This window comes from Rhineura floridana, chromosome 15 (genome assembly GCF_030035675.1).
Source record: "Rhineura floridana isolate rRhiFlo1 chromosome 15, rRhiFlo1.hap2, whole genome shotgun sequence".
NCBI lineage: Eukaryota > Metazoa > Chordata > Lepidosauria > Squamata > Rhineuridae > Rhineura > Rhineura floridana.
Window position 1 is genome coordinate 10,764,493 of NC_084494.1, and position 109,822 is coordinate 10,874,314.

General features: G+C 42.7%; 1 protein-coding gene across 12 annotated transcripts; it reads left to right on the forward strand.

Annotated features, from left to right (window-relative positions):
* Nucleotides 1-28,782: 28,782 nt before the first annotated feature.
* Nucleotides 28,783-107,470, forward strand: ZMYM4 (zinc finger MYM-type containing 4). Of its 12 annotated transcripts, none has more exons than XM_061596164.1 (31): nucleotides 28,783-28,934; nucleotides 48,443-48,502; nucleotides 56,036-56,133; nucleotides 63,621-63,666; nucleotides 66,287-66,814; nucleotides 67,508-67,575; nucleotides 68,040-68,210; nucleotides 68,608-68,686; nucleotides 69,725-69,977; nucleotides 72,369-72,543; nucleotides 74,843-75,055; nucleotides 75,883-76,033; nucleotides 76,129-76,244; nucleotides 79,694-79,969; nucleotides 81,144-81,294; nucleotides 83,043-83,215; nucleotides 84,568-84,757; nucleotides 87,808-87,951; nucleotides 88,220-88,257; nucleotides 88,525-88,669; nucleotides 89,864-89,985; nucleotides 90,849-91,017; nucleotides 91,889-91,942; nucleotides 93,086-93,265; nucleotides 93,473-93,567; nucleotides 94,639-94,810; nucleotides 97,203-97,354; nucleotides 98,678-98,789; nucleotides 100,527-100,775; nucleotides 103,077-103,203; nucleotides 104,678-107,470. In XM_061596164.1, the coding sequence occupies exons 3-31, from the start codon at nucleotides 56,065-56,067 to the stop codon at nucleotides 104,883-104,885; spliced, it is 4,626 nt and encodes a 1,541-aa protein (XP_061452148.1). In that variant the 5' UTR covers nucleotides 28,783-28,934; nucleotides 48,443-48,502; nucleotides 56,036-56,064; the 3' UTR covers nucleotides 104,886-107,470. The 12 variants fall into 12 exon arrangements, with proteins under 12 accessions (XP_061452148.1, XP_061452149.1, XP_061452156.1 ...); XM_061596163.1 differs by lacking the exon at nucleotides 28,783-28,934 and adding an exon at nucleotides 34,967-35,285; XM_061596161.1 differs by lacking the exon at nucleotides 28,783-28,934 and adding an exon at nucleotides 47,519-47,615.
* Nucleotides 107,471-109,822: the final 2,352 nt, after the last annotated feature.

The following is a 109,822-nucleotide window of genomic DNA, read 5'->3' on the forward strand; positions in this document are numbered from 1 at the left end:
GCCCTATAAATTAGGAAGGGCAAATTTCAGGTCACATGCACACCATCCTTTTAAAGCACTGTGGTACTGTTATACTACTTTAGCAGTCATGGCTTCCCCCAGAGAATCCTAGGAAATGTAGTTTAAGGGCCCTGGGAATTGTAACTCTGAGAGTGGTCTCCCAACAACTGGCAGCACCCTTAATGAACTACAGTTCCCAGTATTCTTTGGGGGAAGCTATGACTGCTAAAGAGGTATAAGTAGGGTTGCCAGGTTCAGGGCCTGAGACTTGCAACAAGAACACCTGCACTTGGCTGACTTTCTCTTCTAAAGATACAGGATCAATCTCAGGCCCTGAACCTGGCAACCCTAGGTATAAAAGAGCCTTAAATGTATGGTGCAGATGTGATCTTTATGCAAATATTTGGCATTTTTAATGACACATTTACTCTTTGGGGGCAATAAGTAAGTCCCTCCCACCTGTGTTATTATCAGAAACATAGCTCAGCAAAGTCTGCACTTTGCCAGTTCAGGTGGGAGAGTAATAACAAAGGACCACAGCTCAGTGGTAAGGAGAGTCATGCTGCATGAAAATGGTCCCAGGTATGGTCACTGTACTCTCTGGTTGAGACATCTTAAGCTGTTTTGTTTTAGAGCCATCTGCAATCTTGTGGTAATTAATTCTGTAAAGTAATTACATACTATAAGACAGACTTATTTTCTCTGCCCTGAATTTACTGCCAATCAGTTCGACTCTGTGACTCCAAGTTCTAGTATAATGGAAGGGGAAAACGCATCTGTTTTACTTTCTCTACAACAGTTGCAAGTGAAGTAAATCTCTCATTTTATTAGACCCCCTCCCCACCAGCCATCTTTCCGTTCCTAAATTAAAAGCCCCAAACACTTTGCTTTTTTGTAGGGAGAGCATTGCAAACCCTTCCATCATTTTGGCTTCCCCTTTCTCTACCTTTTCTAGCTCCATCAGTCTACTGAGAAGGGGGATAGCAGGAAACTCAGTCGCAGGGGCCCTCTGAACTCCCCCTAAGCCACATCCCTCACTGTCCCTGCTTTGAAGCCCAAGTGTTTTGCCTGGCAGGCAGGCATACTTTAACTCTGATCATGCCTCTTGCTTCCCTGGATGGAGAATAGAGAGGTGTGTGGTGGCGTATGTAGAAACTGGCCTATGATACAAAGGCAAAATTTGTGTTTGTTGCTCTGCTCACTTTTGCCGCTGGCCCTACCCACTATCGGCATGTGGGCCTCAGATGGTTGCCCAGACGTGAATGTGGCCCTCAAACTGAAGACAGTCCCCCACTCTGGTCTTCTGCATGTTATACACCAACGTCTGAAGTGGTAAACTCCCTAGGTAGCGACACAAAGCAAGCCCCTTTCATTTCAGTCCCAGGTAAGACTGCAGCCTAAAGTATGCCATGAACACATACTAGGAAACTATAACTAAGTCTGATCTGTTCTACTTTTCCTTATTAGAGTTGAGACATTTATATGCCACTTAATCATTCTCATTCATGAAAGCAAACCATACATAAAACCATACAATAATCATAAAACCAAAAATGGAAATGGACGGCCTTCAAGTCGATCCCAACTTATGGCATCCCTGTGAATAGGGTTTTCATGGTAAGTGGTGTTCAGAGATGGTTTACCATTGCCTCCCTCTGAGGCTGAGAGGCAGTGACTGGCCCAAGGTCAAACACTACTTTAAAATGTCTACTGGAACAAGAAGGTCTTAAGTCCTGCACCTGAAGGTCAACAAGGAGAGTGCCTGCTCAGCCTGTCCAAGTCTTAACAGTGGATGGGCAACCTCAAGGCCCCTCTTACTCTCCCTTCTTAGGGTTCTGTATCTTAAAAATTTTCAACTGGGCAGCCTTTCAAATCACAGGTATCTTCAAGCAGAGTAGGTGTCTTCTCTACTTGAGCCATTCAAATATTGGACTTTAATGTAGGACACATGCTTCCCCCCATGCACCACACACTCCTCCCACACAAGATAGCTGTGGCTATCTATTCTCATTTGGGAGGGAGTTCCACAGGCTTGGGGGCACAAGCACAACACTGAATACACAGCTTCTGGCTGTTACGAGCCATGCATATAAGCCATGAGGATCACCAGCTGAGGCTCCCCCAAAGATCTCAATTTCCTTATGTGTGTGTCCACCAAACGTAGCTGTATATTTACAGACACACATTGACCCCTTCAATGAAAAATGAAACAGCTACTCCCCATGACTTATTAATGGATGGCAGCCATGATCTCATACATTTGCTGATTTTTTTGTTATCTGTATGGTTATAGAGCAATATCCTTGTTTCTCTTGTCATTTGCCCTGAGCCCTTTTGCACAGAAGAGTGTAACATTTGGGAGGTGGTGGGCTCTCCCACAAGGGAGGCATTCAAGAAGCAGCTAGACAGCCTCCTGTCATGTATGCTTTAACTTGGACCCTGCATTGAGCAAGGGGTTGGATTCAATGGCCTTAAAGGCCCCTTCCAACTCTACTACGATTTGAAAAGAAAAAAAGTTAATCATTTCTATCTTGTTTTCCCACAAATCTGTCTTCTGCAGTGTCTTGAATAACAAAAGTCCAAATGTTCAGAACTGATGAATCAGCTTCCTGAAGCTACTGCGATTAAGGGTGCAATCCTAAACTGAAAATCCACCAGAGTCAATAAGATGCAGTGGAAGATGGAAAGCAAAACGCACTGTGACCATTTCCCCAGCGCAGGAAGACTAGAGTTTCTCCAGGCAAGGCTGGGAGAGAGTCCCTGCCTGAAATCCTAGAGAGCTGCTGCCAGTCAGTGTAGACAGCACTGAGCTAGATCAACCAATGGGCTGACTCAGGAAAAGTCAACTTCTTATGTTCCCTCAATCTCATGACCAGAGTTTCTTGCTTTAATTACTGTGTCATTTCAATCAGTTTGTTTTTTTACATGTCACAATCATGGATGTTTAGATTTCAGTGTCTGAATGAGATTGTTTTATTGTGTATTGTAGTCACAGACATTTATATTTTCATACTTGTATAGTTGGTTTTTACTCTTGTGAGCTGCTTAGAAGCCTCAGCTCTGCGGAGCTTGCAGCGGGGCTTCGAGGCCCAAGAGGCCCTTTGACCTGTGACACAACTAGTAGGTTGCATCCAGCTAAATTCTAGTCAGAGTAGGCCCATACAAATTAATGGACCTGCAAGTCATGTTCATTAATTTCAATGGGTCTACTCTGAGTAGGACTAGCACTAGATACGACCTTTGGGTTTTTTAAAAGCCAGATATACAAAAGGCAAATGGGGTCATATACATCCCTTTTCTTCGTGGGACTTGAATTCTCATCTCCAAACCCTATATGGTATGGAGTAAGCCAGAGGTCACCTGCTACTGCCAGTGTATCTCTGTGGCTCCCCACATTGCCCCTCCTTTTGGCAAAAGGAGGTATGGGGAACCTGTGGCCTTCCAGACTACAACTCCCATCTTCCCCAACCATTAGCCATACTAACTGGACTGATGGAAGCTGAAGTCCACCAGCATGTAGAAGGATACAGATTCCTCACACCCAAGCAAAAGAGTCTTTTCCTCTCTGGGTGGGCCTTGAGCCCTTGGGGAAGGTCATAGCTCAGTGGTAGAACATCTGCTTTGCAAACAGAAGGCCCCAGGTTCAATCCCTGGCATCTCCAGCTAGGGCTAGGAAAGACTCCCTATCTGAAACCCTGGACAGCTACTACCAGTCAAGTGTAGACAGTGTTGAACCAGATGAACCAAGGGTCTGACTCGGTATAAGGCAGCTTCCTAGGTTCCTGTGTCCAAGGAGGGTTGGAATCTGCAGGGAATGATGCATGTGCTGTGCTGTCCATGCCCTTTACTTCCTCTCCTTTGGGTTAGTTGTGCTCATAAAAAATGGCTACGAAGGCCACAAGCAGCTGCAGATACCAGCTAGAGGGAATGGCTAAGAACTAGCTGCATCACTGTCTGATGCTCTCATAGATGCCCTCAAGGGCTAGGGTCCTCACCTCAGGAGACAGAAGCCTTTTTAACAACATACTCACCAAGAGGGGGAAGAGTGCAGGTGTAGCACAGTCCCAACAAACCAAGGCCAAGTACAAAGAATCAGTTTAGCCCCAGAGGCAACCATCAAAGGTCAATATTGCAGGGAGCTCAGGCAAGGTACACCTCAACAAGACCCTCCTAAAACAAGGAGCTAGAACCCTGCACTATATCTAGCTACTCGAAGGCATAAAAGGGAGGCCTTATATAGTCTGACTCCCTAGACTCCACCGTAACCACAGCTGCTGGGAGTGAAGGCATTTCAGGGATTGCTTGCTCACAAGGAGAACCCTTACTTATGAGCCATGCAATAACTCTAGGTTCGTAGGCACATGCTATGGCATTGCTCATTGGCCCAGACCTGGAGTTGTATCCAATGCTAGCCCCACTCAGAGCATAGCCATTGACTTAGGTCCATTAATTTCAATGGGTCTACTCTGAGTAGAACTTAGATAGAGAGAACTCCCAGACCTTTTGGTGCAGCATTCTTCTTTTCTGATAGCTCCAAGGGTTCTTCAGCAGTTCTCCTCAAGGGGATCTTCAGTACTTGTTCCAGGGGACTCTGCCTGCTCATCAAAGACCTTGACCTGTGGGGTATCTGGTTCATCTTCTGAGGACTCCATGTCTGGTACCAGGTCAGGGCTAGGCATGACAGCCACTGGGTTTAATGAGTGAAGTTGCTGTGACGTTGTCTTGCATGTCACATACAGTGATGCAGGAAGTGTGCTGAGGGAGCATATCTTCATCATTGGGAGTTCACTGGCTGCCTGGTTGGGTTGGTAGGTGGTAAGTGGACATAATCAGCAGTCTCCAAGTACTTGAAAGGTTGCCACGCAGAGGAAGGCCAGGGTCTCTTCTCAATCATCCCAGAGTGCAGGACATAGAATAATGAGCTCTAGTTACAGGAAGTCAGATTCCAAATGAGCATCAGGAAAAACTTCCTAACTGTTAGAGTGGTATGACAATGGAACCAATGACCTAGGGAGGTAGTGGGCTCTCCAACACTGGAGGTATTCAAGAGGCAGCTGGACAGCCACCTGTTGGGTATGCTTTTATTTGGATTCCTGCATTGAGCAGGGGGTTGGACTCAGTGGCCTTATAGGCCCAGTTCTATGATTCTATGATCACTAGCACAGCCCCTGATTGGTGGGTGGTGGCTGTGGTGATGTTTCCAGGGATGCTGTTTTTGTATTTTCTGGGGCTGCACACACCCTATACATTTAAAGCATATTTAAAGTGCATGACTTCCCCCAAAGAATCCTGGGAACTGTGGTTTGTTAAGGGTGCTGGGAATTGTATCACCATGAGGAGCAAACTAGGGCTCCCAGAATTCTTTGGGGGAATTCATGTGCTTTAAATGTATGGTATGTATGCACCCTGGTTGTGTGTTCTTCTCTTTCCTCTCAAGCTGAGCATGCAGTGGATATGGTGGCTGTTCTTCTAGTGTAGCATGGATGTATCTCTTGTTGTAATCAGGGGTGTAGATGTTTCGGATCCGGGGAGGGGTTAGAATCCTTACTTTTTTGGAAGCTAGTTCCCAGCATGGTCCATATGCCTCCAGCATCCTATGAGCCAATCAGCATGAAAGGTGAATGTGTTAGCCAATAGCTACTGAGAAGAGTCCCAACTAGTGTCAATTGCAAGCAAGCCTGCATTTGTTCCTACTTCAAAAAGCCAAGACAAGTTATGGAGAATTAGAATTCCGTAATTGCAGAAGAGACAATAAATCCTGATGATAGCATCCCATCTACATCATCAAGCAGTTTGGTAGCAGCAGGGTAGATAACATGTAGACACTGAACTCAGTAATTCAAGCAATACCTCTGACAGTGAGAAAGGACAGTCAAATGGTGACAGTGATAGAGAAGAAGAAAACAGTATTCAAGCCTGCCCAGATTATTCTATAATTTTAGAAGGTTGTATAATCTTAGAAGGGTGTGTGGCTGTGAGGGGGCGTGGCTCCGACTCATGAAGGGACCCTGCACTTCTGAATTTGCCAGAATGCTCCTGGGGGTAATGTGAGTATAGGATAGCTCTTCTCATCCTAAAGTGGTTTGGGAATTCTTTCAATTCCCTTTTACGTTTCAAATGTACTTTAAGTGTCACTGCAGTAGAGTCATGTAGCCTGCAGGAGAACATTTCACACATTGGCTGCATACACACCAGACCTTTAAATGACATCCCCCCCCCAAAATTCTAAGAACTGTCCTTTGTCCCTCACAGACCTACAGTTCCTAATACTCTTAACAAACTATAGTTCCCAGGATTATTTGCAGGGAGGGGTAATGGGCTTTGAATGTGTTTTAAAGGTCTGGTGTGAATGTAGCCATTAACAGTAACATATAAACTATTAACGGCAATCAGAAGAGCAGACTTAGACATCATCTCATATAGTAAAAAAAAACTAAAAATGCTTCAGAATTTCAAAACTGACCTCCTGCAAAGCCTTTCTCAAAAAAACGGACATCCCTCCATAAGGCTTTTTGAGCTGGGGAGCAGGGGGCACTGCTGACTTGTTGGGATTTTAAAAAATGACTCTTTGACACCTTTGCAGACAGTTTAGAAACATCTGCTGGTTCAGAATGGGGGGGATCATGTGACACCAGTGCTGTACTAACTGCACTGGTCTGCAGTTTAAACGTACTTTTAATCTTTAAATCTTTAATCTGTGGCCCCCCAGATGTTCTTGGGCTCCCACACCCATCCACCCCAGTCAGCCTGGCGAACGGCTGGGAATAATGGGAGCTTTAGTCCAACAACAGGCCCCTCCAGACATCCTTTTTATTGTGTATTCATGATGATTTCTGCTCATGATCCCGTTTTCAACAATATTTGTGCCTGCAAAGGTTTTGGGGCGGTCACACTGCTTCACTTCTAATCAGTGCATATCCCGTAACTTCCTGCTTGAAATCTCAAAACATTTTATACCGCAAATGTTCTGGTTTATTTTTGTCCCACTTTTGTGGCACAGTACCCTCCCTCACCAGATATCAATAATGTGGGAACATTGTGGGAGCAAGATCTGTACAAGATCAGAACAGGGTGGTTCATGACAGATGCTCTTGGAGGTCACTGACTCATAGGGTTCCCATAAGTTGTAATCGACTTGAAGGCACATAACAACAACACAACAACATTGTGGGTGCATCGCTAAATAAACTACAGTACAATAAATCCACCACTAATGAACTCTTATCGTATCGAGAATATGTTGCAGAATAAACCCACAATAAAACACTCATCTGGTGTGGGGGGCATAATCTTGAGGGCTACTGGTTCCCCACCGCAGCTGTAAAGGTATTTGAAGTATCACCTTCACCCTCACCAACTTTCCTGTACTTTAAGATCGGCAACAGAGACCCTGCTGACATGTCCACCTCCCAGAGCAATCTGAGGGAGGGACCGAGGGAGAGGGCCTTTTCTGCAGTAGCCCCACAGTAGTTCCCAGGATTCTTTGGGAGGGGTGGAATGTGCTTTAAATGAATGGTGTGTACATAGCTTTACTCTTCTGCTGATGATTTTGGTGGTAGTTATGCCTGGTATTTAAGTTTGATGTTTGTTTTATTATTTCTGGCTTTTATTGCTGATTTTATTGTTATAGCTGTATTCTATTGCATTTTAATTGGAAGCCACTTTGAGGGGGGTTTACCCTTAAAGGTGATTTAAAAATATTTTCAGTAAATAAATACACCCCACTTTTTTTCCAGAGCCAATGTGGTGTAGTGGTTACAGAGTTGAACTGGGAGACCAGGATTCAAATCCCTACTCAGCCATTAAGGTCACTGGGTAACCTACCTCACAGGGTTGCTGGGAGAAAACATGGAGAGGGGGAGAAGCAGGTATGCCACCTTGAGGTCCTTGGGAGAAAGGTGGGATATAAATGTAATAATAATTATGATGAAAAAATTGTGTGCATGGAGTTCCAGCCACCGCTGAACGGTTGAATTATTACCAAAAGTTAACCAATTAACAAATCACATACGCATTAACAAAAATAAGAGAAAAACCAGCTATTTTTTTTAAAAAGTTGGGACACCATGCACCATGTAATAAAAAACCTCTGAATACTTATTACATTGTTTTAAGATACTGTAGATCTGACTTATTTTAAATGCTCAGTAAGAATACACATATTCTTATATACAATAATATAAATATAAAATTTAGAAAGAACACTGTGCCTAGGAAATGCAGCATTACCTGACTTTTAAATTTGTGGTTTGAGAGGCAGCTTCCCTTTTGTATCAGGACCTGGCTTCATTTGCAGAGAAATAATTCTGCAGCTGCCAGGCGTTCTGTTCACTAAAGGCGTGGGGTGGCCAAGAGGAGCTGAATGAAACATTAGACACTTGAGAGCAGCGTTACCCAACCTTTTTCGACCCAACGCCCCTTTGCAAAACATTTTTGTGCCCAACGCCCCCCTCAGATTAAGTATATGCCAATGCTTCCTATTCTTCCCTTAAAATATGAGTAATGCATAAAAGGTATTTTCAATTATTATTACTGATTGTTTTTATCATGCCTTTTTATTGCACTTAGATTACACAATGAATTCTTAGTATGATTTATTAATATACATACATAGTTATAGAAAAGTAAATAAAATGAGATTTATTATAAAATACTAGTGTGATCCTTGAGCTTGATGAGTTTTGGCTAACTTCACAATATCTGGAGTATATTTGGATAGTAATAGTCTTAAGTCACCACGACTAACAATATCCAAACGGTTTCGATTCTTCACTAGTATGCGATTCACTGCACTTATCTCGTTCAACAAGATAAGAAGATGGAAAGGCAATATAAAGAACTAATTAAGTCCACACAGTATGAACCAATAGAATACACTGTGTTACTTAACAACAAACTCATTCAGTTTACCAGCATTGTTTCGTTAAAGAAGTTCATTTAAACATCACAGAAACAACGGGTAGCGAGTGTGTCCCATTCCTGAAGAAAACCAGCGAATAACTGGCTGGCTGCGTCACCCGTTTGCACACGGCACTCATCCGTTGGAAGAATGCACCCTCCACCAATACACCCAGCTTATCAAACACTCTGTCGTGATTGGCTCCAACATCCCTCAAGACAGCATCGGAACATTACCTAGTGCCGGGGCGTGGCTAATATCCCCATTTCTTGATATGACACTGGCTGCTCTTCAGAATTTCTTTACTAAAGAGCACACACTATTTATAGTGTTATTTCCATGAATTGAGACTATTAAATACATTCTAACTGGGGACAAAACAGTTTAAAAATTAATGATTTGTGTATTAAATAAAATTAAACTTAAATGCTTCAACTGTCGCATCAGACCGCCAAATGTCAACACCCCCCTAATGAACCCAAACGCCCCCCTAAAGTGTGTAGGTACCCCAACGCCCCCCTGAAAGGCTGTAATGCCCCCCAGGGGGTCACTACCACCCACGTTGGGAATTGCTGCTTTAGAGTTCAGCTTCCTTTTTGTCCAACCCATTGGTAGACACTTCTTGGACTCAGTCCATCTAGGGAAAAGTGGGAGAGGGGAGGGAGAGAGAGAGAGAGAGAGAGCAGCAGCAGCAGCTGCGGCTATTTTTCACAATGAGGGGTGTCTCTGACAGGTGAATGTTCATTTTAACCCCAAATCTGTCCTCTGTGTCACAGAGGCCCAGACAGTCTCAGCTAGACATCGGGCATTTACTGCTGCAGGTTCCATGCTGTGGAAAGCTCTTCGGCAGAGATTCACCAGGCATCCTCCCTTTTACTTCCAGGCATCCCTTTTACCACTTTTCTTGTGTGCAACATGCCTATGCAGCTGTTAAAAATGTTCTTTTGGATAGCCATTCACTGAAACGATTGTTTTGTATTGCTTTTAAATGTTTTTAGGTTGCTATACCCTGATGTTTTGCAAGAGGGCAGTATATAAATACTTTAACAAATAAATAAATAAAATCTGAGCCAGCCAGCCTACCTGTTCTAGGAATCTGCTTTATACTGAGTCAGACCTTTGGTCCATCTAGCTCACTACCCTCTAAGCTGACTAGGGTTGCCAGGTGTCCAGTTTTCACTTGGAGATTCTGGATTTTTGGGGTCCTCTCCGGGTCTCTCGGTGAGTCGGCTTAATCTCCAGACTCCCAGCTTTCATTTTTTTAAAAAATTAAGTTTTGAGGTGGTCTGGTTCTTGACATATACACCAAAACGTCAGCCAGCATGCCCCCGCAACTTCTGTGAAATGATCTCTTAGCTGGCTGCTCTAACCCCACCCTTTCAGGTTTGTAGCCAATAAGTGAAGTCAGGGTTGTGGTTGACAAGCGATTTCTGGGCCTCCGGGCAGTACCTAGACCCCATTGCAAAGGTAGAAAACTATTGCTTTTGCTGTTTATCTGAAAATCTCATAAATTTAGTAAGTATATAGCTTTCAGCAGTACCAAAAGTCTTTGTTTCTCTTGTGTTCAGGAGTCTAACAAGTTTAAATTTTCCTGGGCTGTTGAAGAAGGCAGTGTTTTGAAAACCTTCCCAATATGAAGCTGTAATCCAATACTTGCTTTTCTGGGAGTAATGCTGCAATGCTGTTTATCTGAAAATCTCATAAATGTAGTAAGTTTATAGCTTTTCAGCAGTACCAAAAGTCTTTGTTTCTCTTGTGTTCAGAAGTCTAACAAGTTTAAATTTTCCTGAGCTGTTGAAGAAGGCAGTGTTTTGAAAACCTTCCCAATATGAAGCTTTAATCCAATACTTGCTTTTCTGGGAGTAATGCTGCAATGCTAATCCCACATACCCGGAGTAAACCCCATTGAATTAAATAGGACTTTTGAGTTGACATAGTTAGGAGTGTGCTGAAAATTAATGGGACTTTGGAGAGAACATAGCAAAGGATTGTGTTTGTGTTGTAAATCTTTCTCTCCCCTCCAATTCTATTTTTAAAGTAATTTGGCAGGGCTTACATAGATATCACTGTTTTGTTATGCAGGAAACTAATAATGATTTTTTTTTAATGTTCTTCAATGACCAACTCATTTTGACAATAAACTATTATATGGGGTCTATGTATTTTTACATCTCCAGTGTGTGAGAGTGTATATGGAGTATTCTCAACAACCCTGTGAGGTAGGGTTGCTGATTGTGAGGTAGGATTGCTGATTGCTGCTCACAACAAGAAATAAATCCCTTTGAAATCCAATAACCATAAAAAGTATAAACAGTTGCAAAACAGCTAAAAGTGGCATGATTCAGAATTTTGGGTTGGGTGAGTGTTCCTTATCACTTGAGGCTGCATTTCTGTGCTTGTTTCCCTGTTTGAGTAAGCCCCATTGAATACATTGGGACATGCTTCTGAGTAAACAATCATAGGATTGCACTACAAATATCTTTACAGGTTGTGTAAATAATAAACATATTTCACAGTCATGCTTATATAAATATTTAATCATACCAGGTCCCTGTAAGTATTTGATTTCACATTATGCTTATACATTATTACTTCCTCTACATTTTAAGTGTGTCTTTCTTCCTTGGGGTTGTCATGGTTCCCTTCTGTTGTTTTCATCCTGAGGGGCAGATTAGGCTGAGAGATGGTGAGTAGCCCATGGTCACCCAGTAAACTTTATAGCTCATTTTAATTTTAAAAAATTAATTAAAATGATTTACATGCAGGCAAAGTTTATTAAGTAGATCCACACAATATGGGCGGGCCCCGCTTATACGGCAGGTTCTGTTCCGGACCCCCGCCGTAAAGCGGAAATCGCCGTAAAGCGAAACCCCATTGAGTATAATGGGACGCGTTGCACGAAAATGATGCGAAAATGACGCAAAATGACACAAAATCGGCAAAATCGGCTTTAAAACGGGGAATGAATGCTGTCGCATTAGCGGAATGCCGGGAAGCGGAGCGCCAGGAAGCGGGGCCCTACTGTACAATTAAAGCACATCCAACTCGCATTTAAAGTGCATAACTTCCCCTGAAGAATCCTGGAAAGTGTAGTTTCCCCCTCACGGTTATTGTTTCCACCACCCTTAACAAACTACAGTTCTCAAGATTCTGTGGTGGGATTCATGTGCTTCAAATGTGTGTTTAATGTGCTTTAAATGAATGATGCGGATCTGCCCTAGGTATGCTGTGCATTCGTTAGTGAATTGAAAATAATAATTTTAAAAGATACTTTTATAACAGGGGAAGGGCTGTAGCTCAGTGGCATGGCATATGCTATACATGCAAACGTCCAAAATTCAATTTCTGGAAAAGACTAATGCCTGGAAACCAGAAGATCCAGTGCTAGCCCATGTGATCAGTACTGAGCTGGACTGCCTTTAAGTCGATTCTGACTTATGGCAACCCTATGAAAAGAGTTTTCATGGAAAGCAGTATTCAGAGATGGTCTACCATTGCCTTCCTCTGAGGCTGAGAGGCAGTGACTGGCCCAAGGTCACCCAGTGAGCTTCATGGCTGTGTGGGGATTCAGGCCCTGGTCTCTCAGGTCATTGTCCAGCACCTTAACCACTACACCACACTGGCTCCCTAGTACTGAGCTGGATGGTACCAAATGGCCTGAGTCAGTATAAGACAGATTCCTTTGTTCCTAAAAGTGGAAAAAGACCCAAGGGCCACAGTGACTCCAAAAATTATTTATGTATTTTATTTACAACGTTTATATACTGCTTTATTGTAAAAAATGTCAAAGTGGTTTACAGAAGGAATTAAGACAGTATCATTATTGGCAAAAATAGTTAAAGACAGGTATTTAAAAACATTCAGTTAATAAAACCAACAATGAGTTACAATCAGATAAAAAACACAATAGCTTCTACATGCATGGGTAGGCTTGCCTAAACAATAATGTTTTTAGCAGGTGCTGAAAAGAGTACAATGAAGGTATCTGCCTAATGTCAATAGGCAGGGAGTTCCAAAGCATAGGTGCTGCCATATTAAAGGGCTGATTTCTTACAAGAGCAGAACAAGTACGACGTTGAACCCGTAACATGGACAGCACACCTTGAACTTGGCCTGGTAGCAAATCAGCAACCAGTGCAGATTTCAGAGCAGAGGTATTATGTGCTGATAGGGCCATGTCAGCAATTGTGCCAGAGCATTCTGTACTAACCTCAGCCCCCGGGGCAGGTTGTGCTACATGAGGATTTCTGTGACCTTGGCTGACTGGCTGGCAGCATTTTTTTAGTTTTGGTTCTTGGTTAGGAAGGGGATGCTGAGTTTCCTGCCTTACTCATAGGGTTGGCTTTGAAAGTGAGTTTATAGCAGCCCACAAGGTAGACAGAAAACGGCAAAGAATCTCCTTACTCTTATTCATTTCTCAGACCTGTTTTGGAAGTGAAGGGTCAAATCTGTAAAGACGTTTGGAGCAGCCACGTTGAAAGGTATGGGCAGGGCATTCCAAGCAAGGGGTTGCCAACCCTGCTTGGATATGGATATCTTTACAGAGGATCCCTAGTCAAGCTTTACCAACAGCACAATCCAAACCATATCTACTCAGAAGTAAGTCCTATTGAGTTCTATGGGGCTTAGTCCCTTAGTAAGTGTGTTTAGAATTGCAGCCTTCAGGGGCATCCACCTTTATTCCTGAGTGCTCCTATCTAACATCTCCACAACACTAGGCTCCCTTCTTCCTACAATGGCCTTCTGGTGACTGGTCTGTTCTGGTCTGAGGGCACTTAAATCCTTCATGCTAGAATCAAGTAAGCTAGATTAAATGTTCCCTACCCAGGCTCTATGTTTTAGCTAAGATTTCTATCTTAATTTCCAATCAGAGAAATGTTTTCGTTTGAGTGGTATGCTCCAAGCAACTGTGGTTGATGCTTAATGTATCATGCTTAATGACATCACTAGGGCCTGTCCCTGTGACATCACTATGGCCCATCCCCATGACATCACTATGACCGGCCCCTTTGACTTCGCTAGGGTCTGCACCTGAAATCTCAGGCTTTGGGATGCTTCTGACCTGGCAACCCTAACACCGACCGGCAGCAGCTTTCAAGGATTCCAGACTGGGTACACACCAAGCCCTGCCTGAAGATGCCAGGGATTGAACCTGAGACCTTCTGCATGCAAGGCAGATGCTCTGCCACCGAGCAATAGCCCTTCCCGTTTAGAATGCTTGGGGAAATTTGAAGCTAAAGTCTGCACAGGTTAACTGTGCCCCTCCCCCCACAGGCTGAGTTTTTGTGTGTGTTGGTGGGGGGAGGTATATCTTCAACAAGCCATTGATTTTATTTATTTATATCCCACTCTTCCTCCCAGTAGGAGCCCAGGGTGGCAATAATATTATTGATGCAATAATAGTGCGTTAGTGGTGGATGTATACTGGACTATCTACACATTGTTCTGCTTTTTTAGTTGTTCTGCAATGTTTCCCTAGTGCTATTGCATTATTACTGTCTGGAGGGACACTCTGCACTATAGCGCAACAAAGGCGGGGAAGGGGAGTGGAACCTAGAATGTTTGTGGCGTGAAAAGTAACCAGATGTCAGCTCTTGATGCCAGCCACATGTCTTCACTTTTATGGTTCAATTTCTGGCTGACTGTTAACGCTGCTGGATTTATTTTCTTGGTGTCAGTGCTGGTATGTGTGTGTGTTTTAAGGAATTTTATTATAAACCCCCTTGAGATGTCGCAGAAGAGGTGGCAGATAAATATTTTAATTAATTGATAGTTGGAAAATGGTTTACGGTGCATTCCTAGCAGCTCTCCAGTGAGCTGCACAGCTGAGGCTGCTGAAAGCACTCAGGTTGAACATGAGTGACATTGTCTTACAATAAAGTCTGGGGGGGGGAGAGAGAAAGAGATCAGAAAAGATACATATGTATAGTTGCATAGATGATGCAAGGCACACACGAGTTCAGAACAAGGAAAGCATCAAAGTGATTTCAGCTCCCTGTGAGCCTTTTGTCCTCAGCCACCGCCTTGGTTGTCCTCTCTGCAGAGTCCATCCCAATGACATCACCAGTGCCATGGCAATGTAAATCCCCCCCCCGAACTCCTATCTTCCCCCCCCCATACTGCTCATAATGCTTTTATTCCACTCCTCCTTCCAGGGCTTTGCACTGAGGAAGTGGAATGATACTCAGCACAGCTGAAGGGATTGCTCTTTCTGCCACCCTCCCCTCCTCAGCTGTCAGGAAAGTGTTCCTCCTCCCCCTCCCCTGCACCACACGCACGCACATTGCCAATGGCTAAGGCAGCGACTCTTCCCCATCCCTCCCCCCAGCAATCTGTCACATTGGAGCCAAAGAGAGAGCCAACATAGCCCCTTGGCCAGCAAAAGTTGGTCTACTAAAAGACACAACCTTACCTATTTTGTATGATTGTTAATAATCTTTGTAGCTTTTCTTAAAAAAAACCCTCTCCAATTGCATCTAGTTCAGAAATACAGAAAAGCAATCTGAGTATTTCATAGATGCAGTGTTTATTGTCATTTGTGGGTATCTGCAGCTCACAAACTCTAATCTGTTTTTACCTGGACCTGATGTTTGGGCATTAGGGAGAGACTTGGAGACGTGTTAGCACATCTAGCATCTCTCTACCTGAACTGGTGGTGGTGGTATCAGAGTAATAATTATACAGATATTTCTATAGCCACCCACACACCCCAATCATATTCCCAGGTTCACTAAAACAATTATGTACATATGAACAAAAAGTAAAACTAAATGCCCACAAGATCCCAAACACAGCATAGAACAGCCAACTTGGGGAAATAGATGTCAGGTGCAGAAAAAAGAATACAGTAGGCATCAGGCAAACCTCTCTCAGGGACTTAGGAATCTGCCTTATACCAAATCAAACCATTGTTCCACCTAGCTCAGTACAGTAGAACCTTGCTATAACGTGGCTTCCTGAAACACGGATTCAGATATACTGTGGGTATGCCCAGGTCCCCTTAGTAAAATACTGTTTATAGAATGCAACTTTTGTTATAATGTGGAAGCCCTATAACGTGGGTGCATCCTTTATCCCCTGACCCCTATGTTATAGAGAGTTTCTACTGAATTGCTTACATTGATAGGCAATGGCTCCCCAGGGTTTCAGACTGGGGTCTTTCCCAGCCCTTCCTAGAGATGTTAGGGATTGAACCTGGGACCTTCTGCATGCAAAGCAGATGCTCTGCCACTGAGCTAAAGACTTTCTCCATGTATAGCCTTTCCCCTTCTCTCCTCTTGGGAGAGCATGTCACAATTTAGTCCAAAGGCACATGAGGCCAGCACCCTGCTGAAGCTAAGCAGGGTCAGGTCTGGTCAGTGCCTGGATGGCAGACCACCTGGGAACCATATGTAAGCCACCTTGGGTTTCTCTCATGGAAAGAAAGGCGGGGTAGAAATGTAATAAATAAGTAAATAAATAAATAATTTGGGCACCACCCCCAAGAAAGTTGTCTCTCTGGTAGCCCTGTACACCTCAGATGCTGAGGTCATCCACGAGAGGCCTCCATTTAAGATCTTAATGTACATATAGGTAGATATGGAGACAGTCTTTCAAGTACTTGTTGGCGAGTACTCCAAGCTTTATAGTTCTGTGGGAGCTCAACTTTCTCAACCATTCCTGGCTACCATGCCGGTGAGAATCTATTCCAGCTGAAATGCATTATTCATCACAGAGCATTGCAGGGTGTTCAAGTGGGCTCTAAAGACCTTTTTTTGTTTTACAACGGCCCTCTGTTGAATCTTATTGGGCTGCCACATATATGTTGCTACTTTAATTCACAATAATTTAATGATTTAATTAATTAATTAATTAAATCATTTCTGTATTGCTCCACATTACCAAAGGAATCTCTAAGTGGTTTGCAACCTGTCTTAAATGATCAAGTCAAACATTACAAAATATTAAACCTTACCAATGAAGATCAGATACAAATTCAATAATAATCATTTGAAGGAACATGTTTAAAGCAGCATAATTAATAGGAAAACAAGATGTTCTCTTAAATATTATTTAAAAAAACATTACAAATAAAAATCAAACATGAAGATACAATAACAACTCCACAGATAAAGTTGGCTGAAGAAAAGAAATGAAATAGATGGTGCGCCCACAATTCCTCCCCACGGTAAGCATAATTTACGACCACCTCATCCACCCACCTCCTCTGGGAACGGGTGGGGAACCTTTCTGGCCGGTGGGCCAAATTTGACAGGTGGATGGGACTGCCCGCCTGTCAATCAACTAATGTCATAATGATCTCAGGTGACGCCATGTTTGAAGCCTCAATTGTCAGGAGTTCCTATGCTGCTCTTTAAGCCTCTGATTTTTGCAGGCTCAAAGAGCAGCACAGGGACATTTACAAAAAGCCCCATACTGCATTTTGAACCTCCAGTTTTCAGAGGTTCAAAGAGCAGTGTTGGGAGGGAGAAGCTGTTTCCATTGAAAGGAAACAGCTTCCCCCTCCTTGAGCAAGGTGTGCTCCCACCACCCATCAGCTGATGGGCAAGGGGGAGCACACTCAGGAACAATCAGGAGCTCACTTTCAGTTCCCAATTGTTTCTTTGAAGCACCACCCTTACCTGCTCCACACCTGACATCAGCTCCTAGAAAGTTCGGAATAAAACATGGAGCGGATTTACTGCCACACTTTGCCCAACTGACATTGGAGCCACCACTGGGTGTAGGGTGGGTGGGCATGGTTTCCCAAAAATGGGGAGGCCAGGCAGGCCAAGTTTGGCCTATGGGCCAGAGTTTCCCCACCCCTGGTCTATGGCCATGGTTCACACACTTCTTTCCCAGGGATCACCGGAAGATTGCTGAGGGTCTTGGTGGACCACTTAATGGTTTTTCTGAATGTTGTAGCAATTATGATTCCATAGAATTCAAATTGTAATACAATATAAGAAATAAAAGAAGCAATATAAATAAATTTTACAAATCAATATGAATATTCAACATGATTGATGTGCCATTTCCTATCTTCAATCATAAATCCACAGACACACTGTGAACCACCTGAATTAAGCTCATGGACCACTGATAGTCCACAGACCACAGTGTGGGAACCCCTGATCTATGGCTATACAGTATCGCACAAACAGCAACATACAACATAACCAACTCCCACCCCGTCTCCCACTCAGGTTAGGCCTTGCTCTATACAGAGTCAGTCTTTCACAATGAGCAATCATAATGCTCAGATTAAAGTCAACTACATCTACATCATTCTTGGATTCTTGTTAAGTTTTGCACATTTCTGCTAAGGAATGTGGTGTGTTCATCTTCAGTGGCTTCTTCTGCTTTGGTTAGTTCTGGGGAAGTTACAGTCTTTCAGTTTGTACAAGTGGAAACTGCAGCAGAATGTTGCCACGTGCAGTGGTTATATTCACTGTTCGGGGTTCCAGTCAGTCAGCCATTTTCTCCTCCACAAGATTCTATCCATCCCCACTCCCCATTCTCTATGTCCATCTCTCCTCTACAACTCCACCCCGGTAGTCTGTTAATGGTGCTGGGAATTTTAGGTCTGTAAGGAGTAAACTATAGTTTCCAGGATTATTTGGGAGAAGCCATATTTTTTACATGTGTGGTGTATATGCAGATAACTGTATGGTATAATTCATTCACATGATCAAGCCAAAGGTGACTCTGGGCTCAGACTCCCATGGTTGTTCGCTGTGATAAAGAGTGCAGTCCTGGATGCATCCATCAGGGATTACAAGTGTAGCTTTAATGTAAGTTATCTGAGGATCTACTGCTTATAGGCCTATCTTGAAGATGGTCTCATAGTTTGCTCATAGCTCCTCAGATGTCATTACATGACATCATCTTCTATATAATCTCTTTGGCCGCATCCATGCCATACATTTCAAGCGCATGGCTTCCCCCAAAGAGTCCTGGGAACTGTAGTTTATTAATGGTGCTAGGAACTGTAGCTCTGTGAGGGGTACACTACAGTTCCCAGGAATCTTTGGGGGAAGTTGGCTATAGTCCTAAGACACTTACCTCGGAACAAGTCCTATCGAACTCAGGGTTACTTACTTCTGAATAGACATGCAGAGGATGTTTACATTGTGGTTCAAATTCCCTATTTAATAACTAGGACCATAAAAACACAGAAAACTGCCTTATACCAAATCGTTGGTCTATCTAGCTGAGTATTGTTTACACACTGACTGGCAGTGGCTCTCCAGAGTTTCAGACAGGACATTCCCAGCCCTACCTCAAGATGCTGGGGATTGAACCTGAGACCTTTTGCATGCAAAACAGATCTAATCACTGAGCTACAGCCCTTCCCAGGTATTCCTAGGTGGCCTCCCATCCAGGAGCAACCAATCCTGCTCCAGCTTAGCTTCCAAGAGCAGATTTTGGGCTTATCCAAAAGGGGCGTGATAATCCACGGTTTCCATATTCGGTTTGTCATCTGATAGTCCTCACTTTGCCTTTTAGTTCGCTCTTTCCCAATTAAAAAAAACGCTTTTTTGCACCCGCACACGCAGCGGTAAGACCCCTACATTCTTTTCGCTTTTTCCAAGCTCCGCCTCTAAAACCTCCCCCTATCAACCAATTGGTCAGCAAAAAAATTACGTATGCTCCTCTCCCCCTTTGCAACTAAGCACAATATGGCTGTAACGGAGTTCTCGCCTTGGAAGGAAAGGCTGCTGGTCGGTTTCACGCCTGCCTTCCCAGGGAGAATGAAATTGACACCCTTTCCTTGTTTGCATTTGTGATATTACACTTAAACGAATGTATGCTTTTCTGCCTTTATTGATATTTAAGGAGATACACACGCTGGCAACGCACTTATTTCTCCAAAAAAGCAAGAAACGTGTGTCCCCCCCTTCTCCCTTTCCTTCCCAGAGAATGAAATTGACAAAGCTTTCTGGAGCAGCCTTGAAACCAACCAGAAGCTCTTTTCTTGTTTGCATTTGCCATATTACACTTAAACCAATGTATGGTTTTCTGATTTGAAGCAAAAACCCCAGCAAGTAGAATGAAATTGACAAGGCTTTCCGAGGCAGGCTGAAACTGACCATCCCCCCTTTCTCGCTTGCTGTGCATTGCAGATCTCACCCAGAGCGGCCGCCCAGTTTGCAGGCTGGCAAAAATTAAAATGCATCTGCACAGTAGTTGCAGACCCCCCTCCAACACCCCACCATTGCGATGATTGGTTCAATTTTCCCGGGCTTATTCTCGCACATGCGCAAAAGTGCAGATACGTGATTGGCTGGAATGAGGAGAAGGGGCAAGGGGAAACACCCAAGAACCGCCCATCAGCTGTAAAGTCCGTGGTATTGCATCCTAACTCCTGAAGGCACAGCGGATGATTCCCGATTTTAAACAGCAAATTGCATTTTTGCCGGTATTGCAAGGAGCGGATTTAACCCATGAAAATGCGTAACAGCGCGAGACGTCATTTGGACGACCGAAAAATAATGAACACACATAGCGGGCGTGTCACACATTTTGCAGTTGTCTGGATGAGCCCTAAATTGGATGTGCTCGGGGTGGTATGGCCATAAGTGATAACTAGATGGTATTTCTATCAGCTAGAAAATGGTAATGCTGTATATGATGAGTGATGATCAGAGGACAGATGTGTGTGAAGGGTGAAGGGGATTCCATGCTACAGTTGATATACATGATCAGAAAATGTAGCATTTTCTGGAATGTAGAATGCTGCCTTATACAAGTCAGATCATTGGTCCATCTAGCTTGGTGCTGCCAACACTTGACTGCCAGTGGCTGTCAAGGCAGGAGTCTCTCTCAGTCCTACCTAGAGATGCTGGGGATTGAGCCTGGAACCTTCTGCATGCAAGGCAGATGTTCTGCCACTAAGCTATGTCTCTTCAAGAACAATGCAATGAAGTCTGTGAGTCCGAGAGAGAATTAGGCTTATTCTCCTTGGACAACACCACTACCATTTCACATGCCAAACTGCTTCTAAACGTGGAATGGCTTTCAAAACCAGTTTGTTTGTTTTGTATTTTACTGAGAACTACAACTATTTAGAGAAAGGTAGCCTTGTTAGTGTTTTGCAGTCTCCCAAAAAACAAGTCTTGTAGCACCTTGGAGATTAATAAATGTATTATGGTGTAAGCTTTTGTGGACTACAATCCGCTTAATGCATCTGAATATATAAATATTTTTATAAATAAATAAATGTAAATCATTTTGTGAGGTCCTCCTGAAAAGTGGTATATAAATGCCTCAAATAAATAAATAAATGGACTGTTGACCACAAAAGCTGCCTTATGCCATAATAAATGTGTCAAAGGCACCAGAATACAGTTTATCAAACACCAACAAATGCTAGACCAAAGAAAAGGCATGGCAACGAGATGACAGCTGAAGTAACATGGTATTATTTCTTGTTATGGGTTTAATAAAGCAGAAGACAAACACTGTTATCACATTAGTCCTAAACACAATCAGATGAAGATCAAAAGCAATTGGTGATCTGCCATGTGAATGGGAGGGGTGCCTGCCTTTCAAGGGGAATATCTAAAAGATTTCATTAGCAGAAGCAACTCACACAAACCTAAGCTGTTCTTTGGGATCTCAGGCAATACATCTAAAGTTATCACACTGCACAACACTCAAATGCACTTTGAGAAATAAATAAATAGTTTTATATTAGCTTTTCAAGGCCATGTATAATCATTGTTTCTATTTATATACAGTTGCTGACACTTCCCTGGAACCCTTAGAATAGTTCAGACTATGTGTATAAAAAGAGACAGGTAAGATATGACAACACTTCATTCTATGCTGCCCCAATGTGGTTGCCACCTATGGAGGAACTGGACCCCAGGCTTCTGTCCTATGGACACTTGCTTAGAAGTAAGACCTGCGGAACTTGTAAGCAGGGCTTAGGTCACGTCCATACCATACATTTCAAGCACACTGAAAGCATGTTCCTTCCCCCAAAAGAATCCTGGGAACTGTAGTTTAAGGGTGCTGGGAATTGTAGCCCTATGAAAGGTAAACTACAGTTCCTATGATTCTTTGGGGGGAAGGAATGTGCTTTCAATGTGCTTTAAATGTATGGTGTGGATGTGACCTTACTTGCAAATAAACATACATAGGACTGGACAGTTTATTTATTTATGTATTTATTAATCTATTTATATCCATTCCTGCCCCTCCTCCCAGCAGGAGCCCAGGATGGCAGTTATCACCCCCCCAGTGTTTATGTAGGGTATTTGAATTCCATGTTTCCGTATTAATGGCAGATTCCAGCCCTAAGGTCACAGAAAATATAGCTGAGTTCCTTGCTGTAGCCCTCAAAACTTGCTTGTAACTTGGGGTTTTTGATCTGATAGGAGATATCTAACATAAAATATGTCGTCCTTACCCGGGAATTGTTGGATAATAGGGGTGATGGTTAAAAGACGAAGGTCACAATAAAAAATACAAGCTAAAAGTACGTGGCCAACAGTTTCCACTTCGCCCACACCACAGGGGCATAAGCGCTTGGCAAAAGGAATCTTTCGGAATCTACCATCAAGAACAGCTGACGGTAGTACATTAAGCTTCGCCAGCATAAATGCCTTTCTGAGCCAAGAGGTGGGAAGAGAAGTTAAATAATATGCTGGAACAAAAGCCCTGGTGGTGTGACTAGGGCCAAGGTTGGACCCTATCTGGGAGAGGTGGTTTTGGTAGTCAACGTCTAAAATTTGTTGAAAAATGGCCTGCCTCACATAGGTGAGGCCTAGCAGGGAAATGTCGGGGAGAGAAAAACCTAGACTTAAAAGTTTCCTATTTAATGATTTTTTCCAGCTTGATAGGTATACATCAGAAAGAACAAGCGGAGCCAGGCGCACAGGAGAGAACAACAGTTTTAACCAATACCCAATCTTGAGCTTCCATATACGGGCCTCGATTGTGGGGAGCCCTACTTCGAGGTGCAAAGCATTGTTTGAAATGCAAGATGGAATACTCAGAATAGATCTCAAGAATTTGGATTGTACAGGTTCAAAGGTGGAGTATTTGGAGCAGACCATTACCTGGGAACCATACAGCAGTTGGGAAATGACTTTCGCCACAAAGACTTGTATAGCAGAGGGGACATATTGCCCTCGCTTCATGTAAAAAAACGAGAGGAGAGCCTTAGAGTTCCTCTGTGCGTTGGTAATGGCGTTCTTGGCATGGAGATGCCATGTTCCGGAAGAGTGGAAGGTCACTCCCAGATACCGATACGAGGGTACTTGTTCAATTGGGAGGCCGTTCAAGTACCAACGGTGCTTCCTCTTTTTCTATCTATCTCTATCTCTCGTTTAAATCTTCACCAGAGTTGGCTGTGGAGACCTTGTCCAAGTGCCTGGAATCCGTGAGTGGATGGATGGGAAGGAACAAGCTGAAGTTGAACCCCGATAAGACCGAGTTGCTACTCGTGGGGGACAAGAGAAGGTTGGGAGATGTTTACCTGAAGTTCAATGGGGTGAGTCTACGCCTGAAGGACCAGGTCCGCAGCCTTGGGGTTGTGCTTGATTCCAGGCTGTCCATGGAGGCTCAGATTTTGGCAGTGAGCCGGGCAGCCTGGTATCAACTACACCTCATAGGAAGGCTGCAACCCTACCTTCCTGTTCATCAGCTCCCACTGGTAGTACACGCCCTGGTCACCTCTCGATTGGATTACTGTAATGCGCTCTACGTGGGGTTACCCTTGAAAACGGTCCGGAAACTACAACTTTTACAAAACGCGGCAGCTCAACTACTTACAGTCACCGCCGGGATCACATCACACCAGTGTTGTTCGATCTACACTGGCTTCCAGTTGTCTTCCGGGCCCAATTCAAGGTGTTGGTATTAACCTTTAAATCCCTATGCGGTCTCGGCCCAGTTTATCTAAAGGAGCGCCTTCAACGCCACCAATTATGCCGCCCGACAAGATCAGCCACACAGGGCCTTCTCTCAATCCCGCCGACAAAAACAGCTAGATTGGCGGGAACTAGAGAGAGGGCATTCTCAGTGGCGGCCCCCACCCTTTGGAACTCCCTCCCACAAGATCTCCGGCACGCCTCTTCCCTAAATGTATTTCGTAAAGCCTTAAAGACCTGGCTCTTTCAACAGGCCTTTCCGGGGAGGGTTAACTTTTATGACTGAAATGCCTCTTACCCTGCACTAATATTGTTGTTGCTGCTGTATTGTTTATATATTGTATTAATGTATTTTATCACATTGTGTTTTAACTGTTTACATGTACGTCGCCTAGAGTGGCCATCGGCCAGATAGGCGACACATAAATTAAATTTTATTATTTATTATTATTATTATTCCTAGTGAACACTAGTACCTTTGTCTTGTCCTGGTTGATGACTAAGAGTTCCTTAGAGCAATGGTCAGTGAGTGCTTTCAGCAGTTGTTGGAGGCCGATACTAGATAGCGAGATAAGAACTGCGTCATCAGCGTACAATAGAATGGACACTGGTTTATTCGAAACAGTAGGCGGGTGAGATGAAACCTGCGCCAAGTGTCCAACCAGAGAGTTTATATAAAAATTGAACAGGGTGGGAGCTAGGACGCAACCCTGCTTGACACCCTTGTAGGTGGCAATAGACCTAGTCAGATGGCCGGCCTTATTGCACCTGATGCGCAGTGTGGTGTTTTCATGGAGGCACCGTATAAGAATGAAAAGTCGTCTGTCAATATTACTGGTCTCAAATTTTTCCCATAGCTTATCTCTGGGAATGAGATTGAAAGCTGACTTGAAGTCTATAAAGGCCGTATAGAGGCAGCCCCCCTTTCTAGATGAATATTTTTCCACAAGATGTTGGAGTACCAGCACATGGTCCATGGTGGAGCGCTCCACTCTGAAGCCTGCTTGTTCTTCCGCCAGGATATTTTCCTGGTCCATCCAGCTTTGCAGTTTTTTGAGTAGATGGGAAGCATACAATTTGCTAATGATGTTTAATAAGCTAATTGGTCTATAATTAGCTGGATCAGATCAGCTGCCTTTTTTATAGATTGGGATAATGATAGCTAAACCCCAATCTTCGGGAATACAGGCAGTACGGTAAATACTCATGAAAAGGGCTGCCAAGACCAGGGCCCACCAGTCAATATTGGATTTGAGTATTTCAGGAGAGATGTTGTCGGGCCCAGGAGACTTACCCGGCTTCAGTTTTGTAATTAATGAGGAAACTTCCTTGACCGATACTGGAGGCCATTCAGGGAGATCCTTTAGCGAGAGCTCAGCATGTTGGTTTCGATTCTGGCCCCTTGAATAGATATTATAAAAGTGCAGTTCCCAGGATTGCACAGAGATTGCACAGAGATCCCCTGGCCACCAACTGCCAGAAGGTGGCTGCATCTTTATTAGCCCATGAGGCTTGGATTAGGGTTTGCCAGAGCTGGATCTGGGCCGATCTTTTCTTTGTCTTAATTAATAGTTTGTATCTCTTCTTCAGTGCTAAGCAATTAGTAGGGAGTGCCGGAAGATTCTCATCCCTGTAAGCTCTATATTTAGTGATTAGAAGTTTTTTCAGGTCAAGGCATTCTCGGTCAAACCAAGGTTTAGAGTAGTATAGGCATGTACGTGGCCTTGCCTTGGACTTGGCAATTAGACATTGTTGAAGATCAGCAATCAAAGCTTGATACACCACAAGTAGTTTCCCCAGAAGCCGACGGCAGGATAGTCTCCCACTGACGAAGGCATCTGGGTGAATATAGTGTTCCAACTTGGTTTTAGTTGACCATTTGACACGCACAAAGCTTGGTGTGTAATCTAGTTCCACGATAGGGAACCAGTCGGCGCGGGGAAACGCATTGCCACAGCACAGGGATAGGATCAATGGGAGATGGTCACTTTCCATGCAATTGCCTACTGAGCAATTGGATACTGCACTTAGAAGATCAGAAGATACAATAAAAAAGGCTATAGTAGATGCACCAGGTCCAGAGAGGTAAGTGAACCCGCCATTTCTATCGCCATCAACTGAGCCGTTCACCATGGTCAAGTTCAAACTATGTAACATTTGAAGCAAACAGTAACCGGCAAAGTTACATCCTAAATCTTTTGATTGTCTGGCCGGAAGATTGAGCGCAGGAGGTGGAATTTCGTGGAAATAGGCGTATAATGCTCTGTTGTTCGGGCCAGCAATCAGCACCATGGCATCTGGAAATAGCGAGGACAGACTGGAAATATAGCACTGTAGCGTTTGGCTGATAACTTTTACCATAGTTTTCTGGCGAAGCGGGGGCAAATAAACGTTTATAAGTAAGAGCCTAGCCCGATTAGATCCAATACATAGTGACATGGCTAGCCCAGGAAGAGAAATTAGTCTGTTGACGGTGGCACAGAGATTTGTGGTAACCAGCACAGAGAGGCCTCCTTTAGGCCGACCCCCTTTGTCACTTGGTGTTGCCTCCAGCGAGTAAGCGGAGAAGATATTCAGTTCAAATTGTTCTCTGGCCCACGTCTCCTGAAGGAGGATAATATCATGGCCATTCAGAAAGTCTAGAAAGGAGGGGTCCATGGCCTTGTTCCTCCATCCAGCGATGTTCCAAGACAAAATTGAAAGCTGGGGAGTGGAAGAACTCACGGTGCGTCAAGCTAACCTAATTTGGGTCTTGTTGATTGAATGAGCAGTTGGCGCATTGTAAGAAGTAAGAGGGTTGGATAGGGCGGATGGTTTGGCCGGTGAGGAGGTTATTACCTCTAGGGAGGGGTCTAGTTGGCTGACATTTGAGATTGTCACCTTAGATAGGATGACAGGAAAGACCACTGGAGTGGGCACCTTAATCGGAGAACCCTCTTTGCTTTTATCCAACAGTCACATATCAGTCCAGGAGGGAGTTGAGCATGTACACTCTGAGTTCTTTGGATTGCATTTTTGTGTTGTTTTATATGCTGGTAAGTTGATTTCAGCTACAGTCTGTAGGAGAGAGGTGCCTTTGCTCACCGGCAAGTTCGATATTGGTGCCTTTAGCCTGGCAGTGTTGGTAATTTGCTGCTCGTCAACAACCTCCGTCAAACAATGTTTTCCGTTCATGACACAGATTTTGCGCTCAGGTTTTGACAGTCCATCACGGAGATGCGTTTTCAGTCTCTGGAGTCTAGCAATAATGTCCGACTGAGCTGGGGATGGGAGGGCACCAAAGGCACTTAATAGTCTCTCCTCATCTTCGTTAAACTGGGTCGGTCCATCATTATTTTCTGAAGTATATTCAGGACCGTCCGACCCATTGTTAGTTACATTGGCCTGGATCGAGTGGGCTTCGTGAAGGGGGAGCTCAGGCTGTGGCTCTGACTCGGTAGAGTTCTTTGCCAACTCAAGAGTTGATTTCGCTGATCTCTTTTTGGGTTTGACAGAAGGAGGGAGTGGATCTGGATCCAGATCAATAAGATTATTTACTATGTCACAGTCTGGGTTTTTTGGGCGCAATTGGTTGGATGAAAGAGAGAGGGCAATTAGTGACGGAGGCCAGGCAGCGTTCTCAAAAATCCTTTGCGTAGTGATTCCAATTGTATGAAGTGCATCTCTGTTAGAAAGAAGGAGACTGGCTTTGTCAGGATTGCTAAAGGTCACCACTATACAAGCGTTGAAGGAGTTGTGGTAAAGATGTTCTGTGTAATTAATATTGTCCCAGGTGAAAAGACCTGGCATAATGGGGTCTAGAGTCTTCAGAAGATGAGCTTTGTGTTCAGTCTGTGTGGGATGACCATAGGGTTTAGAATAGTTGGAGAGAACTAACTTTTGGCGATTTAATATTAATTGTCATCTGGTCTCAGACAACAGACTCAGGGGATGTTTAGGTCCCTGGGATACAAAAGTCCGTGGATCCTGTTGCTCAGAGTTCTGAAGCTGAGACAAGCTATCAGTAAAAGGAGACGATAAGCGTGGAATTGCCATAACGTCCGAAGAATTGAGGTTAGTTTTATCATCCTTGGAAGAGTCATCCAGTTTTGCGGTGTTGGATTCTTGACTGTTCCTCAAAGTGGGAATGGAGTCTAGTAGTTTGAACAGTTTAGCAAAGTTCATTTTCCTATAGCGAAGGAACTTAGAGTGTTTGACGTTCTTACTCTTTTTGACGGTAATGTTCCTTCTTTTTCTAGAAGGTCCCATATGAGCCTTGCGTCCCTTCCGTTTGGGATTGGTAAGCTGTGGTGGTTGCAGTGGGCCAGTGCATTGTCGAATGGTCTTTGTGTCAATTTCATGTTGTGAGCCAGGTTTCCTATGGGCTTCCACCAATGTGGTTAGTTGGATTCAGTCAGATAGTCTTTAATACAAATTATGTCCCTAGTTATCATATAGAGCCAGCACTCAAGCAGGGGCTGGTCAGATTGACCTTGTGAATACGCCTCTGTTGGTGAGTCAGGTATCCTGTTTGTATCCATACTAGATTTAGAGTGTTTGGGACTTGACTGCTTGGGTTGTTCAGGGCACCTGTTGGTTGTTTCATGAGAGGGCTTATTCATCAGCATGTTGTGTGTTCTGTGCTCAGCCAGGTTCTCTGCTAGCTCTATCTCGTGTGCGAGATTGGTGGAAAGAGGGTCAACAAAGTCCATTTGAAGGGCCCCGTTAGTATCCAGGGACCAATCCAGGGGAGCGTTGGACTGGTTTGTAGTAGTTGGTTTGGACTCCATAGCGGTCAGAGCATCGTTCTTATCAGATCTCTTTGCATCCTCAGGCGAATCTAGTCTCCCAGTCTTCGCTTTAGGGGGGAAAATGTATAATTTTTGACTGCCTTGTTCTTTTTGTGTGCGAAGGTGTCTCACAGTATGGAGGGATTCCCAATTTCCTGTATGTATTTCTGGTATAAACCATAATGGGATGCTATCACTTTAAAAGAAAATGAGAGCTGAAATTACAGCTGCTGTTGTCCAGAGAAAGACAGAAGCAAGGCTAAGGCAAAGCAATTCTTTATCTTTTTGGTATATTTGTTTTCCCCAGGAATTCAAACAGCCCAGGAGGGAGGGGAAAGGCTGCAACAAGTCATAAATTGTGAGAGTTTCTTACTTGGAAAGACTCTTCGTCTGCGGTAATCCCAGGTAAAAGGAAGCTGAGAAATGGACACCAAGCAGACCAGAAAACAGTCCTCCTCATGCTCAAGGTCGACCAAAACAAACACCAGGAAAGAGTGGGTGGTGTTGAAGTTAGTAAATCAGCATGTCGATAGGAAAAAGTAGGCTGCAGCTGGCATTTGGAGAGCACTAGAAAGGAACAGTCAGGGGAGCAGCCGGAGTAGCTACCTATCAGTCTGCCATCTTTTTCCCCCCTCACTATATAAGGCAGATTTTTGGCCCCTTCAGATTTTTTTTAAATTGTGCATTCATTATGATGTGTGCCCATGATGGTATCAGGGCAGTTATATGCAATCCTGCTTCAGTACTGCTCCTTTGCTCCTACAAATGTTTTGGGGCAGAAATAGAGCTTCTGGTGCAAGTCCTGTAACTTTCTGCTGAAATCTTGTAACTTTGTATACTGCAAATATTCCAGGCTTTTTTTCTCCCACTTTTGTTGCACTAAAGTATCAGAGTGCCCCTCCAGATGCCAATAATGCAGTAACATTGGGGAAGCTTTGCAGAACTAATAAAGCAGAGTGGTGTGTGGATGGTCCAGTATAAATCTGCCACTAATGCACTATTATTGTGTCAATTACATGTTGCAGAATATACCTGCAAATAAGCCCCACCAGCCTGGAGGTGGGCTTAATCGCTTTATTATCATTATCATTATCATTATTATTATTATTATTATTATGCTTTTCATTTCAAGATGAAATGCCAATTACATAATAAACATAGCAAACAACAGGACATTAAAGAAAATGATAAAGAAAAGGAGTGAAGACACTCTTCTAAAGATACTACAAAAGGTGCTTCCTCCTTCTAATAGTTGGGAGTAAAACACCGACACTTGTTAACATGTAACCTCAACCAGTGCGTGTGTGTGTGGGGGGGAATATATAGAAAGGCAACCTATTCTTCCTTCACTGATTCCTTCTTTAGTAAGCACTTGTTTCAGGCTTTATAGCCTTCCTTTTTCTCCTTAGATAGGGTTAGGGTACATGAGTGATGGCCACATGTATGTATGTATGCCCAGGCCCAGTGCCAGCAGACAGCCAGGCAAGGCATGAACCCGAGGGCTCCTGGGGCTCAGAAGGGCCCCTGGGAGGGTGGGACCTCTGTTTCATGATCCATGCCATTGTTGAGTCACACAGGGCATGATTTGTGGTGCACGTCAACCCGTTATCCCAGGCTCACAAATCATACCCCCCCAACATTGGTGTGGATCACGGAGCTCCACCCTCCCAGACAAGACTAATTTTATGCCTTCTACATTAAATTTTAACCTCGTAGTCCCTGTAATGTTCCTCCCCTGGCACCACCTGTCAGGCTCCCACCCGTGGCTACCAGCAGGGAGAAACGTACTTTTTAATTTTTCCTTTAGCTCACCCTAGCACAGATCTCACAAGATCCCACTGCTAGGCAGGTATTTATTTGATAACACCAGGAAATAACAAGATTACTTTAGGAATGTTCAACAAGCGTATGGTTTCATATAGTGTCACTCTTTATGTTTCCAGTCATATATATTCTGCCTAAATACCAGCCAAATATAATCCAACCTACAACCAACTCCAATCCACACTCCACAACCAACTGCCCACAACTCCCACAAAACAGAACCCTGAACCAGCTGTCATCCTCTCATTTATACCTTCAGCCACTCAAACGCTCAGCCAATCATCATACAGCATTCTCCAGCATTCTAACCCATGTACTCCCCCCTTTAACTCAATCCACTTACCATATATACCTTAATAAACCTGCACTTACCATATTTGCAGTCATAAAAATACAGGGGCATCACAGTCCCCTTTAGTACTACTCCCTATATATATGTATATGTGTAGATAAGACAGTTTTGAAAGCAACAAACAGAACTTCACCAAATATAGAGATAGATAGATAGTATCTTATGTGTTTTAATTGTATTTTATGTATTTTAATGTTTTGTGATTTTATTGTTTACAATTTTATTATGTACGTGTTTGATTTTATTTTTGTAAGCAGCCCTGAGTGCCCTATTGCAGGGTAGAAGGGTGGGATAGAAATATTTTAAATAAATAAATAAATAATAAATAAGACACCCACACCCCGATGCAGCCAGTGCAGGTTTAAATGGGCCCAGCTGCCCTGCCTGCTGCTTTTCCAGATCAGCACATGCAAAGGTGTACACTAGCATGCTGACATGACAACACGGGAGGCAGGGCAGCCGTGCCTATTTAAGGCCATGCCTTCTGCATAGAGTGTGTGTGTTGGTGCCTGAGGCCTCCTCAGGCCTGGTGCTGGCCCTGTACATTCCCATACTCAGAATGGCTTTATTTCCCAGTAGCAATAAACCTTAAGTTTCTTTATTCTTTCAAACACCAGTGTCACCACGCTATTTCATTTCTGCACTCTGCTGCTATATATACCAAATTCCAATACTAATCAGAGTAGGATGGCCAGGTGAAAAAGAGGTTGTGTATGTGATGTCCTTATATGTTAAAAACTGTAAATATGGTAAATGCGGGTTTATATAGGGATATATGGTAAGTGAATTGAGTAAGAGGTTGGTTGGGGGAGTTGAGAGGAGAGTGATTGGAAAGGAATTGAAGTGGGAGGCAGTTGGGATTGAGTTGACAGAGTTCTGAGGGAGGTTTGGATTATATTTGGCAGGTATTTAGGCAGAATATATATAACTGGAAACATAAGAGTGACACTATATGAAACCATACGCTTGTTAAACATTCCTAAAGTAATCTTGTTATTTCCTGTGTTATCAAGTAAATACTTTTATTGGTTTACCAAAAGCCTGATCCTTGGCTGGGGATATACAGACCAGAAGGAAGGGCAGGGTAATTGCCAAGGCTGAAGGGAAACTGTATCATATGGTGGCAGCGGTGAAGGGAGATACTGTAACAATGTCAAGTATCCAGAGCAACCCAGGATTGTATGCAAGATACAAGGAGGTTGTGGACAGCAAGGGCACACAGACACAAAGTAACAAGCTATAGAGAGACTGAGGCAAAGTCTCTAGCAGTATTGTTTACAGGGAGTGACTGGTGCTGCTGCCTAGCAGTGGGATCTTGTGAGATCTGTGCTAGAGCGGAGTGAGAAAAAATAAAAATGACAATCCTGACTGGTGGTGTCCTGAGGTGGTGCCTAGTGAAAGGCAGTAGCCACAAGCAGGTGGGAACCTGACAGGTGGAGCCAAAGGTGGGAACATCACAGTGTACACAGTTATGTTAGAAGAGTGGATTTCAGAAGGTGTCACTTGCCATGATTCTATATATGCTGATTTTCTCTCTTCTACACAGGTAGAGGAGCCAAGTTCTTTTTTTCACCTGGACAGCCTAGAGAAAGGGGGGGGGATAAATATGAGAAGGAGGAAAGGGGGGTTAGTAGAAGGATCCACTGAAACCTGTGCAGGGTGAGGTGGATAAACTGACAGACCATAGCCAAAAGTAGGCATTAAGTGTCACAGCTATTACAGTCAAAATATTCTACAAACACATTGGATAGAGTATCACTTTGTTAAGGATGTGCAAATTTTTATTATCAGCATGAGGTTGCAAGTATCTTTATTAAAATATCTGTTCTAATAATAATGTGGTGGGGAATCTACTGTTTCCATGGTACGTTTTGGTGCCAAATCATGCTATGTATGAACCATGACAAAATGGCTTGCCCAAAGTGCAAACTATGAGTACCAAGGCCACAACTGAAAGTGTGACAACAACTGTATTGTTTCTGCTGTAATAAATATGTTAGTCTTTAGGGTGCTATAGGACTCTTTCAGAGCTTGGAAAAGTTACTTTTTTAAACTACAACTCCCATCAGCCCCAGCCAGCATGGCCACTGGATTGGGCTGATGGGAGTTGTAGTTCAAAAAAAGTAACTTTTCCAAGCTCTGCTCTCGGTTGGTTTTGCTTCAAGAGGCTAACAGAACTAGCCATCTGGAATTTGCTACCACACTCGCTATCCGAAAGCTTAGAGATTACACTGAGTGAGATGTGAAGCAAGCTGTAGCCAATACTCTCCCAAGATTTAAGTTATCTCCACATATATTATGGCTAATATCTCATGGTGTCTTTACATGACTTGTGTGACAGTGCCTTCTTGGTGGTGGCTCCCTGTTTGTGGAATGCCCTCCCTACTGAGGCTCTTTCATTATTAACTTTTAGGAGAACTTTTAAAACATTTATTTTTACCCAGGCATTTGATGGCTGAAAGACCTGTTCCTGGCCACCCTGAAATTATTGGTTTTGAAGATAGGTGATTGCTTTCAGTTTTAGCTATTTTAGTATTGGCATGTTTTCCACCCTGGGCTCCTTTGGAGGAAGGGCAGGATATCAATTTAATAAATAATAATAATAATAACATTCAAAAGTGCTGCATGTGCGCTATTATTTGGGTGAAAACCCATGAGATGTAAGATTGTTTTTGTTACTTTAAAAAATGTAAATGTACTGCCTTCAAGTCGATTCCAACTTGTGGCGACCGTATGGTTTTCATGAGGCTGAGAGGCAGTGACTGGCCCAGCGTCACCCAGTGAGCTTCATGGCTATGTGGGGATATGAACCCTGGTCTCTCAGGTTGTAGTCCAACACCTTAACCACTATACCACACTGGCTCTCATTTTGTTACTTTAATGGATGATAAAATGGCTACAAGTTTGTCTGACTCTTTAATTATGTGATTTTGTCATTCATTTTCCCCCTGAGTTGTTTTATTATTGAAAATGAAATGGACTGCCTTCAAGTCGATTCTGACTTATGGTGACCCTATGACTAGGGTTTTCATGGTAAGTGGTAGTCAGAGGTGGTTTACCATTGCCTTCCTCTGAGACTGAGAGGCAGTGACTGGCCTAAGGTCACCCAGTGAGCTTCATAGCTGTGTGGGAATTCGAACCTTGGTTTCCCAGGTCGTAGTCCAACACTCAAACCACTGTGTCACACTGGCTCTTGTTTTATTATTAAAAATATTTATAGCCCTCCTTTATGAATAAAGCTCACTCAAGGTGGCTTACACAACAGATAAATATATAGAGAGATTTCAGCATTTATTCTTTTTAATTATTGTACTTAATTTTATGTCTGTTTTCTACATACAATGGGTATTATGTGATCCAGTGCTTTGTTTGGTAAACAATGTAATGCCGGTACTCATATCTTCATAAAAGTGCTGTAGGTAAAAGAAGAAAGACGTATAAACCCAACTTACAAAAATGAATAGCAATACAGAATTGGGTTTGTATATCTGTGTCTAAAAAATATTAATAGCAAAGTTAATAAAATAAAGAAAAGTGTCCAACTTTAATCTGTGTACATTCTGGCACAAAATGGTTGCCACAGACAGGGGGGGAAATGCAGTAATTGTACATCTGTCCTGGCAAGTACTGTCACACAAAAAAAGGACTGATGTGATCATACGCCTTATCTTTGAGGTTTTGCAGTGTTAGAAAAATAAAATTAACATAGCTGTTTTTAAATAGTTTTAGAAAAAATAAATTTTATTTATTTATTTGTTATTTGATTTATACCCCTGCCCTTCCTCCCACCAGGAGCCCAGGGTGGCAAAATTAGCAAAACTTCTTCTAACAAAAAAAGAAAAGCGGTTTCGAAAGATAGTAGCTGTAGAAGCAGCCATAGCATGGGATACACTGCAATGCGCTTTCAGGCGTGAGCACTGAGCCACTGTGGGCCTTAGGTGCCCATGTTTTGTGGAAATGTGGCACTGCCACTTCTAATGGCTCCTCACCTTAGCTTTACTTTTTAAACAACCTTCCTGCCCCCCCCCCCATTTTGATGCAACCTTCCCCTCCCATCGCTTTTTGCTTGGTTTTGATCTCCCTCAACTGCCTCCCTCCCAGAAATTGACGCCTCGCCCTTTAAGAGGGCGCCATTCTGGGACCTGTCCTAACCCTCTTCCTCTCTACCCGCGAGAGAATGGGTCTCCAAGCGCGCATTCGCGAGGGGGTGGGGAAAAGGAGGAGGAGAAGGGGAAAAATAGGTAGGAGCTCCGGCCGGCAGGCATGCGCGTGCGCTCGACGCATGCGCAGTGGCATTCTCCCCACCCCTCGCTGCTTGGGCAGGTCTTTGCAGCTTTAAGGGGCTCTCGGGGCCTGGAGAATCCAGCTTGGCCGTCGCTTCAGTTTTCGTGGTGTATTATTGTTGTTGTTGTTGTTATTATTATTATTAATTTTGACGGAGGAGGACGCCCTCCCCCCCGTGAGTACTGAGGGAGGCGCTTCTCACTCTCCGCTTTGGCTCGCCTCCTCACGGCTGCTGGATATTCCTTGGAGCGCCCCCTGAGGTTACAACGCTCACCCTCTCCCACCTCGGCCAAGGGGTGAGAAAAAAAAACTTCCCCTCCCCCCCTTTGAGGCAGCCTCCCCCCTCAATATGGCGGCGGCCAAGGAGGCGGGGCCAGGACCGCGCGCCGGAGTGAGTGAATGGGCGGGGCTTAGGCTGGAGTGGGCAGTTAGGCTGGAGTCAGATAAGGGTACCACTTGGGGAGCTGTCAAGATAAGGGGTGCCTTTGGGTTTAGAGATAGTGGGTCGAAGGGAGTCACTGGTTTGAGATGGGGGACCTTGTGATTGGACATTGGGGGGAGGCTAAGAGATTGTATGGAGAGATTAAGTTGTGCATTGATGAATGCAAAGGGGATCATGAGAGATTGGAGTGTCAAGTGTGGGGCACTAGGGGTGAAGGCTTTTGGAAGGGGGATGGGGGGCACTTTTTTGGAGTGAGGAAAAGTTGAGCACCTGGATGGCATATTGATGGGTGTCAGAAATGGAACCTGTAAATTGAGATTGTGTTTTTTAAAAAAAAAAATTATTTGGGAGGGGTGAGTTGTTGCTCATCTCCATTTACAAGAATTGGTTGGACTTGTTAAAGACTTGGTGTCAGAAGGAGGTCTGTGAAGGGATACTTCTGGAGGAGGAGATGTATTCAGGGATTTCTTGAGCATAGTAGGCATGGATGTGGGGAATTGGGAAAATAGTAGAGGCATGGCAAATAATGTGTTGGTGGGGAGGGAAATTAAAGTTGCAGAGCTAAAATTTGATGAAACTCGTGGAATGTGTGTATGGGGGTGAGGGGGTGGGAGGGAGCCCATGAATAAAGTAATGGATGGATTGGGGAACTGGAAGATGTAAGACTATGGGTAAAAAAGGGGAAGTTTTGGTACCAAGATGTTGGTTTGGAGTACCTATTTAAGGTAAGGATTATAAATGGCAGGTGAAAGTAATCCTGATGACGGGGATTTTGCACTGATGGTTAACACTAGGAACTCATGAGGGATAAAGTCTTATAGCTGTAAACTGAATCAAGGATCTTCTCTTGCACAGAACTATGCTTTGGAAATTAGGTTGGGTTAGAGTACTAATAACCTGCAGAAGCTATTAAAAGTGTATATTAAAAACAAGTTGATCACTAGTATTATTTCCACTTCTCCTTTGTGTCCCATATTGATTAAAGCTTTGAGAGCAAGCCTGTACAATGTGTGGTGTTGGTAGTCTGCATTCAGTTTTGTGGGTCTGACATGAAATCTTGTTCCATTGTATGCTAAGAATTAGTGTTAAATGCAGGAGCAAAAACCCCCCAAGCCATTCAAATTCCTAAACATCTGATGCTGGTAGCTATATATTTAAGTGCTTTCTAAGGGCTGATTGTTAACTATTCTGTGGTGGCTACTAGGAATTCAAAAGTTTTTTCCAGTTTTGGCTCAGAGTGATGGCTGTAGCTGTAATTGCAAATCCTGAAATTGCTTGTATCTTTAATACTTGTATAGGGAAACTGGAAAAGATGCATGTATCTGGACAGGCTGAACACAGGTCTGATACACAGCGTTGGCAGATCACCTTCAAAAAACTGGTTTAGGAGGAGGACATTTCTGCATCCTGCAAGGGCCGCAACATCACTGTTGTTAATAGTAAATTCATTCCTAATTTTGCATCTTCTTAGTTATAGAATCTAAAACCATTTGCTTCCTGAAAAGTTGCTTCAGAAGATTGGTACCACACATGAATATAGAACAACGTTGTGAGGTTGGTTTCACAGTTCTATAGTACCCATCCCCACAGGCAGGATGCTAATTTATTTACTCAGAAGTAAGTCTTACTGAGCCAAGATCTTGCTTCTCCTGATGCTGGCTCTTCAGTTAGTTATTTCTTGGTGCATCCTGGTGATGGGCATTATGAACTGGCCTTTCCCTTCAGTAGGCCTTCCAGTTAGTTGTTTTGCATTTGCAGCCTGAGTAATCCCACAGTTTGCTTGTGCATTTATTTTGTTTTTATTTGAGCATTTGTACTTTTATCAAAATAACAAAAGTGTATGCTTTTATTGCAATAACAAGATTACTATTTTAAAAAGTCCCAATGTACCGCTAAGGGAGAAGGGACTGTGTAGTGGGGCATCAGTAGCAGTGAAACCAGGATACATGGAAAAAGTCATAAAGAAAGATGGGACATCACCAACCCCTGTCACCTGTCAATGTTTCATGGATCACTTTCCCCATCACATGCATCAGTCATGTCAGTCATCCTGATCAGATTGTTGCTGTGATTGCATTCAGTCAGGAAAATTGCCACAAACTAGGGCTTTAAAAAGATGAGGGGGCAGCCCAGAAAAGACTGGAGTGCTATGATTGCTGGATTCTATGTAACAAATGAAGGACAATAATTCCAGAGAAATGGGTTAGTATGTGAGCAACCATAATCTTCTGGATGAGCAACCTGTTTTAAATTTTCCCTTCTGCTGATCAAGCTGCATGTCTTGTCAACCAGAATTTTGCTGCAACCTCACCCGTGTTTTGTGATGTCATGGCATGGAATGAGTGGTGTTTGCTGTATAGAACAGATGGCATGTCTGCTGACTTGCATGTATTCTTTGATGGAGGGGCGGATGCTGGCTATGTGTGTGAGTGGCTTCTAATGGTTGTTGGGGGTTTGCGGGCAGGTAGATTTTTCCTGAAATTTCTGAAGAAGCCAGAATGGCTTGTATCCTAACTTTCCTTCTGCAGATGGAACAAAGTTCCTTTAGTAGAATGGGGCTTTCCTGCTTCCCCTTTGCCCCACCCACCAAATATCTTTCCTGAACATTGGGGAACCCTTGCAAATGGTGCAGAGGCCTGCCAACAGAAGAGGAAATCAGCAGAAATTCCCCTCCCTAATGGAAAAGTGGAAAAACAACTAGTGGTGAAATACTGTGATATCTACTCAGAAGTAAAACCTGTTGAATTAAATGGGATTTACCTCCAGATAAATGAGTATAAGACTGCAGCTGTAGGATCCAGGCTAATCTGTCTGCAGTCCAATCCTCTGCATGTTTGCTTGGAAGTAAGTCTAACTAAATTAAGTTATGTCCACGTAGGTATTTGAGGTCTAGTTGGACTTCTGTTCAAGCAGTTTCTGGGTACTGGACAGAAGTCTTATCCATCTGTACAGCAGTTTAACTAAAACATACTCTTAGGTATTTTGTATCACTAACCTGTTGGATGGTGTAGCTTTTAATTAATGCCACACATAAAGCATAATGCAATTTATTTTGTCAGCTGTCATGTACATGTAACAGTTAAATGTTGGAGGGGGTATTTGATTAATTATCAGGATGATAGCATGTCCGAAAAGAAGTAACCTCAAACTGGAAATTTCTTGTAGTTTTTAGTAATGTTGCTTGTGTCCCAAGTATAAAGTAGCCAGGATTAAATTTAGCTGTTTGGGATGATATTTCTAACCACCTTACTGTGAATGTAAATTACAACATAATAGTGCAACTTTTATTAATTACATTTAGGACCTAGGTAGTTTAAAATTGGTTTGGATATTAGTTGGGCAGGTTTATTTTTTCTAATATAAATGAAGTTTCATAGAAGTTTCATTTTATTTCTTCAGACAGAGCTACAAGTAAAATAGGGAAGTAATTTCTCCAGTATGTTTGTGCATACTTTCATTGAAAGATACAACATTCACTTTGAAATGCTGAGACTTGGGATTTCACTCTAGTGATTTAGGCTCCAGCCTTCAAATCATTTTTCCATGGATTTTTTTAAAATCAGAAATTTTCCTCTGGAGATCTGATATAGCATGTTTATTTGATTTCCATTTAGCAAATAAATCTTCAAAAGTATGTCATGTTTATTTTACATTCTATTTAAATATCTGAAATGTTTTTCCAATACAGTAATACCTCGCTTAACAAAGTAGATGCATTCTTGAACATTACTTCTTTAACAGAAACGTTGGTACCAGAGGTAAGAATAATATGGAAAGAATAGGGATAGGTTTCTACGCTTGCTCATAAATGGTGGGAGCAGCTTCAACAAGGGCTTTAAAGGGTGCCTACATGGCACCCCTCCCCACCTCTCTTCCCCTTTCCCTCTGAATGGTATTGGATCTTTCTGTCCCCAACCTTGGGAAAAAGCAAGAGATCTCTTTAACCCAAAACCAAACACACAAGCATGTCAGTTTCACCCTAGCAAAGTAAAGGCACAGGATTATCAGTGTATTGATAGCAAAGCAAAGACACAAGGCTAGTCAGTTTGACCTTAAAGCAAAGGCACAGGCTTCAAAGTTTATCCATAGCAAAGCAAATCTGGTCCTTAAAGCAAAGCAAATCTGGTCACCTTAAAAACCTTTCTTAAAAGGAGTTTCCTTGCTGGAGGATTTCTCAACAGAAGTATTCCTATAGTCAGTAGAAGTTGAACAGAAGTAGTTGGTGAAGATGCAATCAATAAAGTTTTAACTATGATTTATGTGAACAAGCCAGGTTCAGAAACCACAGTTTGGATCATTTGGACAAACAATGACTTGAAGTTTAAACTTAGCACAGTTTATCTCAGTTCAGATGAAATGAAAAACTGCATACATATTGAAGGAGGAGAGGAGATGCGGGAGTACATTAGCCTGAAGTTCATTCATGTAGCCCTGTTTATTTTATTTATACACTGCCCTTCAAATACATAGTCAGGATGACTTACAATAAAGTATTTTAAACACCATAAACCAGAGATTCCCAAAGTTTTTACTACATGGTCTACTTGATGCTGTATTGTGAAAATCACAGGCCTTAGGCCAACTACAGTGGGGTGTGTGTGTGTTAACTAATACATTTCTAGAGGAAAATTAGCAGATTACATAATCAGTGGCTACTAGTCATGATGGCCATACTACCTCTGATACTAGAGACAGCATGCCTCTGCATAACAGTTGCTGGGAATCATGAGTGGAAGGGTCCTAGTAAGCTTGTGTTGTGCTTGTGGGTTTTTCTTAGGCATCTGGTTGGCCACTGAGAAGTGAAAGGGCTAGGCAGCCTTTCCCAACTAGTGTGCCTCCAGATGATGTTGGACTACAACTCCCATCTTCCTGACCATTGGCAATGCTAGCTGAGGCTGATGGGAGTTGTGGTCCAACAACATCTGGAGGCACACTAGTTGGGAAAGGCTGGGCTAGATAGTCCTTTGGTATGATCCAGCAAGGATTTTCTTAGCACCACATTATGACAATCACAGCACCTTAGGTCAGGGCCTTATTAGCCTGTTTGTTAAATTTGCCCCTTGAGCTCCATTGACAGGAAAATAAATAAAGTACAGTTCTCGACTTGGCTGAGCTCACAGATGAGCAGTGATCCACAGACCTCAATTTGAGAAATTCTGCCATAAACAAATACATTAAAATAAGTTAGAAATAGCAAATCTTTAAAAGCAGCATAAAATTAATCCCAAGTAAAATGGATTAGTAAATGTTTAAAAGTCTGGGAAAATAAAAAGGTCTTCATTTGGCTCTTGAAAGGCATCAGAGTGGACATCAAGTGAGCCTCTCTGGAGGGAATGTTCCAAAACTGGGACACTACAACTGAAATGGCTCACTTCCCAGTAGCTACACACTGTGCCTCAGATGCTGAGGCAACCTGGAGAAGGGCATTTTGCAAAGATCCCAAAGGAAGCCTTTTGTTTTATATGAATGCAGCTGCTGTCTCTGGGGTATTGCATGTTCACTTCACTGGGTCACGTCAGATGTTACACCAAATCATAGTTTGCTGTGTGAATGAGCCCTTTGCTCACATACTTCTTCCTCCATGCACTTTTGATTACCATTCTTCCTTTTTTGAAACCTAATTTGGAATTCTAGTTTAAGTAGCAAACCATAGTTTGCCCATATGGGCAATTCATGAGAGGACTTTCTCAATTTTGGTGCCCTAACTATAGAATGTCCACCCCCCTCCACAGATGTGGCTGTTTCTGATCCTGGTAGCTTTTTGGCTCCATCTAAAAACATTTACTTAATAACTTACCTAGCCATTTGGCTAACTAGGGATTCAGTTGGGTGACCTGTCCTTGCGGATATCAATTTGTTGTATTTTAGTTTGATATGGTTTTATTGTGTGTGATGATTTATTGTAAACCACTCTAGGATTTATTTTAAATGAAGAGTGAACTATAAATTCTTAAACTAAATCTGAAATGAGAAAGGAAATCAAGGTGTGCAAGGGGAGGGAGAAGCATCCAAGTGCAGGCCCTTTTACTTAGTGCCAGATCATGGTCCAGTACTATGTCTAAACTAACCCAATGAAATGATTCTCAGAAGTGGCAAATTCAGTGAATCTTTGTGAGAAAAATGAGATAATTAAGATTGGAAAGACTGTTGCACGCTAAGATTGCTATAGAAATGAATAATTATGAAAATGATAGTTGTGGTGATAACTCCTGTACTATATAAATACCTCTGCTGAAATTTAACTTGCTTTTTCTGAGATGGTTTTATTTATGCAAGCTTCTTGCATTAAGGGAATTCACTTGTGATGCAGGCAGTTTATTATCTGGGCCATGCTGTTGCAAGGGCAGGTAGCTTTTTGAGGACCAAGGACCAAATCAGAGTTGCAGATTAGCTTCCCGAGTCTTCCGTCCTGAGCTGGAGAACCACAGCTATTTTAGGTATCTAGTTGACATAATTTGCACAACTGCGGCAGATCCCAAATAATTTATTAAGAACAAGTCCTGTTTTATCAGCTAAGTGCTCCTTCCAACTGGAGTGGCCAAGAGGCATGTCACCCCATATATTCAAAATAATAATTTCAGCCCCTTAAGATCTAGAGCTGAACTGGACCCAGAAATCACAAACATGTAAAACATAACTAATGTTGGGATCTTATCGCCCAGCTGAGTGCAGAGAGTCAGTGTGTTCAGAAGTGCAAATGTGAGAGTTCACAATTTATTTGAGAAGTGAAAGGTAAAAGATCCAAATGGGAGTCATTCGGAAGTGTTTCAAGGCTTGCATATTGTATTTCACTCTGTTTATAGTGAAGATGAAGGAGACAGTTGAACGACTCTCTAAGAACATTTAGGCTGCAATGCTATGCCCATGTACTTTGAAGTATGCCCCATTGAACTTAATGGGGCTTACTTCTAAGTAGACTTGCTCATAGAAATACACTATTAATGTAGATAATATCTAATGAGGGAGTCCATCAACTGCTCTTTTTTTTGCTGCTCCCCATGATAAGCAAAATCAGAATAACATGCAAAATAGTACAGATTGCAATTATGTAATTGAAAATTTTATTCACTGTGGAAGCTTTCACAAGTCGTCTTCATTTGCACATATCATACAGAACTCATTATATTTACTGCAGAATGCTCACACAGAATTCACTGAAAAATGTTCACGTTTATTGTGCAGTGTATACAGTAGTATAGGTTGTCTAGAAAACTCTGAAACAGAAAATTCTCCACTTCCCTATATTGATTGAGATCTAATTTAGCGTGTTTATTTGGTAAACAAAGGTAACAAACTATGCCGTGTTACTGTTACGTGCCGTATAAGTACCTGATTTTTTCCCTTAATGACAAAAATATTTTATTGGGGGGGAAAATACACTTAATGTGGTTTAAATGATATAGTAAAACGCATTCAAAGCTTTAGCTGATTTTTTTTATTGGAATACAAGTAAATATTTTTAAAGACATGACAGTTAAGTAGCAGTCACTTCCCAAATTAGATTCTTTAGATTTTAAGGAACGCATTATGTTGTATCCAGTAGTGTCCCTCTGTTCTTGGAAGAATAGTTGACTTAGCAGAGGCCACTGCTAACTGAAGAGGAGTAGAGGCAATATTGGTAGTCCCTATCCCCCTCTGCAGATCTTTCTACCATCTTCCACACTGTTCTGAAGAATCCCCCAACCTTTTGGAGCAGTTTTTCAGAGGTTTGTAGGGGGAAGGGGGAATTGATGACAGTTGCGTTCTCTTCTTTTCAATTTGTGGAGATGTCTGCTGGGTCAAAAGCCTGTGCACGAATGGAATGCCCCCATTGATTTTTGCAAGCCCAGAGAGTTGTGTGCCTATTTGCTTCCTAGGGATTGTTACTTGAAAAAACTAATTGCAACTTTAGATTTGATTAATATTGTATCCATATCAGTTGCCCAGCATGATTTCTTTTGTGTTCATTTGTTATGTTCTTATGAAGTGGTTCATTCCTAAAAATGAATAAATTTAGCCATGGGAAATTTCCCACCCCACATCACTGAAAGTATAAATAGCACTCTAGCACCAGGCCTAAAAAGCAGCAGCTGTATATGCAGTCTCTCTCTCTTACTGAGCAGCTGAGTATACTATAGTAGTACTGGGTAATCACCAAAAATGGAGTTGGAACATATGCTGAAAACAATTGGTAATTTTAAAGGAGCAATTTATTGTAACTAATATTAATTAGGGTTTTTATGTGTTTTCTGAGAGCCGGTGTGGTGTAGTGGTTATGGTGTTGGACTACAACCTGGGAGACCAGGGTTCGAATCCCCACACAGTTGGGCTAGTCACTGCCTCTTAGCCTCAGAAGAAAGCAGTGGTAAAACCACCTCTGAATACTGCTTACCATGAAAACCCTATTCATAGGGTCACCATAAGTCGGAATCGGCTTGAAGGCAGTACATTTACATTTTTAAATGTGTTTTCAGTATAGGCTTACAGACTAATTGGGTGCAAAGGCTGCTGGCAAAACCTCCAAAGGGCCCCTTTACCTGTAGAATGGTACTGGTCTAATGTATTGTATGCAAGCACCTAAGTTGATTTTGCCGCACTTGATGACTGGAAATTGAATATGTGAGCTGACTCCATGGTGCTTGAGCATAGAAAACTGCCATATATCTATTCTGACCATTGGTCCATCTAGTTTAGTGTTAAGTGCATTGACTGGGAGCAGCTCTCCAGGATTCCAGACTTACCTGAAAATTCCAAGGATTGAACTTATGCAGTTTGCTTAATTTATGAGCTTGAACTATGGCCCTTTCCAAAAACCCATCTGTGATGTTGTATGATGCCCATTCACACATGCAAGCCAGGTCTAAATTTGCTGAGGTGCAGGAGTCCTGTGAATAGGATTTTCTGTAGGGCGTTGTGTGTTTGTGTGTGCTTCTTTACAATCAGTTTTTATAGTCTTTATGTTAATTTTACATTGTAGATATACAATGTACTCTAAATTAAAACAAAATAGTATATATTACAGTATATATGTATATGTATGTATAGCCAACAACACATAACGTTGTGCATTTTCCTGAGCTTTGTTACTCCGGTACAGAAGAAACAGGGAGAGTTCTGAGGAAGGGGTTTTAATTCTTTTCTCTTGTGATGTTTTCTTGATGAGAATTGTCACCCCCTGAAGCTGTTCTCAGCCTTGTGTACAAAACCTTTTAGTAGATGTCATTTAGGTAAATTACAGCTTGGTGAGGGCAAGTTTTTATTGGGAATGCAGCATGAAGTGGAGTGAAGAGCTAACTTCTGTCCTTCTGGTCAATGGACCCACCCTCCCTTGCTACTTTACCCTTTAAAAAACATGGGAGATTCTGTTGTTTTGTTATGGTCATCAAATTAACATAAACATTTTGTATGCCATGGCCCACAGAAATTCATCACAAAGGGACAGAAGTGCTGAGAACGAGGCATAACTAACTGCTTCAGTGCCAATCTGTACTGTTATAGCAACATCATTGGGAAATGTTATACTGGTAGCAAATATGCTGGCTTAAACATTAGGGGCTGAAGCCACAAGTTCACAGATCCCATGTTGTTATTTGGGTATTAATACCTGGATTTTTGGGGGCGGGTTGTTGAGTGACAAGCTTCTCCCCACAGCTTTCCAGTATCTGTGGGAGTATTTGGAATCTTTTTTTTGAACACAGACTAGGCATATCTGTAATTTGAAAAGGTGTTAAAAGTGTGTGGCCAGGATCCAAAGAGCTACATACGCCCATTAGCTCCTCACACCTAAGGGGATTTTGATCCTATGTTTCAGGTGGGGCAGCCCTCTGTGCTGGAAACTGAGGGGACTTCCAAAGCCCCTTCATAATATGGTATATGAGCTTGCTGTCAAAAGGGGAAAAATAAAAATCCTGCTGCATGTGCCCAAGCTCCTGGGCTTCCCTGAATTAGCTCTTTGAAAGGGCTGTAGCAAGCAGAAGGTCCGCAGTTCAATTGCTGGTGTATCCAAGTAGTGCTAGGAAATACTTTCGTATGAAGCCTTGGAGAACTTCTGCCAGTCATGGCCTCTTTTACATACTGTATAATTTTAAGCCATACTTAAACTAAACCGTGGTTTGAAAAGTAACCCTTGGCTACCTCTCATCGTTTGTTTGGAAAGAAACCATGAGCATGTTTGGATGTAATGCTAAGTCAACCCATGGCTTAGCCCCTGGCAGCATAACACCAGCAGGAGTGGTGAGGAGTGAAGTGCTTGTGATTTCAGCAGTGTGTACTAGCACACTGCACATTCATATTTGCACCATAGTTTAATTTAATTGTGATGTAAACTGACAAGCGAACCAAGCCAGTGTAGGCTAAGTTAGATGGACCAATGGTCTGGCTCTGTATAATGTAGCTTCCGCTGCTCCTGTTATCTCGGCTGGTATTTTTGTGTCTAATTCTGTGAGGCATAGTGGGCATGATTGGAGGAGGTGGGGTAAAAAAATTATCAGTAAAATAATGTAAGTAAACAGACAGCAATATTTGTTGCCACAGGAAATTCCCTAGCCTGCCCGCTTCCTGAACGTTGATTGTAATCCACACTTGGTCATTACATGATATAACTCAGTGACTGTTTTTATTGGGGGGGGGAACCACTGCTGTAAATCAAATAGAAAATGTGTAATATTATTTATACTGCTATGTAGCCATAACATACCAGCAGGTTCAGTGGGTTGGCAGAAGTACAAAAGCACTTCAGAAAAAAAAAACTAAGGGGGGGAAAACCCTCAGAAAGCAGCCTAATGAGAACTGAGCATGCTCAGTGGGCACAGTATGCTGCCTGTAGTGCGGAAAAGTAGGTGGGAGAAAAAATGGAACGGAGTGTCGTAAGAGAAGACATGGCTGGCGGGAACACTGAACAGAAGCATTCCGTGCTACAACATTTTTTTTGCAAGTCCCACTTGAATATCTATTTTTATTAGGTATTCTTACAGAATATTTTTAAAGGGAGAGCTTGTAAAAGAATAACCCCCCAAAGTCTGATCTAAATTGATTTGTAAAATATTTGCCAAACTTGCTAGTTGGTGTTGCCCTCAACTTCGTGGGGTTTATTTTAGTTATAGGATCTAATGAAACCAAGTTAAAGAGATGCCAGCAGTCTTATCTCTATTATTTCAGTTAAACATTGTGGAATCTTTAGTTTTCTCCTTTTAAAAAATAACTCAATTACATCCTTGCTTTTTTTTTAAGCATTAATCTGTGTGCATCTCCTTTCCCCTTTGACAATGCAGGTAGAACAATGAATCTCTTTGATGTAGTCGTTGCCAATTCCTTCTATAGTGCTACTCCTGTGCTTTTAACAGTAGCTCAGAACTTTTTTCCCCAAGGGAATAAAGTGATGAGGGAAAAAACTTCTCCGATTTAATTTCTGTTTGCAGGCACAGGACCAGTAAAAATGTTGCTAATCCTAGGTGTCATGTTTTTGATCCATATCTGCATATTATAACATAGTTTTTCTTACTGCCTGATTCATATGCAGAGTAGACCCATTGAAATCAGTGGACTTAAGTAACTTTCAGCAGGTCTACTCTGAGTGTAACATAGTTGGCTGTCACCCACTGTCTTTAATCACATCATCCTATACTTGCAACAGAATAAACTTGAGTGAAAATTTCCAACTATCATTTCAACCCTGAAGCTTAAAATAATTTATTTGGTGTTTCAGTGTTCTTAAATTTTTAAGCAAAGGTGCAAAACATGGGGGGAATTGTTCTTATTTCTGTTTAATGGATTCTGCAAGTGGGAAAACATTAGGTGGTTTTTTAAAATTTATTTTTTTGTGCTGAGTTTTGCATTGGCTATGTTTTCCAAGCATATTTCTGCTTGAACATGCTGGGAATGTTCTTTGAAAATTAATCCTGAAGAGCACGTGACCGTCCAACTTTATTGAGAAAGAACTGGATGAGCAGATATTCATCTTCTTGCAATCTCAATGGCAGTCAGACACAGGCGGCTGCAACAGCTGACACTGCTAGGGGGCTCTATAGTTCCGACAAAGCTCTTTTGAGTTCACAACTCAAGCTTTCTTCTTCACTGCTCTCTATGGCTCTCCTGACCTCTAGGAGTTCACTTCCTGTTGGAAGTGCTTCTTTTCCTGCAGCAGGTATATGCAGCAGGCTGGCTCTTTGTTACCCACTGGTCTTCTGTTTCCCTAGATGCTTCGAAGGTAAGAATCAATGAGTTGCTTTTATGATCTTGCAAACACAACACTGGAAGGAGCTCACAGATGGAATGGCCATTGTATTTTATGCTAAACAAGGTTTCTCATAACTGGGAGGGGCTGTGGGATTGACTTTGAGAGTTGAAGACTTCCCCCTCCCCCATCAGTGTGTCCAAGGGATTTTGACTGTTTCCTTCATCTTATTTTGCCAGGGGTCAAGAAAATCTGAAGTAAGGGGGCGGGGAAATCTACTCCACACATTTTCCTCAAAGGGATAGTGTGCTTGGAGACATTCTGCACAAAAGTTGCAAAACTTACATAATTTTTGTTGCAATTCTATAGTTTCTCTCTGGGCCACCCCCCTCCAAATAAATAAAATCTTTTAATATAATGAGCAGAAAGAAATCCAGGAAGGCATATGATTATTTCAAACTTTTCAGAACTTGTTATTGTAGTGGAAGTTGATAGTAACTGGATGATGAATGTATTTTTTTTTTAAAAAAAGTTGAACCATGTCTTTCATAATGAATTCAAACAGATAGCTTGTCTGTTCATATTGTAGAAAACTGAATTTAATGTGTGATGTCTGACTATTGTAGTAACATTTGCACATTTATTTTAAAATTTGAATCCTGTCTTATGGTACTCAAGGTAGATAATGTGTTTACAACTAGCAGGAAATAACATAATGAAATACAATTATATATTGTATTGAAAAAAGTCAATTAAAACTTAGTTGCAGATGAATAATATGTTTAGTGTTTATATATTGTGTTTCCTAAGTTTTGAGAGCATGATTAGCAAGGATTTTTTTTTTTTTTGCTGTTTTACAGTTTGGGAACTCTTTCCATTCCTCTAGAGTTCCATTAAACCAATTGGAAAAGCCCTTTAAGGTAGGCCACTACTCATTATGCAATATGGGGATATAAGGAGGGGAGGGCAAGAGAGTGGTTTGATAGTTACCTTTTGGTCAAGGTAAATTAAATCCAGTGTTTCGCACTCAAAACTTTTTTTTAACTACCAGACCACAGTAGCAAGTTGGTTTAACCTTCAGTTACGAGTCTTATCCTAGCCATAGAAAATGATCAAGCTCGCGCTTGGAGAAACATTTGGGAAACAAATGCCAATCGTTGTGTTTCAACTGCCAATCAAACGTTGTTGAGAGCCCTTGCTATGTGAACGTGGTAATCCACACGGTTTTATAAAGGAGCAGAAATGGAATGGCTGTTGTGGGATGTGGGAAGGGGGGACATACTGCCTTTATTTTATTTATTTTCTTCCATTTATATTCTGCCTTACTTTCATGATGGAATCAAAGGCTTTATTAAGACTAATATTTCAAATTGTACTCAGAAGGCAAAGAGAAGCTGGAGCACGGGTGTCCCAGTCCTCTTAAGGAAACAAGCCAGTCCGTCCTGCCCTGGCTTCATATTAATGGCCTTTTTAGGACAGTATTATTATTTGTGTTCTCATCTGCCAGTGCAAATGAACATGTTATGATTATTATTGGTAGTAGTAACAATACTACTGTAACAATAGTAATAATATTTCAGCATTTTTAGAGAATTCAGAGCTGCACATACATTGTCCTAGTAATCTTTTCAGATTTCAAAGCTGCTTTTAAAATCAGTTATAGGATACTCCGGGCCTGCTTGCTTTTTCCAGCAATTGTTCTCTTGTATGATGTCTGCTAGTGTATTTCTCCTGGGGATGGTATTTGCTAGTACCTGTTTGTGGGAACAGGATTCAAATTTTACACAAGTATCTGGAATTATGCATCTTGTGCCAGGGAAATCTAAATTACAACAGATAATTTAATACTATGTCTGTATGCCACATATTTCTTTCTTTTATTATTTATTATTTCAATTTATTTATTATTTCAATTTATATACCGCCCTTAGCAGAATAGCTCTCAGGGCGGTGAACAAACAAGATAAAATACAATATATCATAATAAAAATCATAAAAACATATACAAACAAACAACAAAAAAAACACTACAAAAACACAATACGACAAAAATTAAAAATACGGATTAAAAGATTAAAATGGTTAAGAAAATTAAAATGCCTGGGAGCATAAAAAGGTCTTTACCTGGCGCCGAAAAGATAGAAGTGTAGGCGCCAGGCGTACCTCTTCGGGGAGGCTGTTCCACAACTCAGGGGCCACCACAGAAAAGGCCCTAGATCTAGTAACCACCCTCCGGGCTTCCCGATGGGTTGGTACCCGGAGGAGGGCCTTAGATTCTGAACGAAGTGAACGGGTAGGTTCGTATCGAGAGAGGCGTTCCACAAGGTATTGAGGTCCTACGCCGTGTAAGGCTTTATAGGTAAGAACGAGCACCTTGAATCTCACCCGGAAGCAAATAGGAAGCCAGTGCAGATGCGCCAAGACAGGTGTTATATGCCAAGACCGACTGGTCCTCGTCAGTAGTCTGGCAGCTGTGTTCTGCTCCAGCTGAAGCTTCCGAATTGTCTTCAGGGGCAGCCCTACGTAGAGCGCATTACAGTAATCCAATCTTGAAGTTACCAGAGCGTGAACAACGGTGGCGAGGTCGTCCCTGTCCAGATAGGGGCGTAGTTGGGCTACCAGACGAAGATGGTAAAACGCATTCCGTGCCACCGAGGCCACTTGGGCCTCGAGAGACAGGGAAGAGTCGAGAAGAACCCCCAAACTACGTACCTGTTCCTTCAGGGGGAGTGTAACCCCATCCAGAACAGGGTTAACATCCACCATCTGAGCAGGGAAGGCATTCACCAACAATGTCTCGGTCTTGTCTGGATTGAGTCTCAGTTTATTAGCTCTCATCCAGTCCATTATCGCGGTCAGGCAACGGTTCAGCACATCAACAGACTCACCTGAAGAAGATGAAAAGGAGAAATAGAGCTGCGTGTCATCAGCATACTGATGGCAACGCACTCCAAAACTCCTGATGACTGCACCCAGCGGCTGCATGTAGATGTTGAAAAGCATGGGGGACAAAACCGACCCCTGAGGGACTCCGCAATGGAGAGTCCATGGTGTCGAGTGATGTTCCCCAAGCACTACCTTCTGGTGACGATCCGCGAAGTAGGAGCGGAACCACTGCCAAGCAGTGCCCCCGACACCCAACTCCGCGAGTCTCCTCAGAAGGATACCATGGTCGATGGTATCAAATGCCGCTGAGAGATCAAGGAGAATCAACAGAGTCACACTCCCCCTGTCCCTCTCCCGACACAGGTCATCATACAGGGCGACCAAGGCTGTTTCGGTGCCAAAACCGGGCCTGAAACCGGATTGAAACGGATCTAGATAATCGGTTTCATCCAAGAGCGCCTGGAGTTGGCTGGCAACCACCCGCTCCAAAACCTTTTAAAATCCCATTTCCATGAACTTCTTAGCTGCAGCCCTGCATCTCCTTCCCCTGCTGAAATGAAACATATGTACACAGAACTGTGTTTGCTTAGATTCAACCCGTCATCAGCCCCCCTCCCATCCCTTCCTTTGGATGTGGAGATTTTGTGATTGGACCTCTCCACCTTTTATCCTATGCAAAAGCAGCCACAAGGGGCTCTGGAGCAGGCCTGTAACCAGGAGGGAATCTATCCCCCCTTTTTCTGGCCCCCTAATATTTGTTTTACAAAAATAAAAAATTGTGTAATAAATTTAATTTTCTCTCCCCCACCCCACACACAATTTTTTGGTTTTCTCCCTCCCCCCAAACGGTAGCCATCAAGCCCTGTAGCCATTATACACTAGCTACAGGCCTGCTGTAGAAAACGGAAATGGACTGCCTTCAAGTTGATCCCGACTTATGGCTACCCTATGAATAGGGTTTTCATGGTAAGCGGTACTCAGAGGGGGTTTCCCATTGCCTCCCTCGGAGGCTAGTCCTCCCCAGTTGGTGAGGGCCTGCTCAGCTTGCCACAGCTGCACAAGCCAGCCCCTTCCTTGTCCACAACAGCCAGCTGGGGGGCAACTGGGCTCCTTGGGACGATGCAGCTTGTCCATGGCTGCACAGGTGGCAGGGCACATAACCCCTGAGCCAGTCACTGTGAGGTGATCTTTAGCTGCTCTAGAAGAGGGATTGAATCCTTCTCTCCAGGAATGTTGCATAAATAGCTCCTAAAAGCTGCTATTCAGCCTGCAGCAAGAAAGAGACACATGCCCCCAGCTATGAAACGCAGTGTTCATCCTTGTGCCAGCCATTGCCTTTCAGCCTAACCTACCTCACAGGTTTCTTGTGAGGATAAAATGGGAGGGATACCTTGTACATTGCTCTGGGCTCCTTAGAGGAAGGGTGTGATAAAAATGTAATGCTCTTTTAAAAGGCATATTACTGTTACCTGGATTTTTCCCACTGGGGGAGTCATAACAGCTTCAGTATGTGTGTCTGCTTGCAATACATTTCTGTAATATAGTGCAGGAAAAAGGGTTGGTTTCTTTCTCATCCCATCTCCCAAGTGCTGCTTCTCTGATTAGAATTGGAACCCACAATGGATCCAGAATGGTTGGAAGCAGTAATGTAGCAGCAAATTCAGAAGTGCAGGGTTCCTTTATGATAGGCATGCCACCCTCTTCTCCACTTTCTCTCCTCTCCCTTACTCTCCCTGTCATCTCGCGGATCCACATTCCATTACAATAGACGTCCCTAGGAGCAAGTCAGCATGAAAGGGGAGCCTGTGTGTTAGCTACTCAGGAGAGTCTTCTTGGGGGCTGACTCATCACCTTTCACTCTGATTGTCTCCAGTCAGCATGAAAGGACACAGAGTTTCCTCAGTGGCTAACATGCTCTCTTGTCATGCTGATTGGCTCCTACATAGGGACCTGGCTGGGACCCTGCTCCCAAAAAAATAATGGGTCTACAAACTCCCCCTCATGACCCTAGATGACTACACCTGTGGTTGGGAGATCTGGTCAGGAAATTCCTGAGCGACTTCTGTCCTGGCCTTCTGATTGTAAGGTCATTGGAGCAGGAGCAGATTTTATTTTTTGCTTATGAAACTTTATACATTTGTAGTGCTTTATGGGTTATTATGCAAAGGGTAAATGTTTTGTGCAACTTACTTTGCATCAAAACATAAAATAAGGAATGTTTTGACAAGGTTTAAGGTAGTGGAGAAAAGGATGGGAGGAAATGTGGAGATTGTGGGGTAGTGGTCAGAGAACAGTATTTATGGGGAAGTAGTTGAATTGTCTACAGAATCTACACCTGGACCTCACTCAAATTTACTCAAACCAGGTTTCCCCCTTTAGTTAAGGCTGACTTGGGACAACAACAACAAAAGGTTCTGCCATTTATAAACCTTGAAATTATCTTGCTTAAAAAAAGACATTTGAAACTTGGCATGCATGATCTACTTGATGAGGTCTATAAATGTCAGACTGCTCAAATAAAGATTTGTCGTAAGTACAGCAACTTTAAAAAGACATACCATATTTCAGATTTTGGTGAAAACTAGGAAGAAACATAGGAAGCTACTTTATAGTGGGTTGTATCCAATGTCGCGTTAAGTAAGCATCCATCCGTGCAAGGATTTCCGCTTTCCCCACTCTCCTCCCCCATCCCCCCCAGATCTGTTCTAGGGGTTCCTCCAATCATCCAAAGCTGATTTGGGGAGGGCACGGAGCAAGCTGTGTAAACATGGAGGGGGCATCTTAATTTTTTTAGGCTGGGGCTTATTCCACTCTAGCTATGCTTCTAGGGGAAGAGGTGAGAAAGGTGGAATTCTCCCTGCTGAGCTCCTGCTTAGTTATGCACTGGTGGTACCTGCTGCTGCTCTTAATTTGTTTTATTACCCACTCTACACGCTAAGTCCCAGGACAGGTCACAACAATTTAAAATACATTAAAAACAGCATCTCTGTGGGGAGGGATCTGCACAACTTAGGGGCTGCCACAGAGAATGCCCAATCACAAGTCACCACCCCCTGGACCTTTGGGGCTTGTGGAACTGCTGAGGAGGGCTGTAGGGAAGGAGGTGGTGTTTCAGATATTTTGGGCCTAAGTCATTTAGGGCTTTAAACACTAGTGTGAACACCTTAAATTGGGCTTGCAAACAAACTGGCCACCAATGCAACTGTTTTAAAGCATGAATTGTAAATGGAACCCCAGCCAGTAATGTGGTCACTTCAGTTTAGACCAGTAGAAGTTTACGAGTCATCTTCGAGGATTACTCCATGCTCCCATCAGCCCTAGCACCATACGGCCATGGTTGGCTGGGGCTGATGGGAATTGTAGTCCAAAACACCTGGAGGGCACCAAGTTGACAAAAGCTATGCTACGCCACTTAGTGCAAAAGTTTATATTAAGCTGGCTTAATAAAAGAAATCTTTGGTGAGACAGAAAATCAAGAGGTGTTTGCATAGCAAAAAAGAAGGCAAATGGCACTGTTGACTTTGTGCCTGACAGACAGAGCACTGAAAGGAGAAGAGGGAAGGGGAAAGGAAAGGGAACTAAAGTCTTGATGCAAACCTTACTCAGGAATAAGCCCTATGCCTTTGGAATAGCGTAATAATAATAATTTAAAGGTGTCTCAATTTTTTTTTAAATGTACTTTCAAAAATGAGATGTCATATGGTTATTGGTTTAAAATAAAACATTAGGATTTTCTAGACCAAACTTTCTGCAAGTTCTCAGTGAATTGCATTTCACTCTGCCATATGCAGCCTTTGTAGTAAAGTGTAGCATTTATCGTGTGAATGACAATACACATGTTATTGCAGACTACCAGTTGTAGTATGAAACAAATTGCATCAATTTTCCTTATTTGCACTGTCTTTAATGCTTTCATGTATACTGAATTCATAGTTTATTTCAAACAGCAGGGGGTGCTGGAACCATTTTATTTGCATCTTGACACATGAAACAACTTTGTTAGATTGGGTTCATATAAATACCGGTTTTGAGAATTTTGGTTCTCTGTTCTTTATTTATTAGTGTTATACCATTGTTAAATATAATTGTGCAATCTTAGATTCCATAAAGCTAGGACCCTGGGAACTGTCATTTCATTGGTGATAATCTGTATCCAATTTCACAAGTCATCTTTTAACCTTCAAGTTAGAGTGTGAAAAATGTTTGTGTTGGGGGTAATTTTGTATACCATGAAACCACATTGTTACATCCTTGGCAAACAAGCCAGGACCCAGTATCTTTCCCCAACATACCACTCTTGGTAGAGAAATAACTCCTCTCCCCCTTGCCAGTAATGCCTACTCAATTTGAAACCCACACATGTATGGCCTTGTTGAGAGAGATAATTTGGAGGGGCGAATGCAGTGTTGAAGCAGATTCCACAGTGTCTGCTTATGCTCTGCGGTTCTTTTGTTTTTCAGCAAGCTTTGCTCTTCTATTGAGGGAGGAGCCTAATAAGCTTTATTTATTTGCAGAGGGCAGAGAGATGAGGTATGCATGCAGAGTGAAAGTGACGTGGGGTGGTGAGGCATGCAATTTCTTTGCTGAGGGCAAAGGTGATGCATGACCTAGCATCCAGGGGATGGGGGAAGAAGGGTTATCAAAAGTTTATTTTGCAAGTATCTTGGAAAAGTAGGATGCATATTTGTTACAGGTATGAATAAACTTTGAATGAACCCTGATTCTAAAATTGCATCATATCAAAGTCTTCATATATCTCTAGGCATGTCCTGTAAGCAGAAATTATGTTGGGGGTAACAATCATTAATGTGAGTGTCAGGTAAGTTGTTACCCGAGGCATAAACTGGACTTTCGGTATTGGATAATGTGTTAACCTGGCCTTTTCCATCTACAAAGCAAATTGCTTACAGCGGTATGTTTTGCAAGACGGAGGTATATATATACTTTCAATAAGTACAATATAGTGTTTTCTGGAAACATTGTCCTAAAAGGTCAAAGTTAAAGAAATAGTCGCCTTTGTATTATTGCACAAAATGTGAATTTGGGGCTGGAAGCTACCCCATCCCTCACTTGAAGGAGATCACCAAGAGCTGTGTATTATACATGGACCTAGAATAGCCTTCCTCACCTTAATGCCATTCAGTTGTTTTGGACTACAACTCCTATCATCCCTGACCATTGGCCAAGCTAGCTGGGTACATGGAAGTTGTAGTCCAAAATATTTGGAGAGTGCCTGGTTGGGGAAGGCTGGTCTAAAGCAAATGAACTCTGCTTGTAACATAATCTTCATATCTTCAACAACAGGTTGCTGAAATTTTACAAAACAATGCCTCATGCACACTATTGCATTGAATAATAATTGCATTTTTCCATTATTTGAATCGGATCTTGTCAGGTTCTTGAATTTATTGTTACTTTTCTTCCTAAAGTATACTGTGGCACATCACAATAATTATTTTAAGATCCTACCACTGTTTTAGAAATATGTAAAATATGACTCAGTATGCTGTCTCTTTTTAGAATCAACACTAAATGTTTTTAACCAGACTTGAATATTATTCTTTTAGCATCTGGAATAAAATACAAAGAAGAAAAAATGCCATCGAAGATACAAAGAAAGCGACAGAAGAGACGTTTAGACTACCTCCTCAAAAAGCAAAAAGGGGTGAGGAGAAATAATGCAGGGATCACACCTAAAATCAGAGATACATCAGATCAAACTATATGGCCAAGTTAAAAAAACCGTCAGTCTAATGTAGATAAAAGATGTAGGACGAAAGGTGTTCTGAGAGGAAATAATAAGGCATGATCTAAAAAATGTCCATGCCCAAAACACTAAAAAGGGACAGTGCTGGGAGGGGGGTAGAATAGATTGTTCGGCTTGTATTTTTTATATATATAAAAATGTGCTTCATACCTTTGTGTTTCATACTGTAGTGTAGCTAATATGAAAAAAAGTTTTGGATCTCTAAAACCAGTCACAGCAAAATTTCAAATTATTTTTAAATTTTTTATCCCACCCTTCCTCCCAAAAGGAGCCCAGGTTATAAAATAAAGTTATATCTGAAAATATTTGTTATCCATATGGCAAATCTGAAGATGATGTTGCAATGCAGATTATACAAGAAACTGAGAAAAATAAGCATTTTGAAAAACCAAGCATAAACTCCCAACTGTAAACTAGAGACAGCATTTATTAAAGTATTTCTATACCACCCAGTCGCATAAAATCACAAGCTGCAATAAAACATTAAAATACCGTAAAATCATACAAAATTATCCCATGAATGACTGGCTCATCTTAAAGAAGAAATTAAATGGTTGAATAGGCTTTTACTGTTATTTACAGTGATTACTGTACTTATTTTTATGGATTATTTGGAAGTCTGTAGGTTCACAACAAATCTAGAGAACCATACATTGTCAAGACAGATACATTGCCATTAGATGTGGACATACAGTAGCAGAAATAGGAGATAGCTTTACAAGAAATCAAGTCCATATACACTCAAGTATCAGTACTCAGAGAACCCGTGTGGCGTAGTGGTTAAGGTGTTGGACTACAACCCGGGAGACCAGGGTTCAAATCCCCACACAGCCATGAAGCTCACTGGGTGACCTTGGGCCAGTCACTGCCTCTCAGCCTCGGAGGAAGGCAATGGTAAACCACCTCTGAATACTACTTACCATGAAAACCCTATTCATAGGGGCGCCATAAGTCCTAATCGACTTGAAGGCAGTCCATTTCCATTTTCATCAGTAGTCAAAACATAGAAAATTATTTGAATAGAGAAACATGGCCTTGTACTTCATTGTGCAAAAGGCCACAAAACTCCACAATGATTGTGAACTGGTTTGCACATTATACTAAGCCAAACTATTTAGCATAAACGCATGAGCATGCAGGCTCACAGAGGGGAGATGGTTGCCTCTTTGCTGCTCCTCTGATCCTGCTGCTGTGAGCTAAGCTATGATTTGGCTTAGCATGTCTGAAGCCAGGCTCATGGTTTGTCTCAGTCTAGACATATTATGAGCTGTAAGCAAGGCAAGGTTTGTTTACAGTTTGTGGCTTGTCTGGAGAAGGCAAACTACGAGTCCAGTTTTAGGCACTCTAAGTTAAACTGGGGCTTGGCTCACAGAGGCACAGCATCAGGAGGACCAGGCAAGGAGTGCAGCAGCCAATATCTCTGTCCTCATGCTCACGCATTCACACTAATCCATAGTTTGGCCTAGAGTTACATGTGAACCACCACATTTAGTGATTTGGTACAGTAATTTTCCCCCCGACACCATTGTTGACAAGAAAACAACAACACTTAGTTCTATTTATGATTGTAGAACTGAAAAATTAAAGAAGAATGTAGAATACTCTATTGAGTGCTATCATAACAATCAGTGTAACAATTATTATTTGATGTTTGAGAATGTTCAGCTTATGTAACAACTAGTGCTTTTCTGTGCTGAGACAGATGTGGTGTGCTATTTACATTTGTTAGAAGATCAGTAATCAGTAATTAGTACTGAAAAGAGCAAATTAAGGACTTCATTACATATAAGATGAGCCCAAAACTAAACGTAAGCTCATATTTTGAGCCATAGAAGGCTGTGAGAAACAGAAATTTCTGCTGGGATTTTAGTGCTCCATTTGCTAGTACTACTCACATCTTAAGTCTTATGGAGGAATTACTGCTGAAACTATGCTGGATCTAACCTGGTTAAAGTATAATGTTCACAATGTCTTGTCCCAAAGAACACTAGTACCACAGACAAAATGAACTGCAGATCAAGGTGATGGAGCAACACACACACCCCGAAGGGCAGGCTACAACATTTGGGGCTTTATAATTTAAGAAAAAAAGGTTAGTGGGGGTTGGTGGGATGATAGAAGTGTATAAGAACATGCATTGTGTGGACTAAGTGGATAGGAAGATGTTATTCTCATAATGCTGGACTCCAATGAAGCTGAATGTTGAAAGATTCAAGATGGACAAAATAAATAATTTCTTCACGCAATGCATAATTAAACTGTGGAATTCAGTTCCACCAGATGCAGTGATGGCCACCAACTTGGATGGCTTTAAAAGAGGATTAGGCAAATATATGGAGGATAAATCTATTGATGGCTACTAGCCATGATCACTATGTTGTGCTGAATACTAATAGAGTAGTTACTACAGTTGCTGAAAGAGGTAAATAGGATGCCCCTGACTTTAAAAACAAACAAACACCAGTTTGATTACTCTGAAAGAGGTGGGGACTAGTCAAAATGATATTTTAGGTGGACATGCTCTTGAGCCTGGTGTATTGCGATAAATGTTGAGGATTTTACCAGTGTTCCACAAGCCCAAATGGAACAAAGGCCAAATCTGGACATTTTATGAAATCAAATCCTAAACAATATACCATAATAATAATAATAACAATTACTACTACTACTATAGTCCAGCACAGCACTTATCTCCAGAACAAATCCTGCATGTTAGTCATGTTTGGCAGTAGATCTGTAGGAACTGATGCAGTTCCTTGATTAATGCAATTAGATTTTGTGTCACATAGGACAGTTGCTGAGTCCTTTGTTGCTACTGTTACTGGATTGATAGAATGCAACATTGGTGGTATGAAGTAGAAGAAGATGAAGTTTCAAACGTTTAGTGATGACACTGCTGCCCTTCTTCACAAGCTGATTAAACCTTTACTATTTTTAATCATAGATGAAATTAGCATGGTATCTAATATTTTTATTCATCCACAATTACAAGAAATTGGCCTGACTCATACAGAATGCTAAGTCATGGTTTGTTTAGCCAAAGTGTGGATTGTATGAATGTGTAGACCCAGCCTGCAGATTAACTGTGCTTTGTTTCCTGGCAACAAATCTTAATGTGAAGCCATGGTTTGTTGGCTTAGGAACCGTGGCTGGTTTTAACTATGCTCTGGTGTTCTGTCTGAATCCAGCAGCCTGCCTTAACTGTGGTTGGTTTGGCCACCTCATCCCAGACATTTGCCAAGCTACAGACACACAAGAAAAGACCAGTTGAAAAACATATCACGCTTTGGAGAGACAAGCCATGGATTGTTTGCTGATTGTGAGATGTGGTTTGTAGAGCAAACCATGATTAAACAAAACATGGCTCAGCCTCGTGTGAACACAGCCATTGTAAAGATGGTCAATAATGTTGTGTTCGCACAGAAATATTATTTTTGCAGACATTCTACAAGAGATCTATCCTGTCTTTCAAACATTAACAGGTAGAGACATGAGACACACCATTTGCAATGTAAGATGCTTCAGTCTCTGGTGTTTCTTCAGGTATGAAGAATTAACCACAAATGTCATACAGACTGAAGATAAAAGAGTATGCTAAGTGGTTGGATACATGAGGGTAGGTAAACTGACTTCAGAAGATCAAGTAAAATTGGAGCAGAGATTGTTTTTCTGTACAAACATAAAGAGACCAGGATACATTTTTGTCTCATTAATAAACCAAGATACTTTCCTTTGTGTTTAGTGACAAATTTTGAAGGAATGTGGTCAATTCAATCAAATGATATTAAGCAGAGAAAAAGTAGATAGAATTAAAATATCAGCAATAGGTACTTTACAGTCTTAATATTCCACAATATACTCTTGAAAAAATGAGTAAGAAATTACGTAAACTAGAAAACAATGCTTCTAGAGCTGTCGATTTAGAGACTGTTCTCAAAGTTACACATTTACGAGTAATCTACAAATTGAAAGAAGATTCAGTAATGGTGCCATGGGACATTCTGAGGTTTTGGAATACAAAAAAAAAATGAGAGAGTATATTCCCTGGCCAATAACAATGGTGTATTCTCCCCACAAAAATGACATTGCCAAAAGCGGGTGGAACAAAAAAATAGTCAAATTTTATAAAGTTCCTGAATGAGGAAGTATCTACAGAATTGGAGTAACATTTTCTTTAATGAGAGAGACACCTGTTGTGAGGAAATGGTTCCCTCTCATAACTTCATATGTCAAGATCATTCATATGTCTCAATGACTTTCCAGTATGCACAGTAATTATATAAAAAGAAGGACATTTCAGTTAAGATATAATTATATAGTTTTATCTGGGAAATGAGAATAAACTGGTCTGAGCCCATTGGCATTTGACTTCAAAAGCAACCCATGACACAGTGTGCATAAACAAATGTAACAATTGCACAGGTTATTTCAATCTCATCTGTCTCCTTTAGAGAAGCGATTAAAGAAAAGGACTGTTACACTGTCTGTGAAACATAATAGAGAAAACCAGGCCAAAAAAACTAAAATGGTGACACTATGTGTGGTGACTTTCGTATGGCTTTGCATAATGACACAGCTATTCTAAACTTATTTGTCAAGTGTTACTCAAGATACCTGAATTTTAAAAATTAAAATCGTATTGTAAGAGTATTTTTACCTGGCCTGTATTGAGGTAAAAACAAATCAAAGTAATTGAAAAAGCTGTATGTAAGAATACTGATTAAAATTCTTTATGATGTAAAAATGAACCAAACACACGTAGCAACAAATATACTATGTAATATTTTTGTGCTGTTACAATATTTTCTATTGTGTTTGTACTGTGAGTAATTGCAGATAATTTGTTGTATTCATTGCTTGAACAGTAGGGTGCTCCAGTTTATGTACATTGCTAACCCTTTTACTGCTATTAAAATCTATATTGCAAAAATATACAAGCCTCTCTCGCACAGATGCAAGACATCCATGCACTCATGTTTCCTCTGTTCTTTTGTACTGTAGCTCACACAGGAGCTAACCTAAAATGAGTCTGTGCAGATAGTAGCAGTTCCATTTTAAACATCTCACTAGATTCTATGGGACAAAGAGTGGTCACATATATTGCGTGATACAGGATACTATTGGTGAATCTAGAGCATTATTTTCTTACTCGAATTGTATGTTGTTTAATGGGATGTACTGTTTAGTAAGTCAGAAGGTAATGTCACTTCATTTGCAATCTACAGCCTTCATTATAAACTGTAGGAGGGGGGTTCCAGTAAAAAGCTCTAGACCCTCCCTCCTTTATTATAGTTTAGTACAAAGAAGTATTCTTACTTTATAACTTTTGGTTACTCTTGCTAAAAAGTATAGTTATGCTTCTGAATTGTTCTAATCAGCCAACATGGTAACGTGCATTTATTATTTGTTTGAGATGTACAGCTAAAAGTTGTGTGTGCCTTCAATTGAAATGATGATTATAATTATTTATAGTCATAGGCTGACTTGCAAGAAAGCAGATTCAGATGCTTTGGGAAGAGGTTGGGATTGCTAACACTGATAAATTTCCTTTTCAAACAACAGGGAAATTCAGAGATCAGAAATCTGCCAGTTTGAGACTAGAGTTAACATTTGTCTCATATTGGCTCAAGCTCCCTAAAGTTGGGAAACTGGAAGCGAGGGCTGATGCCTTAACAGACATCCCATGATCAGTAATATAATGTTGTGCAATGTCACAAATTCTGCTTGCTTAAAACTTGCCCTCCATGAGCCCACTCTTTTTCCTTGGTCTTTCAGGCCCAAATCCAGATGGGGGAAATGGAGTGCCTGAGACCATCAAGATGCCACACGTCCTAGCCCTGTATTGCCATATGAAGCACCTGAGCCTTACTGTATATTGCTAACGGAATCCTCCTGTGAGTTTGCTCGTGCCTACTTGTTGCTTATATCAGTAGCCAGCAGGACAGGTTAAAACACTGGGTGGGGGCTCCCTTCTATCACCCTTCACCATCCTTCTGCTGGCTCAATGCAGAGAAGTTTTTTGTGCAATACCACAGTAAGAAAAAATGACATGCAAGTTCAGGTTTCTTATACTGGATTTGGAACTGCAACATTTTGAACAAGAGGAAGATACTCGTTTACTAACATGCTGAGAATTCCACCAGCAGGCATGCTGCAATGTATCTAGGGTTGCTTTGGAACCTGAAGTGCTTTGTGGGAATAAATGGGTTGGGTGGTATGGCGTTACAGTTGAAAAAAAGTCGTACGTGGCATCCTTCCAACACCACTTTGCAACAGTGTGTGGGCTAAGGGGTGTGAGCTCAACTGTCTAACTTGGTGATAGGCAACCTGGTGCCCTCCAGATGTTGTTGAACTACAACTCCCATAAGCCCCTGCCAGCATTGCCAGTGGTCAGGGATATGGAAATTATAGTCCCAACAACAACTGGAGGACACCAAGTTGCTTGCCTCTAGTTTAACTTGATATTCTGTGTCAGTCTGAGGGGGGAAAGCGCTGGCCTACAAATCCACTGAAATGAAAATAATTAAGCAACCCATTCCTGCTCTAAATCAGTACATCCCCACTTGCCAAGATGGACTTTTGCTTGGTACCTCTTTTTTAAAAAACAAACAAACTGAAACGGGTGATTTATTTTCAAAATTGCTTTAACATTTTTCATCATAGCGCTAGGAAACAGCTACAAGCACCATACCCCAAGTCATTAGGAGCAGTACCATTCTCTCCCCTACTACATCAGAGGAGAACTTCATCTCCCGCTGTTTAACCCATCCTGCCAGCTACCGATATAAGCAACAAACAGGCATTTCTCAACTCACAGGATAGTAATACAGTAAGGCTCAGGTACTTCGTATGGTATTCTAGGACCAGGTCAGTGTTGGTCATCTCTGATCCCAGACATTCCGTCCTCATCTGGATTTGGGCTTGAAAAGCCAAAGGAAAATGTGGGTGCATAGAGGTAATTGTAATCAAGCAAAACGTTTGGGACACTGCACATCATTACTGATCATGGGGGGTGCTTGTTAAGGCACCAACCTCCTTAACTTTCCAATTTCCCAACTTTGTGAAGGTTGAGCCAACATGAAACAACCTTATCTCTTAAACCAGCTTTTTAAAAGTCGTTGAATAATCAACTAACCGTTGCAAGATCTTTTCATGTTGTGAATGAATCTTTTTATTTTTAATCTTTAATTGTCATTTTGTACTTTCCATATAAAATTTTGGATTTTTTTCAATTTGTGTAGCAGATTGAATTGCCAACTAACCCTAAATTATAAGTTGTGGGGGGGGGGAGTTGTACTGGGAATTGGGTAACCAGGGAAGAGGAAAATACTCGTCTCTTACATGAACAAACCAGAGTAATTATGTGATTCTTTTCCTATTTGCAGGATGAAGACAAAGCTGATGCAGTTTTTGGTAACATAGCAGAACAACGTAAGCACTTGTTTTATTTGTTTATTCACAAAATATTCTCCCTTCCTCGAAAACTCCTTTTTGCAGGGGCAAGGGTGAGTTAAAAGTTCCTGTCTCTTATTAAAAGATTCTAGAATCCCAGTTCCAGTTGGCTTAAGAAAGTGAGTTCACCAGTAAGGGGTGTGGGTAATCAGAAATCTGTTGTGGTCATTGAGTAATCTGAAAGTTCCTTCTTAATCCAGTCTGGTAGAGACTACTTGTATTTTAAAACCCTCATCCTGACTCTTTGCAAAATTATCTTTTATTGGGACACATTCTCAACCCATCTGTGGGTTCTGTGGCAGCTCTTAGGTTGTGGAATTCCCTCCCCACAGAGGTGCATCTGGCACCTTCATTGTATAGCTTCTATTATACGCTGAAGGGGCAGCTTTTTACCCTTGCCTTTGGCATCTGAGATATATGTTTTTAGGACCCACCCTATTCCTGTGACTGTAATTTGTTTTAAACTGCTTTTAATATTGAATTTTTACATTCTTGTAATCTACCCTGAGACTTTTTGGTGAAGAGTGGGTAAGAAATTGAATTAATACATTTAATGATGATGATGATGATCTTGTGGTGGTGGTGGTGGTGGTGACAATCCCAAAGAGAGCCCCCGAACTATGGAACAGTCTCCCCGAGGAAGTACGCCTGGCGCAGACTCTGCTCTCCTTCCGGCGCCAGGTCAAAACCTTCCTATTCTCTGAAGCATTTTAAGTTACACTGATTTACTTTTAAAAATGTTTATTGTATTGGATTGTTGATTGTATTTTAGTATTATTTTGTTATTCATTGTATTTTTATGCTATTTTATGTTCACCGCCCAGAGAGCTATTGCTAGTCGGGCGGTATATAAATTTAATAAATAAATAAATAAATAAAATAAAATTGAGACACAGTGCAAATCAAGTGTGTGTGTGTGTGTGTGTGAGAGAGAGAGAGTGTGTGTGCGTGTGTGTGTGTGTGTGTGAGTGAGAGAGAGAGAGAGAGAGAGAGAGAGAGAGAGAGATTGTCTTCATTTAAAAAACAAAATTAAAAAAGCAAAGGTGTTTGTTTCAGAACAGATAGAGCCGAGAAAGATCTTTGTCTTGGCTCAAAGCTTTCTAATAATGTCAGATAGTATGCAGCATAAAACGCAAAATAAATGGCCCATTTTAGATGTTTATACTAAACCATGGGCTAGTTTAGGGGAACCTTTAGCCCTCAGATGTTGCTGAACTACAACTCTCATCATCCTTGGCCATTGGCCATGCTTGCTGGGGCAGATGGGAGTTGTAGTTCAGCATCTTCTGAAAGATCAAAGGTTCCTCATCCCTAGTCTGGTATTAAGGGCTCAAGCATAAATCAATAAACTCTAGTTTAAACTAACTATGATTTGTCCTATTCAGATATAACAGCAAACTACAATTAGTGTCAGAATAGGAAACAGATGCTTCCAGTCTCCTTTGGGTGGCTGCACCTGAGGATGGAAGCAGAGGGGGTAGCACATGAACCCAAGGCTTGCTCATTCTTCAAAACAAGATAATGTTGAGAATTGCTGGGAAAGAAATAGAAAGCAAAATTATAAGTACCCTGATGCCACTCTTTAAATCTGTGGCGCAACTACAATCCTGTGTGCAAGTTGCTCTGTCTCAAAAAGGATATCTTGGAACTAGAAATAGTTCAAAGAAGGGCAACCAAAGTTATCAGATACCTGGAGCATCTTCTCTATGAGGAAAGGCTAAAAGTATTGTTTCCATTTCATTGGGGCCAGATTATCATAGAATCATAGAATAGTAGATTTGGAAGGGGCCTATAAGGCTATGAAGTCCAACCCCCTGCTCAATGCAGGAATCCAAATCAAAGCATTCCCGACAGATGGCTGTCCAGCTGCCTCTTGAATGCCTCCAGTGTCAGAGAGCCCACTACCTCTCTAGGTAATTGGTTCCATTGTCATATGGCTCTAACAGTTAGGAAGTTTTTCCTGATGTTCAGTCGAAATCTGGCTTCCTGCAACTTGAGCCCATTATTCCATGTCCTGCACTCTGGGTTGATCAAGAAGAGATCCTGGCTTTCCTCTGTGTGACAACCTTTCATGTACTTGAAGAGTGTTATCATGTCTCCCCTCAGTCTTCTCTTCCCCAGGCTAAACATGCCCAGTTCTTTCAGTCTCTCCTCTTAGGGCTTTGTTTCCAGTAGGGAGGAAGATGACTGGGGCAGGCAGGTCTATAAAATCATTAATTGTATGGACGTTGTTCATTGTTTCCTGTGAAAATTCTGGAACCTGGAGTTGTCCAGAGAACTTGATCAGGAGTGTATTCAGGACAGTAAAAAGAAGTAGATCGTCCTCCAGTGCTTAACAAATACTTTAGGATACAGAAGTTAGATAACACACATACTTAACCTTCTTTTATTTATTTATTTATTAAGTCATTTCTCTGCCATCTTTCACATCGTCACAAGGTGGTGAAAAACAACTTTAAAAATGCAAAACATCATCATTAAAATTACAAACTATAAAATGCAGCAGAAAATCCAGAGCAATGTATTCAGTCTTATATTTGCTTCCAAATTTTAAATAAGGTGTTTTTATTCAGGCATATGATTCTTCTTCCTTCTCCAGGTGGTGAGCTTGTACCTGCAGAAATGTCTGAAAAAACTGTTCACAACCTAACCCCCACCTTTGACAGCATACCATATAGAATGCAGAACCGAACAGGGTCTACAAACTCCTTGCTGGATGACAGTGATTACTTCTTGAACTCTGGGGACCTTACAGGGATTCCTGTTGTTGGGAGTGACAATGAAGATGAGCAAACCTTTGCTCCAAAAGATGGTCTCCCTTCTGCTGTTCGCCCCGAGGATAGCCGGGGAGATGTGAGGAGGGTTCGGGATCACACAACGGACAATGAGAAAGACACACAGATCCAAAATGTGATCCAGAAAGACCTCTCTTCCCCTTTTGATAAGGGGCCCTCCGTATTTAAGTCTGTCCGGAAAGATTTTAGCATAACAAGAGATGATGCTAAGGATATTTTTTTGACAAAGGAGAAAGCCAGAGATGGACCTTTTCAAGAGCGTGACAAACGCTTGGAAAAAATGCCAAAGGAGTTGGATTCCAGATTGAAAAGCAGTTTCCTCGATAAATCAGGTAACACTTTGTTTGCAAGAGTTAGGCAGAGAGCAAATGAGTTCCTGATTATTTCAGTGAAGCGTCTTCAGGGATGTTCCTAGTGGATTGTGCACCATTTGTCAAATCTGTCTCCTATTCTACCACCCTTAATGGCATCCGTATTCTGCTGATTGAGGCAGGTGACTCAATTTGCCTCATGATTAGCTGCCTCTGGTTGATACAATCAGTTCCATCCACTTTTGGACAATCAAAGAACAAAGGGGACAGACCACCAAACGCTACTTTAGTGGTGAAGAGCCTCCGGACTGCAGACTTAATTGGGCCTGGCAGGGGCCCTAATTTGGCCCACAAAGCCATTTTCCCCAAACCATGTCCACCTGCCCCAAACCTGACATCATATGTAACATTAGATGTGGAGCAGATAACTACTTGGGTGCAAAGAAACAACAGGGAGCTTAAAGTGTTCTCCAGATTGCTCCTTTGGAAGTGAGGTGTGTTGACAATGCCAGTCAGCTGATTGGTACTGACAGTGATTCCCTTTTAAATTGTCACATGATGTCAGGTAACCGCCCACCTCAAAGTGGCTTGCGTGGGTGGGAAAAGTCAGGAGGTCAGTATCTGGCCCACCAGCCAGATACATTTCCGCACCCCTGCATTAGTTTGCAAGGAATTCCGTTGCAAAATGATGCTAATTAAATCTGTTTTCCCCAGTTACTAATCAAGTGGATGAAACGTTACGGACACAGTTAGCACCACAAGCACCAGAATCTAACTTCAGGGTAAGTTTTTTATTCTATTTTATGGCGTATCAAAGTGCATTTTTTTTGGAATAGGAATACTGTAGAAATTTTGTTGTACCCCTGGTGAACCTCTAAGAATTGGTTAATGTCAGAGTAGAGCAACTGAAAGGGTCCTGAACTGTCATTGGCTGAGCTGCTCTGACCTTATATAGGGGCAAGACAGAAGAGTCTAAGAAAGAGAGAAGAAGCAGGAGGAAAGGAAAGGCAGATGTCAGAGGTGAAAGTGGACAAGGGAATGGGGGAGAGGAATTTCTAGGTCAGGATGCTTGGAAGATTGAATGGCCTAGGATAATGAGGGAAAGAGGAGAAGGTGAAGGGCAAGGCTGGTGGAGAGAAGAGAAACTGGGAGAGAGGATAGTAGCCAAATGCCAAAAGCCAAAATATATGGGAAATTGTCTCCCAATTGTGTATGCTACTGAATGTCTTGTTCTTCTGTGTGCTAGGAGTCTAGCTACCTGTTTGCTAATAAGGAATCTGTCGGTCAAGAGCTAGGGAATTCCTATGCGCCAAATACTAGAATTAAGGAAGAGCCTTTGGACAATGACTATGATAAAGCTATGGCACCTCAGCAGGGGCTGCTGAACAAAATTAAGGACGAACCAGATAATACTGAGGTAAGATGGGGCATAAACTGTCTAGCTTTGACCTGCATCACTCTGTTATAACTGCAGCATTGCCTCCTGGGTTAGCTGTTTTGATGCTTTTATTGTTGCCTTCAGGGTCCCTCTTCATGCTGTTCCCAGAAAAGTCTAGGTAACTTCGATACATGTGTACGCAAAGGGGGTGAGGGAAAGTTGGGATGGAGTTTGATGAGCCACTCCCATCCATCATGGCTGGTATTAGCACATTACATGGGGAAAGTTGCCTGTCCTGGCATCCAACCCTGGGAGGATTTCTAGGGCAGAAGCCTCTGCTGTCCAATTATACTGGGGTTAGTACCCCAGGATCCAAGGTGGATGGGGCCCGCTGATCACAATGGCCAGGATTTCACCTGTAGCTGTTTTGTTTCAGGAATATGGCCAGCAGCCAAAAACTCAGGAAGGAGAACTGAAGATCAGTGCTGTGTTTTCAGTCAGTGGCAGCCCTCTTGGTAAGGAACAATATTTTTGGGGGGGGGGGAGAGAGAGAGAGAGACTGTGGACAAACTGTTGGAAAATGGATCCTGCCTTTCCCTCCCCTGATCTTCATGTGCCAATTTTATTTATTCATTTAAAGGAATTACACGCCATCTTTCAGCAGTGCTTACAGGGCAATTTAACAACAAGATAAATCACAAAAATCAAAATATAATTTTTTAAAATTACAAAATGTTTTTTAAAAAGGAATGTATTAGAGGCCTAGGGAAACTAAAAAGTCCATAATTTGTTAATAGCTGCCCAATTAGTGAAGGCACAAAAATGGAAATCTGTTGAATCCCTTAGAGAAGTGGATTGGGTTAAAAAAATGGGATTTATTAATAAGCCAACACAACAAACTCAAGAAGGGAGACAGAAAACTGATAATTTATAGAAGATTTAGGGCCAGTAAACACATACTTGGCTTATCCCAGTTCACAAATTCAGTTTCCAAAAAATTACTACTATTGCTGTTATTCATAAAATTTATTTTTTAATTTTTTTAAATTTATATCCCGCCCTTCCTCCCAGCAGCATTTACATTTTGTCCTTCCTCCCAGAGGAGCCCAAGGTGGCAAGCATACAAGGAAAAAATCAACTAAAACATCTAAAAACAATCCCAAAACTATATGCGTGTACTAATTGCCTCAGAAGAAATTGCTTTTTATTTGTTTGTATACCAAGTAAACCAATCTAAACGTGAGAAAAAGGGAGGTTAATTATAATGGGTTTTGTTATTTGTAGGGAGAGAGGGGCAGTTCTGTTTCATGTTTTCTGTATTATTGGTTATTAAAAATCAATTAAAATGTCTTTGCCTGGTGCTGAAAAGATAGCAGTGTTGGCCCCAGGCAAACTTCTCTGGGGAGGGACTTCTAAAGACAGGGCAGTGTAACTGAGAAGGCCCACTCTCTGGTCTCCACCTGCCTCTACTTAAGTGGAGGCAGGGGAGCCGGAGGAGAGCCTCCAAAGATGACCTCAGTAGCAGCTTATCTCTTCCCTTTCTTTTTGGTAAGCTCCACAGCTCACTTCGGGTTTCCCACCTAACACACCATCCTCTGGCATGAATAAACTGCTTCCTGCAGTCCCAAGCACAGCTGTTCGGGTTTCCTGTTCAGGCTGTAAGAAGATCCTGCAGAAGGGGCAAACAGCCTACCAGAGGAAAGGCTCTACTCAGCTTTTCTGCTCCACACTGTGCCTCACGGGATATACTGTACCAGCCACGCGGCCACCAGCTTCTTCCAAGAAAACCTGCTCTAGCTGCTCAAAGTAAGGGTGCCGAGGCTTTGAAATGTGCTGCAGCTCTTTAAATAAATCTTCTCTGTAAATATGGCCTGGTCCATGAGAGAGAGGGGGAGAGAGAGATGGGGAAAAGCTGTTTCATCCCTAGTAGGAACTGTGGGCTGAAGATCGTCTTGGACTCTGACCCTGTAGCGGTGGATTCTTCCCTGCATCTGAACTATAAAGTTGCATTCAGTGTTGGGTGTGTTGTGCAGCCTTTCACCGAGTTTGAGCCCAGAAGCCAACATTCTTACTGGCTGTTTTATTTATTCAGGTTTAGACTTAGCTTTCATTGGTATTTTGGGGGGATTGTCATTTTGGTGTTTTGAGCATCCTGTGGCTGCAATAGAAATGGAGGCTATAATGTGGTTGTAAGATCAGTTGATATCTTGTCTGGAGGCTCAGAGCAGGTAACAGTATGCTGTTGAAAACCCTCAACCACTAATGCCTGTTCATAGAGAAAGGCTTTGACATGGTTTCCAAAATACATTCTAGCTGGGACTCTGGCAGACCTCCAGGTAAAGAGTCCCATACATGTGGGGTGGGGGTGGGAGTGGGAGCAGGCTGCATATGGCTTCATAGCAGCACATTGAATTGCAATTGGAAATGGCCTTCCAGTTTTAAGCACCAGCATAGTGAGTGGTGCATAAGACAAGGGGAAAACCCACTGAGGGCATAGAGCAGGGGTGGGGAACCTCATTCCCAGGGGCCAAATGCAGCCTGCAAGCCTCTATCAGGCCCTTGGAATTCTCAGAAGGACCGTAGCTCAGTGGCAGAGCATCTGCCTTGGATGCAGAAGATCCCATGTTCAATCCCTGAAATCTCCAGGTAGGGCTGGTAAAGATTCCCTGTCTCAAACCCTGGAGAGCCACTGCCAGTCAGTGTAGACAATAGCAAGCTAGATGGACCAATGGCCTGATTCGGTGTAAGGCAGCTTCCTGTGTTCCCTAGAACACACCTTTCAGCGGCTGTGCTTTGCACCTCAAGTGTTTTTGCCTGGCCAAAATGTGTCCTTGATCTCCAATGATGCCTCTTGCTTGTCTGGATGGAGGATACAGAGTTGTGTGGAGGTGGGTGGGTGTAGAAATTAATCTACTGTACAAAGGTAGAATTTATATTTGTGTCTCTTCCCACTTTTGCCTCTGGCCTTGCCCACTGCTGGCATGTGACCCTCAGCTGGTTGCTCAGAAGGGAATGCGGCCCTTGGGCTGAGGAAGGTTCACTATCCTTGGCTTACAGAAATGTTCCGTCCCATGAACTTTCTTTCCAGCTTCAGATCTAAAACAGTCCTCACCCTTTGCTTCTGTGTACTTTTCTGTAACTGCAATATTTAGGGAGTAAGCTGCATTGGACTCATTGGGGCTTTCAGCTGCATAAATACAAGAAATATAGATTATTTGGCAAGCAAATTAATAATAAAAAGAGGTGGGGGAGGGACAGACAGCTTTGGCTTGCAGATGATTTCAGTTCACGGCTGCTTCCAAACAAACCTGTTTGTTAAGCATTCATCCTGGTTGATTACACAAAATTTGCGTGGAGGGTAGAAGACATTGGCCATTTATTTGAGTGTTCATCCTGGTTTGTTTCCTGCTTGTTTTTATGAAGTTGTGTAGAGCAAGTGTTATCCCATACTTCCCAGTGCATTTCCCCATCACTTTCTTTATCACAGAAAGTCAAATTTTAGGAGGTGAGGAATGAGTTTGTTGTGCAAGAGCACCAAATCAACTTTAATGGTGCAACCTGAATTTGCCGGTGTATGATTGTATCTCACTAGAAAATAGTAACAGTCTGGAAGCACACACGCACACACATCAGGTGATCAAATCTAGGGAAAGAAAATGCTTGCACAGGAGGGGGCTCTTACATTGATTTTTGGTACTGAAGTTAAGCACAAGGGATGGGAAAATCTCAGCCTTTCTCTCTTTTTATCCTTTGCACCAATTTTGTTATGTGGCAAATGAATGAAGCATAGTAGCGTTCTTTTTGAAAACCACCCCGAGACTATAATTTGAAGGGCAGTATAAAAATCCTATTATTTCTTATATGTCCTCTTGATAAATTTTAAAGCCACGTCCTATTTATGGGAGTGTTGACACAACGCCTGTGCATCCTTGGGAATACCCATCGAGCAGGTGAAGTGTTTAATGCCTGCCCTCCTCTGTTTGCTGCTGTGATTCAGGTGGACTCAGGCCAGATCCCAGCTCAGCTCACTTGGCAGGTCACACTCACTGGCACCAATAGCCCTATCTGTAAAGTGGAACATGCAAGAGGGAGCTCTGTCATCATGATGGTGGCTGTTGTTGCATAGAATCTGTGGAGGGTGTAAATTTGAGAATGGGAAAGCTGAAATCCTTGGTTCTCCCTTTCAAAACTGTCTAGGGACATTCTGAATCCAAAGGATGTGATTACTGCTCAGTTTGACAACACCAACTCCAGCAAGGACTTCTGCAGCCAGTCGTGTCTTTCCATGTATGAGCTGAAAAGGAAACCTGTCGTCACCATCCACACAAACAGTATTTCCACCAAGTGCAGCATGTGCCAGAAGAATGCAGTGGTAACTAAATTTGTAAACCCTTCCTTTTTCTGAATGTTGGGTGGGTGAGGCTGCTGGGGTGGCTAGCTGGTTGGCTTTGGGTATGGGAGACTCCATGCTCAGTGCCTGCTCGCTTTGTACATTTGTGAGTGCTAAAGAGATGGCAAATGAGGACAGTTCTACCCAGCATAGAATAGTGTCCCATTCCAAAGAGGAGGCTCATTGGAAATTGGGATTGCAGGGAGCAGAGTTTGTCTGTGTTCATTTTTGTAAGCAAACATCTTGCAACTAAAAGAGTGCCTCCAGCCTTGTTTCATCAGCACAAACAAAAGAGTACATACTTTTCTGGATTTCTGTTCTGCATTGGATCTGGAAGTCACTGTGGAATTTTTGGGGGGGTTTTTTGTAGTGGTTCTGGTCCTTTTAGGAGGGTTAATTCCAGAGGGTGATGCTAGGAGTCTCCTGCTCTCAACCTTTTTGGCCTGTGTTGTCTAACAGGTCCATCTTGTCATCTCTGCTGTTGAAATTGCATGGAGACGTTGTCTGAAGACTGGGGGTTTACTGTCATCAGTATGCAGATGACATTCAGCTTTTCTCTCTCCTTCCGTCTTGAACTAAGAAGACCTTAGAATTTCTGAACTGGTGTCTGGAATCAGTAATGGGCTGAGATGTGTGTGAATAAACCAGGTTGAGGAAGGCTGCACTAGAGTTTCCTTGGATACAGTGTTCCCCCTGCCCCCAAGCTTCTGCTAGATTTTCCCATTGAATTCCCCTGGATCACTGAAACTCTCTGTCTATGTGGTTCAGAAAAGCAAAACTATGTGGTTCTGTTTTGTTTTTGTAATCAAAATTCATGATGAAACCAAGTTTTTGGCAAGCAAGTCCTTTCATTTATGGCCCTCATAATGGTGATTTCTTTCCTCCAGCAATAGGTTCCATGGCAAATAATCTGATTCAATCATGCTATCGTTAGCCTGGGTTTCTCTTAATTACCTAGTTTAAAAAATCCAAAATTTGCAAGAAACAAAATTTATTTGCATGGATTGCCAGAGTTTGTCAACACTTTTAAAAGTCCATTTTTTAAAACTTTAAAAAAGTTCAAAAGAGGATGGGAGGTGGAAGAGTGAAATCTACTATATTCCAATTATAAATAAATTAATAAAAAAAGCCTAACTTCCATCCATTCCCAACAACATATTTCAAATTTAAGACTGCAGTCCTGCGTATACTTACTTGGGAGTAAGCTCAGCTGAGTGCATAGATTCAGCTTGTAAAACATTTGTTTAACAAAGGCTTTTCTTCAGCCAGCTGATAAGCAACCCTTAGGTTTTAATTAGAAATGCAAACTTTCTTACACAAAAACAGTTCACCATTTTAAGTTGCTAGTCTGAAGTGAAAGAGGAAAGCCTTCATCTTTTGCTTGATTGTTTTTCTCACTCTGTCTCTTATCTGTTTGTTATTTTGCTGTTTGGTCCCCAGTAGCAAAAAGGTTGCAGACTGCAAGAGAGGGTCACCTTCCAGCCTTTTTTTAAAGATGGGATTCCTCCTTGGCTAATTGATTAGCATAGATAACTGGACTGAACTAACAATCCAAACAATAGTAATACTTAAAAGCCTCGTTATCACCCTCATTCATTCACTTACCAGCCATAATGACCCTGGTAAATGGATTTGTCAAAGCACTGCCAGGGAGGAGTTTTTGGCTTGGGTCATGGCCTTTGAGGGTTTGTTAACCCCTAATCCTGGGTCTTAACCAAGTCCCTCAAGTCTCAGGAAGTAATTTAAATTAGAGAGTGTGGTATTCTGTTTCATTTTGCCCAGGGGTAAAATTAAACACGTTACTTTTAGAAACATGTACTGTTCTAACAGTCTTCCAGAGGGGATTAAAGTGTTAAGGTAGTTTTCCCCAACCTGGTGCCCCCCAGATGTTGTTGTAATTTTACCGATGAGTCTCAGCCAGCATGGCCAATGGTGAGGCATGATGTACTCCAACAACATCTGGGGTGCACTGGATTGAGAGAGGCTAGTTTAAACTAACTAGAGTTTTTCCAGTTCAGATGTAACTGAGAACTCTAGTTAGTTTAAAAGAGACAGCAGATTTCTCTGATCCAGGGAAGAGGACACATGCATGAGGTCTGAGACTCCAAGCAGGTTTACATATCACTAGGCTATGAGGTGCTAATGACTCCCTTTAGTATTTGAGATCCACTGCTGTAGAGCAATGGCAGTCACCGTGAGGTGTTTTTTTTAAAATGTGTAATTAGTTTTAGAAAAGGAAATCCTTAGAATACTCCTTGTGACAGCCTTTTTGCTCTCTCAGATTCGGCATGAAGTGAATTACCAGAATGTCGTGCATAAGCTCTGCAGTGACGCCTGCTTCTCCAAGTTCCGCTCTGCAAACAACTTGACCATGAACTGCTGTGAGAACTGTGGGGGTTACTGTTACAGTGCCTCGGGCCAGTGCCACATGCTTCAGATAGAGGGGCAGTCCAAAAAGTTTTGCAGTTCAGCGTGCGTCACTGCATACAAGCAGGTCTGGGTTTTCTTTCTGTGCCTGGCTTTTTTGGGTGTGTTAAAAATCATCATTTTAAAATGTGTGTTTGTATATTAGGATGTCCTAGGACTGGAGAGGAGAGCCTGGACCCTTCCTCTCTAATAGTACGAAACTTCCTCATAGCTGCCTAGCTGTGGAGAGCAGCTAGGTATGATGAGTACTGTAACAGAGGCCGCAATTCTGCCTTCATGTCTGTGGAACAGCTGCAAAGTCATAGGGCAAGGGGGTGCTTGAGGAGGGCCAGCAGTGGGCAGGAAAGGGGAGCTTTTCACCCTTCCCCTGTAGACCCCCAGCAGCTGCTTTTATTTACCCCAGCCAGGATTCCAGATAGGTATTTGCCATGCCAGACAGGTGAACAGTTGTAGGTACAGGGAAGAGATGGAGGGGGGGAGGTAGCGGGAGACAATTATGCATTCTAATCTCACTGCACGATTACTCCAATGCCCAGCGGCTTTCCAGCAGTTCAGTAGAAGCCTGGGCCTCTCTCAGTTGTGGAGTTCCAGCCCCATTGACAAGACATGAAGAATTTGGGCAGTATTGTTGCAAGTTACATTGTTGCAAGTTCTGGACTCCTTGTAGTTTCAGGGTCTTTGACTCCTTATTGTAAACCGCTTCAAGATATTTTGTCTATTGTAAGTGGTCTATAAGTGGACTTAATAAATAAATAAATAAATAAGTGTCCTGTCCCGTCGTCCCCCCCCCACATGTAAGACACCTCTTTTCCAAACCTACAAATGAGCTATCTGGACAAGTGTACTGTTTCTGCTTCCAGAGGGGTACAAACCTGTTGTTCGTTCCTCCTGCAGAAATCAGCAAAAATCACTCCCTGTGCACTGTGTAAATCTCTGAGATCTTCAGCTGAGATGATTGAAAGCACAAATAATGTGGGGAAAACGGAACTCTTTTGTTCTGTGAACTGTCTGTCGGCACACAGAGTTAAAATGGTCACATCTTCAGGTAAATGTTACTTTGCCCATATAGTCTGAAAGCAACAAGGCTTAAATTCCTTCTGCTACACCTTTTCTGTTATGTTTGTTTTTTCTGTCTGGCAGGTGTCCAGGTGCAGTGTAACAGCTGTAAGACCTCAGCCATCCCCCAGTATCACCTAGCTATGTCAGATGGCAGCATACGCAATTTTTGCAGCTACAGTTGTGTGGTAGCTTTTCAGGTATGCCCTGATTTCCAGTCTGGTTACTTAATTATATTTCATCTTGATAGCATGGTAATTCAATTGTGAAAAGCGTGTCAAAGGCTTGAGCCAGTGTGGTGTAGTAGTTAGAGTGTTGGACTAGGATGGGGAGACCAAGGTTCAAATCCCCACTCGGCCATAAAGCTCACTGGGTGACTTTGGACCAGTCACAGTCTTTCAGCTATTTCACAGGGATGTTGTGAGGTTAAAATGGGGAGGGGAAGAACCATGTGTGCCACCTTAAGCTCCTTGGAGGAATGGTGGAGTATAAACATAATAAATAAATAAATAAATACTTAAAAAAAATGCAGTGGCACATAAAGGAAATTACATTACACATGTTGACCATTTTATATACATAATATGTACAGTACCACAAGGCAGCATGTTGGCAGATATTCAGGAGCTGCTGAAAACCATAAGTAACTGAGAAAGGGAGGGGCCAAGTGGAGAATAAGAGGAAGGGCAGGCTTGATGTGGTCTGTGATCTACCTGTGGAGGAGCTGGGCCTTGAGTCAGGCCAAATCTGGTTCCTTCTCTGGGTGGTGTGTGGAAGGCCTCCAGGACAATCATGGATTAAAACCCCCACTGCCAGGGTTAGGCAGATCATGTGAACTAAAGCACTAAAAGCATTCCTCCATCCCTATTTCCAGTTCCATCCAGAGGTCTGCACTGTCCATCAAAAACCTGAGAGTCATTTATGGGTACAGAGCAGAGGTGCACCAGTTACATAATAATAATGATAATACTTATTTTATTTATTTATTGCATCCTGTGAAGCATCTTGAAGCAATTTTACAATATAGTGGAAACACACACAAAACAATTGCAAACATAAAAATAATTAAAAGGAATTATAAAACCAGTTGCAAATGCAATAGAGATTCCAACTGGGACAAAAATCTCCACTTAGAAGGCTTGCTGAAAGAGGAAAGTATTTAACAAGTGCCAAAAAGACACTGGAGACAGTGCCTCTCTGATATGCAACTGTCTGATACAATGCAGACCTCTCAGTCTTTCCTTTATTCTCTTTTCTGAGATCAGGTTTCCAAGAATATAAGTGTTTGTGTTATCCAGATGGAGAGCAATTAAAAGGAAGGGAAAGCATGGAGATTGGGAATAGGTATAGGGGCAGGGAATAGTGGGGGAGGGGTGACACCGCGGATCAGCAGGCCCCTATTAGAGTTGCTGGAATCTGCCGAGCTTCTTCTGGGAATTTTGAAAAGGAGACCCTCCCTTTGGAATCCCTCAAGCTTGCAGGCAAATATGATGCTGGGTAGCTTTCTAAATTACTTAAGCAGCATTCTCAGAAGCCTTTATTCCATAGGGCTGCACAAGCTTTGGGTAGTTTTAAAGGAGCCAGAAGGCTCCCAGTGATCAGATGATTGGCAAAAAGTGTGGACCTCTCTGTAAGGCAGGGGTAGGGAGCCTCAGGGCTGACTGTGACCCTCCAGGCCTCTTTATGTGGTCCTTGGGTCTTCCCAGACCATACCATCTCTCCAAGCGTATCCCATTTTCCCCCGGCCACACCACCCTTCACTGGCCCTGTTTTCCACCCTTCTTGAGTGTCTTTGCCTGGCTGGAATGCATCCTTGAACTCTGCTAATGCTTCTTGCATGTCTGGAAGTAGGACAGAAAGAGGTGAGTGTGTGTGTGTAGAAACCAGCCTACTGTATAAATGTAACATTTACATTCATTGCTATGCCTGCTTTTGCCTCTGGCCCCACCCATCCCTGACATGTGGCCCCCAGAAGGTTGCCTAGGAAGAAATGTGACCTTTGGACTGGAAAAGCTTCCCCACTTCTGCTCTAAGGTGTTGGAGTAGAGAGTCTCTCTTCTTCTTACAGCCTCTACTCCCCTCGTGTTTAGCCAGGTTGTTTAAAAAGTCACTTGCTTCCTGGCTGGGCTTCTGACTTGTCTCCATCTGCTCTTCCAGTCACCTGAGCAGCAGCGCTGGCCACCTGTTTTCAAAACAAGCAAAAGGAAGTAATTCTGTAAATAGCACGTGGGATTTATCTGCAATGGATGTTTTGATGGCCACTAGCTTTAAACAAGGATTAGGCCAGCCTTCCCCACCCTAGTCCCAACCTGATGTTTTGGACTACAACTCCCATCAGAGCTGATGGGAGCTGCAGTCCAAAACATCAGGTGGGCACCAGGTTGGGGGAGGCTGGATTAAACACTTTTCTGGGGGCAAAGTCTTAATGTGTCTTTTCCATGATAGGTAAAAAAAATAGTAATAATTGAAACTTCATGTTGTACTTCAGATTACCGGGTGATGGCATAGTGAAGATCCTCGAGGCTTGCCTATGAGCTTCCCAAGGGGATCTGACTGCCCACTCTTGGCGATAAGAGTTCTAGTCTAGATTATTTGCAGTCTGATCCAGCAATAGTGTACATTTCTCACACCCTCCCTCACTGCTGTTAGCCTTCCTTTATGTCTGTTTATTATATATTAATTGGTTACGTCACTTTTTTGGTAAAAGTATTCAAAGCAACTTACAGTGCTTAGAGGTTTCACTCTTTTCCTGCCCCACTGAAGTGAGTTAACTAGATGTATATATTTCTTCGCATGGCCCGTCCCAGAGTGGTTTACAATAATGAAAATGCAATATACACATGTTCAATAAAATCTGACAAAAATAATTGAACAAAATAGTGCTACTACTAGTAGTAATATTTACGTCATTTATGAATCACTTCCCATGAGCTATCCCGAAGCAATTTACAACATATTTAAAACAGCTATATATATATATAACAGTTAAAGCAATTATAATAATAATAACAGTTAAAGTAATTGCATATATAAAAAACAGCTATACATATAAAAACAATAGAATATACAGAAAATCAGTTCAAATCTAAAGCAGCTATCAAATATGAATACTAAAAGTGTTCATCCAGAGGGGGGGGGGAATCACCTAAACAACATATCCACCCACCTCCACACAGGATGAACATCAGTGACCACCAAAGACAAAGCTGGGGTCAGGCAAGCTTTGGGAGAAAGGACCATAGTTCAGTGGTAGAGTGCCTGCTTTGCATGCAGAAATTCTCAGGTTCAATCCCCAGCATCTCCAAACGGGGCTCAGAGAGACTCCCTGTCTGAAATCCTGGAAAGCCACTGCCAGTCCGTGTAGACAATACTGAACTAGATGGACCAATGGTCTGACTCAGTATAAGGCAGTTTCCTGTGTTCCTACATTTGCTTAGGGACAGCATTCCACGACCAGGGGGCTACCATGGAAAAGGCCCGTTCTCACATTGCCACCTTTCAAACATCTCTGGAGGGTGATCAGTTAAGCATTTCTGGAACCCTAATTTGGAGTAGAGTATGGTGCTGGTAGGACAGAGAGAGGTTTATTTTTTACAGACACTTGACATATATATATATATATGTTTTCCTTCCTCTGCCAATTTAACAGAACTTGTTCAACAAGCCTGCGGGAATGAACTCCTCGGTGGTGCCCTTGTCGCAGGGCCAAGTGATTGTCAGCATCCCCTCGGGAGCAACGGTTTCAGCAGCGGGCAGCACTCCCTCTACAGTCTCCCCCAGCTCAGTCAGCAGCTCGGCTGCAGCTGGTCTCCAGAGGCTCGCCGCTCAGTCCCAGCAAGTCACCTTCGCTCGGGCTGTCGTCAAACTCAAGTGTCAACACTGTAACCGCCTGTTTGCCACCAAGCCTGAACTGCTTGATTACAGGGTAATGGGCACCTGCCAGTTTTTGTTGTTTACAGACCTCTTGAAGTTGGACACACGGGTACTGTAATTGTGGACCAGAACCTCACTGGCCGGCAAGGCTGGGTGTATTCCGTGCTTGATAATCATTTTTAAATTTGCCGCGCCAAGGAAAGCTGGCTTTTGAGACTTGTATAAATAATACAAACTGGTCCTATTTGCACAGTATCTCTTTTTTACATATCTTTTCTGCCATTCTTTTTTTGGGGGAAATTTATTTGGCCATCTCTTCGAGTTCTGAAATTTCAGCAAGCGTTGGCCATACCCTTTTAAGAATATCTTTACAGCCGTAAGAGAAATTTGCAGTCGCTACCAGAGCTGGCACCAGACTTCAGCAAGCCCTTGACATGATCTGCCTGATGGCGACCCACTCATGCCTAACGTTGTTCCTTCTCTTTGTGGTAGCAGCAGCAGCACTGTTCCTCCCTGCTCCATCTCTTACTTTTTACTCTTATTTAAAAAAACAAACTTTAAAAGGCAGCATCACTGGCAGCTTCTCCAGTACCTCCCTCACTGCCTGGGCCCTTGATCTCAGAGCCAAGCATTCTTGGCAAGGTAGCCAGGAGAATGGCTGTGCCTTCACCATGGTGACTAAAAATACTTTTTTCAATGTAGATTTTGTTGTTGTTGTTGTTATTTAGACTTGTTAGTTGCCTCCAAGTGACTTACATCACGTTAAAAGCTTGAATTTTAAAAGGCTTTGTAGCTGCCATGGCAAACCACAGCAATGGCAGAGGCGATACCTGGCGCTGAGAAGACTGTCCCCAGAATGCCAGGTTCTGAGACAAAGAACCTCCTTGGCCCTTAGAGCACAGGCAAGGCAGGGATATGGTGGGGCCTCCACGGTGGGTGGGTTGAAGGTTAAGGCAATGAGGGGCTCTTCTGAATCCTGGGACCCTCAGCCAGGGCGCAGCGTGTTCAATTGCTGCTGGCCAGCCTGCTTACTACTCCAGGCTTTTTCTGCACTTCTGTGGAATGGCAACTTTTTACTCAGGCCTAATAATGGGTCTTGATAAGTGTTTAATGGAAATGGGCAAATTTGCATCTGCATTGAAGAAGGGTGGGGTGGTATGACCTCTCCCAAATTAACCAGGCATTGGAGGATTCAGTTTGACCAAAGCATTCTTGCTTAATGGCAGGGCAAAATGTTCCAGTTCTGTGGCAAGACCTGCTGCGATGAGTATAAGAAGATAAACTGTGTCATGTCGATGTGTGAATACTGCAAGATTGAGAAGATTATCAAAGAGACGGTGCGATTCTCAGGCATCGACAAGTCATTCTGTAGTGAGGGTAAGATGGGACAAGGCTGGATTGTGTATTTGAAACCTTAATCTCAAGGCACATTGTCATGGAAAGGATGTGGAGCTTCCTATTGGCACAGGAACTAGATTTTACTGAGAATTTGGTACAGTTCAGGAAAGGAGCAATCATTGATACAGAAAATGACAATTTGAAGGCAGATCTTATACCCCTTATATACACAGTCAATCACTATGCTCTGCAGGTGAGGGCCTCCTGCAGATACCATCTTATTAGGAGGTTTGTTCCGCACAGCATAGAAAGCAGACCTTGGGTGTTGTGGCACCAACACTTTGGAAATCCCTCCCCTTAAATATTAGACAGGTGCCATCTCTGTTATCTTTTTGGTGCCTGCTGAAGACCTTCCTTGTTCAACAAGCCTTTTAAGTACAGACCTAATGTCAGTCTCTCTGTGTTGGAATTGCTTTTTAAGATGTTTTTAAAGTTGTCTTTTTAAAGATGTTTTAATATGTTTTAAAGTCATTTGTTTTTAAGATGTTTTAAAGTGCTTTTAGCGTTCTTATTTGCTGCCCTGGGCTCCTGGGAGGAAGGGCGGTTGTAAATTTAATAAATAATAAATAAATGTTTCAGGATCTAAATAAAGCCAACTTTTTAAGGAGCTACTCTGTTTTTTTCAGTGGCAAGATCACCTCTTTCTAGTTCTTAAATCGTCCTTGAACAATTTTAATATTGCAAAATATAATAAAGTTGTCTTCAGGAAGTGCTATCTGTTACTGCTTGCTGCTGATTTGCTTATGGGGAGGACTGCTTGCATGGGCAATGTAGTGTGCGGTCACTGCAAGCTCATGGCAAGTTCTGTGATCTTCACGGTATATTTTGAAGTTTCAGAGCCCAGAAATTTATTTATTTATTATTTATTATTTAATTCAATTTTTATACTGCCCATAGCAAAGCTCTCTGGGCGGTGTACAACCAATGAAGATATATAATTACATTTCAATATTTAAAAACACCAAATCCTCGAAACAACAGTTAGACAAACAGACAGGACATATAGCTAACATAAACAACATTAAATACAAATACTAAAATACTAAAATGCTGAGATATTAAAAATATTAAATATATTAAAATGCCTGGGCAAAGAGGAAGGTTTTCACCTGGCGCCGAAAAGATAGTAAAGTAGGCGCCAGGCGTACCTCGTCAGGAAGGGTGTTCCATAGTTCGGGGGCCGCTACTGAGAAGGCCCTCTTTCTTGTAGTCGCCTTCCGGGCGTCTTTCTGAGTAGGCACCCGGAGGGGGCCTTCGATGTTGAGCGTAGTGCCCGTGTAGGTTCATATCGGGAGAGACGTTCCACCAGGTATTGTGGGCCCATGCCGAAAAGCTGCTATGACTTGGATTTCCAAGCTCTTGACTCATATGTGACATTGCTCATGCGAGCAGGCAACTTCTGTGAATGAAGAAATTAGTTAAAAGCAGTGTTTACAATTCTTAAGCATCTCCTTAGATTCTCCAAACTTGTTTCTGCAGCTATGAAAACTAGAAAGGTGCCTTTTAATAAAAAGAACATTTTAACATCATGTACAAGCTCTGTGTGGCCTATTATCAATGCCAGGAATTTCAGTTGCATTTTTTCTTACTCTTTTTTCCCAAGTATCCTTTAGTCCTTTCTTTGCTGCAGGAGACTTTGCTCCTGAAATCCATATTATCCTACTTTGAGCTGGAATAGAGGGGAGGAAGTCTTACTTGCTGTTTGTTCTTCTCTCTTGCTGTTCCAGGCTGCAAGCTGCTGTATAAGCATGACTTAGCCAAGCGTTGGGGGAACCACTGTAAGATGTGCAGCTACTGTTTGCAGACATCTCCCAAGCTGGTTCAAAATAATTTTGGGGGCAAGGGGGAGGAGTTCTGTTCAGAAGACTGCATGTCGAAGTTCACGGTTTTGTTTTATCAGGTAAGTTGCTCTGGAGTGCAAACATGTCTTGAAAATTCATTCTACACCCCTGGAAAGGCTGTTCTGTATGGTCTGTTGTATATATGACAGAGTTTGGAACTGGATTACCTGGCTTCAGAGCCTGCTTCAGCCTTGTGGATGGGCCTGCAAGCCACCTTTCCTCTTCAGTTCATTATTTTGTTCACAAGAATAATGTGAATCACTTGCCTTGTCGTGATTGTTGTTGTGTTTTGTGTGTGTGTGTGTGTAGTCACAAAGTAAAGAACTGAAAATCAGTGCATGGCCCTTTGCAAAGACAGGTTGCTGCCCCGAGGAGCTCACAATCTAAAATTCAACACAGGGAAAACAGACATAAGCAGGGGAAGAATGTGTTATTATTTCAGTTACACACATTGAGGAGTAGTTAGTGTAGGGCAGCCTTCCCGCTGTGCTGGCTGGGGGCTAATGGGAGTTGTAGTGCAGGGGTGGGGAACTTTTTTGGCTCCAAGGGCCAGATCTTTTATCATGCCCCACCCCACAGACCAGTCTTGACAGGTAGATGGGGCAATCCACCTGCCAATCACATGATGTCATTATGTCATCATATGATTAACAGGCAGGTTGTCTCACCCACCTGTCAAAAGTTAGCCTGTGGGGAACCACAGTGCTAGGGGTGTTACCAGCCTTGTGCTTTCCAAGATGCTTTGCAGTGCTCCTTTCAACCTCCAAAATCAGCATAGGGCAGCTTCAAAGAGCACTGCTGGGAGGGATCAGTGGTTGCCATTGAATGGAACCTGCTTCCCCTTCCTTGGGCTCCTACCACCCTCCAGTTGATAAGATGATGGGAGTGTGCCCTGCTCCAGCAAAGGAAAAACCAGGAGCCCACTTTATGCTCCCAATTGCTTTTGAAGCCCTGCCCTTACCTGCTCCACAGCTGATGTTATGCGTGGTGTCAGGTATAGGGCAGGTGAGTGTGGTTTCCCCAGAACTGCTTCATGGGCCAAATGGGGAGGCCTGGTGGGCCACGTTGGGTCCCTGGAATAGAGGTTCCCCACCTCTGTTAAACTCCAAAACATCTGGAGGGCACCAGGCTGGAGAAGGCTGCTGTAGGGCATGGATCCTCTTGCCTCAGTTTTAGCATTCCAAAGCAGGGGGAAAAAATTCAGGCAGCTGTGTACCAACAGGCAACCTTCATCTTTTGCCTATTTTTAGCAAGGGGACCATACATTCTTTGTGTCGGCAGAATTGTTCACAAAATCAAACCGAATGCAACAACAAACTCATTTGGGAAAAGCAGTCTTGTGTATGATCAGAGTCCTTTTATTTAAAAAATAAATAAATCTCCCCATGCCCTCTTTTCTTCTTCCTTGTAGATGTCCAAATGTGACGGCTGCAAAAGGCAGGGTAAACTCAGCGAGTCCTTGAAATGGCGAGGGGAAATGAAGCATTTTTGTAACTTGCTTTGCATTTTGATGTTTTGCAACCAACAGTGTGCATCAGATCCACCGCCCCCTCCACCCCCGCCGCCACCCCCTCCACCTCCCCCACCTCAGAACAATACAGGTAAAAGAAGACCCTGATGTGGCACTGCTGCTGTTATGGGTGTCAGGGACAGCTGGGACATCAACTGCAGAACAAATTCCAAATCAGTGAGTGTAGCGGGCACAGAGGTGTGTGCGTGCTGTGACTTCTGCCACCTCCAGCACCCTATGTCTTTCCTTAAACTGGACAGCAGAGTGGAATGGAACTAGCAGGGCTACACTGGTGGTGGGAACAGGCTGACATCAACACATGACAATGGCATTAAAAAAAACCCGACACTGGCTTCCCATCTGCTGTCGGGCCAGATTCAGGGTTTTTGTATTACCATATAAAGTCCTGAACAATTTAGGTCCAGAATAACTTAAGAACCAAGAACCACCTTACTGTATATGTCCTAAATCAATCACTGAGATCATCTAGGGGAGCACTATTCGAGGAACTGAGGCAAATAGTGGTGACAAGACATGAAATTCTAAGCTTAATAAACAAAACTGACAAATTGCCAGGGCTGGATGGCATCCCCTCAAGAATTCTCAAAAAACTCAAATGTGAGCTTGCTGGTCTCCTAACAATAATATGTAACTTATCCCTCAGATCCGCCCCCATACCTGAGGACTGGAAAGTGGGTAATGTAACACCAATCTTTAAAAAAGGATCCAGAAAGGATCCTGGAAATTACAGGCCAGTTAATTTAATGTCTCTCCTAGGAAAGCTGGTAGATAGTATTGTTAAAGACAAAATAACCAAGCATATAGAAGAGCAACCCTTGCTGAAGCAGAACCAGCATGGCTTCTGCAAGGATAAGTCCTGTCTCATTAACCTTTAGAGTTCTTTGAGAGTGTCAAGAAGCATATAAATGGAGGTGATCCAGTGGACATAATGTACTTGGACTTTCAACAAGGTGTACCTCATGGAATAAGAGATGTCCTCTTACAGATCAGGAATTGGTTAAGTAGCAGAAAGTAGATAGTAGGAATAAATGGACAGTTCTCCCAGTGGAGGGCTGTAGGAAGTGGAGTCCCCTAAGGATCGGTATTGGGACCTGTGATTTCTAACTTGTTCATAAACGATCCAGAGATAGGGGTGAGCAGTGAGATGGCCAAGTTTGCTGATGATACTAAATTGTTCAGGGTTGTTAAATAGTGATGGCGAAGAGCTCCAGAGGACCTTTCTACATTGAGTGAATGGGTAATAAAATGGCAAATGCAATTCATCATAAAGAAATGTAAAGTTACGCATATTGGAATAAAATATCTTAAATTCACATCCACGTTCATGGGATCTGACCAGGAAAGAGACTCGGGTCCTGCTTGTGGGCTTCCTGCAGGCATCTGGCTGGCCAATGTGAGAACAGGATGCTGGATTAGATGGGCCACTGGCCTGATCCAGCAGGCTCTTCCTACGCCCTTTTGTAGTAGTCCGCCATGGGCCAGATGCATGAATTGTGTCAATGAAAAGTCCTGCCTTCAGTATAGTGGACCAACTCTATGAAAACCAGGCAACACCGTCCCTGCTAAGTTTCAGACGCTTAGTTAAAACAGTTTTATTTCAGGAGGTCTTTGCACCATATATGCTTTTCTCATGTTTTAATTGATGTTTTAAATTTTGTGCCCCACACTTTTGGTTTGACCGGCAATAAAGGTTGACTGCTATTGCCACACACAATGTTGACTGTTGAATACAAAAGTTTGGGATAAGAGACCCTCAGGTGTCCTTTCCCCCTATAGATTTAGGATTTATTTATTTATTTTTATATAAACATTTCTGTCTAGAGTCCTTCTCATGCCCACACACCACTCAGGGTGTCAATAAAGTCTAACAAACATTTGCAGAATTTTATATACAAAAATTGAAAAATGGCAATTCCAAGCTGACACTGATGTTAGCAGAATAATAGAAAGGCAGGCAATCAATCAATCAAATGTGTATTTACAGTCATAGACCCAATATACAGTTGGTTACACAGTCAGATTTAAAAACAGAAAGAAGCAAGTAAAAACAATCCGATACAGTATTAGCAATTTGTCAGTCCTTCTAAAACAGGCAAACTAATATCAGATATCCTTTTATGTATGGACTGAGCTACATATAAAAATTTTGCAACAGATTTCGTAGTGGCTTTATCTGTATCAGATAGAAAATGCTTTAAAAGCCAATCGGTAGATCTACCAGGAAAAGTTTTAATAATTGGTAAAATAAGTCTAGTTCGGGCATCCTTATACATATCACAGGCGAAAAGAATACGTGCAATTGTTTCAGAAAGGCAGGCAGAAAACCCATAGGTATGTGCACCAATAAAAACATTTACTTTTTTTTTTAAAGATAGGTTTATTTTTATTAATGGAGAAAAGAGAACTTCTCCCTTCAGTTCACCTTGATAGGGCAAAGAGAAGGGGCAAGTTTAGAGCACAGTCAGAAGACAGGTCCACTGCATTCAGCAGGACCTACTCCCAGGTAGGTCTGGATAGGACTACAGTCTTAAAGGTGTTTTCTATTCTTCTACAGAGGAAGAGACTCGTGTCAGGGATAAAATCATCCAGTCTTGCATAAAATCCCCTCTGCTCAAAGTGCCTTTTTATTCAACTTAAATCACTATTAAGGTTTTCATAGCCATAAAAGATAACAATGTTTTGTCGATTTAAATATTTTATTCACCATTTTACTCAGAAATTGAGCACACAAGGAAATGTGGTTACCTGGCAGTAATCCCAGAAAAGGAAGTGTTTGCCCATCACTTTGTCAGTGATTTAGCTACTTCCATCATGTGTTCAACTGTGACTAATCAAAACAGGTTATTTTAAAAAAATAAATAGTTACAGGGTTCAGATAGGTCCAAATTGAGAGGATTGCTGGCAGTTGTCCACAACAAGCTTGCATTTCTAACTTCACTCTTAATTACTTTCATTATAAATATGACAGAGTGGGCGACATTTAGTTCAGGGGTAAAAAACGTATGTATGAACCACCTCTACTGCATCTGTAGAGAAATTGAGTGATTTGGGGTCTAAATACTGGCCCTTGGTGTAATTAACGTTCATACTATTTCAACTCATTCTGCTTCCTCTACACAGCAAATCTTTCCATGACACCAACGCCCTCTGCAGGGCCCCCTCCATCTCTCAGGAAGGATTCCACTCCAGTTATAGCAAACGTGGTGTCCCTTGCTAGTGCTCCTGCTGCCCAGCCCACAGCCAATTCCAATAATGTTTTGCAAGGTAGGACAGCTATAAGTGCACTTGCTTCGGTGACTGTGTCTCTTGTCTCTTTCTCTCTTGCGCACACATCTATTAAGCCCTGGTTTTCTTTCCTTTTTAAAATTTTGTTGGTATCCTGGGATGCAAATTGACATTTTGTGACTTTGGAAAGCAATAGGAGACATGGCCCTACACGTGTTGCTTTATGGTCCCTTTTTGTAATCTCAAGAACCTAGAACCATTCAAGATATTCTGAAGAGCGGTAAACGTTTCCCTCCCCTTTTAACAGGTGCAGTTCCTACTGTGACAGCAAAGATTATTGGAGATGTAAGTTTTTCTGGAAAATTTCTGGGACATCTACTTAAAGACCTTTAATAATGCCAATGTCAGTTTTATTTGTATATTTTTCTATATATTACACAAAATATGGGGGCATTTCTGTACTGTATGTAGAGAGAGGTATAGAGGCACAGGCAATGGAAGGGTGGAGGCCTTGTGGACTGGTAACTGAGACTAGCTGGTCTTAGTGTAGGTGTTGCCCTTTACGGAAATGCAGCAAAGAGTTACTGAACCTCATTTTCTGCTCTGAACTAGGCAAGTACTCAAACAGATGCTTTGAAGCTGCCTCCTTCACAGCCTCCCCGACTTCTCAAGAACAAAGCCTTACTGTGCAAGCCCATAACACAGACCAAGGCCACTTCTTGCAAGCCTCATACGCAACACAAGGAATGCCAGACAGGTATGTAATCAAAAAGGGCACCTTGTAGCTGTTCTGGCCTGTTAAAATATAACTAAATATAAAATTTGTGTAAGCACTTTTTCTTTTGACCAGCTAAAGTGTCACAAAGGAGTGAGCAAGTAGTGGGATTTGTCAGAACTCTTCTTCAGGTTAGGCAAGTAAACAAGGCAAAAAAGGGGAGGGGGAGAGAGAGAAAGATAGTTAGGGAAGATGGAAAAGCTCCGGTCCACAATTTGTAATAGTTTTATTGATCAGTAGGACCTGCAACACAGTGGTGCAGTGCATCTCCACCATGTAAGGGATGTGTGCCTGTTCAGGGCTCTGGAACCAGAGCCTTGCAATGTGGCAAAGGCTCCAGGGAGAAAGAAGCAAGGGTGTCTCTCCCTTTGGAAATATTAAAGGCCAGCAATTACTTGGCTCTCTCTCCAGAAATAGGTGCAATATTCTGGTATCTTGCAAGTCAGAGAGCAGAAGTAAAGAGAAATGTCATGGCCCTTATATTAGCAAATCTGGATATTAATTTTAGGTGGTGCACTGAATAAAGAGTCTGCAGAAGCCCAGTTAGGTGGTGTTACCCAGTGGCAGGGGAGTATTTTTCCTCCATAGGCAAAGGGCCATCATTGGGTGGTAGATAGTCTTCTGTATCCCAGGTATGCCTTTCTGATGTGTAAGTGCCTTCTCTGTGTGTGAATAAGTGCATATCCCAATGCAGAAGAGATCAGGGCAGTCCACCTATCAAAGCCATATGAAATTTTGACTCTCATCTGCCCCCTTTGTTTATGGGGAGTCATACAGAAGCAAGCAGGCTTTCTGTAGAGAAGCCCCTTAGTTTAGGGCAGCCTTGGCCAACTTGGTACCCTCCAGAAGTTTTGAACTGCAACTCCCATCAGCCTCAGCCAGCAAGATTGTGCTAGCTCAGAGTGGTCCAAAACATCTGGTGGGCACCAGGTTGGTGAAGGCTGACCTGGGTGCTGGGTCATCTATTGTGTTCCTTGGCATGGAATAATCTTGTAAGAATGGCGTTAACAACTGAGTCCCAGAGAACGTAAGAGGATGCATTTGTGTAGAAAGGGCTGGTGCCTTAGGAGCAGCAGTTGTGGTTAGCAAAGAAAAGTTAACAGCCTGTTAAGGGAGATGAATGAACAACCAGTTGCTCTTCTTTGAGGATCATGCTTTTTATTTTTAACATAACAGAAGAAGAAGAAGACGTTCCACCCAAAATAATCATGGTGCCTGTTCCTGTACCAGTGTTTGTACCAGTTCCTCTCCATCTCTTCACCCAGTACACACCAGTTCCACTGGGAATGCCAATACCCGTAAGTGATGTGCTTCACACCTTGGCTTTCAGAAAGTGACTTCAATGGTTGAGCTTGTTGGGTTGGCTTGTGGCCAGCCTTGGCAATACTGACTGTCTCCACATGAGTAGCTTTGGTGGTGCTGAGAGAAACCCCAAACCCGTGTGAGTCTGTACATTGCTAGGATGAGTGTACTTGCAGTCGCATAACAGTGAAAGCGTAACTGTTGTTTGTGTCGAGTGATGCTCTGTACTCATTGCTGAAGAGCATCAGAATTGTCTTGCTGGATCAAGCCAAGCTTCCCTTAGTCCAACATTTGTTGAAGGAAGCCCAGCAACCAACAGGCACTAGGAAGTCGCCTGGAAATGGGTGAGTGGTTTATTGGTGCATCATGAACAACCTTTTCTTTAGAGCAGAGGTGGGGAACTTCATTCCTGGGGACCAAATGCAGCTCTCCAAGCCTCTGTGTTTGGCCTTTGAAATTCTCTTGGACTGAAAAAGTTTCCCCACCCCTGCTCTGGTGGCCTGAGAGGCTGGGAATAAATCATGGCTGCCATCCTAGACATCATGGGAAGGGCCTTGCTTTAAGTCTAGTTCGTGACTGGCTCTTAACGGAAGCTGACTAGTTTTAAAAAACGTTCCCCCTGCTTGACTACTACAGGATCGTCTTGAGATGGCAAAGACCATGTTTGAGGAGGGATTAAGATGGGTGCCTAAAAGTTTGCGACACTAGTCGGAAATGGGGGGAGTTTCTTGCATTGTTACTGAGATCCTTCACCAAGAGAATCTTTCTCTGACTTGCCTTCCCCATGGACAACTCTTAGTTGTTGTGCTGTTCCCTGCTGATCTTCTCCTTTCCACAAATCGAAACATTTCCCCTGCAGGTCCCAGTTCCTATGTTGGTTCCACCTGCTCCAGAGAATACTGGCAAGGCAATAGAAACCATTCCAGACATCAAGGAGAAGAGCTCCACCAATGCCTTTGAGGCAGATCTCCTCCAGATGGCAGAAATGATTGCAGAGGATGAGAAGGATAAAGAACACTCGCGAGGAGGTGCAAGGCTTTTCTTTCAAGGAAACCCAAGGAGTTGGTGAAGGGGAGAGAGAGGTCCCACAGCAGAGTGGGTGGGGAGGGAATCTTGCTGGGGAAGTTGAATTTATACATTCAAATTTTTATTTCACTGGCCTATTCTGGGCCATGGTAGCTCTTCTTTTTGATTCTGTAATGAAGCAGCTTTTCCAGTGTCCCAAAGAGGGCCACATTGAAATGGACTCCTTGTGTTCTGCCCCCTTCCATTTTTGGGATCTGGAGCAATTCTGCCATCAAGCACTTTTTCACAACTTAAATATTTGAGCAAGGCTTGGAGTGGGTTGTTGAGGTGGGGAATAGGGACTGAAGGGGAAGTAGAAGGGCAAGAAAAGTGTAATGGGAGGGAGGGCAACAACCCACCCCTTCAGACAGTCTCTTCCCCCCCCTGAAATTTCACAGGCCTTTTACTAGTAACTAATTATGTAAACTGCCTTGAAATCACCAATAAAAGCTGCTCTATCAATGTTTTTAAATAAAGGAACTATGCAAGATATTAGCCATCCCAACTGTATGCCCTGAAGAGGCTTGAGATGGAACAGGACAGGGGGCCATGCATAGTTCAGCAGCAGAGCACCTGGTTTGCATGCAGAAAGTCCCACATTCGGTCCACACCTTCTCCAGTGAAAAAGGGTCAAGGACCTTTTCCCGCCTGTCCCTGTAGAACTGTCGCCATTCAAAGTAGGCAGTGGCGGGCTTGATGGACCACTGGTCTGTCTTTAGTATATAGTAGCTTCATATGAAGTTACATTTTTTTTGGTGGTTGTTGGGCAGGAGGTTGTTGTGTTTTGGTCTGGCCACATTGGTGCATCCTTGTTTTCTTCTTCACTTCTTTCAGGCTCTCAGACATCTGAGCATGAACTGTTCTTGGACCCTAAGATATTTGAAAAGGGTTGGTACTTATTTGCTTGACTTAGCAAAATAATCCCACATCTACTGTATATTTTGGAAAGTTGTTATCTGTTTCCTCTTAAGGTACCATTGCACAATGATTCCTGAGAGGGAGGAGCTGGGTTTTGTCTATGTTTGGTTACAGTTGGACACTATTTTGAATCAAGATGGTGTTCTGAACCTTTTGAGACTGCACTAATTTTAATTACTGATTTCAAAACACTGGGTTTTTAAAAATTTCTTAGAATTCCTGAACAATGCCAGGTACAAGGCTGCTAGTATTTAATAGTCTGCAAAGGATTTTTATTAGCCCCAGTCCACTCCTACCTTGCTTGGGGTAGGTAAGCACATCAACTTTTATAATGCTTCCCTGCCTAGTTGCCCAGACATTGCCTGCAGGGCAGGGCTAGATCTAATCTTAATCTGATTTTAAATGGCAAGAGGGTAGGTTTTTGGTTGAATATTTAAAAGAAACTTTTTGACAGAACAGTTCAACAATTAAACCAAGTCCTCACAGGTGGATGGGTGGGTGGGGCCCTTGTCAGTGGAAATCTTCAAGCAAAAGAAATGCAAATCTAGAGACTATATTCCCTGACCAATCAGTAGATGCAAAAGTTATCCGATCGGCACAACTAGATATTTTAGAATACAGTAATGTGATATTATATACACTGACTGCTTTTCAGTGTTGTGAAGTCATATAAGATTGTTTTATACACCATAGGCCATAGACTTACCGAGTGTAAAATTATTAAATCCTTTCATATCTTTGTTATAAAAATGCATGATGTTCATTTACCACCTTGACTTTATTCTTTTGTATCTAGCTTGCCATAGGCAGCCAGGTTTGTAACTAAGAGGAGGTGTTCCGTCTCCTGCTTAAGGGAAGGGCTGTAGCTCAGTGGAAGAGCATCTGCTTTGCATCCAGAAGGTCCCAGGTTCAATCCACCATGGCATCTCCAGGTATGGCTGGGAGAGCTCCCTGCCGGAAACCTGGAGAGCCGCTGCCAGTCAGCGTAGATAGTACTGAGCCTAGATGGACCAATGGCCTGACTTGGTATAAGGCAGCCTCCTGCATCCCTACGTTCTTCCGCCTGTTGGCCGCCACCTCCTGAGCATCACCTATTGCCCCTCTCAATTACAGATCAAGGCAGCACATACAGTGGCGACTTAGAGTCCGAAGCAGTGTCGACCCCTCACAGCTGGGAGGAAGAGCTGAACCACTATGCCTTACGCTCAAGTACGGTGCCCGAGCCTGAGCCTGAGCCAAGGCAGTTCTCCAAAGGAGAGCTGGAGCAGGACCTGGAGGCTGACTTCCCTTCAGGTTTGTCAGCTGCGAAAGAAAATGCTCCTGGGTAGGGAAGGCTGGGCCCTGGCCCTAAGGTTCTTTTCACCCCTGCTGCCAGAAACATTTCAACTTGGCCCTGTGTGCTGGGAACTGCCTTCTGCCCCAGGAGGCGGCTGTTGGCAGCACTGCCCTTGCTGCTGCTGCCACCTTTTTACTAAGCCTCTGCTTTTGTTTCAAAACTAGACTCCTTTGACCCAATCAGCAAAGGGATGGGTTTTCACTCGCGTGCACGAGCAAGGCGGAGACATAGAGATGGTTTTCCGCAGCCGAAAAGGAGGGTAAGGAGCACCATTGGTTTTACTGCTGCTTATCTATTACTTTTTGGGAAAAGCCCCCCCCCCCATGGCATTTGGCAGGTGGGCTGATGGTGGCCATTTGGGGTGAAGGGCCCTCCTCCATTTCCCCTGGCTTCTTGGCCCTCTCGCACCCGTGCCAAATTTCCCTCTTCATTTTCCCATTCTCCAAGGAAACTCCTGGGTTGTGGTCAGGAGTGTGGGAATCGCATCTCTCTCCTTCATCTCCCAACCACAACAAAATTATGTCCCAACTGAGAGCAGGAATGGGAAAGAGGCAGCACAACTTCTGATGCCTCCTTCCCTCAGGCATCTGCTTCTTGGTCAACTTCTGTGTAACATAAAAAGAATACTGGAAACTTGTGTGTATTTGATTCTGTACTTGAGGCTGTCACAATCACTGAAACAGTAGTTTTAGATCAGGTGTGGGGAACCTTTGGGCCTACAGAAGTTGCTGAACGACAACTCCCATCATCCCTGGCTATTGACCATGCTTGCTGGGGATGACGGGAGTTGTTGTTCAGCAACATCTGGAGGTCCAAAGGTTCCCCAGACTTGTTTTGGATAAACACAGAATGATGCATACACATGTGGCATCTAAAGAATTCAGTGCACTTCATGTGCATTATCTCAGTAATCTTGAGCCCTATAAAGGTGATTAGTATCCCAAGATCATTTTCCATGCGGCTATTGCCACACAATGGCAACTAGTTTATGTGCATTGCCCATTCACCTCCTCTCTTCCAAAAGTCTAGAAGCATTAAGTTCAAGTCAGTATAGGTGTATGTTCAAAACATGATAAGCTTAATCAAATGTCTTCCTTGACTAGTTTTATGTCCAAGAAGAGACGTAAGGACAGTGGCAGGTCAGGATCTCCACTCCCCAAATGTCAGTAAGTCCCATAGCTCTTGCTTTTGTAAGTTGATGGTGAGGAGGAGAAATGATACCTCAGATTTGGCCACTGCTTCCCACTCCTGAATATAAACGATTTAAGAGAAATGATGCCTTTGTTGTCAGTTCTAGTTGGCCCTTGCACACTTTTTGGCTTTCCTTCAGGGGAGGAAGAAGTCCATAGTATCTGTGGAACCTCGGATGCTTGTGCAGAGCTCCTACCCAGGCTGTTCCGTTTCCGGGATGAGTCTCAAGTATATGTACGGGGTGAACGCCTGGAAGAACTGGGTCCAGTGGAAAAACACGCAGGAAGACCAAGGAGACTTGAAATTTGGAGGTAATGGTGCCACGGAGAAGGAAGGGCTGGCCTTGATCTTTCAGCAGAATCATCCTAAAAGGAAGGGATGGGGGTGAATCAAATCTCATTGTACATATTGCTTGGTCCTGGAAGTGTGCTGTTCAGGAATGCCAGAAATGCCTTTTAATGCTCTGATCCTAAATGCATTATTTGGAAGCAAATAATTGAATTAAATGGAATCTTCTTGGTTGCAATTAGAGATTACAAATTTGGGATTAGGGATTAGGGATTACTAAAATGCTGGTTTGTAGACTCAACAAGAATGTTCATGTAGAATATCTCAAATCTGTTTTGGTGGGATTATTATGTTCCCAAACTCAAGACCTAAGTTTAATTCACACAGCGTACCAACAGGCCATTTCCATATTGTTCTCCTGTTTCAAGTTCCTCTGAAACCCACCATTTGAAATTGAATAGATTACATCAGACTTCCCCTTTGTTTGATGTCAATTCATGTCATGTCTTTTTGTCATTTTGTTTTTTATCTTTTTGTACACCGCCCAGAGAGCCTTCGGGCTTAGGGCGGTATATAAATTAAATTTAATAAATAAATAAATAAAAATGTCTTTTTGTCATGCATAAGATTTTATTTGTGTTAAGTTCCATTTTTCCTATTGTACAGCTAGTGCATAGTTGCTGAGACTTAGTAAAAGCTGTAGTACGAACTTACCATAATAAGGATCTGTAGTATGTTCCCCTCAGATATTCCCTCATATATCTGGAATGTTTTGTTTTTCATTTAAAAAAGAGAGAGCGAACAAGTTTTTTAGGCCTCAATTCCAGTTCTAAGAAACAAGCTTGAGAGCATGTAGGCAGTTCTTGGTTAAATGGTTAGAAACAATAATAATTCACTAATAGGCCAAAAAAACCTTGAGAACATATCGATAGGCAACAGATATTTCTATCAAATTTTAAAAAGCAGGAAAATTGGGCAGCTATAGTGAATGCACCAGGGGAGCAGGAGACCTGACCTCCTCTCAGAGATATTGTACTGCCCTACAAATTTGTAAAAATGCAAACACAATTTGGGTTGGTCTTTCACAGTCCAATCCACTTCCTATGTAGCTTCGAAGAATTTGGTAACATGCCTCTGAGCATATGGTGAGTGGTGGCAACACCTGCAATCAGCCCAAATAACAGAAACAAGACGTGCTGTGCTGATCTTGCTTTAGCAGTGAGGAAGCAACAATATTAACACAGTTGATGTAGTTCAGATAGTCTTTAAATATGCTTGATTTACTTTGCAATTTTAGTGAAGTTTCCTATAGTAAATCTTCCTCCTCCTCCCTTCCCCATCACCTGTGATTAAACTTCTGTGAGGGGAACAGGGCATCTCCTAGCAACTCTCAGCACTCTTCACAAACTACACTTCCTAGGATTCTTTGGGGGAAACCATGACTGCCTAAAGTGAAGTAAAGGCCTGGTGTGGATGTGGGCAAGCCAAGCAGCTGTGAGTCTGGCTTTTAGAATGCTGACAGTTGGTTCTTACTGAGCATGCCGGGATTGACTCCAATGCTAAATTTCTTAAATTAATTAAAAATGGGTCAGGCATTTTTTTAACTTGTAAACTGCAGAAGATGAAGGCAAGGTCAGTAATAGGATTACAGGTACTCAGTAAACATGGCTGATTTTTTAATTAATTTCAGTAAATTATGACAACACTGACAGAAAAAAGTCCAATGGGTCTGTTTTTCTCTCTCTCTTTTTACACTTTGAACTCTCAATTCTCTCTGACTGTTGTGTATCGCCATGAAAATTTAGAGGGTTGTTAAGCAAGTGTTTCTGAGTTCAGGACTGTACGTTTTGTAAGGTTTTGTTTTAAAATGAGCTTATGGGAAGCATCAGAATGACAAGGGAGGTATTTTCAATTTAACATTGCAGAATGTGAAAAATACATGCTGGCAATGGTATACAGCCACTCTCATGGCTGTATAATAATTAGCTTTCAGAATTCAAGCACTTCACATAGATTATCAAGTAATCATTACAACAGCCTTCTAAGGTAGGCCTCATATTGTACGTTGGGAGGCTGCTGAAGCTGAGAGGTGATGGTGTGATGTTGTGCTTAAGACCAGCTAGTAGAATTCATAGTCAAGATGAGATTTGAACCCGCAGTTAATTTATTTAGTTTGTTAGTTACTAGGATAGTAATCCTTCTTCCCTTTTAGGCTGCCATTTTAGGATTATGATTTTTGCTTGCCTCCACTGATGATCAATGTTGTGCTGTACAGGTGCTCAGGAAACAAGAAAGAATTTCTTAATTGCATTTGAGCAGATGATGCCCTCAGTCACACTAAATGGAACTGAGCATTCAAATATTTCTGCTTGCAAAAGAGGCTCGATCAACTTTGGGTGCTTTTATTCTTTGCAGTTCGGCCTGTGAAGCTCAAAGAGGACATCCTCTCTTGTTCTTTTTCGGAGCTCAGCTTCGGCTTGTGTCAGTTTATCCAGGAGGTACGGCGACCAAATGGTGAAAAGTACGACCCTGACAGCATCTTATACCTGTGCCTTGGAATTCAGCAGGTAATTGCCCATCTGACATTAAATTTCTGTATTTGTGCTTAAGGGATTGATCAGCAGAAGGGATTGCTTTATTGAGCCAAGGCAGATCAGCTCATATTATGCCAGTCTTTTGTCAGCTTCACTCATTGCCAATCTGTTACCAGTTTCAATTCAAGGTGTTGGCTTTAACCTTTTTAAAGTCCTAAATTTCTGGGACCAGAATATATTAGGAACTGACTCTTTTCATATGAATCATGCTGGGAACCTCTTTCTACATCTGAAAGCCCTCCTGTCTATCCATCCCACCCTACCTCACCCAATAGATGTGTTGAGGGTCATTACAAGGACACGGCCTCTTTGGTGATGGCACCCAGACTGTGGAATAGCCTCCCAAGTGAAGTACAAGTGGCCCCTTTGTTTTTAAAACATGCTTTCCAAACAATGTGATTTCAGTGGACATTTCCTTTTTTCCTTTTTTTAAAGTTCTGGCTCTTAGTACTCTTAAATTGATTTGTGCTTTTAAATCAATCCCTTTGTTTTGCTACTGTATTTTAAACCCTTCTGAGCCATCCTAAGTATATACTGATATAGGTGGGATATAAATTATAGAAATAAATGACAGTCTGACTCTGAGAGAATCCTTTCACATTGATTATTCTAGGGTTGTTCCCCTGCAGCTGTGTGCCAATAATACCTTTTCAGAGAGTTGGAAACAGTGTTGTGGATTTCTTTAACTGGACTTACAGCACACCTTTCCAAGGCCTCGGGGAAACAATGTGCTAATTATTCTACCCCACCCCTCTCTGCCAAAGCTGGCTTGAATGAAAACCTGTTAGAGCACTTCTGGAAGCTGCACAAGCTCAGGCTTTGGCCAGTCTCCAGGGAAAGAGAATTCCAAAGTTGGGGAGCAGCTGCCAAGAGTGCCCTTCTGTTCACCTATCCAGCCTGATGTGCCCAATTAATGTTGTGTACAAGAGAGCATTTGGGGTCAATCTTCCAGGGTTGTGGTGGAAAATAGGGCTGGAGGTGACTGTATAAATGGTCCAGCTTGTCTGGCTGTTAGCCAGAGCTTGGAAAAGTTACTTTTTTGAACTACAGCTCCCATCAGCCCAATCCAGTGGCCATGCTGGCTGGGGCTGATGGGAGTTGTAGTTCAAAAAAGTAACTTTTCCAGGCTCTGCCTGTTACCCAAAGCCAGCCACAGTCTGGAGAACAGAATCACCTCCATGACTACATAAGGCATACCCCCTCCCATGTTAGGAGGGGGGAACAGAAGTGAATTCATCTGCACCTTTCTCCGTAAACCTCCAAATTTTATGTCATCTCTTTTTTCTTCTCTTGCAGTACCTATTTGAGAATGGTAGAATAGATAACATTTTTACCGAGCCCTACTCCAGGTTTATGATCGAACTTACAAAACTGTTGAAAATCTGGGAGCCTACAATACTTCCCAGTGGTAAGGAGGCTACTTGTTTTGTCCGTAATGTGATGTGGGCGCGTACCGGAAGGGAGCTTGTGGACTCAAAAGAGGGAGATGATGGCTTCTTAGTAAAACGGGGTGGTGCACTGACTTCAGACTTCATTGTACTTTCTCTTTCTTCCCACTATAGTCCCTGTGGGTCACTGTTATAGTCCATATTTATAAGGCAAGAATGCATATTCAGCAGCTCTTGAAACAATTAAGACAAAACTGCTTCTAGTGAGCGACTGGGCCCAATTCAAGGTGTTAGTACTAGCATATAAAGCCCTAAATGGCTTGGAACCCAAGTACCTAAAAGAGCAACTTCCCCAAATATCGACCATCTCAGACCTCACTTTTGGAAGGTGAGGCCTTGTGGATGGTGCTGCCACCAGGGGCTGTCCACGTTAACTTATGATAGGGCCTTTTCACTGGCAGTTCCCAATTTGTGGAATGCCCTCCCTAGTGAATTGTGTCTGTCTCTCATCATTGACTACTCAGGAGGAATTTATATGCATTCCTGTTTACCCAGACATTTGATGGCTCAAAGATACTGTTCCTGGCAACTCTGAGATGACTGTTTTTGGAATGTTTTTTTTAAACTTTCGTTATTAATGTGAAATTGAAATAACAACCTTCCTCTTTTTAAGAGCATCTTCTGAGGCCTGCTTAGAGCACCTTCACCATCAGTGATCAGGAAGGTGGCTGCTAGGAGACAGGGCATTTCCTGTCACCATGCTCCATTTGTAGCACACTCTCATTTCAGAAACATCCATGTGGCACAGTCCTTGTCATCTTTCAAGACATTTGATCCACCTGAGCATTTGATGGAACGTGGACTGTTTGTCTTTGAGAGTGCTGGGACTGTTTTAGTGGACCTCCATTGAATTTTTATCTTTTCCTGTTCTTTATGGTCTATGTGCACATGTGGCTTCTGAGACTGCACAGAGGAAAATATAACAAAGGAAATATTAAAGAAGAAGAAGAGATGAACATAAAAGAGGGTGCATGTGTGAGGAAAAACTAGAAGGCTTAGCTCATACTCCTCTGAAAAGAAGAGCGAAGCCAACGTTCCTACAGATGCTGGCGCTGGGGCAGTCCATTAGTAATAGGCGGGAAGGCAGGAATCATGCCCCTTGAGTGTGCACTTCCAAATTCTTACCTGCCTCGCTGTAGAGTAACTTTCCCCAACATCGTGCCCTCCAGTTGATTTGGAGTGCAGCTGTCTACGTACCATACATTTAAAGCAAGTAGCCTCCCCCAAAGAATCCTGGGAATTGTAGTTTACTTTTCACAGAGCTCCAAAAGTCCCAGCACCCTTAGCAAACTACCCAGGATTCTTTGGGGGATATCATATGCTTTAAATGTTTGGTGTGTATGCAGCCTGCAACTCCCATCAATCCCAGCCAGCGCATGCCGCCCCGGGCTCCTGCTGGGAGGAAGGGTGGGATACAAATTAAATAAATAATAATAATAATAATAATGGGAGGAGGAGTCCAAGACGTCTGGAGGTCACCATGTGGAGGAAAACTGTACTAATGCCAGGCTCATAGCTGTCCCTGCAGCACCTCCTTGTAGCTTAGCATTCAGTTCAAGAATCTTAGGAGGCACTTGGCAGTTCCCCAGCAACTAACTAGTGGTAAATGACTGATTGGGTTTCTGTTCTCTGTTGTGTCCCCTGTCCTCCTCTCCCCCTCCCCCAACACTCTTCCCTGCCGGCCATCTAATCTCTAGGTTACATGTTCTCAAGAATTGAAGAGGAGCACTTATGGGAGTGTAAACAGCTGGGTGCCTACTCCCCTATCGTCCTCCTGAATACGCTGCTTTTCTTCAACACCAAATACTTCCAGCTCAAGAATGTCAGCGAGCACATGAAGCTGTCCTTTGCCCATGTCATGCGACGCACTCGCACTCTGAAGTACAACACCAAGCTGACCTATTTACGCTTCTTCCCTCCTTTCCAGAAGCAGGAGGTAGAATCAGGTGGGTGGGCTGTCGGTGGTCTTCTCCTGCAGTGTATGGCTTGACTTGCTTGAGTTACCAGAAGAGTGTGTGTGTGCGCACATGCACACACACACATTGCAATTCTGTGAAAGCACACAACAACCCATAGAATCTACTTTGTTTTTTAAAAAAATTCCAAAAACCCAACAGTTTTCTAGTCCATAACAGTTACAAAGATAGCCTTGAATGTGTGGGGTGAAGTGGCTGAATAGAGATTTCCAGCAGACCGCAGGTGTGGGGCTTTGGTGCCCTCCCCCAAATATACCTGCGTTCCTCTGGTTTTTTTCTGATTTCTGTAGTGGTTTATGTGAAGCATCCACTGCTTGAACCTTACCCAGAAGAGGGTTTTTTGTTTGTTTTTATGTCGATTTTCTATAAGCAGATGCCAAGCCTTATGTTACAGAAAAAGTAGCTAAATTTTTGGCTGCTGTTATTAAACACATGGGAAACTGAGTATTTATATTCTGCTGTCAAAGTCAGGGCTGGGGTATCTCCAGCCCATGGGCCTAATTAGGCCCACCAGGACTCTCCATTTTGCCTGCCAGACTATTTTGGCAAAGGTACGCTCACCTATCCTGCACCTGACATCATATATGACAACTGGTGTGAGGCAGGAAAAGTTGCAGTTGAACCAAAAGGGGTTTGCAAAGTCCTTTTCAAGGTGCTTTGCACCCCCCAAATATCAGCTGATTATTGGGTCTTAAAAAGGCAGTGCAGGATGAACAACTGATTGTTGATGCTTGAACAGAGCCCTGCACAACCGAAGCCCAAACAATCAGCTGAGATTGGCTGCAGCTGCACTTGGGAGTTCCCCTTCGGAAACTCCCTGGAGACTCCCTGGAGACAGGATAAAAAAGACTGGGATCAACAATTACTTCTACAAATTAACATAAACATATCTGATATATGGTGAAACTAATAACAATAAAAAACAAACAATATATATCTATTTCAAAAGCAAAAAAAAGTTTAAAAGTGTGTACTGACAAAATATCAACAATATGTACAGTTATAACTTGCAAAATATCAACAAAACCCACTACAATATCGATCAGAGTATCAACAGAATCCAGATGAGTTTCGACCTTGGCCTTCCTCAGTAGTCTCTGTACTATGTACATAAACACTGTTTAGCATCAAAACAAATAAGAATTTACAAACATTTAAACAAATACATATGGCCAAAAGTAACTACAATTGGGGCTAACCTTATCTAACTTTTGAGTGCCACACAGATACATAACTCTATTGTTCAGTCAAGTGGGCTGTTGGAGAATACAAACTGCCCTTCCCAGTTTGAACATGTATCTTAAATTAGTTCAGCTAGTGAGCCATCAGATATTACTGTGTGTCACTGGAACCCTATATGGCTCCTTTAAAGTACAAATTATAGACCGTTCTGTTTAGCTGGAGCTGCTTCCTACCCAGGTGTCATTTTGAAGCTCAGTTACTGTGCTTCTTACAATCCGTGTTCTGCGCTATCTAAATGTATCTGTTACGGCACAGATGAGTAGTGCCCAGGCCAAGGGCAGCCCCCAGTCGCTCCAGGAGCCCCACCCACTTTGCATTACTGCCTAGCCATGAGCTAGGAAGCATGGAAAAGATTGTGGTTCTTGTGCTACTAAGCAGCACAGAGGAATCAATTTGGGCTGCATTATGTATTTATTTATTTTTTAGACCATTTATATACCGCTTATATTTAAATAAAACTGTAAGCGGTGTACAACGTAAGTTAAAACAGTAGATACAAAAAACCCACAATCCATAAAATGCAGTTAATAACTGAACAAAACATCCTCTTTAGTATCAACATAGAGTATAAACACTGCATACAAAATTAAGTACAAGGGGAAAAAATCATAAGAAGCACTTAGGGGAAGGTTTTAAGCTCCCTTCAGTTTTGAAGAAGCCCGGATCGCTATCCCCATGCTTCTATTCTGTCCATTGGGAACGCTGGGAGAGGGCTTTGACCCTGCCAAGATCACTGAGATATTCTGTTCATTCAGAACACTCTGCCTGCATTCTGAAGTGATAAAGCCCAAGACAAGTTTTGCTACCTTGTGTGCTTTTTTTTTTTTTTTAACTTTGAACAAGGCCTCTGGAACAGAATGTTGGCTGTTACCAGCTTCTCCTTTTTTCTGTAACACAGAACACCCTGCAAGGGAGAATAGCAAAAGTAACTGCAACTGCTACTCAGTTCTGTATGGTGAAGACTAATGATAATTGTCCTTGTACCATTACCCCCTTTCCCCTGCCTCCTTCCTGCTCCATAACCTCCAGATAAATTAGTAGGCAAAAGAAAACGCCATGAGGGTGAAGATGTCCCAACAGCGGTGGAGATGGTCGAGAACACTGACAACCCCTTGAGATGCCCAGTTCGGCTCTATGAATTCTACTTGTCAAAGTGGTGAGTGATGCCACCTCTTTTTGCTACCTTCCCTCCCTTTGCTTCTCCAGCATATCTGTGCTGAGAGGCTCCCCATGCAGAGAGAGAGATGGTTTGGAGTTGATTTAGAAAAGAAAGGGGCCAATTCCCATCCTGTCTCTCTCTGAGCTCAAGAATTCTCTTCCAGGAACCAATCATTAGTGAGTGGGAGAGGAGCATGTGTGGCCCAGTACTAAATGTTGCCCTGAACCCAGTCGGTTTTGCAAGTTGGAGAACTTGTGCCTTTATGTTTCCACAGCCCTGGTCAGCCCTCCCATTATTTTTTAATGGAGGCCCTTGGAGGCCAAATCTGCTAGGCAGCCCAACCGTAGGCCATAGCCTCTCTTCCTTTGAACTCCTCCATTACACTATTGGCCATTTCTCCTTTTGACACCTAATATAGTGCTGGGCCTGAGAAACTGAGCAGTGGACCAAGAAGTCCTCCATCTCAGCTCCTCCATAACTTCAGGTAGCCTTTGGCAGAGCCACCATCTCTCAGCTTCAGCCCTTCCCTCCCCACGTCTGCTGCAAAAGGATCACAATAACCCTGATCAGATGCTACATTCTGCATGCATTCATGCTGAGCATACACATGAACAAGTGGTCATAAGGATGACTGAATGCACATGCATAGAACCCAAGTAAATCCAGGGTGGCGATTTGTGCATTTGTTTGTATGTGTATTCATTGTACACCCATGCGATGGTGTGAACTGTTGAATGTGAAATAGTTGCATATCTGTGCACCAAGTTGTCTTCCAAACCAGAAAGAAAAGCTCAGAAATTTCTCTACTTTAAATTGTTCTACCTTAAATTGTGCCATGATCAATTGTTGATCGTTAGCATTTTTTAGCTTTCCTTATATGCCTGTTTCCTAACTTCCTCCCTGCTTTGATAGACAGGGATACTATCTGGTAACCTACTTACATCAGCATGCATATTTTGATGGTCTGAAAGTGTTAACAAATAAAATGCACACAACAACACTAAACAGTTAAAATTGCCAAAGAACCCCCCCCTCAAGTTAGCCACAACTGCATTAATTGTATGCATGTTCAACATTACATATCAACAGGGCTGATATTGACCCACCTTACAGGCTTTTTGAAAGGATTTCTGAGGTATTGTATGGAAACACTTGGGGCACTCTAAAGCATCATATAATGGAAGGAATTGCATGGGTCATCTGTGCAGAGAGAGAAACAGCGTCTTTATTCACTTTTAAACTTGCTAATTTCATTGGCTCCCTTCTGGCATGAGGCAATCCAAGCTCCTTCCATTTTTGCATCACTTCCTGTTGTCGTTCCCTTTCCCACTCTGCTGGCTTCTCAGCTTTGGTGCTTAGTCGCCTTCCAGTGTTTTGTTGCCTAGGTTACCATCCCAAATTCTTCCTTGAATCTGTGTTCTCCGTGTACTGTCTTAACGCTGCTGCCTTACACAAGCCTCTGTTCCCACAGTTCTGAAAGTGTGAAGCAGAGAAGCGATGTCTTTTACCTCCAGCCGGAGCGTTCGTGTGTCCCCAATAGCCCTATGTGGTATTCCACTATGCCAATAGATCCTGGGACTTTGGACATCATGTTAACGCGTATCCTTATGGTAAGGGAGGTGCACGAAGAACTTGCCAAAGTCAAACCAGAGGACTCTGATCCTGAGCTTTCAGACTAAAGTTGGGCAAAAGGGGGTGTTATCTCTTTTTGTTTTGTTTTGTCTCTTTCCCTTTCCAATACACCTTGCAAAAGCACCAAACTGTGAATGCATCCAGCCTTTGGAAGAGACAGTCCGCCGTGTCACATAAACCCTCAGGAGGTGCAGTGCGACCTGCAACAGATTGCAAATGAAAATCAAAGGACAGAGAATGACAGGAGGCACAAGAAAACGGAAGGCTCGGTGGCCGCAATTGCTCCTGAAAAAACACTTTCTTAAGATGAGCTCAATACTTGTTCTCTCTTCTCCCCCCCCCACATCCTGTCTCCCAAACAAAGTGGTGCTTGTATGAGGATAAAAACCGATTAAGGATATTTTTTTCCTTAGAAGGAAACTTGTTGTATACATCCTTTCATCCTAACCATGGAAGCAAAGAAAGCTAGATTTTCAACCTCTGGGTGCTTTTGCAGTGTAGCTGCTGCCCACAGCGATGTGGGGTTTTCCTAACACTTACTGTAGGATGCGAAGCAGAACGTAGTACAGTGGCAACGGAAATGCTGCCTGTAACGTACACACACCAATACTCCACCCTTGTTGTCCTTTCCCCCTTTTTATATTTTTTTTAAAGAAAGAAGGAAAAAAGCCCTCTGATTGGATGTTCAAAGAGGCTGATTCAGTCAGAAACTGCGGCAAAGGACTCGACTGCTTAAGGGGGAAGCTTAAGCAGATGTGATGAAATTCCCTCCCTTTTGAAATGGTGGGTCTGTTGCATTCCTCCTTGGGCAGCAGAGTAAAACTGAAGGATCCTCTCAGACCACTTTATGTTGTGACAGGGAATTCCAAAGTGTGTGTGTGTTCAGGCACTCCCAATGCCCAACAAAACAGGGTTTGACACAGGAAACTCCCCTCCCACCGGACCACTCTTCTGCTATCAAATGCCAAGATGCACAGAAATGGTTCTGGAAGAATTGTACTCCCTGTCATCAACTTCTCCCCCACTTCTCGTTTTTGGTTTTTCTTAAGCCCACCCCACTGGCAGCTTCCCCACTACTTGTCCCCCATCCATAATATTTTTTTTTTAATATCTCCTGGAGGGATGAGCGTTTTTGGGCCTTGCAAAATGGTTTGTTTTAAAAAAATTATCCCACCCCTTTTTAAATAAAATAATAATGAAAAAGCCCAACTACAGTTGATCCTTGGATGGGGTTATTTGTCTCTCTACTCGTTCATCCTTGCTTCTCCTTGTCACTTTCAGTTGAAAGGACATGTGGAAATAAGATCCAAATTGAAGACAGAACTTTCATTGTCCTGGCTGTTCTCCGTAGCTCTCCTTTTACCCCAGCCCTGACCCCCAATTGAAACCCTCCTTCTACATTATGAAAAACATTGCACGGTGCTTATCCCGAACTAGGTCAAATACATTTCACAATGTCCGCTCAAATGTAAGACTGTATTTTCTCAGTCTTGCAGATCAGTTTGAAATCCAAGCTATTTTTTAAAAGTATAAAATTGTATGTTTTTATTGGCAGTTTTGTCCAGTCACTAAATTTCTACAGCAGAGGTCTGCCTTCTTTTCCTTTTTAAAACCCTCTGGTTGAAAACCTCTCCAGCAGCGGGACTACTTTTTGTGTCTACGTGTGTGGGGTATTCTTTTTAACAGTAACAAAGGTAACAACGATAAAATCAGAAAGTGGTCCTCTCTTTTGCCGTTGTGTACTTAATAGTCCTGTCCCCTGCCTGTAATGAACTTCACTAGTGTATTTTTTAAATACAGAAAATTGTGTGAATATTTTTTTTTAAAAACACCTGCTCCCACACTTGATTTCTGTATAATTCTTTTTCTCTCTCTCTCTGCGTGTCTCTTTCCACTCCCCTGCTGCCCCATTTTTGTCACATTTGAACAGAAATCCCATGTTTCACTGTATAGCCTGAGATAAAAAATTGGAAAGTGGAGGGGAGGAAAAGTTGTTAACTGGGTTGTGACCTTTTTTCCCAATAAACTTCCCACAGTTTGAAGTACATGATATTTTCTAGGTGTTTAAAACGCTAATTTCCCCCCAATTCCTCTCTATGCCCCCCCCAATTTTGACCCCTTGTAGCTGTATAAATAAGTAGTTGAATAGCAGATACACTGTTATGGGTTACAACATCAAATATGTTTTTCTGGAACTTAAAAAAAAATAAAAGTCCCTCACATTTTTTTAAAAAAAATTGAGCTTTTTTGTTCTGTTTTGTTTTTTAAATAAACCGATACAATCAGTTTACTGTATGGCTGTAAGAAAAAGATTTTTTTTTTAAATTGGTGTCTTGGTTGCATGTAAGTCTGCCCAGAGTCCTCCTATGAATTTGTAACTGAGAAGCCCATGGTAGGTGGGAAAAGGTCCTGATGACGTGCAGCTATTTATGTCTGTCAGACTGTTTTGTGTTTTTGTTAGAAATTTGTGTGAATTTTAAAAAATTCCTTCAGGGAATAATAAGCAACAAGGGAAAAATTTCCAAACCATCTTGTTGAATTCTTTAAAAAAAAGACCTTTTCCCAGTTTTTCCCCCTTGATAGAACTTAACAGAAAGATCCCCCTAGAATAAAGCAGTATATTTGTACACAATGGATGAGTTTCAAGTTTTCTTTCTGCCTCCCAAAGCACTCCAGAGGAATTTTTGTTTGTTGATCTTACGTACGATGCTGGGATAAGACTAGGACTCTCCCCGAGGGTCAGAATCTTTTTCTAGAGTGGTGGGAACCTGGACTGAGGACTTTTCATTGTATAAACATGTGCTCTGCTGCTGAGCTGCAGCCCCTCCCTTATCTAGCCAAAGCTGCTAGGATGTTCGCACAAAGGACAGGAAGTCTATGGGACAATTTAGCTCCCCCGTGCACAGATGGGAGGATGAGCTTGCTACCTTTTTACTTTTGATTTATTATACCTGCCCCAGAGATAGGAAAGTTTGCCTTACTATGAAGTATTCTTTCTGTTCAGTGGAGAGTGGAGCATACAGGAATGGGTTAACTCCTCCTGCAGGCAGAGTCAAGCACTTTAGAAAAAAATGCTAGCAACCAGTTGGAAGGGGAGGTCACCTCTCTACTTTTAGTTCATGCCAAAGCTGAATCATCAAGTGGCCAGCCACTTAACATATGTAGTAAACACACAGCTTGAACAGTGGATAGAAAAAAAACAATGGAATGTTAGATGACAGCAAAGAAGGCTGTTCTCTCTATGCTATCCAGATTATCGTGTAAACGTGAACATGCCTAAGGGTCCTGGAGAGGAGACCCGATCTACCCATTGGCCCAGGATCTCTGCATGAGGGATTGTATGCTCCACTTTCTGCTGACCAGAAGGACGCTTCACAGTAAGGCCAGCTTTCTATTCTCTGTCAGTGGAGGAGTGACACATACAGGGGATGTACCAAAGCAGTGACCCTTTACATCCTTGAGTGGGATGCAGATCTAGACGACTACTCTCTGGAGAACCCTCCTGTCGAAAGCAGCATCGGCAGGGGCGGACCTGTCCACCTTGCAGTGTCTGAAAAAGCTGGACAGATGTCCCCAGGTGGCACCCTTGCACATTTCTTCTAGCAGGGTGTCTTTGTGCAGTGCTGCTGAAGCAGCCACTCCCTGAGTGGACAGTGATGCCCTGGCGTGGTGTTCAAGATTGATAGGCCTTGACTGTGCATTCTCTGACCCATCAGCCGATGGTGGACCTAGAGACTTTGCAGCCCTGTGCTGCGGCTTGATCTGGTCTGTGTAAATTCTGAGTATGTGCTTAAAGTCTAGCTTATGCCATCTCCTTCTGATGCACTAGGATGGGGCAGAAGCTGGGCAAGGCGATGGCCTGACTCCTATGGAAGGAGGAACTAACCTTGAGCAGGAAGCTAGGGTCAGGCCAAAGGACCACCTTGTTGGGCTAAAAGGTAGAGTTTCTCCCTGATGGATAGGGCCCCCAGATCCCCCACCCTTCTGGTTGATGTGACTGCCACAAAGAATACTGTCTTGAGGGTGAGCTGCTTGATGGGAATGGAGCAGGCCGGTTCAAAGGGAGAGTCTGAGGGGGCTCTTGGGACCAGGGCAAGGTCCCAGAAAGGGAACATATGCTGAATTGGTTGTGAGGTAAGCCCCCCCCAAGGATCTTCATGATCCGACAGTGTCCTGATAGGAATGTCCCATCCCCCCCACTGGTGGGAGCATACTACCCAGGGCTGCTGCCTGCCTTTTGAGTATGTTGGGTGTTAAGCCTTGGTCAAGCCCATCCTGTAGAAAGTGGAGGTCCCAGCACTGGGACAGAACCTGTCCAGCTGAGCATTTGTTGACCAGGGCTGTGGAGTCGGTAGGTCAAACCTTTGACTCCGACTCCAACTCCTCTATTTTTCTACTGTCCGACTCTGACTCCTTCATAAATGGCAAATGTATATTAATGTAAAAATAAAACATTAATTTTATTTTGAAGTCGGAGTCAGTACATTTTTTCTGACTCCACCCAAAATTGCTTCCAACTCCATGACTCCGGCTCCACAGCCCTGTTGTTGACAAGCCAAACAGATGCATTCAGAGGGGCTCCCACCTCTGGGATACCTCCTGGTTGTGTGCCAGCTTCTCCTGATGAACTTGCTCTCTGCTCAGCCAGTTGGCCTGGGTGTTCAGGGACTCTCTACATGGATGGCTGAGATGGATGCCAGGTGTTGTTCCACCCACTGGGACAGGAGGCTGGTCTCATCCTGCAGGGGGGCTGATTTTGTGCCCCCATGACAATTCATGTTTGCTTTGGCCATGATATTGTCCAGCACCAGTTGAATTGCCATGAGTTCCAGCCAATTGATGGATCAGCACTGTTCCTGACCCTTTCACTTTCCCTGGGTGAAGTTGGTAAGGCAGGTCACTGCCCAGCCCAACAGGCTAGCACCCATGGTGGCCTCGACTGCTGGGACTCTTGCTAGGTGACCCTCCTGTCTCCACCACTGCA

Excerpts from the sequence above, each read along its gene's own strand:
- ZMYM4 (XM_061596164.1), top strand. The coding sequence starts at position 56,065 with ATGCCATCGAAGATACAAAGAAAGCGACAGAAGAGACGTTTAGACTAC. Across the intron at positions 83,216-84,567 it reads TCACGGTTTTGTTTTATCAG|ATGTCCAAATGTGACGGCTG; the intron begins GTAAGTTGCTCT and ends TCTTCCTTGTAG. Across the intron at positions 84,758-87,807 it reads CCCACCTCAGAACAATACAG|CAAATCTTTCCATGACACCA; the intron begins GTAAAAGAAGAC and ends TCCTCTACACAG.